At 38.6% G+C, this 143596-nt stretch overlaps 9 protein-coding genes across 11 annotated transcripts in view; 3 read left to right on the top strand and 6 right to left on the bottom strand.

Annotated features, from left to right (window-relative positions):
• The window catches only part of otogl (otogelin-like), a 35994-nt gene extending 22288 nt beyond the window's left edge, over window positions 1–13706 (bottom strand). The window contains exons 1-28 of the mRNA XM_056766165.1: window positions 13327–13706; window positions 12971–13013; window positions 12519–12564; window positions 12137–12215; window positions 11936–12028; window positions 10567–10721; window positions 10349–10470; window positions 10063–10268; window positions 9551–9675; window positions 9347–9453; window positions 8634–8740; window positions 8427–8552; window positions 8186–8294; window positions 7762–7808; window positions 7498–7643; window positions 7291–7417; window positions 5795–5972; window positions 5564–5688; window positions 5151–5360; window positions 3815–3980; window positions 3657–3731; window positions 3518–3567; window positions 2805–2979; window positions 2597–2704; window positions 2232–2370; window positions 404–538; window positions 128–274; window positions 1–21 (exon numbers count right to left, since the gene is read on the bottom strand). The exon at window positions 1–21 is cut by the window's left edge and continues 99 nt beyond it. Coding sequence (XP_056622143.1) covers window positions 1–21; window positions 128–274; window positions 404–538; window positions 2232–2370; window positions 2597–2704; window positions 2805–2979; window positions 3518–3567; window positions 3657–3731; window positions 3815–3980; window positions 5151–5360; window positions 5564–5688; window positions 5795–5972; window positions 7291–7417; window positions 7498–7643; window positions 7762–7808; window positions 8186–8294; window positions 8427–8552; window positions 8634–8740; window positions 9347–9453; window positions 9551–9675; window positions 10063–10268; window positions 10349–10470; window positions 10567–10721; window positions 11936–12028; window positions 12137–12215; window positions 12519–12564; window positions 12971–13013; window positions 13327–13384 — 3225 coding nt within the window. The 5' untranslated portion in view covers window positions 13385–13706. The remainder of the gene's footprint in view (window positions 22–127; window positions 275–403; window positions 539–2231; window positions 2371–2596; window positions 2705–2804; window positions 2980–3517; window positions 3568–3656; window positions 3732–3814; window positions 3981–5150; window positions 5361–5563; window positions 5689–5794; window positions 5973–7290; window positions 7418–7497; window positions 7644–7761; window positions 7809–8185; window positions 8295–8426; window positions 8553–8633; window positions 8741–9346; window positions 9454–9550; window positions 9676–10062; window positions 10269–10348; window positions 10471–10566; window positions 10722–11935; window positions 12029–12136; window positions 12216–12518; window positions 12565–12970; window positions 13014–13326) is intronic.
• A 253-nt stretch (window positions 13707–13959) lies between these two features.
• gcsha (glycine cleavage system protein H (aminomethyl carrier), a) lies at window positions 13960–16215 on the top strand. Its single transcript, XM_056766328.1, has 5 exons — window positions 13960–14139; window positions 14762–14841; window positions 14928–14991; window positions 15097–15228; window positions 15328–16215. The coding sequence occupies exons 1-5, from the start codon at window positions 13965–13967 to the stop codon at window positions 15423–15425; spliced, it is 549 nt and encodes a 182-aa protein (XP_056622306.1). The 5' UTR covers window positions 13960–13964; the 3' UTR covers window positions 15426–16215.
• A 17786-nt stretch (window positions 16216–34001) lies between these two features.
• On the bottom strand, window positions 34002–61114 carry zfhx3a (zinc finger homeobox 3a). The gene is made up of 9 exons (XM_056766931.1): window positions 61038–61114; window positions 51654–54401; window positions 50511–50736; window positions 45805–45876; window positions 45539–45660; window positions 44015–44215; window positions 42758–42866; window positions 37467–42620; window positions 34002–37334 (listed from the first exon to the last, which is right to left on the bottom strand). The coding sequence occupies exons 2-9, from the start codon at window positions 54384–54386 to the stop codon at window positions 36076–36078; spliced, it is 9876 nt and encodes a 3291-aa protein (XP_056622909.1). The 5' UTR covers window positions 54387–54401; window positions 61038–61114; the 3' UTR covers window positions 34002–36075.
• Window positions 61115–72033: 10919 nt separating this feature from the next.
• glg1b (golgi glycoprotein 1b) lies at window positions 72034–103943 on the bottom strand. Its single transcript, XM_056766436.1, is given in 27 exon segments — window positions 72034–75472; window positions 76972–77078; window positions 77708–77828; window positions 78205–78312; window positions 79234–79335; window positions 79484–79626; window positions 80356–80479; window positions 81703–81840; window positions 82171–82263; window positions 82986–83103; window positions 83838–83926; window positions 84641–84754; window positions 84842–84904; window positions 85102–85128; window positions 85130–85189; window positions 85281–85418; window positions 86559–86712; window positions 87646–87747; window positions 88157–88278; window positions 88494–88708; window positions 89760–89946; window positions 90289–90360; window positions 90995–91198; window positions 94272–94487; window positions 95132–95218; window positions 97114–97143; window positions 103586–103943. Coding segments are annotated over 27 exon segments (3408 nt in total). The 5' UTR covers window positions 103892–103943; the 3' UTR covers window positions 72034–75304.
• A 1800-nt stretch (window positions 103944–105743) lies between these two features.
• On the bottom strand, window positions 105744–117569 carry wdr59 (WD repeat domain 59). Of its 2 annotated transcripts, XM_056765884.1 has the most exons (27): window positions 117492–117569; window positions 116748–116797; window positions 116293–116428; window positions 116115–116200; window positions 115876–115956; window positions 115756–115793; window positions 115581–115669; window positions 115384–115500; window positions 115222–115299; window positions 114970–115126; window positions 114258–114337; window positions 114059–114188; window positions 113510–113634; window positions 113197–113361; window positions 113023–113118; window positions 112700–112844; window positions 112297–112366; window positions 111974–112127; window positions 111493–111549; window positions 110394–110527; window positions 110162–110243; window positions 108665–108777; window positions 108437–108587; window positions 108039–108117; window positions 107672–107801; window positions 107455–107597; window positions 105744–107367 (listed from the first exon to the last, which is right to left on the bottom strand). In XM_056765884.1, exons 1-27 carry the CDS (start codon window positions 117543–117545, stop codon window positions 107132–107134), a joined length of 2976 nt encoding a protein of 991 aa, XP_056621862.1. In that variant the 5' UTR covers window positions 117546–117569; the 3' UTR covers window positions 105744–107131. The 2 variants fall into 2 exon arrangements, with proteins under 2 accessions (XP_056621862.1, XP_056621863.1); XM_056765885.1 differs by lacking the exon at window positions 111493–111549.
• A 35-nt stretch (window positions 117570–117604) lies between these two features.
• nob1 (NIN1 (RPN12) binding protein 1 homolog) lies at window positions 117605–121102 on the top strand. The gene is made up of 9 exons (XM_056765887.1): window positions 117605–117708; window positions 118657–118789; window positions 118881–119014; window positions 119098–119169; window positions 119291–119431; window positions 119505–119795; window positions 119933–120030; window positions 120171–120315; window positions 120483–121102. The coding sequence occupies exons 1-9, from the start codon at window positions 117640–117642 to the stop codon at window positions 120741–120743; spliced, it is 1344 nt and encodes a 447-aa protein (XP_056621865.1). The 5' UTR covers window positions 117605–117639; the 3' UTR covers window positions 120744–121102.
• Window positions 121103–121124: 22 nt separating this feature from the next.
• cog8 (component of oligomeric golgi complex 8) lies at window positions 121125–125714 on the bottom strand. The gene is made up of 5 exons (XM_056765886.1): window positions 125386–125714; window positions 124114–124321; window positions 123150–123968; window positions 122824–122992; window positions 121125–122574 (listed from the first exon to the last, which is right to left on the bottom strand). The coding sequence occupies exons 1-5, from the start codon at window positions 125712–125714 to the stop codon at window positions 122186–122188; spliced, it is 1914 nt and encodes a 637-aa protein (XP_056621864.1). The 3' UTR covers window positions 121125–122185.
• A 64-nt stretch (window positions 125715–125778) lies between these two features.
• On the top strand, window positions 125779–127537 carry nip7 (NIP7 nucleolar pre-rRNA processing protein). Its single transcript, XM_056766636.1, has 5 exons — window positions 125779–125915; window positions 126334–126420; window positions 126547–126685; window positions 126827–126967; window positions 127194–127537. Exons 1-5 carry the CDS (start codon window positions 125860–125862, stop codon window positions 127311–127313), a joined length of 543 nt encoding a protein of 180 aa, XP_056622614.1. The 5' UTR covers window positions 125779–125859; the 3' UTR covers window positions 127314–127537.
• A 149-nt stretch (window positions 127538–127686) lies between these two features.
• On the bottom strand, window positions 127687–136467 carry zdhhc7 (zinc finger DHHC-type palmitoyltransferase 7). 2 transcript variants are annotated; one of them, XM_056766634.1, is made up of 8 exons: window positions 136307–136467; window positions 135091–135167; window positions 132922–133215; window positions 132633–132757; window positions 132261–132357; window positions 131382–131463; window positions 131065–131195; window positions 127687–130811 (listed from the first exon to the last, which is right to left on the bottom strand). In XM_056766634.1, exons 2-8 carry the CDS (start codon window positions 135091–135093, stop codon window positions 130632–130634), a joined length of 912 nt encoding a protein of 303 aa, XP_056622612.1. In that variant the 5' UTR covers window positions 135094–135167; window positions 136307–136467; the 3' UTR covers window positions 127687–130631. The 2 variants fall into 2 exon arrangements, with proteins under 2 accessions (XP_056622612.1, XP_056622613.1); XM_056766635.1 differs by having other exon boundaries at window positions 132922–133210.
• Window positions 136468–143596: the final 7129 nt, after the last annotated feature.

The raw sequence follows: 143596 nt of genomic DNA, 5'->3' as shown, positions 1-143596 counted from the left end.
ACACAGACCGCTCAACTGACCCTACAATCAAAAAACACATTCACCGATAAAATATCTCTGCATGTTGTGAATCTATCCTGTTGCATTTCTAAGGGCGACTGTACATTCAGACACAATGACTTCTGACCTTCCATTGCGGTCCAGCGCGGATATGAATGGTTGTCTTGCGGTCCCATAAAACAGTTAAATCCTGGGCGGGGAAGTGGACCACTGTGTAGTATCCCGCACCCCAGAGCTGAAACTCGAACCCTCTCCCGACCACCGTAGATGAGCTCTAGAGTCAGAAGCACACAGATAACATACAGACTACAAGATCCTGAAGACAACCTACCCGAAGGTTAGACGGTTTCTTCAATCAGACAGAAAATCCCTTTTTATTTCATTTGTTGTTCAGTATACTCACAGGTTTACCAGAGCTGTCACTGAAGTAGATTTTGGTGAGTCCGACATAAATAAGCAAGTACTTCATACAGACAATCCCACTTTCATAGCAGTCTTTATTTTGAGCCATGATGGAGACCTCCGTCTCGCCGACACTCTAGATTCAGATTTAACACGATGAAATTCATTTCTCACACATAAAAAATCATTTGAACAAACACATTTAAATAATCAATGCATAGGTTAACGCTAAGCATATGCATATCATGTTATATGTAAGTAAACCCGGTGTGTTGTTGTCTCCGTGTGTGTGTGTGTGGATGCTTAAGGTAATGAGAATAGACTTTGGTGTCTCCTAAAGGGCAGTGATTCTCTAAGGAGCCTAGTGATCCACCCAGGGGACAGACCTTTCCTATCACCACAAAAAAAGAAATGCCTTCAGACAACACACACACACACAGACAGGCACACACACTTTCTCGTTCATTTAGGGCAGAAGCAGGTAACATTGCGTAGGCTGATGGGGAACAGATTGCTCTTTGTTACGTGCGGCACTTTGCTCAGTTCCTGTGCTGGGACTGACATTAACTCTGGCTCCATTACCACAGTCGTGGTCTAATTAAAACTCCCCTCCGATTTTCCCAAGATTACAGGCGGTTGAAGCAGATCTCTTTCCTTGCCACTCTATCCGTCCTCGCTGAAGTCCACAAAGTGTAAAAGCGCACACACGCACACATGCTCGGTAAAAATGTCTGTGTTTTGTAGGCGTGACGCTTGTGAAACAATCTCTTTGTTATGTGAAGTCGGTAAGCGGCTTCGCACGGTCGTAAGATCTGCACACAGGGCTCGTGGTCATCGCCGCTACCCGTAAGTTGCAACAACAAAACTTAAACTCTTACACGTCACTCTCTTTGATGAGAAAGAAATGATATAAGAATCAATATCAGATGTTTTAAAAAATGATGCCCAGCTGAAAAATGTGTTGCAAGAACGGTGTGCCGACATTCTCATGAGGTTATAAAAACTTTTTTAATGACTGTTTTTAAACATTCCACTACATCGTACGAATAACGTTTAAAACCAACATTTTACCTTGTTTTCAGAACATTTAGCAATGACCTATTATGATGATGAATGGTATTTTATCGTAACAGCAACAATGTTTTTGATAACTTTGAGAGAACTTTTATATAATGTTTTGAGATCATTTTCTGTAAGCAAGAACCAGTGGTTAGCATATTAATAAAACATGGCAATAATATAAAAATGGCCAAAATATTAAAGGGGTCATGTGGCGTGATACGTGTTTTTCTGTGTGTTTTGGTGAGTTATATGTTGCCCATGTATGTATTAGTCACGTAAAATTGCAAAAATTAAAGTGTCGGAACAAAAGATGAATTCTATTTAAAAGCGAATGCTCACCCAGACCTGCCTGAAACCTTGTGCAACAACCCCACTACAAATCTAAGTCAGTTCATGGTATGATTTGACTGAGGCCGCCCAAATGTATACGCAAGTCAGGTGGGTGTACCTGTCAGTATAATTGCTTTGGAACCTGATGGTCCAAATATGGTAAGAGGCGTAACATTTCCGTCACACGCTTGCATTATTTGACCAATCACTACGCACTAGTTAACTGGCCAATCATAGCACACCTCGCTTTCAGAGCCATGAGCTTTGTAATGAATCTGCGCATTTCAGATACAGTGTTTTTAACCTTAAATCGTGTATACACATTACATTACATCTAAAACAAATGATAATATTTGTTTTAGCCGTGTCATATGACCCCTTTAAAGATTATTTTCCGCACCTTTCTGTTGGTTTTTCATTGACACATGTGAAAGTACCTTAACAAGAGAGACTTGGCAGTCGCTGACGTAGTCATATTCCAGACCGTCAAATGTATGGTAATGACGGTCACTGTATATGGTACACACCGCTGGACATGGAGAATATGTGCAGTTAAAAAATCCACGATGACACACGCTGGAGAGAGAGACCACATATCAGCCATTCCTCTTATATATGCTGTACATACAACCTCCCCCAAAAAACAGACTTGAGTTTATCTTAATACCAAGCATACAAGGCAAAGCTTTCAATAGTTTAAAATGTTTCCCAGAATGAACCTCAGGAACCCATTCAGCCATGTCTTTTATAGTAAAACTGGTAGTATATGCATATGAAGCTGCACATGATAGTACACACTGACCAGCGATAGCACGGGGTGTCCACTGACTCTCCGGGCAGATACTCTAGACCGAGCCATGCACAGGGGCAGTTCTCTGGGTAATAGCACTCGCCATTATGAGCCACTAGCCTGTACCAATCAAAAACATTGTATAAGATTACATCCCCTAGTGTCAATTGACACGCACGCCTTGCAAGACATTTGTTCGTGTGAATACGAATGCAAGTACCCTGCAGGACATCCACATCCTGGTACACACGGGGTCATGGGAGGACAGGTCAGGTTCAGCATCAGGTTGCGACAGGTGAGCTCACAGGCCACGCCCACACCTGAAGGTCCGAGCCTGCCGTGACCCCTGCAGCTGAAGAAGACTTTACCAGTGGGACAGTCTCCTCTCTCGGGCTCTGAATAAAGATGGAGGAGCAGAGAGAAAAAAAGACAAAGAAAAGCAGAGGAATCAATTTGACGTTTCCCCAAAAAATTAAGTGAGTGATGCTGGCTAGGGATGTTTTGTAGGTGGTTTTGCAGAAGACATTTTAAAGAAGGGTGATATTAAATCAACATTTGTCCCTGTTGGCTTTCTATTGTATAGACATAAACCATGAGAAATTTCTTAGAATAACTTCTTTTGTCTTTTATCTCTATCCGTAAGTATGGGAAATTAGTGATGCTTGGGTTCTCAAGCAATAACTGAAAAGCTATTTAACATTCTGAAGCGCAGCCATTTCATAAGATGGAAAAAATTAAAAAAGCAGAATTTACAGTGTACAGCCACCAGACTCTCTCTCTCTCTCTGTGTGTGTATCTGGTGTAAAGATCTTTCTAGCATTCACTCGCCTCAAAGCTCTGCCTCTGAGGAATGAACGCTTGACCCTACAAGACATTCTTCCAAAGGACGGCAGGGGTGAAAGAGAATGAAGTGTAAGATAAAGTAAAGTTTACCTCCCAGTCCCTCCTCTGGCACACACTCCATACGGCCGTTTCTACAGAGACTGCGCACACAGCACTATATTACTCAACACAGACAATATTGTCATTTAATAAACAGTATATTCATTTGATTCTGTAAAGACGCATTTACCATGGTCCAGAAGAACTGAAGGAAACATCTCCTGGCTGAAACACTGAACCCATGAAATAACAGTGACAGTGGGAACTAAAGAAACCAAAAAACATGTCATTTTACATGACTGGAATGTGAACAAATGATGTAAACAGCACTGGTGTATTCAGACGTACAGTAACACACAGCGTTGTCGAGCGTGATCGTAGAACGTTCCCTCGGAACAGCTGCATCCTTCAGCACAATCTCCATCACAAACTTCAGTACTGCTGATTGACTGGCACGTCCTGCCACATGCTGATGTGCATGGATGATACATCATCCCCCCTAGACACACCAAACCTACACACACACAAACGCACAAATAACTTACCATATATATATATATATATATATATATATATATATATATATTTATAGATAGACAAACAGACAGACAGACAGACAAACAGAGATAGATGGATGGATGGATTGTTTTGGACAGATTTATAGATAGAAATATAGCGTACTGTAGATAGACAGACAGATATATAGATAGACAGAGAGAGAGATATATAGAAAGACAGACAAACTGGCAGGGAGACAGATATATAGATAGACATATAGACAGAAATATACTGTAGACAGACAGACAGATATATAGACAGACAGACAGGTATATAGAAAGACAGACAGGCATGCATGTAGACAGACATATACTGTAGAAAGATGGACGGACAGACAGACAGGCAGATATAAATATAGATAGACAGACAGATATATAGATAGACAGAGAGAAAGATATATAGAAAGACAGACAAACTGGCAGGGAGACAGATATATAGATATACAGACAGGTATATAGAAAGACAGACAGGCATGCAGGGAGTCAGACATATAATGTAGAAAGACGGATGAACGGACAGACAGACAGGCAGGGAGAAATGTATATAGACAGACAGACAGGCAGATATAAATATAGATAGACAGACAGATATATAGATAGATAGATATACAGTATAATGTTGATAGACAGATATATAGAAAGACAGACATGCATGCAGGGAGACAGACATATACCGTAGAAAGACGGACGGACGGACAAAGGGGACATACAGGCAGACAGACAGACAGGGAGACAGATATTTAGATAGACAGACAGATAGATATATAGACAGACAGATAGGGAAGGAGATGGAGATATAGATAGACAGACGTACTGTACAGACAGACAGGTATATATATAATTTAGATAGACAGACAGACAGACAGGTATATAGAAAGACAGACAGGCATGCAGGGAGACAGACATATACTGTAGAAAGACTGACGGATGGAGAGACAGACATACAGGGAGACAGATATTTAGATATACAGACAGACAGATATATAGATTGATAGACAGACAAAACAGATAGATGGGAGGCTAGATAGATGAGTAGCAAAAGCAAGGTAGATGAATAATCATTTGAAATGATATAGGCAGATATAAAAAAACAGAAGACTGGACAAATGTATGAATAAGTAACGCACCGCACTCAGACACGTGTGCTCTGAAGTTGATCATGACGTGGTGTTTGGCACAGATGTAGGCGTAGTGCGACAGCGCTGTACAGAGGCATCGGCTGCCACATCTGCAGGCCTGATAGCGACACTGCTGGTGATACACGCTCGGACTCACATAGGAGTGACACGGAGCAAACACTTCCTCCAACAGCACGTCACACTGCGCCGCATGAAACACTGAAACATACAACACGACCAAATCATACAGTGATCCGGAAATCAATCAGATTGACTGCAAATGTAAAAAGATATTGTCATTGACTTCAACTGGATTGTTTTGGAGAAAACAGCCCCATGTAATCAAAACAGTTTTTTATGAAACACTTCAGATATTTCTAGGACAGCTATATTAGTTATAAATATTAGGATCGCACATGTACCGTTCATCTGGTTCATTTCGCAGGGGTCGATTATGGGTATGTTGACGGGGCTCACACATGCTGAAGACACTTTCCAAGCATTGACGTGAAGCTGTGGAGTTCCTTCAATCATTCCAGCAGGTGAGCTATAGTGTAAACAATATATGTTAAAACTCACACTGGAATACTGAGAAATTCAGTACTCCTACCGCTTTCTAGAAATTCAGAAATCGTAAGTTTGGAGGTTCTCACAGGAAGTCATCGCGCATGTTGCCGTTCAGAGTTCCACAGAGGCCGAGCGTCGAGCCCGTCCAGGTGCTGTCCAGCTGCAGGTAGATCCGCCCACCCTGCCAGTCATACTGAAACCTCAGACCAAACGCAGACCTCAGTCCCACAAACATAGACGTCAGTCTGCGTACATTCACCGTGTCTGACAAACAGAGGGAAAAAAAACATACAGAATAAACCTTACAAAAAAATATATAATTTAAAATATATTGCGTTAAACTTTTGAGGATATAAGGTACACTTTGAAGTGCACTCTCTTCAAACTTCTTTGAAGGGACAGTTCACCAAAAATTTTAATACTGTCATCATGTATACGCTCCAAAACTGTTTATTCAGATGATCACTGTCAGGATTGAGGGAGGTAGAACCCAATTGCAGGCAGGACTCAGGGATTGCGGGGTTAACAGATAATTTATTATATATATCACAAGACTAAAAAGGCAAAACAAAACCCACAATGGGGAAAACAGGGTAAATAATAAACTTAACCAAGAACACTGACTCACTAAAGCTGGTTACAAAAACAAACACTTGATATAAACTGAACTGACACTTACTTAGAACAACTCAGACGAGGACCAGGTATACACACAGCATACAAATACAGGTACAGCTTACAATGCACGAGCAACGAGACAAAGAAACATGAGGACTCTTTATAGGGGAAACAAACAGAGGATGGTAACGAGCAACAGGTGCTGGGGATTAGCACTCAGGGAAAGCTGACGAGAAGAGAGAGGGGCGGGGCCAGAGACGAGACACGGAGAGAGAAGAAATCGTCTCTCTCCCACATGAAACAGAGGATTCTGTATGATTCCACCTCTAGACCAAGAAATACCTGACAAGGTGAGGTGGAATCATGACAATCACAGAGAAAGATATTTGGAAGAATGCTTGTTACCAAACAGTTCTCGGCCATCATTGACTACCATAGCAGAAAAAAAATCCTTTAAACTTCTTAGTTCCACAAAAGAAAATATTTTTAAGAATGTGGGAAAGCAAACAATAATGGGACACTTTTGACCATAGTCATTTTGTCTACTATGGTAGTCAATGGTGGCCGAGAACCGTTTGGTTACAAGCATTCTTCCAAATATCTTTCTCTGTGTCCATTTTTAAGATTTATTTTTGGCGTTTTTGCCTTTATTGGACACAAGGTGATATTTTAGAGAGGAAAGGAATCGAAGTGTATGAGAGAGAGGGGTTGGGGTCGGGGAAAGGACCACGAGCCGGGATTCGAACTCGGGTCGCCCAGGACGCACCGGCGCCATATGTCGGAGCAGGAACCACTCGACCACCGGCTCCGACGGAACAAAGACATTTATACAGATTTGAAACAACTACAAGGTGAGTAAATGATGAAAGAATTCTAATTTTAAGTGAACTAATTTTCATTCAAAGGGACAGTTCATAATGGCTTATAATGGATCACATTTTAATGTTGAAACTGATATTTTTACCATCCGAGTAGGGCAGATTGACGGTCATACTGGCCCCAATAATAACGTCACCCTCTCTGGTGAGAGTGACCTGTCTGCTGACGTCCTCATCCACCACCAGAGCCACTGAATGAATGCACGATTGCTGCTGAGGAAGACAGATGAGGCACTCCATCAAACACACATTAAACATCTCTGATCTAACACACTCATGCTCAGACCTCTTACCTCTCCACAGGCTGTATACTGTAACGTGACGGTAAACTTGGTGTTACTGCGGGATTTCACCAGGACGTACTGGCAGGAGCCTGTGTGCATGAAGATCCGGCCATCGAACGTGGTCACATGAGCGTCACCCATTACAGTACACTCCGCTAGGGGTTCAAAAAATCAGAGCCGAAACATGCCATAAAAAACAACCGTCACACAACTGTGAGTTCACATGGTTGTGTACTGTGTATAAACTAAAAATACAATGCTCAAAAAGTTTACCAGTGCAGTTGTTTTCGGTACAGTTCCACACGCCGCCCATACAAACACTGGAAATAAAGATGACATAAAATATATTTGCACCCAACAAGTTTAGCAACACTGCTTATAGTGACTAGTGATTACATAAATTAAAGGAATTATTCAAACACGGCGCTTACTGAATGTTTACTGATAAATTGACAGCTCACTCAAAATAAACATTTTAAATTTATGAAAATGTTGCTTAAAATCACTAATGTTTGTCATTAAAAACAAAATTAGATGTTAGTCAGAAACGGACAGCCTCAGTCACCATCCACTTGCATTCTATGGGAGCTACGTTGAATGTGAATGGAGACTGGGGTGTGTGAAGTGTGAGGGTAAGTAAATAATGACAAAACTTTACATTATGGGTGAATTATGGGTGAATTTTTTCATTTCTTACCAGACACTGCACCCTTGCTCCAATACGTGACCCAGAGGATATGCTGTACCGTGGTACACACAAGGACAATGAGATACTGCTATACAGGTGCCATTCTGCAGGATCAGACCTGAAAAAGAGTCTTGAGCGATCAACAGTAATCACGCTCGAAATTGAATAGTTGACATAAAAACAAAAGGCCATTTTATATTATTATATATTACAAATAACATTTGTTATAAATATCATTTCCAGATCTTACCATCGGGACAATAACATCCATCAAGACAGTGTAGATTGGTGCCCAAACACTCTTTCTCAAAAGTGCATGTTGGTGGGCAGCAGCTGATACAGTCCCTGTGGACAAAACTATCCTCACATCCGTCCGCTAAAATGAAACACATCACAAACGTTAACTCTTACAATGTGTGACCTCGAGAATCTTTGACAAGCGACCATGTCAACCGACCGCATGTGGGAAAACTGTCCCTCCACTCTCGGACAGGGTATCCCACATGAGAACAGGCTCTCGTGTACTCAACCAAAGTCCTGCAGAACGTCTCTTCATCATCAGACCTACCAAAAAAAATATATATAATGTGAATAAACCCAAAACAGCATAGCATCATAAAAAACAAGCTATACGATATAAACAATGATATAGTGTTTAGTCGTGATATAAAACTGGATAATATTATAAGGACAGCACAGCTGCATTCATGCAATCTGATCTCACTGCCTCTTCAATCACCAGTTCAGTCTGAACCTCTTCATAACTCATTTCATCGCTCTAATCAACGCACACAGAGCACACACATACGTATATTCTGTACATATATTCACAAACACAGCCATATGCAAGGTCTTTTTATTACTATAATTAACATAATCCGGTTAGAATTGAGAGGTGTGGAATAAGATAGAAAGGAGAGAGAGAGAGAGAGAGAGAGAGAGAGGGTGAGAGAGAGACGATGAGAGAGAGAGGGTGAGCGAGAGAGAGAAAGAGAGAGAGAGAGAGATGGTGAGAAAGAGAGAGAGAGAGGGTGAGAAAGAGAGAGAGAGAGAGAGGGTGAGAGATCTAAGAAGATCTCTGATCTTAAAAGTTTGATTTGTGAAGTTACAATCTCAGATAAGAGTGAATCAATGTCAACAGCTTCTTAGATCAAGACACACTTGACTTACACACACATGTCTGCAACACAGCTCACAACAAATGGATTGGGGTCAATGTTCTCATGGCAGGAGATGAAAGGAAAGAAGAGCAGAGCGCTGCACTTCTCGATGGCATCCTGCTCAAAAACACACAAACCAAAAGAAGTTCTTTAGGTCGACAAATGCAATTTTCATGTGATTTTGAACATGGATGTGAAGTGAGTGTGAGCGTACATCCATATCTGATTCAGATGAGCATGGACCGGGGAAATCATCATCGACCTCAGGACAGTGTCTCTCCTGGGGCAACTCGACCGCCCAGCTGTTCCCAAACTCGTGAAGGTCTTCAGAAACAAGACCTGACAACAATATATTCAATAATTTACAGGCTGTGCATCACAATGAGGATAGAATCACTGCAACATGCTGCATGAGATTGCAAGACATTTTGATAAACATTCACCCCACTGACTTCCACTGTATGGACACAAAACACATTTTTCAAAATATCTTCTTTGGTGTTCCACAGACGAAAGAGTCATATACACGGTATATGCAGCATGAACACTTCTCAAATATCCACAAAACAGTTTGGCCGATTCTGTCTCGATCTACGTATTCTTCAAATTCATTATTTGCCCTGCCGTGCACGTCTGAGTATGCGGTTCGACTCGGTTTTGATATAATTGACCTGAATTTGCTGCTGACTGAAATGATAAGTGTGTGTCCGGGCCTGTTTGTCTCACCGCGGCTGCTGCTGAGATCATCCGATCCGTCATCATTATAGTTTCCACACAGACCACAAGGCTTTCCTTTGTGTTCTTCGGTCATTTTGAGGTAGACTCCAGAGCTCCCGTCCCACGCCAGAGAGAAGCCAAACGTGCTCTTCACCAAGATGTAATCGGCCAAGCGCTCAATGAAAACATTACGCACGGTCTGCGGGAGACTCAGTCTGAACAAAAAAACACACGTTACCATCTTCTTTTTGATAAATGTATATACAATCTATATTGATAATATATACAAACTCACCTGTGGCCACCCTTGAGTACCTGATAGCCACTAATATAGATTTCCTCTTCGTTTGGAAAGAACAGACTCAAAGCACGAGAACATGAATACACTGAACCTCCACATGAACGACTGTTGTGAACCTGCCAGTCACACACAGAAATAACGGATCACAGCCAGCATTCACAATAATGTCTATAGTGAATAAAAACACAGGACCGAATGCAGATGCAACTTACCCATATTGTATACTGTGGCTCTGTAGAATGACAGTCTTTAGCCAGGATGTATGAACAGGTGCCAGGGAAAAAGTAGTACATTCCATCAAAGGTCTCAAAATGATACTGACCCCATGAGCGACAAATGCCATCCCTGTCCTGACCATGATTGGGAACTGATGGAAAAAATGCAAAAATCTGGTAATATCACTTATAATGTGCTCAGCGGACTACACCATGGTACTCATTATTACTACATGATTTAAATGGATTTTCATCTTAAACCTTGAGAGGCTGATTGATTTTCAACCACACATACATTTATATTGAATCAAGATCTTTTGATCACCCATATCCTATAATTTTCTTTTTATATAGTTCATATTTTTTTCTTTTTACAAAATCAGGAGAACTAGTCCTATTATGCGAATCTGATTTTTTTATAAAAAAAGAACGAAATCCTGGACATGATTTAAACTCGCAAGTAAGAATGTGTATTTAAATCATGTAGTCATCGGTTACATTCTTCTTATTTTTGGCAGTGTGATTGAAAAGAGGTCGATGACAAATATGCGGTTAGTATTTTATAAGTATTTTGATGTCTGTTTTGATAAAAAAAATTCAAACAAATAATGCTGTGGACCCACGAAGTAGCAAAAAATATATTTTGAAGAATTTTGTAACAACAACACTGGCCCCCATTCACTTCCACAAATCCTCTGAGACATTTCTCAAAATATCTTCTTTTGTGTAAAACAGTTATATGCAGGTTTAAAAAAAGTTGTTACAATTTAAACGTTTGTCCTGCCGTACTCGACTGAGCATGTATGCGGTTTGGCTCGTTTATTTTGCCTAAATCTTTTGAAAAATAAAATAAAATTGTAAAACCCACAAATATTCGATAAGTAACAAAAACATAATTTAAGGGTTAAACAAAAACGATAGTCGCATGGTGAGTGTGTGGTCATTTTGTAAGTAATTTTCAGCCATCTTTCTGCGCTGTTATCCACACCTTAATAAGCGTGTCATGAGAATGTCTTACATTTCAATAGAGTAAATCAATATTGAATATGTAACCTGTTATTTTCTCGTTCACAGCGACTGCCTGCATTTACAGTGCTTGCTTAATTAAACACAAATACTGAAGCTCTGTGTAATCTAATGCTACCAAATGCTGTAAGACACAGAACAAACCATCTATAGATTAACAGGAATCAGAGCAATGTTTGATTTCTAGTAAAACAATTCTGTGCTCCTCAATTCCCATTGAATGGTCGGGGAGCACCGGTGATAATATCAGACCAGACTGTAATTACATGGAGGCAAGCTTTATTAAAAATGTATATAACCTGTGTGTGTGTGCGAGCTCTGTGTGTGTGTGTGTGCTTACTGATTTGACAGCGATCCCCGAGACCCTGGAACTGAGCACAATCACAATGGCCTCCCTCCTGACACCAACCTCCATTAAGACACCCACAATATTCTACAACAAACAAAAACAGATTTGTATAGACACATGCAAAATTAAACCTTATATACTGTTTGTGTCTATTTAACGCTTCTGTGTATGCAAAAGCCTGTCCACAAATACCTGTGGATGCATCTCGCGCCGTAAAATTATGAAGAACTCTCCGCGGGACAGCCGAATCGGACAGCACTGCACTAAGGGTCTGCAAGAAAGATCCTAAAATTGATTCCTATCCACTGACTCCTACTGGATATCGTGGAGACAGCGCTACTGTATGTTAAGCCAGCAGGTCTGATATTGGTGAACATGTCTTGGCACTTCCTCACATGGTTTTGCCACTGCAGACATTTTGGACTCCAGCTCTCGGTGGCAGTAGCATTTGTGTAAACTTCACAAAGACAGCTTTGTCAGCATTGAGAGCGTATCTCAGTATTTGTGTGCGAGTGTGTGTGTCTGTATGTGTGTGTGGTTTACTCCCTTGTCGCTTTCTCTTAAGTATACTCACCTCTTCACGGAAGAGATCCCGTTTCTGGCGCAGCGCATTAACCCTCCTTTTAAAACAGGGTACAAAGAGAGCAGTATTAAAAGCACAGTGACTGTGAGACTAAAGGTTCAGAAACACTTAAGATGCCACTCAGATGCAGTCACGTTGATGGATCGCTTGGTTTTCAGGGAGCAATGCAAAACGTCAGACCAAACACTTAACATCTTGGTTGCGTGTATTACCTGACTCCTTATCTTCTCAAAAATGTAATTTCTGAAATCTAGAAGCAACTAATATCCTCTAAACAGCACAAGTGATAAGGTTCACCGCTTTTTAAAGGCAACTGAAATCAATCTTTTCCTGCCAACAGCACTTGACACTGTTTTACTGCTACTGTGATCCTTTACACATTTAAACATGTCAATGTATAGCCAGCTCTATAATAAGATGTAAGATGCTTATAAATCACTTACCTGGCCAATCTATTTTCTGACCTGGATTCCTGGCAAATGAATCCTGTCAAAATAAAAATGAATGTCAACCAAACTTAAGCGTAAAGTACTTGAAGCAAGCTTTTTAAAATAAAATATTTTCTTTCTAGAAAAGGTACAGAGCTGTTCTTTGAAAATCACTTCAAGTTATAGATTAAACCACATCAGTCAAATATTAAAATGAATGTTATTAAACTGAAAACAGTTTCAATTGTTGAAATGAAAACTTAAGAAACAACGTCAAGCGCTATTTTAATAGAATCTGGTTGCATTTATGCACATCAGAGGATCTTTAATTCATTTTGGTTAGGAAGGTTTAATTGTTAAATGATACCAACCTTGAAGCACGAAAAGCGTCCAGAGTGAGAAGAGTTTAACGTGCCGCTGTTCGTTCATTTCGTACTTTAACGATCATAAAATAACGAGTTTCATTTTAGACTGATCGATGAAAAATATCCGTATAAGTATAAAAATACGTATAAAAGCACTTAAAATCCTTTGAGTTTTGGTATTTAGACTAATTTCAATTGTCCAAGACTGAAGAATAAACGTCCATCTTCTGTCCCGTCAGAGGATGATTTACCTGCGCGCACCTGCAGCATCAGAAGGCGCAGCATCAGAAAGGCGCACGTGCGCGCGCCATCATTGTCATCTACGCTATTTTGAGGTAATCAATTGTAAAATACAATATTTCCGTTAAGATCCTTTCATTTATGCTTTTTATTTGTAAACACTATAAATTATACTCTTTATATATATAAAAAAAGCAACTTATAGTAGTAGAGAACTCGATTAAATTTGTATTGATACGATACATTTTTTTTCCTAAGCTTGTGTAAATAAAACATGCAAAAAATAAACCAGTCAGTTATAAAATATATAAATAAAATATACAAAATCGATCCAACGTTATCGCACACGTATGAATACGTTGGACTGACGTAATGACATCATCGAAGCGCGCGGGCGGGCGTCCATGGAGATACGCGTCAGAAGAATGATGGCGATGTGTAGTGTAGTGCGATGTGCCGCTGTTAGTTTGACCTCGTCTCTTTCTCGACTTTCACGCAGAAATCTTCTGATTCCCGTCAGACAGCTTGAGTCGAGCTGCTTTAACAGATCCCTCAGCACGAGCTCTCCATTCTGTGCAGGTAAAAACACTTATGCGCGTTTACAGGTGCCACGTGATCAAACTTGGATAAACGTGAGATGTAAATGTATTTTCATTGCATCTGTGGCAAGTAGTGGACAGATTTTAGGTTTAAAATGCATGCACGGGTATGTATAAGGTCATGTTTATGAGGGTCATTCTTTGTTTAAGGTGGCATGTGGTGTCCCTGTACTTAGCAGAAGTTTAAATTTGCATTAAACACCCAATAAATCATAAAATATTTGCATGTTTGCTTTAGACTGGACATTATTTTTTTGCAATGTAAAAAGAACATGAACGATTTTTAATGATGCGTGATCAAATCTGCATAGTACCCCAGAAAGGTATCATGTGATGTCATTATAACCATATCGATGAAATTTGCATGTATGCAATATTAACTAAATATAATTACATTTGATTTATTTACAATTTTCGCCTCTAGTTTGCCACTCCAGTTGAACAATGACCCATACTTTAAGCTTTACTTAGAATTGAATATAGTGCAAACACTCCATAACGTGAATTTGAAATGCTCATTTCTGTACATACATCGTTGTATAAATCTAGGTTCTCTACACTGTGTCCAAACAAACCACACCTCTTTGTGTCTCGCTCTACAGCGCTGAGATTCACAGACAAGCACGAGTGGGTTCGTGTGGAGAGTGGCGTGGCGACAGTGGGCATCAGTAACTTTGCTCAGGTGGGTCAGATGCGGCTTTGTCTTGGTAGACAGAAGTGTTTGTATAAAGAATCTGTACTCACTTAAATTGGCTCTGATGCTCTCAGGAGGCGCTGGGGGATGTAGTGTACTGCGGACTACCTGAAATAGGAACAAAGCTTTCACAATCAGGTAAAGATTTGCATAACCCAATTCTGTTGGCATACAAATAATTTGTTTTATCAATTTAAGGAAACATTATGATCTACCGTGCGCTTATACTGTATGTGTGTGTAGATGAATTTGGTGCTCTGGAAAGTGTTAAAGCAGCGAGTGAGTTGTACTCTCCTCTGACGGGTGAGGTGACAGAGGTTAATGACGCCCTAGCAGACAACCCAGGTCTGGTGAACAAGTCCTGCTACAAAGACGGTGAGGAAGTTGACTCAAACAAGCCTGAAGATGTTAAATGTTGATGTGTGTGTGTGTGTGTGTGTGTGTGTGTGAAATAAAACCGTGTATCTTCGACAGGCTGGCTTATGAAGATGAGCGTATCTGTACCGGAGGAACTGGACGCACTATTGGATGAAGCTGCTTATGAGAGATACATCAAATCTATAGAAGACTAGATAACGCCGTTGATGTGTGCGAAATCACACGTGCATTACTTTATCCGATACATTTCTGTTTGTAGTTGATTTAGTTGAGATTTTCTTATCCGAAATGCATAACCACGTCAAAACACAATCAGCGAATGAAGGGGGACCACACGGACACGACGCTATGCAACAAACAAACTTGACTGGATTGAACCAGTTATATTCATTGTGTGGCCACAGATATTTGATCATTACAGCCAGTGTAACGGTTTCGTCTCTTTTATAGATGTTACACTGTTCCTGTGATAGCTTGCCGTTGTTTAAATAAGCTTAAAGTAAAACGAGTGGAAATTCTATCCGGATGACTGAAAACTGTCAGGGTTATTTTGAGTCAGGGCTCAACAGTAAGGAAGTCTAACTGCCCGAGGCTGTGAGAGAGTTTGTCTACTTAATGATACTGTCACTCGCTCTGTTGAGTCGTGCTTCTTTTGACCATATCTAACATAGATGTAGATTTGTTGACGTTACAAGAATGTGATACTGTAGGTTTGGAAATATATGTTAGAAGCACAGGTGTTAATGTCTACATTATATTTTTGTGAAGTCTAACATTTGATTAAAAAAAATGACAAATGTTGCTAGAATATACATTTGGTCCAGTAGAGGCCAGTTCAAATCTGCATTTCTGTCCTGAAAAGTCCTTATTGTTGAGCCTGCGAGTGGATGACGGCTGCTACTTTACATGGTGAAATATGCTCTTTCTGTGTTGGACTCAGAGTGCTAAAGCTATTAATATCATTAAACAACTGTTTAAAACAGACGACTGCTGTAAAGAGTTTTCTTTCATTAGCAATGAGTCACTATTCAAAGATAAGTTAACAATTAGGATTTAACAAAGCCTAAGAAAACTAGGGAGAAAATAGTCAGAGGTGTGCATTGCATGTAAATTCAATGATTTAATCTACACATTTTGAGCTCTAATGGCTGGAATACACTACAAGATTTAAAATATGAACAGATTTTCAGATAGAAACACGCTAACTGGCACACTTTCTGCAACAAGTTCAGACTGAAAATCTGAGCGAAAGTCTTGTGCATTTTAGCCTTAATATATTTCAAATCTGTTTCGAGTTTCTAGGTTTTGCATATTTTGTCACCAGCCAAAAGTCTGAGCTTAAAAATAATGGCACACTTCTAAACAAAACACGATTTTATCTTTTATATCTGTAGCACTACTTTACAAATAAGAACAAACCCCTAACCCTAAGAAATTAGCAAAATAGCAAAGACGTGTTAAAAAAAAAAGTTTTTAAGTTTCAGGTAATATACCTCATCATGTGCTGAGATCTACTGAAGACACTCAATCTGTTATCTGTGGGGAATAGCGACACCTGCAGGGAATTTTCTGTAAGTATCTCTGAGATCAACAGTGATCCACTCTGGGTAAGAGGAACAGATGAGAAGGGAAAAAGGCAAAGTTTCATTCTAACCACACACAGATTAAAATTATATTACGTCAAGTGGCATTCGCAACTCATATTGACATTTCACAGTTTACCATGTAGCGCTGTCTGCCTTGACCAATCCGATAGCTGATTTGTCACGTGGTTACCCAAACACACACCCAATCAGATCCTTAATTCAAAAGCCATGATCAGATGACCGTATGAAGGAGCATTTATACTGATTACTTAATATTTTGAAGGAATTTTGCAGTTCCCAATTTTGGAAATAAATTACTATAGGAAAGAATAGACACGCTCTTTAACTTAAAGGGGTCATATGGCACTAAAACATGCTTTCCGTGTCTTGCATGTATTAGACATGTAAAATTAAAGTGTGCAAAGATGCATTCTATCTAAAAGCAAATGTTCACCCAGACCTGCCTGAAACGCCGTGTGTAACCACACCCCAAAAAATCTATGTCAGTTTGTGGTATGATTTGACTAAGGCCGCCCAAATGTATACACAAGTAAGGTGGGTGTACCTGTCAGTATAATTGTTTTGGAACCTAATGTTTCCAAATATGGTAAGAGGTGTTTCATTTCCGTCACACGCTTGCAGTATTCGACAAATCACTACGCACCAGTTAACTGGCCAATCATAGCACACCTCGCTTTTCAGAGCAATGAGCTTGGTCAAAAATCTGCACGTTTCAGGGATGCGGGGCAAAGAGGAGATACAAGCATGCACAGTATCTGGAAAATACAACGTTTTTAACCTTAAATAGTGTAAGCACGTTGATTTACATCTAAAACAAACGATAATATTTGTTTGAGCAGTGTCATATGACCCCTAAAAATATTGTAAAGTGTTATTTCGATTTTTGTCAATAAGTAAAGTAAAAGACAATTAAACCTCACAATTATCCCACCTCGTTTATTGTGGTAAACCCTACTCATCTATGATGTTCCTGAAATATCTAGAGCCACACAAATACAGATAACTGATTTTGATAAATTACTGTATAATTTCATTGTATTCGGATATAATACAAATACATATAAACCACAATAATGATCATATTTAAATGTATGACTGTTATTATCATCGTCATCATAATAATGCATGGAGTTAAATTCACCTTTAAAACTTGATTAGTTCTCTTTGAAGTTTAGACACAGAAGTACACACACACGCCGTGTGTGATGTGAAACAATGTGTTACTGTCTTTTCTTTCATGTGTATTGACTTACAAGTGGACTAAAGCCTTTCTAAAGAGGAACAAATAGCTTTAAAATGAAAATTGAACAGAGGGCTTGTGCTCGAGGACAGTGTAATCAATAATGTTTAGACGGCAGAACAAGTCTAACAGACAGCAGATCAATAGAAAGGCCCCCCCCCACCTTACCACTGACCTCATCGTATGATCTGATCAAGTCTTTATTTAATGCTCACGGGCCGCTGAGTGAAGGGCGGATTACAGAGAGAGAGAGTTAGAGCAATGATTCAATTCATGGGAAAAGACCTCTGAATTAAACAAAACTAAAGGGCTACCCAAGACACAAAAAACACAATTGAGATTTTTAAAGAAATGAGAGTGATGCTCTCCAAAATCTTAAATTGGTTTGATAGCTTTAGCAGTGTTTAATACTCTGAATGGTCTCTAGGGGAATACATGATTACTGACCCAAGTCAAAAGAATACAAATGTAAGTCTATTTTGGGGTATTTCCCATTTTTCGTTATAAAATAAACCCAAAAGTATGTTCTGAGACTTGTATAAACTTACAGGGATAGCTCAACCAAGATTTTAATTTCTTTCAAAATGTACTCACTCTCATGTCATTTAAATCTGTATGACTTTCTTACTTCTGCAGAACACAGAAGAAGATATTTTTTATATTATATATATATATATATATATATATATATATATTATTTTTGGCTGACTTATGCTTTTTAGCTTGTGTATATCTTACAATATCATTCATAAGGCTTTTCGTACATTGAAACATTTTTTTAAGAGGGATTTTCAGTGTTAACTCTGCTAAATGATAAATGTATTTAATTTATTTACAAAAAATGTCAATATGATGTCTATCCTTTCTGTGGTTCAAAGTTTGCCTCAGCAAGCATCACTAACACACACCATATTTCATTTGGAAAGTTCTTAGAAACTGTGAAAAATCTAAACAAGAAAGTTTGTGTTGGATAAGGGACTGAAAGAAAATAACAAAATGAGCGAAGGAAATAAAGCTATGAAGACATGTGGAAACCATATGGCACGTGTTGCCATGGAAATGCAGGGACTTATTTCAATTGGTTGCTTTGAGGCTGACCTCCAGTTCCACTGAATGCTCATACACAAACGCAAAAAGTGACACATCTGCCCGATGCTGCTGTCTCAACCAGACTTTACCTACAATCTTATGTTCAATTTATTCATTCTGTGAAATATTTTTCATTCACTCTTATTCTGCATGTTTTTCATGTGCCATAAGAAGCTCTCTCTCTCTCTCTCTCTCTCTCTCTCTCTCTCTCTCTCTCTCGCTCTCATTAATGCTCTGTTCAGATGCTGTATAGCAGGTGACAGGGAGAACTAATCTCTATGAAGATTAAAAATAAATGAAGAGAAACGTGTATTAGAAAAACGGTGGAACGAACATCATAAATCATCCAGCCTGGATCCAGTCTCTCCGCAATGTCCGCACACTGACACACACACAGACAAATTACATTACTGAAATCACATTACTGCTGCCTTTCAGGAAGGACACACGAAGGGGAAAAAGAAAAAGAGAGAAGGTGACAGAGAGAGAGAGACAGTGCAGAGAAAGATTAGATGAGGTTTTAAAGTGACAGAACTGGAAAAAAGCAGAGAAACAGCGTGTCAATTATGTATCCGTGCACTTATGTTAATTGCAAATTATGTTGCCAGAGCGATAAAATATAATTATAAATTATATACAAATTATTCGTATTATTTGCTGTTGTAACATACATTACATTTTTACATAATTCCCCGAAAGTATTGTGTATAAATAGGATTATTTTTCCAAATATAAAAATGTAGAAATATATGTTAAATATAAATATGAATACAAAATAATAATATTAATCTGATATACGGTTGATACATGTAATGCTTTTATTAACTTTAATTAGATCATTTTCATCTGTTGATAATTATGCATATTTATTTCTAAATTTATTTCATGCTAATAAATTATTGAACCTGTTTGTCACATAATTTTACATACATTTGAAGTGTGAAGGTCATTTCTTGGACTGCACTGGTGTTGATGATGTTGTATTGCATCTTCATGGCGTTACTCCTATAGTTTGTGTTTAAAAATATGTATTTTTACCTTAAAATCGATCACTTTTCCTACATCCTGTCCCTGAAGACCCCCAACACTTCACATGTTTATGTTTCTCCAAATCCTTTCCAGAACTGAACCCTAGACAAGGTGTAAAATACCTGCGGAGAGGCTGCAGGTTTATACATGTCCTCTGGAGGTCGCTGTCTGCCATCGGGTGCAGCATCAGAAGCAGATCTCACCAACTGCAGACATACAAAATGCCAGACATTATTTGTGACTATTTGTTATGGCAGTATGTATGTGTGTGTGTTTAAATTCTCATTTCTCTGGTTTTCAAGAATTGCTGTTCGAACCTCAAACAGCAAGCTTGAGAATCCGGAGAGGTCGAACGGATGAGGGGAAAAAGAAATATAAAAATGAATATAAGAACACCAGTGCAGAGAACAAGAGGAATCAGGGAATGCTGAACCCTTTGTTCTCCTCTCTTCACTTGGAGCTGGTTTCTGACTCCCTATAGGCAGAATTTCATTTTGCAGCAACTCACATTCAAACAGCATGTAATTTGCCCTCTAGGGACACCATCATTTCTGTATTTCTGCCTGGGTTTTTATGTGTGTGCAGTGTATGGCTTTATTTGGAGAGGGGGATTCCTTATGAAACAAGTCTTATTTTCAATTTCCTTTCCTCTGCATGAGCAATTCAAGATTTTTGATCAGAGGATGAGATGGTGCAGAAAGATCAAACATCTATTTAAACGATTAGATTTCTGTAGTATTGACTTCAGTTGTATTTTTATTTTGATTACTTCGCTCATGATATTATGAGCGTGCGCATCAGCGATGCTGCCAGACAGACAAATAAAACATCAAAGTAATATATAAAACGAAAAAGTCTAACCATAAACTGTTTTGACTCGTGAATAAAGAGATTGGGTAATGAAGAAGAACAAACCAAAATAAACTGTACAGTAATACTTCAAATGTCCAGTCTCCTCTTCAACTTTATTGGAAATGTGTTGATGTCTTACCTTAAAAAAAAGGGGTCAAAGACAGAAACAATCAACAGTTAACGAGACATGAATGAAATTTCCGGCAATATTTAGTTATCATGTTAAGTACTTAGCTTATGAGAAAATAGAAAAAACATTTAGGCCTCCACATGATGATTTTGAACACTTAAATTAATTTTGATTCACCCTCATGCCGTTTAAAACCTGTACATGACTGTTTCTTCAGTGTAACATAAAAGAAGATATTTTGAGAAATGTGTTCATAAAATGAAAGTCAATGGGATTGTTTGGTTACCAACAATCTTCAAAATATCTTGTTTTGTGGTATGCAGAAGAAATAAAGTCATGCAGGTTTGAAATGAATAAACCATAAAAGAATAATCATTTTTGTGTGAACTGTCCTGTTAACCATGAAAATTAAAACAATTTATCTGCAGATGTACAGTCTGCATTGATTACCCGTTTCCTATTATTTAAATCTCTTTTCCTATTTCCTTCTAAGAAGCTTACACATCTTAATGTACCTGTCTTTCATTTTTGCTCTTCTATTGTACAATTTTAATAACATGTAAATATGTGAGGCATTAATACAATCCAGATGGAATTTTGTAGTGCTCCTTTAGATTAGCTGGTAATATTGAAGTTCTTCTCTCCGTTCCGCTAGAGAACATGTCGTGATTTGGATAATGGCTGATGAATAAGCAATGCTATTTCATTTTTCTTTGAGAATGTTTTTTGTTATTGTTTCGGCCGATTTAATGATATTCGTTCGAGTCTAGGACGACTTCACAGACTGTATAGCTGGAAGCGGAATAAATTTTGAGGAGAGATGCTCCTAATCCTCAGCCATTAGCTCGAATAAACAAAAGTGCCCCGAAGTATTCCCACCGCAAATGGAATCAGATATCATACACATTCGTTCTAAAGGAGAATATGAAATGATGAATAAAATTAGAGGTGCCCTGTGTGGAAACAGTCCGAGTGTCACTAAGGGGAATGCGAGCTCACATGTATTTGTGCATGAACGTGCAAACACGCCAACACGAGGACCGGACAAACATGATAGCACCACATAATAAAGACACCCGCTGATGATCTCCATGGCAACGCTACCTGTCAGCCTCGTGACATGCATGGTAAGTTTTATTCCGCAGTGATGTGACAGCAATATCACACCTCTCTGTCTTTCAGAAGGTTGTGCGTGTGTGTGAGGAGATTTACTCTCTGCGGCCCTTCTAATGGACAGATGTGAGAATAATGTAGTGCAGAGGAGCAGGAATCCTGTGGCTATCGACCGAGCCACGCTCGCACACACTCTCGCGCGCACTCACACGTATACATTTTCTTCAACACCACATCGCACTGGAGGTCAGGGGTCGGAGCAGAGGCTGATGGGAAATGTGATTTATATTCCAACGTGGCCAACTGGCCTCCCATTACTGTTACTCACCTTAATGTGTGTGCAGGGAGTGTGTGAGTGTGTGTACGTATCATCTGACTGAGCAATGCAATTTTCTCATGCAGCCATATTTAAAAGACACAACTACGATATTTAAAGGGACAGTTCACCAGAAACTAAAATGATTTGATCATTTACTCATGCCCTCATGCCATTCCAAATCTGTATGACATTCTTTCTTGTGCGGAACACAAAAAAAGATCATTTGAAAAAATGTACACCCACTGAGACATTTCTCGAAATATCTTATTTTGTTTTCCGAAGAGGAAAAGAGTCACATACCGATTTTGAATGGCTTAAGGGTCAATTCATTTTGACATCATTTCTATTTGAGGGTGAACTATCCCTTTAAGGCAGGGAGCATTCATCTTCCAGGGAGCAATCAAAATGAATTTTGTGCATAATTGTATTGGTGCATAATGCGAAGACATACATTACACAGAATTCCTGGATGCAACTTGATCAGGGCCCTGCGACGTCATTTCATAACGTAGATATGCTTACTCTAAATGACCCTGCAAACAAAACAAAAAAACAAGTGTATATCAATTAACCCACTGGTCATTGCCCACCGTGTCAGTAGTAGTTTAAAACATGTTCGATAAATAAACATTTAGGCATTTTATCTCAGGAGCGATCCCTGCAGTTTTCCATAAATCTAAAGTGCAAAAGATATGTGAGCATTACAACAGCACCATCATATCATCTCATCTGACACATATTGTAAATGGACCTTATCACATTTATTTTCATATTAAACATTTCAACGCTCATTTATCACAGAGCGTAGGTGTTTCGAATATGACAAATGATCCCATTTATATTAATTTGAATATATAATAATACATATATTAAATAAATAGACCTGGATACGCTATACAGTGTTTTAAGGGTGTGTTTGACGACATTGCAGGGAATTTTAAATGAACTCATTTTCTCTTCTTGAAGTGAACATCTACAGACGAGCCCTGCTAAGTGTCTAGGGAGCTGTGAACACTGTTTAGGGACCTTGTAAATTGGACTTCTTTAACATTTCCTATGCCGATTATGGGGGAAATCTATGGAATGGTCTAATCTGTACTAAACAGAGCTGAGAGCCCCACACTTATACGGCGTAATCAGATTTACGCAAATATTTCAGAAATGAACATGCAACGTAATGACCTCATTAGGCATTTTAAAGACATTGTTGTCTTGAATCATGGAATATAAATCATCAAACTGATGATTATTAAATTACCCTAATAAATCATGCCTGGAATTTTAAATTGTGTTTCAATATCTAAGATTTTGCATGACCCTCATTTTTCTAATATTGTCACATTTTTCTCCGTTGAGTGTCTGTTTTGATATTTAAAGTATCGTTTAAGACACATTAATTCATGTCAAACGGATATATAACCTACGGCTGTTCGACTTCTATAACACAGCCACCCCAAATAATAATGACAAAATCTAAAGAGTTTAATACTTCTGAAATTGTGCCAATAAGATCTATTATTTAGAATCCTACAATATTTTGCTATTATTTAAACAACCACGATCCCAATAATCAAACAGATAGCGTTCATTTTTAACAATAAACATTAATTATTGCTTCGTCCATCACACCAACATTGTTGCATGATTGAAATGACCCTTGTGTTTGCCCCTTTCCGTTAACAACGCACATTTTGCATGTTCTCATTTGCATGTTCTTCTAGATACAAAAGCCATAATCTAAATCAAACAAGTTTTCCTCCATCACATCCGGGAGTTGATGCCCGATGAGACAGATGTGCCCACAGGGTGAGCCACTTTACCCTGAAATAATCACACCGCTCTTCTGTGAGCCGTGCCATTTCCCCTTTACAAACCCTTTGAGAGGAAGAGGTGAAGAGCAAACGAAAAGAGAGAATGAGCGAGCCCAGGAACAGGCGAGAGATTAGAGAATTTGAAAGAAAAGACAAACATACGCTGAAAACTCACAAAGTTCAAAGAGCATTTGCATACACATCGCACTATACCATATGCAAATCCGCTTGATTTGCATGCCAGCGATCTCCTGTTGCGAATCGCTCCACGCTCACATTCTCTGAATAAAAGAATAGAAAAGAGAACAGAAGGCAAAACAACTTGTAGGGGCCCTGATAGGGTCTCACAGGGGACATAAACGTGCACTTGTGAGGAATAAAAGACACCACACCATGAAAAGTTACAGTGGCACGCTCGTGAATACAGTTTTTATTTGCGTCAATATTAACTATGCTACGTCACGTATCGCTTTCAACTCCTCTACCTTGAAAGAGAGTCAAGATCTAAAGTACAGAGAACAAACGAGAGATGAAAAGAGAAATGGGGTAAAGTGTTAGAGGGGGAGGGGGGCATGTTGCCGCGTGGCGAATGAACACGGTGGTTTTGCGAGGTTGGCACTGTGCCATCCACTCAGCGCTGGTGCCAAAGAGGGCGTGGAGGCAGGGTGGCATTACAGCGGAGAGAGGAGGAGAGACGGATTCCAGAAGAAAAGAGAGCGATCAACCCGCTGCCAATTCTTCAAATGAAATGTTTCCTGCGCTTGACGAGCATCCTGTTCAAAAGTTAAGATTCCGTCCGTCAGCCCGTCCACGACAGTGTGAGTACGGATACTGCGACCTGCGCACAAACCGATGTCACGTCGCTTAACGAACGTCTTCTTCAAAATTCCTGCCTCTCCGCTTCGCCCTCCAGATTGTGCCAGGCTGCAAGTAGGCACCGCTCTCCGTTTCCCCCGGGGAGGAAATAACAAGCGGGTTGTTTGCCCCCGATGTCGATGCCACTTGACGCGAGCACCGGCGCATCTGCTTCGTCATAATGGAGATATGCGACTCGTCTGGTTATTCCCGTTGGCGCGCAGGAATGTTCGGCAGCGTGCCAGGATTTCCTTATGCCGCTGGGAAGTTGGCGCTGGTTCGGGAATGGCAGGGTGCCAGCATGTTCCTGCGGCAACTGGCCCCCGACGCGTGCCACTTGGCAAAGACAAAGAGCCCCAGGGACAAAACATAAAAACAAGATTGACAAACACAGCTTAATTAACACTCGCAGAGTTTGTTGGGTTAATTGGTGTGACAGATTTGGTGAGGAGGAATGTGGCAGGAACACTTGTGGGAACAAAAGTAACGGGCGAACCAGACTGATGGAATGTCTGTGGATGACAGCGCTACGGATGTAAGGCGACGCTCCTGTGCCAAGCCTGCCAAAGTTCGCTCGACGGGATATGTTAGAAAGAAGAAAAAGATGAACGTAAAAGCATTTGTTTTACCAAATGTGTCCCACTGCGGACCATGTGACCATGAGAAATTAAAGATGGTGGACAGAGGGACTGAGGGCACAAGCGAACAGGGCGGAGCTAAACCGGTTTTGCCGTATTATGCCGTGACTCATCAGATCAATCAAATTGAAACTGCAAAAAATGTCTGTACAAAAGTTCATCAAAGTTTGCAGGAGGGATTTTTTCGACAGTCTTACGGACCGACTGAAACTTTGCCTGTGCTTATTTTTTTGGATGAGCAGCAATGAATCGCTTTTTGCACGGACACCTGCTCTGGACTCTTGAGACGTCCTGTTGCATCTGACTTCAGATCAGGCAGAGAGATGATGCAGCTCCGAGGGTGAGTGAGAGAACTCAGTCCCTCACTGGATGCCTTTGACATTGTACAGGAGTATAAATAATGCAGATTTACTCTCCACCTCTTCTTCTCTCAGAAGGAACGGAGTTAGCTTTGTGTCTTGCATTGGCACGGTTCACACTGGCACCTGGAAGTGACGGAGGATTCGTTAAAAAAACTACATTGTTTTCGGCGTCACCTTCGGCAAACAAGTGCAAATTAGACGTTAACGACCTTGCGAAATGGGCTGTTAAATTTACAGTTCCTTCTTCGCATCTGTTTTCCGTACCGATTGTGGACAATTACGTACGGATATGCTAATATCGCTTATTAATGACATTTGTATGGCTGGGATTCTTCTGGTTACTCCTTTGGGGATCTTAATTTTACCTCATCTTTATTATGTAAATGGATTATGCCAAAAACACAAACACAAAGGGGGCGCAGTCAAAGGAGAGAGGGAATAAGGCAACGGGGAGGGGTGATGGAGAAAATGGAGGATAAGCTCCTTCTGCACACTTTCTTCAGTCTTTGGCACCGAAGAGCAGGAAAGTGCAGACAATCTGGATGGATCGTTTTCTAATTGCAGCGGGTACCAAAATGGAGCGTTTTTATTCTTTCCTCTGGATATTTCTGGTGCAGCGGTCCTGTAATGAAGTGACAGAGCAGAGGATGGGATTTACTTGATAAAAAGAGAGAGAAAGGGAGAGAGAATGGTTAATATCCTGTGCTTAATCATGGCACATGAGATTGGCTGTATGCATATCTCATTTGCATCTCATTAAGTTGCTCCTGCACCTGCAGAGGGACGCGGGGGGGAGAGGGCGGCTTCACCAGAAATGAGGGTGTTGTTTTAAAATGAAGATTGTCTTAAGCAGCTACTTCACTTTACATTAAATAAAAATAAACAATATCCAGTCTTTTTGAAAATGGTGTATGTTGGGGTTTCTTCCCTAACGATAACGGAGTATTTTGGTGAATCATCTTTACAATGAACTAAGATATATATAACACTACTAGCGCACCCACACCTTATATGTATGTGTGTGTTATATATACATATATATATATATATATATACGTATATATATACACACATATATATATACATATATATATATATATATATATATATATATATATATATATATTAATATATATAAAACATATATGTATATATATTCTGTACATATACATACATGTATGTGTATACATACACATATACATATAGATATATGTATATATCTACATATACATACATGTATATATGTATATGCGTGTATATAGGTATTCACATGTATGTATTTATGTATGTATGTATGTATGCACACACATATATACATACATACATATACATACATATACATATATGTATATATAAAAGTTCTTATCAATATAATTTGTACATATTTTCTCATACCACACGTGAACATGTTTTGTGGCAATGCTGTGCAATATAAAATAATAAAATGTATATTTTATGATGATGTTAATTGAGATGCATCCGATTTTCATGTGTTTGGTTTATGAGTGTGTAAAGTCCACTGACGGACACCAGTTTAATATATGCATGATTAGTATGCAGCTCTTTGCGTTCTTTTAATAGAACTCTGGGTGAGGACTATTGTCTCTGATTCCAGGATGTGCCATCTGCCCGGCCGCAGAGACTGGCCTTTCTCTTTGTGTTCAACACAATGAGCTATTCTACACTGGACATCCACACATAACTCAAATAAATCATGCCCCAGCCAACACAGCACCAGAAGACCACCGCAATATTATCCATAAAAGAAAAGGAGAGGACTGCATGCCGAGCTGAGAGGAGATTAGGAAAATTAAAAATTTTCCATTACAGACCTACATAATGACAAACACAGTTGGAGAGGAAGATTGGGAAGGGAGATGAGAAGGACAAGTAGGCAGAGGAAAGAAAATTGGATAGCAACGAGAAAAAAGGAAGGTGAAACATAGAGGGGAAAGAAAGGAAGACAAAGTGAAAACCGAAACAAAATAGAAATGGACGACAACCAACCTTAAACAAAACCAGGAACGGAAACCAAACTGAAACAAAACAGAAGCGAAACAAAGATTAAACAAAAGAGAAAATGAGGCAGAAACAAAAACAGAAAAATAAAACAGAACAGAACAAGGAAATAAAATCTAAACAGGGAAAGATAAATAAAGGAAGGGAAACAAAACTGAAAACCGGTCGATAAAACAGAAAGAAAAAAATGTCACACTATATGAATCGAAAAAAAATGGAAAAAAAAAGAAAAGAGAAAAATTATGCAAAGCAGGAAGGTAAACAAACAAAACAGGAAGAGAAACAAAAATAAAATAAAACAGGAAGGAAAACACTAATAAAACAAAAAAAATCCAGTAATACAAAACTGAAAAGAACAAGGTAAACAAAACTGAAAACAGGTCAGGAAAACAAAACAGTCAGTGACAAAATAAGCATGGACACAAGAATGAAACAAAAGTGGCCAAGCAAAGGAAAACAAAAGAGACAGAAAGAAAACAGGAAAAGAAACCAAATGAAACCAAATGAGTAAAAATGGCAGGGCACGTAAGTACATGCCATTAAAATATTGCAAAGTACTTCATGCCTTCAACAACCCTGCATGCTTATTTAATAAATAAATGAAATAAGAGTACATAAAAGTGTCCAACCTCCAAACCCAAGAATGGCCATTCTCCTATGTGACCGTAATGTAATTACAGTCTGACGGATATATTTAAATCTGTATGTAAACACTGGAGCGGCGAGGTCTACGTATGATAGAAACGTCTGCATCGATTACTCGCTATGAATGTGAAATGTTTAATCTCGTTAAAAATCTCATGCCTAAATTAGACTCCCTCAGCAGCTTTTTAAATTGGGCTATCCATCATATATAATGAAGAAGTGACAGAGTGGGTATGCAGGGGGTTCTAATATAAAATTGTTTTAAAATATTCGCATATTACCCCAGCCGTGGCAAACGGAACGGGTTTGGATGCAGGCAGGGATAAACAATAAAACAGAACCCAGAATAAACCCTAATCCAACCTTTTGTACGGACCAAGTCACCAAGCCTTGTTGAGTGACAAACGATACTTCGAGGACTTATCCTCTTTCAAGAAAGAGAAAAAAGGAGAAAAAAACTAGACTGAGCGAAAGACATGTGGCGTTGGCCACCACCTGGTGAGATGTCATGTACGATTAAGTGCGTGTTTGTCTGGCACACTTCTCGTTGTTATCAAATGCGGGCAGCTCAGCGCAACCACTACACTGCATACTTTTCTTATGCTAATGATTTATCGAGAGCCGTCCTTCAATAGACCCCTCCTCCCCATCGCTGTACCTCTCTAACCCTCGGTTCGACATCCTGTCCACTTTCTGCAACTACCCCTGTAACATCTCCACCTGTGCCACCTTCTACTTAAAGCCATGCATACTTGCTCCTGAATCCTTTGGTCACTTTCCTCAGACACAAATGTTGTGACACAAGCCACCGCACCACCTGTCCCGAACCGCATGCTACATGCAGGTTGAGGGTCCCGAAACCATATAACCAGCCTTCATGCGCCAGACTCCTCGGGGTCGGGGGGTCAAAGATTTAGCATAATTTATCATATCAGTGCGAGATTTCCGCGGCAGCCACGCGCAGCTCGGTTATGCCCCTGCTGCCTCTGATTAGCATCTCATTTCACAGGCTTGATTTTTAAAAAGCCCCCCTCCTCAGAGCCCCCCTCTCCACTAACATGATAGCTCAGTTCCTGCCCTTCAGAAACATATGCTCACCCAAAATATTACAGAGCGACCGTGTCCAACTGACACAACAAACCACAAAGGAAAAAAGTGTCTGACTCAGCAAATGTGGCGTTCTGCCATTCAACTGTATTATGAGTCGCACATTAATTACAATTACAATAAATTTATTGCAATTAAAATAAACTGTTTTTGGGAGCATACAAAAACATAACCAGATTAAACTGTGTGTAGTACATACAAACGTCCAAACATATGTTAGTGGCCAAAATACAATGTTCAACATATGAAAATATCGAAATGTTTTTTTAGAAAAATTATTTCAAATAAATATCTAAAAAGTGTATTTCTTCATTTCGTACCATACATCTCATCTATTGTTTATTTGAACCTGATTGACCTTTAAAAGCAAATAGTGTACAAATATGCAGTCTGGATCACTTGTAGCCACTCCTATTTTAGTAGTATTTGATCATCTTTGTTTATCTATGTTAGTTCTATGCAACCTAAGTGAATTATGACAATTTATATTACATGGAATTTATGTGCGTATTACGACTTTATAATAAGAGTACAAATTTGAAACATATCTCAACACTGTGTGTGTTGTGAATCATTGAAACACGTGATAATCTGATACGGTAATCCAGCAGAGTGAGGTGACACGTCCCCAGGTTCACCACCATTTCTTTCTTTTTAAACCCCATTTTGTTGAGCGAACAATTCTGCACGAGAAAAACCCACATGGATGAATTTCCCTGCCATCCCGCCTAAGTAACTGCATACGGAACACCGCAACGGCATCCGCGTGAACATTAGTAACCGAATTTATTTGAGTTTATCTGAGAATCGAGAGCGCTGCAGACCTGTGATAGATGAGCAAATCTGGTCGACCATTAAAAAGTCATTTCAGAGACAGATAGCTCGCAGGTTTCGCATCTAAACGTCTGCTGCGGGAAGGATACTTTAATGGCGCGCGAGAGAAAACAGAAACAATGCAGCCCATTTCCAGAAATAGAAAGATAACAGGTGACATCATGCGCTTTCGCATCTAATGAGGTTCTTAAATGAAATACAGATAGGAAATGGCACATTTTCCGCTGCAAGAATTTGCCGTCCCGATCTATCGGTGCTAAAGGAGCGTGCTGTCCTAAGTAGCATAGTGTTGCTTTTAATGAGTTGGAAGCGGGGAACTATAGTCGCTTCTATTTCAGATTCAGGGAGATCATTACAGTCACCTCGACCTGCTTCAGTGGAGAGAGCCAACATGACACACAGTCCGCGAATCTCTTAATGATTCAACTGAAAAATAATGATAATGCCGGCACGGCCTAATCTTCTGTGAAAAGCACTGATGAAGTCTGAATCAAACAATATTCATTTAACTTCGCTTTGGATGAAAACGCATTATTTTCTTTACACTAGAAAACACCGGTGATCTTTTAAAATCAAAACGACGCACGACTCATTCGTGTGGCGAACCCGCGACTGTCTCTTTAAGAGGAAATCGCGGCTCGAGCTCATGAATAAAGATGAGCTGGCCTTTCTCCGCACACATCATAGATCATGTATCAGCAGGGCCCATCTATCAGAACACGAGAGGAGCTGAAACGCTCACCGCTGCCCAGTATTAAATCCAATGAGCTAGGGGGGAGGGTCTCCACAAACCGTTGTTTATGATACACGGGTGGGCTTCCCTTTTAATGCAATTTTTACAGATGATCTCCATGTTAATGCGTTGACATGCAACACCAATGACGCTATTGCATTTGCATCTATTAGATCTGCATAAATTACATAAATGATTCTCCATTAGCGCTTCAGAAACGCGCATTACGCATTACGCACTGCTTCGAAATGCATCACGGCGTTCAGAAACACAAGAAAGTGCATTTGAGAAACAAACCTCTTAAACACCTTCCAAGGCTTTACAGACAAAACGCCTGACGCATCACATTTAGCTCGACACCGACTGCTATACGCACGAGGCAGAATCTCCATATCCCACCCTGCCTTTTCATTTCAAAAGCTGCTGCTCGAGGAAGATTCAATCTATCTGATGCAATAAAAAAACACGCTCGGTTACAGCTTCTATTCACACAGGGCCGTTAATATTAATAATATCATCCTCACTCCGAGGAAACTCATCTAGCTAAATGTCACAAGTTTAATTAATGACTGGTCCAGACTGACCTCGGCTGCGGGGGGAGTCTTGCAGCTCCTAATGCCATGCAGGCAAAACTGGAATAATTTAGCATGTTAAACGCAAAGTCAATTAACCTTCCTCGGCAGCCAATGACGTGCGGCCCCCACTCAACCACGCGCATATATCGTTCTATAGAATCATCTGGACCGCGGCGGCCTGATGAGGGTACGCGCAGATGCACGAGCCATTAGCGGGAAATGGTTTCTGTTTTCCGCAAAGCCGCGGACTAATTGTACAATAAAAAACAATTAGTGCGTATTGATTCGTTTACGCGGTGATTTACCTCAGCTCCAGCAGGATTATGATGCGCGCTGTGAGTAAGTGTTATGATCGTGAAGGTAAACTCTGTGGGTGAGAGGATTGGAAGACCAATAGTTGTCAAATCTCTCTAAACCTCAAACCAACGCATTTCATCTACTAATGAAGACATTTAAGAGACTGGTCATCAACAGATCTCACCATTTTACTTAGATACCCAGTTGAGTTGTCCTGCATTGAGGGGCGAGATGTAATTCAGACCTCATCTAAAAGCCCGACGCAATCGCGCGCTCTCTATCCGCGGCCCACGGCACGCCATAAAATAGACGCTTCGTTTTAATTCAACTAATAGACATTAAGTATAAACAGGTTAGCTGAATTTAACAAGAGCGTTTTAAAACACCATTTTAATATCCTGGACATGGTGCAATTTTCTTATAGCGAGTCCTACTTGGTATCTATAATATTGCTTAGTTTACGCGTTCTTTTAATAGTCTTAGGCTAGAATAATAGGTTAAAAAATGAACTTTAAAATAAACTTTTCTTAGCAAATTCAAATCTGAAAATATATTTATTATCTCTCTCTCTCACACACACACACACACACACTTATTAAATCAATCATTGTTACACCTTCGAATAAAGCATCCTTTGGTTTAATTTATAAACCGTTTTTCTCATGTGGACAAAAAAATGTCTCTTCAAGGTAAAAAATGACCAATAGGCTACTATCTTTGTTGGGGATTACGCACGCAGACACACATACACGTGTAATATGGATGACATTCATTCTGGTAACCAAATTTTCAAGAATCAGATGTACCTCGCTCTTAAAAATAAGTGTGCTACAAAAGGTTTCCCAGCGATGGCATAAGAAGCATTTCTGATTCCCAAAAGAAGGAAGATTTCTTTCTTAGCCAAGTCTTAAGAAGCCTTTTGCACCGCAAATGACCTTTGAGAGACAGAAAGGTTCTTTGGGTGTTTACGGTTCTAAAGAATCTGTATGGAACTACATAGCTAAAAGTGGTTCTTCCGTGCCACTGTTATTTTTAAGCGCGCAGGCCAATGGAACAGTTCAAGGGTCCGTCACTGAAAACCGATATTGATTGACCGAGAATTGGGGAAGACGCATCCCTCTCGACGTTTACGGCGCTCGCGGCCTCGCTCACTGATACACGTGAACTTGAATCTCCGTCGCATTGATTTTGTCTCGTTTAACCTCCATTGATTTCCAGTGCTTTGGCTGACTGCCCGTCTCCTTTACACCGGCTCAGCAGAGTACAGGGCGCGCGCAATCTGATTAAGGACGCAGCAGAAACACACATTATCAAATCTCACAACTTCGATCGATCGCGAAAAATTTGGTGTGCATTTTGGCGAAAATATGATGTTACCAGCAACCTTCAATTTATCAGACAAGCGAGTCGAGAAATATTACCTTCACAAAGAGGTTCCTGAATGAGTTTCCTGAGGACCACAAAGACACAGATTTATTAAAAGAAAACAGATTTTATTCACTTTGAATGCTTGTATATAAGAGAACGGGAGACATTAGCCCAGTGAGTCACATGAATAAACCCAAGTGCATCATGAACATACATTATTTGGCGATCGCTACAGTAATAACATTTCCAGGGACAAGTATAGTAACACAGTCTCGCACAACAGGAGTGAGAGCATGCGTTACGCAGTCCCTGTCGAAGCAGAATACAATTAAAACAAAAACAGACAATTGAAATGACAATGTGATATTTGGAATGCAAACTTTGTATAAATATAACATCATTGGTTTTCAACATTGGTTGGCTAGAAGGACATAACGTAGTTCATGGAAATCACAGTCTTCAGTCATGTGTGGACAGAGCTGCAGTGACACGAGGACGGGCTTGTGGCTACTGACGGTCGTCATTAAAGCTTCTGCGAAAAGCAAAATCAAGCATGCATCTTAGTACAAACCTACATTAGCAGCACACTCTATATCCTCGACAATATGACCCAGTACATTAAGTAGAACAAACGGTACGAAAAGAAATCCAACGGGACGAAAAGTAAAGACCAGACACAGAGAAGCAAACTGTGTGATCTCCACCTCTATAATACAAACTACAATGGCTGCACAGCAGTGCTGTCCCACATCTTCCGCGTTTTGTTTTTCTGCTTTTCTTTTTGGTTCTCTGGTTGGTTCATATATGAGGTCACAAACGTTCTAATAAGTTAGCTAAAACAGTATTCTTGTAGCTGGCTCCATCATCTAAAAAGTTTCCATTCCTTAAAAACAGTAATATTTTCTCAAGTATAAAGTTTTTTTCAATCCTTTGTATGCACCAATGGTAAGACTACGTTATCTTTGGATTTTCCTTTAAAGCAATACTGCAAGTTATTATTATTGTTTCATAATATTGACATTGTTATTGGTATTCATGGCAAGTGCAGAAATGATAAAGAAAAAATAAACCCCGTAGTGGCGAAAACGAAGTACTACTATCTTAAAAGCGAAAGAACAGAGTCGAAAGCAAAAAAAAGAAGAAAATAAATTAAGTGCACAATTGAAATGTTTCGTTTAAAAGACAACAAAACTAGAAAATATCTCATAGATGCGCATCCATCTATTTCATACACAGATAGGGTCTTTGAACTTGGCTCAGTGCAGGAGAGGAGGTCGGTCGTACAGTGAGAGTTTTCAACAGCATTAGAGGGTAAATGCTATGTTTTAACATGAGCACGGCTAAACAGCCTCAAGTGTCTTTGACTGGGACAATACAAAAGTTAAATATACAAGTCGTTTGTTTTAAACCTACCGTACAATTAAGTCATTTGAATTCAACAATCTACGCAACACCAAAATGTTCATACATGTATCTATCATTAACACAATGTTTTTTGTCATTTTTCAAAAAGAAAGAAAAACTAAATCATTCTTGTCCACAATTTACAACGGTCTGCTTTGTGTCTGGACAAATCAATGTCCGTTTAAGAAAAAACATCTATAAGCAATTTTAGGTAAACTTTCATTCATTACACGTTTTCTTTTGGGCTTCATATATTTTCTATTGGTATGTCTTGCAACAGAACAAAATTGAGAGCTGTTGACCTGAGAGAAGACAACATCAAAATACATTACATCACTTCATTAAGCCAATAATATAATATTTTAACACGTAACAGGGCAAAAAATAGTGTGGGTGTTTTGTGAGGGTCTGTTAAAACGCCTATGTTATAAACAGACTTTTGGTTAGTTAGGTCATTATGAAACCATCTTAGGTCCTTCACCAGTCTTTAGCTGTGCACCCTTTAGTTTCCAAACAGTTCTACACATACTCAAGTTTAAGGTAAAAACCAGCATATTGAAATGGAAAAACATTCTACTGACACTTGTTTTTGGTTACAAGCACTGGTAATGCAAGTTGGATCCGACAGGATTCAGTCCTTTAAAACAGTCTGTCAAACTAGCTGTGGTTCATGCCTTCCCTCCAATGTAATCTAAAGTGGAGTCGTTTATATTTAACTTTCCACATGCTTTCTTGTGAAGTTTCCTCTGAGGCGTGCCAAGCCATAAAAACCACATAAACCTATCGCTCCGATATGTTACGTTGAGTCTTGTCCCTCCTATGACTCGTTGCAACACCCATCTGCAGAGTCTGCAGGTTTCACCTGACAAGTCTTTGCGAGGCTTGTCAGGCTTGAGGTAACACTTGAAGGCGAAAGAATGTGATACGAGAGAGAAGCCGTTGAGCTTTCGGTTGTCTCGGGTAAAGCTGAAATCGAGGAAGAGCTTTGAGGACGTCGCCTATCAGACGTACACTGGTCAGAACTTCCAGAGGGAGTCTCTAAAACAGACGGGGCAGTTGAAGAGGATCTCTGATCACCGGGTGGAGTTGGCTGAGAGGTAGATGAGGGACTGTCGTGAGGTAATTCAGGAGAAGCATGCTCTTTGGAATTCAGTCTCTCTGCCACTCTTTGTCTATGCTGAGGGTTCTCCAGGTGCATGATGAGCCCTGCGTCCCCAGTGAAAGACACCTCACAAGCAAGGCAGTCATACAGTTGACCGTCTTTGCCCTCACCTCCACATGCTGCTTCGGAGACAATACAGTGGCTGTGAAGAACACTATCATCCAGCTGCTGCTTTTTAGTGTTTACAGACGGGGAATGTGTGCCATTGGGAGTGCCTTGTTTCTTGTCACGTTTGGTTGAATCCAGGACAGGTTCTCTGGTGTCCTCTTTATGAAGGCGAGCAGAGATCTGGCTAGATTTTGGTTTCTCAGTTTGCTGCAACTGATGCAGCTGCAGTCTTTGTTGCATCAATGCACCCTGCAGATTCTGTTGATATTGCTGGAGAAGGGAGCTTGGAGACAGCCCCATGAGAGCCTGTGGCAAGACTGGACCATATGAGAACATGTTCTCTATCCCAAACATGGGCTGCATGAGCCCACTATTCATTGGTGTAGGGATATGGGGAGAAAAAATTGGAGGAAAGCCAGGCATCATATAGGGCAAGAGGGGACTAGGGAGCAGAGCAGCTTGTTCAGATTTCATTGCTGCATGTAGAGCTTGTAGTTGACTTGGATCCATGGCATATTCCCTTGCGGTATTTGGAACAGATACTTCTGGTCTCGAAGAGTCTGGCTTCTCTTTACAGCAAGATGAGTTCGACTGATGAGTGGTGTCAAGCTTGTTTGTGGGAACCTTTTTACTCTCAGTATCATTTTCTTTGGGAAACTGGACTTGCAGGTCTTGTTGTGTGGTCTTTGGGGTCAAGACAGAGTTCGTTATGCCAACTACATCTTTGTCATCCATAGCTGATATGGCAGAAGAAGACTTTGAGGCTGGCTTGCGGGTCACTTCACTCACAGGAGGCTCACTGGCACCTTTCAAAAAACAAATCAAAGAATTAGTAATTTATTATGAAGAATTTATAAACTAAAACTAAAAATCAATTTTCTCTCCCCCCAGTGATACAAGATTTAAACATAGAAAACAAGTACAGGTTAGCTACATACCTGTTTTAATGGTGGCCATGGTGTTGCTGCCACCTTGTATGCTTGCAGGTATTGAGTACACAGACGACTGGCTTTGAAGTCCAGTTTGGTTGAGTCCAATAATATCACTTTCCTTTTTTATCTGATCAACCTCTTGCTGAGGCATTAACTGGCGGGAAGATACAGAGCACAAATACTCCTTGTCCCTCTCCATCTGGCCACCGAGGGCCTCCTTAACTTTAGCAAGGTGTTGGTGGGAGAACACATGGTCACGAACAGAAAAGCGCCCGCTGTATTTGACAGAGCACAGGGTGCATTCGGCTTTAGGTCGGTCAATAGAGGTACTCTCTGTACCAAACTGCTTGGCAAGGCTAAGCTTGGCCTTCTTCCCCTTGGCTCGAGCATTCTGAAACCACACCTGAACCACTCTCTTGGGAAGACCAATGTCATTGCCTAAGGCTTCACACTCGAGCATAGTAGGGGTTTTATAGTCACTAAAACAGGCTTTGAGTACTTTCACCTGCAGGTTGGTCATTTGAGTACGGTAGCGTTTTTGACAATTGTCAAAACTGTTGGAGCTTCCAGGGCATGGTGAAGCTGGATCAGCCAGACTGGAATTCTCACTATAATCGAAGACTAAATCATTATCAAAATCTTTAGCATTAAAACTTATTGCTGGACTAACTAGTCCAGAAGACATCTTTTCATCGTTTTCCGAAGAAACTTCCCTTTCGGTGTTGGGTGACATTTGGTCAACACTGCCATGTTTCCCATCTAGAGAGTAATTTCCTTCATCAATTGAATGGTCATGGGTCATGTTGGCATTAGGTTCACAGTTATTCAGCTTGCTTTGTTCAAAGGTCTTACAGACTGACATGGAAGGGTTCTCAAAATCTCCTATTCCCTCACTCTTTAAAGACTTTGGGCTCAGACGCTGCTGATGTGAAGACTTATCCATACTTTTACTCATCGGAGAATCTGGATGATCAAGTGTGTTTGAAAACTGGGAATAATTACCAAAATCAAACGAATCAGCTTTGATATAAGAACTTTCTTGATCTTGAGTCATTCTAGACATCGCCAAACCAAAGCCTGTATTTCGTGCTTCATGCCAATGACGTGAACGTATGTGGGCAGCGAGAGCCGTCTGTGCCTTAAACAGAGCTCTACAAAATGGACAGCGGCGATGGATTTGAGTTGGACCCAAAGCCCGAAACTGACCTTTCCTCTCACGTGCTCGGGTATTCTGGAACCAGACTTGAACTACTCTTTTCTTAAGACCCACCTCATTAGAGATATGGTCAAGCATCTTGCGTGTTGGATTTGAGTCTAAAAGATATTTCTGATATAAAACCTCCAGCTGCTCTGGTGTAATGGTGGTCCTCATGCGCTTGTCTCGCTGGGGTTCATCCCCGTTATTTTCCCAATCGTTTTCCATGGAACTGGATCCTGCTTTCTCTTCAAGCTTTCTTTTCAGCGAGTTTATGGTCGAATCAGTAATGGTGGTCATTGCAGGTGAGTTTACTGCCATCTGAGGAATTGTACCTGAAAGCAGATGCCTTGCAAGCAAGGGATTAGTAGGATCAAACAGCATAAGAGGCATATCTACGGGACGATCCATGAACTGTGGGTTAGGAAAATAGCTCTGAGTAAGGAAGTGCATTTGCTGGTGCTCTTGCCAATGTTCAAAAGATGGGAAGCTCAATTTACACTGGATGCAATGGTAAGGGCTAATTTCTTGGGAAGGCTTCTGTTGTTGTTGTTCGGATGAAGAAATCTCTAAAGGACAAAACATTTTTTGGGAGGTCTGTGATTGAACTGGGCTTGTTTGAGATGTAGAGGAAAGCTTTTCTTGTTTAGGAGGGGATGGAGTGTGAATCTCTGTGCTTGCATTTAGTTTTTCTTCACCGTTAGTCTCTAGCTTCTCCAGTCTGCACTTTAAATCCTCACTTGCAGCCAGTTTAAGGTCAGACGATGCTTTACTTGTTTGTTTGAGCTCTCCAGTGGAATTATTTGTTTGTGAATGCTCAGAATCAGTGGTCTTAACATTAGTATTTGACACAGATGAACTGGAGGGGCTTGATGAGGTGCTTGCTTGTGTTAAAGATGAAGGTCCAGATGTTGGACTATAACACTCAATCTTAGAATCCGACATGGTTTCATTTAGGTCATCCTGCATTTCCTCATCCTCATCTTTGTAACAATTCTTTTTTTGATGATTTATTAGATCAATAATGCGCTGAAATACCATGCTGCATTTTTTACACTCGTAACTGCTGTTGGAATTTCTAAAGTAGCGGTCGTTGGACAGATCTCGATGTTCACTATCCTTCGCTTCCTCTCCTTGGTTCTCATAGTTCTTTCTAGCTTTTTGGCGAGCATTTTGAAACCACACCACAATGACACGTGTGGAAAGATTGAGAAGGTAAGAGAGCTGCTCAAATTCATCATCTTTGGGGTATGCATTGGCATCAAAGAAATCCTGCAGTACTCTAAGCTGGTAATTGGTAAATCTGGTTCTAGAAGATCTCCTCCCTCCATAACACTCTTGCCTTGGTGGATCAGGAGAGGGGGGCTTTAAATCCAAATCTACATCTTCCAGTGTTGTGATGGGAGGGTTACTAAAATTGTAAGGAGAATCCTTGTTGCGCTGGCGTTCTTTAAATAGAGTGTTTCTAAACCAGTGCTTTATGACTTTATGTGGCAGGCCAGATTTGTCGGACATCTCATGGATCTGGTCTTCGTTTGGAGAGTTGTTTATATCAAAATACTGGCGCAGGACTCTCAGTTGGTCATCTGTGATTCTGGTTCGAGGTCTTTTATTTTGTTGCTGTAACATGGCTGGAGTTAACTGCTGTTGATAGAGCTGAGTCAAATCAGGTGTCTGGCCAGCTTCCACTGGGGGCAGATGAACGGGGACCTGAGGACTCAAAGCCTGCAAAGGTAATGGAGGCATCAGGAGTGGAGGGAAGAGTGGCAGTTCCATAGGTAGAGGAATTGGTGCTAATGGAGCTTTAATTTGAGGAATGGAGACAGTCGCAGGAGAAGCACTGAGTGTAGAGGCGGATATAATTGGCACCACTGGTGGTAGTTGTGTCTGCTGTACTGAAGTAGGAGGAGCAGGGGGTGATGGAGATGGGGAAGACATAGGAGAAGCGTCAGTAGTTGTAGGTCTCAAGGGGAAGAGTTTGTCATATTGCTTCCTGTAATCTTTAGCAAATTTCTCCAATGACTTGATAGGGAATATGGAACCATGAATCTGCTCTTTATGGCTCTTCAGAATCAGCACATTTGAAAAAAGCTTACCGCAAGACTCACACGCAAGCTTCTTCGGATTCTCAGAATTTTCCACCTCATTGGCATCGGATATTTCCCCAACACCGTTTGGCAATGTCTCGGAAAGATTTTTCTGATATCGCGGCTTATTTTCATTGAATTGCATAACTAACTCAAACCCGATGTTCTCAAGCATAGCTCTTGAAGCATTTCCAGGTGCATCATGGGCTATTCTGGGTTGAAGGAAATCATTTGAAGCCTTTGCATTTCCTGAGAACACTTTTCCACCCTCTTTCAATTCAGTTTTATCATTGCTATTCAGATCATCCGCCTCCTTTGATTTTTCTTTATTGTTCTGACCAACTGTGTCTTTCTCACATTGTGAATCATTGTACAGTTTCTGCTCATTCGATTCAGGATGAATGTCAGAATTCTCAGCAATGCCTTTAGAGGGAGTTTTGTCACTCTTTTTGGATGACTCAGTGTCCTCATTTACTGTAGGCCTTAATGTGCTTATGTTTAGCCCAGAGCTCTTTAGAGTCAGCTCTGGATTCATATGAAACTCTCCTCCTGGAATAAGGAAAGGAAGAAGAAACTGCTGCTGTTGTTGCACTGAAAGAAGAGCCTCTGCCGCCATAGGAAAAGAATGTAAAAGTGCTGGATTAAATAAATGGGATTGAAGGAGGGCAGCGTTTTTTTGGAGCTCTTGCTGGAGGTGGGCTTGAGCCTGGGCTAACTGCTGTTGTTGCTGTAATGAAATCTGTTGTTGTTTAGAAGCCGAATCAAGAATGTCTACCAACTTGTTCCTGACTTCAGAAGTTGAAGGTTTGCTTGTATCAGCAGGTGCACCGTTGTGTTCAATGTTTTGTTTGTGGTTGAGGCCAGCATTAGTTGTCACAGGCTTCAGAGTAGCAGGAGTGCTGGACACTGCTTTGCCAGGATGGGGGCTAACAGATTCTGAGCCAGAGTTAGATGAATCAATCTTGGATGAACGAGCTTTGGTCTGGTGCAGGACAGATCGCATATGAATCTCTAAAGTTGAGCTCTGGCTGTACGCTACATTGCAAATGGCACATTTGAATGGTTTGTGGTCTGTACTGTTAACGGGTTCTAGCACGCCAGTGTCCTGCAGAGACCGTTTAAGTTTATGCAGGTGTGACACTGAGTTATAGTGAACCAGGAGTATATTCTTCTGGGTGAAAGATTCCTTACAAACTGTACATTTGAAAGGCCTAGATGGATCCAGAAATTTCTCCATTGTGATATTTGGGCCTTTGCGAAGTGGAATAGCTTGCTGTTTGAGGTCACATTCAGCATTGTCTTTAACCAAACCGAAATCATGGTCAGTAGGACTTGGTTTCTCTTCCACTTCACATTCTTCATCATATTTCAGAGTTTCATCTGGCGATTCATCTTCGTCACCAAAAGCTTGGTCTCTAGAGAACAGGGACTCGCCATTCATCAATAAGCCACCATAAAGCTGCTGTATCTGGGTTTCACTTAGCTCTGTGTGGTTTGTCTCAAGGTGTTTCCGAAGGGCCTGCAGTGTACGAAAACTGCGTTGGCAGAGGCAGCACATGGTGGCGGCTCTGATAGCATGGTACTGAGAATGCTGTTGCAACTTTTCAGGGGTTTTGAAAGCTAGACTGCACTGATTGCACCGGTATTTGTAAATGTGTCGGTCAGATATTGCAGTTGGAGATTTCTGGCTATGGATCTGGTTGAAGTGTGTTTGGAGTGCGCTTGAGGATGTAAAGACTTTGTTACAGCCTTTCTGCCAGCAAGGAAAGGCGGCACTGTTCTCCTTTGTGGATTCTGCATCGTCTGTAGGTTGCTTATGGATTTTTGATGTTTCTTGTGGTGTGGAACCTCTTTCAGGTTCGGCATCTGTGGAAATCTCTAAAACATAAAGGAAAACACAAAGCATGATAAGAAGCAAATACGTCAGAAATTAAAGACCAAATACTAGTCATCAAATTATTTTTTTAATGATCAAAATAAACTAAAGGGAGGAATAATGTGACATGCACACTAACCGTCCAATCTCTTTGTTTCATTAGCGTTCAGACCACTCATTGTCTGCTGGGTGTCTGAATTTTGCACTGGTAGAAACATGTTCTCAGGCAGCACGTCTGAAGCAATCACCTGATCACAAGAGAAAAGAAATTATAATAGGTTTGATTAATCCATTTTGGGGATTAATTAATCCACAAAATCTCATTATGAAGTCATTTGATTGTTATCTATGAAGATGATTGGTCATTACTCTGTGCTCTCGCTACATATGTGCGCCTTGCTGGAGAAAAGACCCTTAACTTCAGATGGCGAACTGAAATCGCGGTCATGAATCAACACTTAAAGCAGTTCAAAGGTTAAGTATGAACGCAAGCCCTCTTTGGTTCGTGACAACACAATTAGCACAACACAACCAAGTTCGGATGAAAAAAGCCACTTTATTTATCTTCTTCTCCCTCTCTCCTTCTGTACCCACTCGACTTTAAAATGTGTAAATCAATGCAACTATAAAAGGGAACGTGGGGGAGAGCAACCAAACAAAATGGCTGCTATTTCCATCACAAAGCACACCATTTCAGAGAAGTGCCGCATTAAACGGGCCGGGAGACGAGCACGCGAGTTCTCTCAAGGTCACGTTTAATTTAGAACATAATTACCAGGCGCGGTTCGTAACGAAAATCACCTAGCACTGGCTCACGACTAATGAAGCACAATTATTTTCATTACTGTATTGCGGTTCGGTCGGGGAGGGGGAGGAGAAGTCGAACTGCCGAAGAGAAATCAAGAGGGACCGCCGAACAGGGAACACTGAGCGAGACAGGAGAATACGCAAATAAGGAGACGGACAGAAAAGCATTTTATGCGAGCGAAAAACTCAGACTGAATGAGCAAAAAATGTGCAGGAAAGCTCTTGGAGACGGCGAGACGTGTCTGCTTGGGGTTCAAAAAGGTGCTTGGGTGCATTAGTATCAATTTATATTCTATACATAAAAAAGCCAATTTTAATATTCATTGGATCGGAGGCAGCTACGTCTCCCTTCCCCCCATTTAGTGTTGTTACTTGTCTTGGAGAGCGAGACAAGCAATCTCGCTAGTGCTGGAATCACTGATCTAAACACCCCTCCAAACATACAGACGCACACAATTCCAGTAAACGCAATTTTTACAACTGGAGAAAAAATTGTGGTGCAAGATGAATTTGTTTTTTGTTTTATAGATAAAAAGCGTATACAAAAATTCAATGAACATTTGTTCCAAGAACTGCCTTGTTTTCTCACCGTGCTGATGAGTTTCTGAGTGCAGTCTGCAGTAACACTGTGCAGGTGTGCGAGGTGGGTACGCAAGAGGGCAACACTGTGCAGTGTGTCTTGGCACAGCGGGCAGCGGAGAGCGGGCTGAACCGCATGCTGGTTAATCACATGATTCCTCAAACGCTCGAGGTCTGTGTGACGGAACCGACAGAACGGACACTGCCGCATCTGAGAAAAACAGGAAGAGAGATCATTTATATACAGAGTTCAAGAGCATCCTGCACCTTTACATAAATAGATGTGTGATTTCAGGATTTGTTTTTGTTCTCGGTTTGCCGGAAACACGGTGACCATGATACATTCACTCTTAGCTGCTTGAAGGGTAAGTTTATCCCAAAATCAAACATGTGTGATTTTTTACTCGCCCACATGACGTTCAACATGTTTTGAGATCTCCCGGCGATGAATAAAGCTATTGAGGTGAGATTTCCAGGCCTCCTCATAGAGATCATGGTTATAGTTGTTGTCAAGGTCCCAAAAAGTACTAAAGACATTGTTAAATTGGTGCATCCGGTCATAGTGTCTCAATTTAATTTTTTTGAAGCAACCACTATACTTAATGTGAGAAAAACATACCAACAATAATTTACTCTAAAGGATATATTCTCCTGTCTTGTCGGTGAGCGTTCACGAGAGCACTTCGACGCATGCGCATTCGATGGGGCAGACGCCGGCGTTCTGACTGACAACCCGGAAGTGCAACTCTGTGTTTACAAGCGGACGCACGCTGTATATGAGTTGCTTTCGGAAAATGTCTGATGATTTCCATATTGAGGAAGACTTTTTGCCCAACCATACAAACCGAATGTGCTCTCGTACACCATACACTGACAAGACAGAGGAGAATATATCAATTAAAGTTGTTATTTTGTTTATTTTTTCGCACATAAAGTATTGTTATCGCTTCAAAAAAATTCACTTGAGCCAGATTGAGAAGATGGACCAATTAACGTTGTCTTTAGTACTTTTCTGGATCTTGAAAATAAATATAACCAAAATGTCTATAAGGAGACCTGGAAATGTCTCAGATGTCACCTAAATATCGTTATTTGTGCTCCGAAGATCTCAAAACATGTTGAACACCACGTGGCTGAGTAGAAAAATTACACAATTTTAATTTTGGGATGAACCTACCCTTTAAAAGGTTCTTCACCTCCATGCCATAGAAGAAACCACAAAGAACCATTCTGTCAAAAGTTCTTTCAAGAGTGTTGCTGACATCAGATGCAGACAAACCAATTTACACGTTTCTCTATATTTTTCACATTTGAGTATAATAATCAAATCTTCAAAATTAAACAAATGAAAGTATCAGATTCATGTGCTAACCCAAAAACTGTTAAACCAATATTTAAGATTTACTAAAATTTCTGCAGTCAACCAACCATATTGCCAAAGTTCTATGTATGTTGGCAACATGATGGATAGTTTCTCTTTATGTTCTAAACCCTTTTAGCATAATTTGTAGGTGTAGTGTTTGATTTAACAAACCTCTTCTTGTACGCGTGGCCGTTTGCAGGACGACGAATCATCTGACTCGCCAGATCCAGACGAGGGGCGTTTGGGGGTCAAAGACGACTCGCTTTTCTCCACCTCCGTCTGAATGAATCCTTCTGCAAGTGAGACAGGTAAACAGAAATAAAATATTTAAAAGTGGCACGTTATGCTTCTTTACTTGCTTGTTTTATGTAGAATAATTGTACTTATTATTTTCCCTTAATTATCAAGATGCATACTAATGACATTATGTTAAGTACCTGATTTTTTCCCTGGTCTGTCTTCCTTGTTAGGTGTTACCTCAGTGGGAGAGTCCATCCCTTTATGTTCTCCTAAAGAGAAAGGAACCAAATATCAGAAAGGCCTTTAGAAATAGAAACACTGAAGGTCTTTTTATCCACACGATTTGCTCTTTGAACAGAAGATATTCTGAAGCACGCTGGTAATTTAACCCGTTGACTTCAACTGTATGGACAATTCTCCAAATTTCTATCATCTTTTGTGTTCTACAGAAGAACGAGTCAGATATAGGTTTTGAATGAAATGAGGTTAAGTAAATAATGCCCATTTTTTGTTTTAAGTGAATTGTCCCTTTAACATGGTCAAGGTGTCACAATATCCTTAATGATCAGTGACAGACAGATCTTTAGCATTAGTGTGTTTTAGTGTAACAATTCACAATTTCAAATGTTTAAAAATACCCCGACTCACAATTTCAAATGTTTAAAAATACCCCGACTCTGTTTATTTTTTTCTATGTTTAAGTTATTCTAAACCCACACTGATGCAGGAGCGCATTATAACCTATAGAGGTCAGTGTACACTAGCTCGGAAAGCAGCAAACGATCCACCTCAAAAACATCAAGGCAAATTCACCACTGCACCTACTTATATGGACAATCTCCAGTAGATTTACACAAATGTAAAATGCATTGCCTTCTCGCATGAGAGATGAGAGAGAATAAAATGAAAAGGATGGATGAGCTACAGTCAGCAGCGTCAGCAGAGCTTCATTTGACCTGTAGGGATTTGAAAAGTCACAGGAGGGAGATAATGCAGCCGAGGTCGGGAGGGTCACACACAAAGAGTCCATTTCAAAGCACAAATTGGCGAACAATACAGCCATGACAGGCTTAAAAAATGATCTTCATACAAAAGGTCTCAATATTGTTCTTAGTTTGTGCCTCATGCTCTAATTGTGGTATCAGTGCGAAAAACATTTTAAGGAACAGTTCACCCCAAAATAAAAATTCTGTCATTTATTCGTCAACATGAGTTCAAAAGCTGTGAATGACTCTTTGTTTTGTTGAACACAAAAGAAGAGATTTCAGAAATATCTCGGTGGTTTTGTGTTCATACAATGTTGTTTGGAGGTGTTCTTCAAAATATCTCCTTCTGCAGAAGAACGAAAGTCACGCAGGTTTGGAACGACGTGAAAACAAATTAAGTTATTTAGTTTTTAGGCAAACTCTTTAAAAATAAATCAACCTCACATAACCAAAACATGCATAATGGTATTTATTTATTTAAAAAAATCTGCATTTGTATATATATATTATTTAGGCCAACTTCTATTTATTTACTTTCCTAAAAATCGAAGGGTTTGTATAAACTCAAAATGGTTAAAACAAAGACTACTGTTCGAAAAGGGCAATGATGCGCTGATGTTCTTTTGCAGCATCTCAAAGCCTCGGCTGAGCTCCGTAGGTAGAAAACACACAGCCTCGGGACACACTAAACCAGATACCCCTTTCAACCCCCTCCCTCGCCCATCCTCTGCTCTCTCGCTTTCTGCCTTTCTGCTTTCTTAGCAGAGTAATTGTTCCGCTACGTGGGGGAAGGGACAAGAGGAATGGAGTTGATTTGGGTGCGTTTTGGGCAGGAGGGGGTGGACGGGGTATTAGAGAAGGGGGAAGAAAGACAAAACAAAAAATTGCAAGAGGCTTGTCATAACAGACCAATCAAAGGGAGGCCGAGGTATCTTCTGCTGGTTCTTTGAGGAGGTGATTATGACAGAGGGTGAGAGAGAGAGGGAGAGAGGCCATCTGAACACCAATTATCCTGACAGACACGCTATTGATTTCCTATCAAACCAACACACCCATAAACACAGAACACATAACCTGAAACTGTCAAATCCGCTCTAGTTACGGCCGCCCCATTGAGATCTCTCGCTCAGTCATTTTCTCAAAGTCACACACACCGCAACGAACCTGACCAACAACAAAAACTAATCTGGAATCTATTGTCGCAAGGAAATTAACAGCAAAAAGGCTTAGAAAAACCTGAACAAAAACTAAGCAAATAACAATAAATAATAACAAAAAAAATCTGTATCATATGTGTCATATGAACTGCATATTTTTTATTCAGGATGAAATTAGAAAAACCTAAAAGTTTAAACACTAAATTTCCCACATATATGGTTTCCTTGCATTACTTTAAAAATGTGACTGCATGGACGATGCAAAATAAAGAAAACAAATGATTTTTTAGCTTGAAGCAATGAATCTATAATTGAAATCTGCATTTTTTACACAAAGGTTATTTTAACGAATACATTTATTCTTTATACATAAACTAAACATTGTCTTGTAGGTTGCATTGAAAATGCACGTCATGACGCTCGAGTGTGATTCAGCTCGGACCTCTTGGACAAAACAGATGGCCGTAGCTCAGCGCAGTGAGGTCACTAGGAGCCGTAATGAAGTGATCAGATGCACGCGCACATGCTAACACACTCCAGAGGCACACTCAACACACACTTCATCAGCACTTCCTATTCGTCGCCGAGATCAATATACAAATGCTCAGCGACATTGATCCACTATTGATTATAAATTAGGCAATGCCCTGGTGTTCTAAAAGAGATCAATAACCAGCCATTCAAACTGCGGCGCTCGAGCAGGTCGGAAGCAACGCTGATCTCGTGTTCCTACAGGTTCAAATTCACACCGAAATAACTGCTCGCTCACTGTTAGCATTGTATCTACAAGACTGAACATGCTGAATATTAAGCTCTATTCTTATAGCAGTCGACACAATACCAAAATTGCTGTTTAAAGTAAACTAAAATGTGCTCAAAATAAACATCAAGCTTTTCGCGTGTGTTTTTTTTATTGTAGGTCAATATACGAAGAGTTCACTTAAAAAATGAAAACTCTCATATCCTGACTCATCCTCATGTCAATCCATACATATGACTTCCTCTTTTTAGTTCAACAAAAACAAAATGTTATTGAAGGTTTCAGCGGCAACAACATACGCCATGTGGCCCGAACTTCTGATAGAACTCTGCAAACAATCAATTACTGATGAGCACTTCAAATTTTATTTAAAGGGACAGTTCACCCAAAAATAAAACAATCCAAGTTGTTCCAAGTCTGTATAAATGTCTTTGTTCTAATGAAAGATATTTGGAAGAATGCTTGTAACCAAATAATTCTTGGATTCCATTGACTACCATAGTAGGAAAAATGTCTTTTTTGTTTTTTTGGTTCTGTCGAGCACAAACTGTTCTGGGGCACTTTTGACTACCATGGTAGTCAATAGGGTCCAAGAACTGTTTGGTTACAAGCATTCGTCCAAATATTTTTCTCTGTCTTCAACTAAACAAAGAAATGAATACGGGTTTGTAACAACTAGAGAGCGAGTCATTTATGACAGAATTTTCATTTATGGGTGAACTATCCCTTTAACACAATTGAGATAAATTTATATTATAACCAAACACAGACCGGAATTTAACTGCGGCTATATTACAGTTGTAAGTCATAATACAATATATTACAAAATTGTATGTAAACAAGCAATGAAATTGAAACGTAAACAAACAAATGAGATTCAAAGTTCTTGATGTGCTGTTATATTTGAATACAGTGCTCTTATGTTGTTTGTTTCAATGTTGCAAAATAAACTTAAAATATTATAAATATATTTAAAATATTATCGATAAACAACCTATGGTTTACCTTTAAACATTTATCAACCCAAATGAGTCATTTAAAATACTTTAATAATGGATCCATGAGCTTTTTATAGCTGTAACATTTTGAGTCTGATTAAAGAATAAACAATACGTATAAAATTGAACATAACATGTGCTTGTGTTAAGCTAAAGAAACAGTCATATACATCTGACATGACATGAGGATGAGCGAATAATAATGAAAAAATTTCCTTTTAGTATTGCTAAATGATATAAAAAATAAATTAAAAATGATATAACCCAGTCAAATAAAAAGAATAAATGAACAAGACCGAATGTGAACTAAAAGCTGTCAGTCTTTAGGAATCTGTATCTGTATTGTGTCTCTAGTCTTTCCTTTAAAGTGTTAATTGGAGAATGTTAATTAACTCATGCCTCATTAGTGGGTGGTGACTTTATTGGCTGCATTGACTGGCTAACCCTCTCGCTTAGCCTCATTCTCTTTCTGGCCAGTGAAGATGTTACACACGTGATTATTGGCAAGTCAATTAACAAAATCAATTCCCACCATTCTGAACAAAAGCCACACACACACTTGCTCTTGTTCTATTTCTCTCTCGCGTGCACACACAGGCAGGGTAGCAAGGGTAGTTCATTAGTTGAGCTTATTCTGGGTTTGAACTAAATGCTAATTGTCTGTACCACCCGCTTCTCTCAATTACCCCAGTGTAAATATCTGCCCTCTTTCTTTCTGTGTGTCTGTTAGCCCCTCCTCCGTTTGTTGTTCTGCGTGTTTTAGGGCCTTGAGCGTCATGAGCACAACACACAAGGGACAGTAAGTCTTTTGATTCGGTTTATTTTTAGTAATGCTCGCTGACTTCATCTGGAAGATTAATCTAGTATCAAAAGCTGCTGCCTTTTTTAAGTGTAAAAAAGTTGACTGGTTTTAAATCTGCACATTATTTTTACTGCACTAGAACCCTTGTGTTTAATCTCAAGGCATTTATGATGTGCACATTGAAATATTTTGTGTCGTACCATTTTCTTGAGCAGGGCTTTTTCGTATTGTAAAGATGGCACCGAGCTCCTCCTCGTCCTGCAGACCGTTCTGGATTTGCTGGATTCGGAGCAGCCCCTCCCCTCTCTGGTGGCTTAAAGAATGCGAGTGCTGCACTAAAGAAATGCTGTTGCGAGTGGAGAAATCACACAGCGCGCAGTGCAGCCACACGCCTTCCGCCTCCACTCCGTCCAGCTTCTGCAAATACTGAGACAAACGTCACACTTAGCATACATTTCCGTTTGATCGCCCTTTAATATAAACAAACTGAAGCTTTAAAAATGAGCGCGAGGTAAAAGAAGAAAGAAGAAAGTAGAAAGAAAGTGCGATCAATATGTAAACACACTCCTATTCTCTTCATCAGCTCACATTTCAACACAAGTAAATAACATGCCTAAGTACATTAGCTGAAGCCAAAATATTGACCAGTCATAAGGGATCAATATTTGGCTTCCTCTAACATGGACGGCACAAGATGGATCAATCCAGGATCAGTACAAGCCTGTAAAAACATCTGTGTAGATGTGACTTAACATGCGCTGCTCGAATAAACTCTTTAAAATACACTAATATGTCTGTTATTCTGGGCAAACAGATCACATCAAAGATCACACATTCACCCGGACGGGAAGGCATACGCTCAATCCCCGGTGATAAACACCAGTCCACTTGTTTTACAGAACTCTAAACTGATTAGAGATGTGCCGAGTTAATGGACCACATTAGCAGGAGGAAAAAATAACATGCAATCTATCTCAATTACCAGAGAGGCCTTACAGGCCTTGGGGATATAGTGGTTTTACCCATGACGGCTTGGGCTTTTGTGCTTTTTACTAACAAGAATAACACACTTTAAACATGGAGGTTTGTTTCTATCCACTGTCATTTAAAATATGGATAAAGCCAACCGTTGCTTTAAATGAACTAGAAAATGTCCATATGTGACCCAATCGTGTTGAAACAACCAAGCATGGGTTCAATTAAAGCCAACGGTTCAGTTTGTCCATATTTTAAATGACGGTGGTTTGAAACAAATCCAGCATTCAGAATGAAAGAATTGGTTGCTGAATCCTTAATCCGTCAGTTTCCTACATTGATTTTCAAATTTTGACTTGTGAGTTTACCTTGTATAGTCTAATGCTGCCCTCATGTCTGGAGTTCATGGTGTGAAGCTTCAGTTTCTCCAAGCTACTGGCTTCATAGTCGCATGCATTGCACCTGAGCTGCGCTTGGTTCCCAGCAGCAACACATCTGAGACGCCATTCTTCTTCATCAAGGTTTCCATGGTGACTGCTGGCCTCCTGGAGGTGAGCGGCTAGCTGGTAGCGCTGTATGTGTTTGTCTGTCTGGCAGTGCAGCTGGAAGTTAGCTCGCAGTGGCGTGGCGTAGTGGCAAAGCCGACAATGATGGGTGTCGCCGGTTGTGCTCCTCCAATAGGTGTTGGGCAACGAGCGCTGCACGGTCAAGTGTTGACTTAGCTCCTCTAGAGTGTCACAAGAAAAGCATTCACACAGAATGCATTCAAACAGTTTCTGTGCAGAGTCGGTCAGGGTATCATTGCTGGAAAGAAGAGAGTCAGTGTCGGGCAGTTTGGTCTGAGGTTGGCAGTGGCGATAAAGCTCGGTCGCATTGTGCTTGCGCTGGCGCTGCATGTGTGCCAGGTTCTGCTGCAAGAGAAGCACGTTGTGTGTGTGCTTCTCGCTGGTCATGTGGATACGTAGGTTCCTCGCCACGTTGGTTTCATAGTCGCAGACTTCGCACCGCCAAGACGCGCGTCCCCGAAGTTTGGATGGAGAGGGGGAGCTGGCCTGGGTGGGGTTAGCGATGGTAGGGTGCGAATGGGTCAAAGGACTTGGCTGAGCTGCCGGGGTGTGTGTGTGTGACTGCGTCTGCAAGCTCTGCATGTTGTTCAGGTGCTTGTCTGACTGCATGTGAATGCTCAGGTTGCCTTTGGTGGTGGTGGAGTACTGGCACACCTCGCAGCGGAAGGGCTTGTATCCGCAGGAGTAAGTTTCGCCTCTTGCTAAGCGTGGGTGGCTTTGTCCACTGATGCAATACGTGCACTGCCCGGACTCTGTGTCTGGGTGTTTCTCCTTCATATGCGCCTCCAGAGTTTGCTGGTACTTGTAGTGCCAGTTGCATTTCGGACACTTCAATGTCTTGCAGGAGTTTCTGGTGTGCGCCATCGAGGCATGCGCCATAGAGGCCTGCACGCTGTAAGCATAGGATCCTTGGACGTCATCTCCGACAGCAACAAAGCCTCCGTCGCCGGCCACCACCAACCTTCCTCTAGAAGCCAGTTCCGAGTGGCCTTCTTCAAGAACAGACTGACTGTTTTGGATGAGGGTGGGACTGAGTGTAGGGGGTGTGGAATGACTGTGATCATTGAGCAGGTCGGTGATAGGAGGTCTGTCATCATCAGACAACCTAGTGGTTGGTTCCATTCCTATGGCGTTACTATTCTCTGACGGGTCATTTGGTTCTGTTGCTGTGGCACTCTCTTGGTTGGCAAGTTGTTCTGTGGTATTGACAGTGGGCGGGTTTACCACAACAAGGGAAGCAGGTGCAGGGTCGTGGCAGTTAAAGCTTGTTCCACACTCTGTCTCAGAGTCTGTAAGGGTTTTGGTGCTGTTCATAAAGCTGGTTGCTATTGTTGCAGAGTTTGGAGGTTCTGAAATGCTTTGGTTTGACAGAGCAGCTTCAGTATTGTGCTCTTGTCTGCTACTGCTGCTAATACTGTTTGCACTGTTCTCCACAGTGCTGCCTACCTCTAAACACATTCTCCTCTCTCCTCCCTCACTACTTTCTCCATTGTTCCATATTTCATCCTCCTTGCCTCTCTGTTCGGCCACTCTGCCCTGGTTTGAGGGGTCTTTGGCAGGGCTTGGTACTGAGGTAGCAGGGGAGGTTCTGGGTGGAGAGTACAGAAGAGGGAAACTTGCTTTAGAGGTCTCTGCGTCTTCGTTCTCTTTTCGTCTCGCTGTGTCCTCCACATTATTCCCAGAGGTTGGGGGTGCCAAGCAGAGTGGTACCACGGATTCACAATTCCTTTTTGGTTCTAGGAAACAGAGGAGTGGGGGGTTGCCTGGCCCACCGTGCTGTAATACGGCAGAGGTGTGTTTAAACGAGAGCAGATGCAGTTCTTCATCGCTGAAGGTGATGTTGTGTTGCTGTAAAGCATGAGCCCTAAACGAGTGTGAACGGCCAAAAGACAGCCGACACGGAAAGCACATCAGAACGGGTTTGGTTACATTGGACCGTGTCACCTCTGTTTCTGACAATTCTGCCACGTCAGGAGCATTTTCTTTGGATTGGCGGGTCATCAGAGCTAAACGTTCACTTTTGTTGAGGTGAGGCATGTGGAAGACACAAAAAACATGTGGAGCAGGTCTTTGAGAAGTGGAAATGTAACAGGTGCTAATGCTGGAGGTTGGGGCACCTAATGAGGAGGAGGGAATTTCACAGGGAAGTTGACTCTCTGTCTCCGTCACATAGGCCGAGCCATCATTCTGATACAAGATCTTTCCAAGAGGTTTCACGTCATCGTCTTCTTCCTCTATGTCACGCTTTTCCCTCAAACCTTTGTCTTCTATCATCTTACTGGTAGAACATTCATCAACCTGGTTTTCCCCCATTCTTTCCTCATACCTCTCCCCAAGTCCCTCCTCCTCAGTAAAGCCCACTAGTCCACCCTGTTTGGTCGCTGTGCTCCGATGAATGGCTTGATCACTGGCCAGCAAGAATGAACTGGGGGCCAGTGTTCTGCAGAGCCCGGGAGGCTGTTGTGTGTGGGGCCCAGGGGCTCCATCGATGGGGACAGAGTCACAACACTCCATCCTCTGAGCTACTGAGCACATTCATCCCACCCTGGCCTAGAGAGAGAGAGACAAAAGGGGAAAGAGTGTTAAATCAATACCGCTTGAACTTTACAAACTACACTTGCCCCGAAAATATTTGGACATTTTTCAACACCACAGATGTCTAAATGTCAATGCATTATATACCAAATGATCAAGCCAAGTGGATTCTGAAAGAAATAAGATGCTAATACTTTTCCTAAACCTCAGAAAGAAAGGTTTAATCATTTTTCATGTAAAACAAATACAAAATACAAAAAAGTGTTGGTCCATTAACAAAATCTTTAAAGCGTTACTGTACTAGAGATTCATGCAGAGTAAAACTAGAGGCACAGACAATAGTAAAGTCATCCTCAACATTACAACTAGCCAAACATGGCAGATTTCTAATTGTAGCTCCATAACAAACAGTTCTGTCACTATTGAAAGTGAAGTGATTTGGGGACAGTGAACGGAGGGGTCTAGACGGTGATCAATAGCTCTTTGCCAAGCTGTATTACCAAGAGCTGAATATTACATGAGAGACAATTCCTGGAATCACCAAGATCTGCTCAATTAAATGTCTCTGTCTGTCTCTGCCTCCCCTTCCCCCTTCCTTCTGCATTATATTTCCCTTTAGGGCAACTAAGCAGAACACAGGGCCTGTCTATGGGGGATTGCCCTGTAACTGCCTCTGGAATAGGTTCCCTATTGAGCCTAGTCCCAGGTTTCTCAAGAGACACTGCCCTCACAGGCCTTGATCAAGAAGCAGCTGAATTCAATTGAATTATATTAAATCTGCCTTTCTGCCATTCGACGTCAATTAGGTGCCTGAAATAATTGAAATAAGCATTAATGGCAAATATTAAAAAAACGGTGTACATTTTAACACAGTGCTATCCTGTAGACTAGCGCGTCCGTATGCAAATGTTCAATGTTGCTACTTAAACCAACCTTGTGGTTGCACTGTGGGCTGGAGATAAATAATTCAAATGTGCCTACAGTTACTACTGGGTTTATGAAAAGTTAAGTCACCCAAATAGTGTAAAAACAAGTATGTGCTTAAAGAGCGTCTTAAGGGACCGTAGGGTTTGCGGTGAGGAGTTGGGGGGCTAATTGCAGCGTTTCTAGGCTGGAGAGTGCGGATTCTTGAACTCTGATTCAAGCTGTTATATTGAGCTCTCTCTGATCCTCTCTACTGGAGGGGGCTAAAGTGCTAATGGGAAAATCAATAGTGTGAATGCTAAGCATCTTACTGGAAGCCAATGCGGGATGCTAGCATGCCCGGCTAAAGGATGTATCCACTGACTTAAGATCCAAACGGTCCTCAATGAACTTAAAGGGCCAGACTTATAATGCAAAACGTTGAGCGTCGATTTTAAATGCCCACACATGCTCATGTCTGGAATGTAGTTTTGGAAATACATATTCATAAACAACACACCGTGCTGCTGACACACAAACTCGACTTCCTGTGCAGATCGATGTGCACTCTCATTGGATGTGTTTAACCGAGTGCATGTGTGTGTGGTGTAATTAGTGATATATCTCATTAGCAGTTAGGTTAATTACCCATCTCTCTGGGATACCTGATACAGGGCACACAGCTGGAATCAAGACACATCTTAAACCAATTACTCTTGCCGAGTTTGTGTGTGGATTAGGACCACGACAAAGAATAAGACACAACAAAGGTAACCCTGATGTTAACTCCAGCTCTTACCCTGTCAACAGGACAACAACAAACACAAAGAAAAGTTGCACAGCACTCGAATGAGGTTGAAACACATTTGCTTAATTATAACAGTTAGAAGTGTGCTTTAATGCATATACAGGTCTGGGAAGACCTACCGGAGAGAGAGAGAGATTCGGCATTCACAACAGACTGCTGATTCAGGAGCTCAGCTTCCTGTTTTAAAAGCTAATGTGATGTGACCTCATATCATAGCAAACATACCATTCCACGAGTATGCATTGGTTTACTTTTTCGATCCGTAGGGATTGCACATACTCATAAAAATATAAATCATAAGCCCCTTTGGATAAAAGTAGCGCAAAATGTGTAAAGAAAAACTAAACTGCTGTATGTCTATAACACAATTGCACAATAGGTCTTGACCAAATCATGCTTTCATAACAATCCAATATGTTTTTTATAGCACAAATCTAATTTCATGAAGTTTGTGGTAAAACATACAAAAACGCCAATGGAGTACGTAGAATTAACTGTCTTTTAGTCTTAATACAATTACATCTTCATCTTTATCACATCCCATTAGAAAATAAGACTAGAAAATTATTTTGCACTGTATAAGGTATCCGAGATTTAAGGAATAGTTCACCTTTTCATGTTAAACCTGTTTGACTTTTTCGTCTGCAGAACATAAGATACGATAGAAGTCAATGGGGACAAATGCTTTTCAATTACAAACATTATTTTAAATATCTTATTTTGTGTTTTGCAGAAGAAAGAAAATCACATAGGTTTAAAATGAGTAAATGGTGACCGAATTTGCATTTTAAAGATGAACACAACTACGTACTACTATAGGTTAAGAAAAAACATTAAAGCAACACTTTGTTGTTTTTCAACCTTAAAATAATGTCTCTAAAATGATTTCTGTTGTAGAACAACTCGCAACTGGACGAATTGTACACACGCTGCTATCTGAGCAGCCTCATAGCGGCTACAACCACACTCTACGTTATGTGTTCGGGTCGGCACACACCGCCCCCCCAACCCTTGCATGTTGAAGAGTGCGAAATGGTTTCCAAACAACGTTTCTGCATTCGCATCAATTTAGACAACAAATTTGCGTGTATTGCGCCCACGGGGAAGCTTGTACTATGACATTATTTACAACACTGGCAACCGACATTTCGCTTCTCAACCACATGGGGCAGCAGTGAGCAAAAATTCAATAGTGTGGCTTTAAAAAAACCTGAAAGACTCGCGTCTCGGCATGAACACACTAAAACGTAATGTGTTACAGGGGTCATACTGTAGAATGGCAATATAACATAACACCAAAGTTAAACTGGCTAACCCCACACCCTCTCTTTCTCCCTCAGTCACGCAAGCACATACACATTTCTCTCACTGTATTTAGACAGCTGTCTATGCTGCTGTGTGCTTGTCTTTGATCTCTGATTTAATGCCCCATTTCCATTAGAGACACTAGCCCATTCAAGAGGCAAACTTCAAAAGAAAAGCGAGAGAAACAGAGAGAAAGAATAAAAGAGAGAGGGTGAGAGCGGGGGGTTATGACTTATATAATGTACAGTCGTTTCCTTGTGTTTTCAAAACATCATTTTCAAACAAAAACTGGTGAGTCAAAGCCAAATACAAAACATGATTTTAAGAAGATGCTGATGCAATAAAGAAATGACAAACAAAAATACAAGGTCAAAGGTCAAAAGTTAAGGCTGATGTTAAGACATGATTGTGACAGCTGTTTCCTATAAATACGTTACATTTGTTTCATTCCTTTCTCTATAAGTCCAGGTCTTTGACAAGCGACACAAGATAATACACAACAATCGGACATTGATAAAAAATCTGTCACAACCTGGGGTCAACATGCTAGAGATGTACAGTAGAGACGTACAGTAGTAACAGTACACACACACACACACAGTTTCTTAGCCTGAGCGTGGTGTAAACGTATTGATTTCAAGTGCAGCGGATCCGGCGGGATTATGAGATCAATGCTACACTGAAAGAGTTCTTACTCATTTTACTTCATCTAACGCCACTGTCAATGTGTGCGAAACACCACAGAACACACACACTGCCCCTCCGCACCGCTCGCACGCCGAATGGAAAGCGGCACCGTGCGCTAAAGCAATTATCTGTAAGGATTATTCGTGTAAATATTCTGTATTCATTACACGAGTTATATGCAGTGTGAAATGAGAAAGATTGGGAGGAAAAAACATTTTTTGCAAGATTAACTCCTTTCAGCAGCTAGATGATGATTGAAACGCAGAAGAGCAGAATTACATGCAAAACAACAGCAGAGCTGCCTGGCTTTATACAAATAAAATTACATTTTATTGCAATATTTTTTTACAGTGATAATAACATATGCTTTAAATAAACTTCCCATTGAAATGACCGATCTGAAAATGAACAGACATTTTTTTACATTTCAGATAACGTGCTGTTTCTGGACACTATTTCTGTGTTATTTCATTTTTTTTACTTAAAAACATTAAATTTAAAAAAACATTTATAGGAAGCGTACTGAGTCGCATAGTAGACTTGACATGTCATCATTACCCAAATAATAATAAACAATATAAAATAAGCATCCAAACATCCCTCTCAAAACCCAATCCATTCTTTAATAAATATTTTTAAAAATCAAGCAAAAAGCAGAACTTTACATTTCATCTGAAATCCTCTCATGCTGCCTATAGGCTGTGTGTGTCTCTCTCTCTCCATTCATAGTCCGTTTCCAAGAAAAGGTGTTCAACAATCACATTGACCTTTGCATGATTGCAGTTTATGCACCTTTTATAAACTATACCTTCAATCTATATATATTTAACAGCCACGGCAAACAGCACACGCCTCCTCTGCCTGGACGGAGGCAGACAGACAATGTAATATACTTCAATATTTGCAGTGAATTCTGCAGAGAGATGACAGCTGCACAGAGGTAAGACAGCCACGGATCGCCCTCTATTCTCTCTCTCCGCACACACAGACACACACATGTACGCACACACGCACACGGTCTGTTTAAGGCGTGGATAGAGAGCAGAATTTGAACTGACAGGCTGGGCCCCCATGCATTGTTCTCTGGATAAGTGTGTGTGTGTGTGTGAGGCCTCGGTGACTGATCAGCCCATGTGCCTCACTTCTACACAACCTCAGCTATTATTATGATAAGCAGAAAAAGTCAAACCCTGAAGGCAATGTGTGCACACATACACACAATTATTTTAGATATTACAACACCTGATTTACAAACACAGCAACGTGTTTCCAATCTTCACAGGCAACTGCAAGGTGGTATAGTACTAATCTATATGTTAAACAAATAAACACCTCAACTGATTTATATTTTTAATGAAAGATAATCGTACATTTTGTTGTTGGCATTAACATTACTAAATGTTCATTCAACGAAATCCTTAACAAGATAAAAAAACAAAATTTCAACAAGTCTGATTGGCCGACCAACTCTGTGTTTGACAACTGCACCCTGCCAAATCCAGTTTCATCTTCTCACCCTGTTTTCTTTCATCCCCTCTTCGTCCTTTCACCCTTTACCCTAACTCCACGACCCCTGACCTGTGAGGCAACCTCTTTCACCCCACACCAGTGTGTGCGTGCGTGTGTGTGAAAGCTTTCTCAAAGAGCCTGTGCTTGCCTTATTTATATCTGCTCCTCCTGCACAAACACGAGCGTTTATTTTCGTGCAGGGGTTCACACGTTCTATTTAGCCAACACTGGATTTGTAACTAATAGCTCTGGATATGACATTTTGTGTATGTTATTCATATGAACATTCTGAATGTTAATTAACATTTTAACATCATTAATCAATCTGATGGGTCTCTAAACAAAGAAAGAGGCAAAAAGAAAGAAGAAATAGTTTCTTAAATAATCCAGACCCGGGGTTACACGTTAGCCTAGATACGTGAAGCCAAAATCATACTAGTATATTGAACAGATATATTTGTAAGAAGATTTACAAAAAATATATATATATCCCAAAAAATACAAAGTTACACACAGCCACATTCATACATGAAAAAAGAACTAAATAAAGAGGAATGACGTCTGTTGTTTTAACTATCACTTTTATACATAAAAACATATCATAACACAAAATCTATGCAATAATAAACACCATTATTTCTTGTATAAAATTCAATTGCCATCACAAACGGAGGTTTTATCACATTTAGTTAACTTTCAAGTATCTTTCAAGTAAGCACACACACCTACACAAACACACTTTGAAGAATAAGGCTTGACCAAGCATGCCCATCACACCAGGGCCACCTTCTTGTCATATACACATTTTTAACAGTCCAGTCATCTGCTATCCAACAAAAACAAAGTTACGTCTTTCAGTCTACTTTAAAACGTATATAAGAAATGCGTGCCCGTGCACAGCGGAACAGCGAAGACGCGCAGAGCTTCATCAGTCGGATACTTTGTAACGTTGCACGGACGGATCTGCGCTGCACGGGGATTAACGGGCGCCTCCCGTAGAGCGTGTCAATGCTGATGCATTCGGTAAAACGAAGCTTGATGTGCTCAACACCGCGTAACGCATCGGTGTTGCTCAACACGCCTAACAACAGCACCGGTCGAACCAACGCGTATCAACTACAGGACACCTTTTTACTCTTTTGCTTTCCTTTTTACGCAACTAACAACTCTTTTGGAAAACAGGTAGGAGAACACGAGAGCAGCTTTTCGAACTTCAATCGGAACTCCAAAGATTAAAGAAAGTGTACAGGACGCGCTTCGCATTACAGAAAACATATGACATCGTAAGTGTTTAGTAGTAACACATGCAAAAAATATCAGCTCTAATAAACAAGCATTCATTATGTAGTAGACTAATGCATTACTCGGCACGCGTAAACACGATGTAAAATGCGTAACGGAGCGTAAATGTGAAGAGCGGTCATAAGATACAAACTTACATTCGGATGCGTTGCTTTGTATTCCAGTAAACACGCTTATAGATCCCATTCGCACAGATGCATGCGCTCACTTTGATCGAGACGTCATGGTGGTGAAGTTAAAAGAGGTATTTCACTGTTTCTTAAAGCATTTAAAAGGGTTTTGTTTTTGGTTGCGACGCAGACGACGGACGCGCTTCGGCTCGGTTCGAGGAAGGAGGAGAGAGTGAAAAAAACCAGTCCGGTCTTTATTCCTGCTAATTACTTTCCTGCAAAAAAATGGCTGGAATTAACAGACTGCGCATGTGCTGATTACACAGTCACGAGGGGAAGAGATAATTAGCTCCTCCTGGATCAATAAGATTCCAGGATGGGAGAGAGGGAGGAGGGATGCAGGGAGGAGGGGGGCTGGGGAGTGATGGAATTAGACTATAGGCCAATTTTATATTTGTACATAAACAGCATGAACAAAAAAAAATAAAGGATAAAGATTGAACGTTTCAGTGACATAAGATGCCAAAAGAATCGTGTTTATAAAATGTTCGATATTAATTTGATGAGGACAGAGTAATAACAAAATCATTATGCAACAAAAAAACGCATTTTTGTTGTTGCTATTATAATCATCATAAATTATTATATCAAATGTAAATGCCCGAATCTTAAAAACATATTGATAAAAACATCAGTTTCTGTCCTGGAAATCGGTTCGAGCCACTGCGAGAAGTGCATGTTTGATTTTATATGCAGTATCGATTTATTTTCTGAATGTTAGATATATATGGCAAGTGCATAAGATATTGTAGCCTATTACAGAAGTAAATGTGAAAATTGCTAACTGTAATCTTGTCAGAGATAAATTATTTTCTCAGAGAGGGTTCTTCAAGTGCACAGTGGTTGTTATGCAGAGAAAAACAACATTTTGAATAAACCATAAAAGTGATAGCCTATCTGCTTTGCATAAAGGTTTATATTGTTTAACCCGTTTGTCTGTCTCAACGTTGACTTAGATGAAGAGAATATTTATTCATATTTAACTACCACAATTATTGTTGTCATTTTGTGTTGTTAAAAAATTAGCAATTTAAAGGAACGTACAATTTCGCTGTAACATTTGAGACTATAGGTCTAGTTAAGTTTAAATATGAGTATAAAAACAATAGCGTATCCTAAAACGAGTTAAAGCATTTGCATATAATATAAAATCAACATTTCAATAAAATTTGCATCAACAGTTTTCCTCCTGCCTAACACATGACAAATGTTAAACCTGTTTCATGTGCACGAGCAAGAACAAAATTGTTTCCATTAAAACTTTTACATGAAAGGAGTGAGTGTTGAAGTGTTTTTCACTCTTCTTGTCTTTTGTCATGATAATTCTTTTGTGCTCTTTGTGAATATGTTTGTGTGTGAGTGTGTGTGTGTGTGTGTGTGTGTGTGTGTCCGTGCACGCGCGTACTTGAATGGCTGCTATGGTCATCGTTTCCGTTTTGTCATAAATCTGACACTGCATTGAATAAAACATGTGTTCGCTTGATAATATGCACATGCATTTTCGGATTCGTATGTTTAACTGTTGTTGTTACGAGTATAAAAAAAATGTTCTCAAAAAGACGTAAAACGTCAACTTATGTTATCACAACGCAATGAATCAATAATAATTAATATAAAATCGTACATTTAAAAGCATCTCAAAATATATTGTACATAATCTTGTTTCTTTAAAAACGTGTTTGTTTTTCATTTTATTCACTAATGAATATTCTTATTGTCACGACATACGGTTGTTATATATGAGCATATGTGTTCAGTTGGTTTAAAATGTGACCCAAGTTTGAGGAATACGTTTGAAAAAACAAAAAACTATGTTAAAAATATAATAAAATTCAAGTCAATTTAATTGTGGACTTTTAGTTTTCATGTCAGAATGTTGATACAGAAATCTTTAGATTTGCATATTATTTATTATTTATCCACGTGCATTAGTTTAACAGATCACCATTAGTTTTCACATGTCAAGCATGGTGTTTAATTGACCAGCCGTCGTGGGAAAATAGAGCAGAATTCTTCAAGTACAAATGGACCACTGAACTGATAAATACAAGAAATACAAGTTTTGATTCCTGCATCCAAGCAGCAAAACACGGACTCAGTTTGCACCCTCAGATGGACTTTGGGTTGGTGTTGCAATCCGAGGTTTTAAACTGGCTTCTTTTCTATTTACACAATGTGCATGTTTAGTTTCCAAATACTGTAAAAAGTGCATACTGCATCATATTTCAATAAACAAACAAACAAACAAATTGGCGATTCAAATACGTCAAAGATGCATGTATGAACTACGATTCTCAAATTGTTAATAATAATATGCTAATCTTGAATCATTTGAAAACACATTTCTGGGACTCTGGCAATCTTTGTAAATGTGTTTGATGATGATCTCTAACGGGGCATGTAATCAGTGTGGAGGTTTGATGGAGGGGCAGGTGCTTCTGCAGCGCCCCCTTGAGGATGCTTTTATATTTGAGTATTTTTACCTGATAATAAAATACAACCTTTTCTATTTACTTTGTGTTTCATGCTAATACAAGTCTCAGCTTGCTGTAGTCTAAACTCTTTTTAAAATACAGCCAATAGTATTTGTCAACCAAATGTTGCTTTGGCTTTTATTAAAAGTATTTATCCAAAGATCAATCTTTTCTTTTTGCTTCAGACATTTATTATAGTCACCAATATTGATAATTCAAATGTAATAGAATCATTTATCAAACATATACCAAATAAAATGTTCAACTATGATGAATTTTTTTATGTGTATTCTTAAATCATGCTTTTTCTGTAAACTGTTTTCCAAGACATCATATCCATGCGTCTCTCTAAACATCTCTACCACACATGTTTTTCAGTTTGCTCTGTAATTGAACTAAGCAAAACACTCTACACATTCATCATATCCAGACTAACCTGCATTATCAAAAATATTTTATTATTTGATACATGGCTCAGAAATCTACATGTTCAAATCTGTGATATGACCAGATTTTTTGAACCACTGATTATCTTAAATCTTTAATACGAAACAGGTAAATCAGAAATTCACTTGAATTATTAATAACAAAACCTGTACAGTGTAGATTTATATTGTTAAGCCAAATGTAGTTTACATCAATGTGAATAACTGCAGCATTGTTTGTTCTTGTTGAAGTAATATATAATACCGGTTTGTCAAATGATATTTTTTGCTCTGCGAACACACCAGAAACAGATATCATTGCATTCGGGGTCCTATGAGATATTTTTCACCAGGAAAATGGGCCGCGGTGTATGCCACTTTGCATAAACACTATTTCTTAGCTGAATGATATTCTGGAAAGAAGTGGAATAACAAATGTCTGCTGGGAAATCCTATTTATATTTCCAGTGTGGAAAACCTGTGTTCGGGATCTTCAGAGGTTGTGAGGATAACAGGAAACAACAGCCTTAAACACGCTCGCTATCATCCAGGGAAAGTTTCAATGGCTGGTTAATCTACTGGATTTCAATCTTTTGGAAGGAATTTATTAATCCATGTGGGAATATTTACCCCACATCTCATATATTTTTAAACGCTGCCCTGGGAATCAGTGTAACACTTGAAATGCCAAAATATACATTTTTGCCATGTGAACAAAATTAAAATGTCACAATAAAACCTGTCACAATGTAAATGTGATTGTTTTATTTCTATTCTTTTTGCAATAGGTGAATTTTAGGTGTTTTTAGAACATTGGATCTCGTTTGTTGGCATATATGCGTATGTGTTTTTCTATATGTGTGTGTGTGTGTGTGTGCACGTGTTTGTGTGTCTGGCCGGCTGCCAGTTCTCTATATGTCTGTTTGCCCTGCGGCAATGCTGGGGGTCACTGTTTTCATTGTGATACAAATGCCACCCTCATAGATTAATCTAATGTGGGTTAATTACCACAACATGCTAAACACACATGCATAAACACTAGATATGTTAATTCTTCATCTGGCTTTTTAGCAGCAATTGAGTGTCATCTGCATTATATGGTATGTAAATTATTCTACTTGTTTTGCCTGTATTTGTTTGTCTATAATTGTATATATTTTTTCAGTATTTTTATTTTCTTTATATTTTTAAGGTTGTTAACATGCGTAAATGCATTATATCAAACATATAGTTTTAGGTAATGCCATTGTTTGTGTTAGTTTGTGTGCATTTAATAATGTTAACAGATACAACTTATGATTTTAAAAAGTAAATGGTTAAATTTACATTAAGTAAGAGATTAAGTAAGAGTTATAAATGCTTTAGAAGTATTGCTCGTTGCTAGTTTGGGTTAGCATGTATTAACTAAAATTCACAAATACAGCTTTATTGTGAAGCACAAAGCTCATATCAATAACCAATTGCAGTGACATTTAATAATGAGTGACATTGAAAATTATTTAAATATAAAATATTGAAATTTTGATGACATCACTCCTGAATACATCCAACAATGAGCTCATAGAAATACTAAACAATACTGTTATCACATTAATTATATTAACTTTCAGCAATCTTATAATATACACGATAATACACATGCACTGTTAATTCTTACAAGCACATGTGTGTGCGTCTTACTGTGGGTGCTTTGTCAGAAAGACACTTATGCCTCTGTTATTATGTTACCCCACCGACCCTTGAGTACACTTCATCACTGCCTTTTTCTTGAGACACAAATGTCACACCTCTCCTCACTGCTGTACTTGAGACAGTCAACCAAAGGTTAGTACTAGTTTTATTAGGTCCTCTTGTTAGAAAAAAATATAACATTTCAAACCAGCTTTTTACGTCTTCTGTGCTCTTCAGTACGGTTTCTTGTTTTATTCCTATTTAATATACGTGCCCCCTACACACCCCCTCCACCTTTACCCCATGTCCACCCCCTCCTTCGTACCCTTAGATGGGACATCTAATAAGCGGTTTCTGTCTAATACTGCTGTTGCCACAGTAACACGTCAGGTGGCCGGTTGATATGGCAACCACGGTCCTCTATTTTGGGTTTTGGAGAGAAAGCCTGGGGTTTAAAACAGAGCCTTCAAATCTGTAAAAACGATTTACAAACTCGTTTAAAACACACAAATACACAGGCAGACACTTTTGTTTGAAAGATAATCCTCTGATTGATAATCAACCATCTTTTATGCTCTAGTCCAGTCAAGATTACTTTTACCAAAAGTGTTTTCTGTACAGTCATTGTTAGATTAATCCAGATTTTATTATTTTGGGAATACAAGGCTTCATTTTTAACAATAGATGTTATTAACACTATAGACTAACCTATTTATAAAAGCAGTGAATTAATTTAATAATGCGCATAAACTGATAGTATTTGTTGTGGATTATATGATAATTATGAATTTAAAAACATGTTTTATTCCTGAATATGTTGTTAAGTATATAGCAAGTGTGCAGCATGGAAAGAAATGTCATGATGATCACAGTATTTGATCATTGGTCTCAGCATAATAAAGTTCTATAAATAAGATTATATAAATTCGAAAGAAAGAAACCAAAAAATGTTCCTTTTTATACTATTCATGTGAAATTATAAATCTTTATTCATGCCACCCTATTACTGCCCTCCATATGACATCCAATGTGTTGTGCGGTGCGAAGCCCTGACTGCAGTCTGTCTGCTGACCCCATGACCTTAACCTCAAACAGCAGACCAGCACCCTCTCACAGCGTCTGCTCCTCAAATCTCTAAAAAAATCATCAGACAGGACCTGCACAAGCCCTACTCTCCTCTCTTCTATTTTATAAGGTAAACCTACTAAATATCAAATGTAAATATATTTTTACAGGACATTTTCTGCTTAAGGTAGGTTTATCACCATTACAATTTATTTTAATGTTGCTTTGTATATTCATGTATACAGTTTTAAATCATTTATGAAGTATATCTGCTCATGTTCTCAACACGAGTGTTTTATTAATGTATAAAAGCAGAAAGATTTTTTTTCTGTAATTTTAACCTTATCATAGGGCCGCATGAGATGCACGTGCTGTGGACGTGAACTTGAGACGCTGACCGGAAATCACGCACCTTTAATTCTGCAGTTTAATTCTTAAAGGTAATTGACGCACTCTCAGTTTCAAACCGCTAATGTTATACAGATAAATCGCATTATATATATTTCTTTATAATATTGCCAGATGTTCTTTAAGCTATTTATGTTCTGAAAGAGCCGAAAGAGAGAGAAAACGGTATAAAATAAAGAGACACATTTGAATAATTTTAGTGTTTTGTTTGATCTTTCTGTTTGAAAGGTAATCGTATATAACCAAACACTGAGAGCAGATCAGTTTGTTAAAAATTAGAAATTTCATGGCTAAGAAAAACTGTAGCCATGTGAGAAACAATATTAGTTTTTACTTGCGAAATGTACTAATCTTATTTTTTCCGTTTAACCTTTAAGCAATGAATATAATATAATCTCTTCTATATTAAAAATACAAGATATTTGATTTTATTATATTTAATAGATAGCCACGGGCCCTTGATTCACTATAGGCAAATTTCAACATGCAAATAGGTACTTATTTTTCATCTTCTTCTTATTATTATTATTATTAGTATTATTGCTAACGGATGTTTGAGAAATTAGAATTATATTCATCATAACCATGATAAGGTTGTTTAGTCTACACTGAGATAATCATCAATAAAAGAGAATAATCATAAAAACAAAAAATAATTTAGAATTCGTTTCATCAATAATTAAATTAATCAGAATCTTTAGTAAAATGTATAGCCTTAATTACACTGCGAATCTTTTACGTAATAAATCTACCAAAACAAGTTTAAACAGGTCATGGCTCTTTTTACAAAATGATGTTTAACCTTCTTTTTTAGCCTACTGACGAGACCATCATTTACTGTAAAATGAACATGATTTTCAATGTCGTTTATATTAAAATTGCAAGTCTGTATATAGACAAATAAAAATGGCAAAACATTAAGATTTTAAATATAACCGTTTTAGAGATTTAATCATTTAACATAATAAAAACATTTGCCGGATTACAGGTTGTGCGTCCTTTGAAATCTCAAACCAATAATTCGTTACACAGAAAATAAATATTAGCCTAAAGTTTGACAGGATTTAAAAACTGGACCTCTAAAAAACGAAAACAAAAGAACAATGTTCAGTTGAATGGCCAATTTAAAAATAAAATAATCATTTAAATCGTGACTAATTTAATATAAACCATTTACACGTTTCTTTTGATTTATCTCTAATACGTTTTAAAATAAATCACAAAAGCTTTGACCATTTCAAAACCCCGATGGTCAATGTTAGGAATATAGCTCATATCGGGAGCAGACAGTATCAGAGCAGCTGCTCAAGAGTTCAGACAAAAGGGTCAAGTGCATGACCCCAGGACAAAAGCACGAGCAGCCCGATGTGTTTATCTGCCCCCTCACACACACGCACGCGCATGATAACTCATTACATTTCAGTATCCTTGTAGCACATCTTACGTTATTTCAACATCATCAGTCTGAACAAAATGTACAGTAGCATACAAGACAAATGGTTAAGTGATGAATTCATATTAAACATTTGTTCCTTAATATGATTCAGTAAAACGCACGATAACACTGTGATGTAAATTGTGGTCTAATTTTGGGCAATGCAAAAACGTGCCAATGTTATAATATCCCAGGAGTTTAATAAAGAATAGGGCCTATATGTGTTTCGTGAAATTGTCGTGCAAACGCATCTTTGGCTAAGAGGACAGATTTCGATTTGTTTGGAAATATCGGGGGGGGAAACGCGTACTGTAAATGGTGTACGTCTAAGGTCAATGCGATTGTATGTGTCCAGAAAGAAAACAATTTATAGGAAGAACATTGAGCTAAACTATACGTCCACTGACAGGGTGAAGAACTGCACGAGCGTTCATTTCAAAATAAAATATATACATACACTGCCACCTCCTGGACGAAAGAGGAATAACAAGACCAGCACTGCATTTCTTTGTTTTCTTCTCACAAACTACACATTTCTCAACCTTCACAATTCTCAACTACATAAACACAATGTTGTTATCTTTTACTCACAAATTCCAATTCCATATGTCTTCATGGCTGTCATATGTTGAATTTGACAGCAAAGCTCCAAAAGCACAATAAAAAGTAGCCGATAAGTTTGTATAGTACGTAGTCAATACAGGTGTGCTATATACCATGTATCGTAACCGGTCTATATTTAAATAGGCCATACGTATTCATAAAAGAATCATGAAACGCTTGTCTTATGACCATTTAAAGTCCGTAAATGATAAGCTTGTGTATGTTTGTTTGTTTACGTATAGAGAAGCCGGAAGCGCCGCTTTAGACCATATAAGGACAAAGCAGGTAAACGCATTAAATGTGCATGATGGCAATTATCTTTATTTTTTTAACACCTCACACAAATGAACACCTAACAAACTAACTAGCACCTGGATTGATGCGAGAAGTTTTATTCAATAAACATAAATAAATAGTTTGTTGTTGAAATCGTTTCAATTTTAATCAGCATCAGACACATGTACGTCAAGTAGCCTATATACTATACTGTCTATATACTGCATAGTGAGTTGCCCTCTAATATTAAATACATTTTCATTATATGGACTAAATGGACCCATGAAGTTTGGTTATAGAGTGTTGATTGACAGAGAGGTTAATTGTCTTGGAAAAAATGAAAGCGAAGCCCATCATAGCACAACTCAAGGAGCTAAAACTGTACGTCTATGTGGTAATGACAAATTAGGTGACGTTTATGTGTGTGCACTAGTTATTTATATCGAAGTCATTTTAGATAGATGTGATTTATCTTTGCCAGTCGGTCCGTCACAAGTCCTGCCCGCGTTCTTTCCCATCTGAACTAAAGCACTTCTGTTTTCTCACCACTAGGCGGCAGTAAATACATTATATATTTTTTTAAGCAACGATTTTTATTATTTTACAGAGGTTTCAATGACAAAATGATCAGATGTTTTTTCTTTAAAGTGTTTATTGGATTTTATGTAAAAATACTCCCATACTCTCACTATTTGACGTACTGGATTGTTGTCAGATGTGGATATTATTTATTTAGAGATTAAAATAGATCATCTTTAATAACATGAACTTTAATGCACAGTTAAGCTGTGTTCTATTGTGTTTTTGTCAACGGTTTTAAAATGACCTGATTGTGGTAAAAAACCTTGCAGAATATTGTCTATACAGCATAAGCAAATATATATACAGTTGTGTTCAAAATTATTCAACACCCACTGAAATTGATTGTTTTGGTCGGTTTGACATTGATTATGATCATTCAGTCATCCTGCTTACAATTAAATCAAAGAGGCACGTGTAGGTCAGACAAATATAACATGTATAATGAAATAACCACAAATGTCTTTTCTGAGCTCACATCGTTATCAGTTTTATTCAACCCCCAAGTGACATTCAATCTTAGTACTTAGTACAACATCCTTTTAAACGTGAAGCGTAGCTTGACACAAGTGTCTTGCAGCGATCTACGGGTATCTTCGCCCATTCATCATGGGCAAAAGCCTCCAGTTCAGTCACATTCTTAGGCTTGCGCACTGCAACTGCTTTCTTTAAGTCCCACCAGAGGTTCTCAATCGGATTTAAGTCTGGTGACTGCGATGGCCACTTCAAATTGTTCCAGCCTTTAATCTGCAACCATGCTCTAGTGGACTTGGAGGTATGCTTGGGATCATTGTCCTGTTGAAAGGTCCAACGTCTTCCAAGCCTCAGGTTTGTGACGGACTGCATCACATTGCCATCCAATATCTCCTGGTACTGAAGAGAATTCATGGTACCTTGCACACGCTGAAGCTTCCCAGTACCTGCAGAAGCAAAACACCCCCAAAGCATGATTGACCCCCCTGCCATGCTTCACAGTAGGCAAGGTGTTCTTTTCTTGTTCTTCCTCCAAACATAGCGTTGATCCATGGGCCCAAACAGTTCTAATTTTGTTTCATCAGTCCACAGAACACTATCCCAAAACTTCTGTGGTTTGTCCACATGACTTTTGGCATACTGCAGTCGACTCTTCTTATTCTTTAGGGACAGCAAGGGGGTGCGCCTGGGAGTTCTGGCACGGAGGCCTTCATTACGCAGGGTGCGCCGTATTGTCTGATCAGAAACTTCAGTACCCACATCTGACAAATCTTTTCTCAGTTCCTCAGCAGTCACACGGGGACTTTTCTCCACTCTACGCTTCATGTAGCGCACAGCAGTCGAAGTCAGCATCTTCTTTCTGCCACGACCAGGTAGCGTTTCAACAGTGCCCTTTGCCTTGAATTTGCGAATGATGCTTCCTATGATGTCTCTTGGTATGTTTAACATCTTTGCAATCTTCTTATAGCCATTGCCCTTCCTGTGAAGAGTAATCACCTGTTCTCTTGTCTTCCTGGACCATTCTCTTGACCTCACCATGTTTGTAACCACACCAGTAAATGTCTAGAAGGAGCTGAGTATCACAGTCATTTTAAAGCTGCCTAATTGGTGCTAATTAGGCTTTATTGCTGCTCCCTGATATCCACAGGTGTGTTCAATACCTGATTGAAAACACTTCATTGAACCTCTGTTCTTCAGAGTGGTAGTCTTTAAGGGGTTGAATAATTATGTCAATGAAGAATTCACAAAAGAAACATTAATACTGTATTACAAAACTAATTGATGTCATTTTAGTTGTAAATGGTTCTTTAAGAAGTCCTTGTAGGATTTCATTCTGAATACAATTACACATGTACACTAAATTCCCTAAAACCATTTACAGCATTGGGGGTTGAATAATTTTGAACACAACTGTATATATTGACTCTTTAAAGTGTAAAAGATGCATTTAAATCCTTTGTTAAAAATGCTAATTTTGTCCTTGAAACACGTGAAGAACAAAATTGTCTTTTTTCAGGGTTATGAAGAAACAACATTGCAAATTAAACAAAGTGTTAAGAAAACCTACAAGTTTTATTAAACTTCCCATTCATAATTCGTACAGAATCAAATAAAACAAAAAATCAGATTCGTCACAACATGGCAGAATGAGAAGAATATCACAGCCAGAACATTTTACAATGCTTAATAATTTCGCATTTAAAATGAAATCAATTGTTCAGATGAAACGTGGAAAACTGCCTCGCAGAGTTTGGAGCCACATAAAGTTTGAGTCTTCAGGAGACAGAAGTTAAAGAATATTAAAACAAAGCAGGATGATCTTTGGCTCTGCACACTGGTATGAAATTGTGACCAGTCTCAACTTTGTGTGTGACGTAAGTGGTTTTCAAACCGGATTCAGGAGTACACACATTATTCACTTAAATGCAATCCTACATTGTTACATTAACCTAAAATCTCTAGTGACATGAATAGTCCAAAATGCACAAAAGGTATATAAAAAAACATCCAATCATTTAAACTAAATCTTTCATTCCCATGGGACATTTTGTTTTAAAAAAAATCAAAGAGAAAGTCTTTATAACCCACTTAGAGGAAAATATCCTGCACTCTTTCCACTCCTCATGTGATTGTAGACCGTAATACTGATGGTCTAGACCGCCGGCACAAACAGACTTACTCTGATGTGCAAAAAAAAAGGTGACCAATGACCAGACTTTCTGTACTGCTAGAATCCTGTTAAATGAAAAACAGTCAGGTACACCAGAAAAAAATAAACATAAAAAAAATCAAAGCTCTCTTTCAAAATTAATTAGAAGGAACCTATTTAAAATAAAATAACTTTAACGTTTCCTTATCTACAGTATCAACTGTGATCGTTTGAATTCATCCTATCGGAAAGCTTGGACGTGGTCTGTAGTTTGCACATCAGCTCTACTATTTACAGAATCACACTGATATGATAAATGCTCAGAGGTAAGCAGTACGTCTGCAAAATATTACAAAGTACAAATCTGTCCCCAAATACTGAAGTCTGGGATATTTATGAATCTGTTTAAACATGTATAGTGGACAAAATGGCATTACATGCTCCTCCAGAGATGATATAAAACTGTTTCTATAATGATTCAGCTCCTGTCAAAGAAATGAAAAACTGTTGAATCTCTGTAACCCTGTCAAGAACATCTCTAGGTCACATTTAACCTGAAATAAAATATATTTTGCTGAATGGAAGTCAATTTTTTGTCCTTGTGACATGGCGGGCACATTCCCTTTCAATTTCTGTAATCAATTAAAAGAAGTTTCTATACATCACAGTGTGAAGTATTACGATCAGAGGGAAATGTGTCAAATTTTTGACCAGAGTAAGGCCACGATGCAGGAAATCTTCAATCCAAAGGAAGACTATATGCAATATATAATTTCCCTTTTCCTCCTTTCTTTAGAAACGGAGTGAAATGTGACCTGGTCTTGTTCTTGTCAGATTTACCTTCGACAAAGATCTCTTGGCATCCACAGTATACACTGCTTAAAGGCAACAGAAAACAAATTCTTCCAGCATTGACATGCAAGCTATTTCATATGTTACTGAATGCAGACCTCCAACAGGCATTATGCATATAAACATCACAGTCATCGTCATATTAACTTTTTAACTAATCGAAAAAAAGGCAAATATGCCATCGCAGTACATCAGGGTTCCACAAACTTCAGACCCACCGTCCTTCGATGAAATTTCCTTTTATGCAGACAAATATAAAACCAAGCTAAGCACAGTTAGGTTGTAAACAATAAATAAGGCCTAAGTCAAAGACAGTAAAACACTGAAAAGTCCAATTGCACAACATTTGAATACCTCTGAAGGAAAATATCTAAAAGGACGTACTGTGACTTTTTTTAACTCATATAAAGTTGGTCCAAAGGAACAGAAACTTATGTGAATGTTTGCCCTTCTGAAGAGCTGCAGACATTTAAGCACTTCTTCTCTAGCGCATCATAATAATGTAAACATGCTTTGCCAAACATTTCAGAGATCACTTGGGAAAACACAAAAGAAAGAAATAGAAAAAATAACTTTACTGAAAAAAAGCAAACCTAAATTTTTTGCTTTTCAGCATTAAGACGTTATTTTCATGACAAAGCATGTTTTACCACGTAATTCTAAATATATCAAGAAGAAATTCACCCTATTTTCATTACTGAGGTGTTAGAAATCTCCATGTATTTGCTGTAATGTACATATAGTGATTAGGTTCTGTACATTAAATAAATAAAAACCACCATTTCAAATCGTGCGGGAAAAGCAAATGTTCTCAATTGTCACAATTAAAAAGAAAAGTTTGTGTGAGTTAATTTGTGATGTAAAAATATAGATATATACTTGGACAAGTTTTTCATGAGATTCGACCCATTCGGACGGGAAACATCTTTGCCCCGGCGTAAGATTACATTCCACATTTCATGTGTCAGAACCAGACATTCATACTCGGTTTCACAGACAAGGCTTAAGACAAGTCCCAGACTAAATTAACGTTTAAGCTATCTTGACTAAAAATAAATTGCCCTGCTTAAAAAATGTAATAACTTGTGTGCATCTTGAGTCAAAACAACGGCGATGTTTTTATCTAAGGCATTTTATTAAAAGTGACTTAAATATCCTTATTTAACATCCAGGTGGATGCTGCAGATTAGTGGTGGTTGAGGAGATTCCCCCTTCCACCTAAAGCGCTTTGAGTGTACAGAAAAGCGCTACATAAGTTTCATGAATTATTATTATGAATTATTATAACTGGCTCAAGCCAAGCCTCGTCTGTAAAACAGGGCCGTAAAGCGCTTTTATCATTTCAGTCATAAATACATCTTGAGCGAAACACCCCACAATCCCACTCAAAGTAATCTCAACCTTGTGATTTTCAGATTTCAAAAAAAATATTATAGTGATGAACCACAAAAATGATCAAGTTCTGAACTTTCACTTCAAAAAGCCCTATCTAAATTCTGAAAGAACGGAGAAAAAAACAAACGGTGCTAAAAATACTGCATTGACACGTGACCCTATGAGTAGAGTCATGTTGTAAGGCTTTCATTTTCAAAACAATAAACACAAATCGAGGCATAATGTCCCAAAACGATCATGATCTTGTCTGAGGCGCGTTTATATGTCCAACGTGTGGATTCGAGTGGATTTTGTTGTCTTGATGGGCTACAGTGGGTTCCACATATAACGCCAGTCCACAGAACATCCACCGACAGTCCCCAAAGTCCTACGGAGAGAAGCGAGGGCAGAAAATGAGGATGGGATGCGTATGGGCCGGGATCCTCGCTCTACCTGTCCTTCAGCTCTCTGGTGACATGTTTGGTGATGCGGCCACACAGCAGCCCCACGAGGAAGAGGATGGACACAGACAGTGTGATCATTAACAGGATGTAAGTCTTTGAAGGTGACGTCATCACTTGTAAAGCGAGGTCTGAGAAACCTTCAGGTGGTGCCACCTGGAAAACAGTACAGCAACCGATGTAAGCAGATGTCTATGGGCACCTTATAAAGTGCATTTAATAAAGCATTATTTTGGGTGACAGACTTGTGATGTTTGCTACACCTGACACCTGAAATCTCCATTTAAGGAAGTCTTTAAAGATCCTGTGCTTTAATTTTAGCGGCATCTAGCGGTGAGGTTGCGAATTGCAACCAACGGCTCACTGCACCCCTCCCTTTCGAAGCACTATGGCAGCTGACATGGAACAAAGATGTCGTCGCATTTTACTTCTTTGCTGAAGGAGACAATATATTTATGAAACACGCTCTGTAGAGCAGTTTGTCCGTTTAGGGCTACTGTAGAAACAACTTGGCGAATTCCATGTAATACGAATACCTTTATTGTCATTGCATGTAACATACAACAAAATTTCATATCTCTCGTAAAAAGTACAACTATATAAATTCTTACTCATGTATGAGTCCATTCATAAAAAATAAATAAATCTCTAGAAACTAAAATTTGAAGTGACTTATGTATTTTATTGAAATAATGTGGCACAGTCTTTCCTGTCAAGATTGTATGGGAAGCTGTGGAGAGAGGGATACAAGGAGGAATGAATTCAGTTCACATATGCTTGTTGGATAGAAGCGGGATGCTTTATTATATAAGGCCTTTATACACTTCTGAAGACATAGTTATGTATATTAAATTGCATTTATATCAATAGATCCTCCTTAAAGATGGGGTAACAAGCTATTTCATGTATTCTGACTTCTTAACACTGTTGAACGTGCTTGCTTCTCATCCTTAACATGGTCAAGTTGTTAAAAAACGAGTTGGAGGTATGATGTAGCACTCCAACTTGTTTCGGGAAGTTTCTTTTATAAATCTGGATCCCTGTTTCGTGACAGGGATCCTATTCCTTTTATTGGCCATTCTATTTTAAAAGCAGGCCCACTCGTCATCCACAGAGCGAAAGACCATGCCCATGCACGAGCATGATAGAAAGAGCATGCCCACGTGTCACGCCCATCAATGCCGCTTCACTCGGCTGATGGAAGTTTAGCTGTGTTTGATGTCATATAAACAGTGGATGAAACGCTGGATTTGGAGATCGTTTGTAACTGATAGATGGAGCGGTCTCTGCACTAAAAGAAGACGGACATGAACCCCACCTGGTAAGTCAAACTAAGTCATATGTCTGTGTTTCGTTGGCAATCGGCGCGTACGTGTATAATGTAAACAACATGAAGGGATTAATGCGATGATGTCTTGTGTGCTCGTGCTGTAGTTCCGTCCTCCCTGCACGCATCGAGCAGCTCGTCTTTTTCCGTAAATAATCTAACAGCTGTATCTCTCTTTTAAAAATTTGATCAAACTAAATACTCTTCGAAGATACGAAGTATGCAATACTAATGTAGAGGTACTCAAGATAAATATGAGATTGGCAGAAACTGCATATTCCAGGACTGGAATAATCTTTTCAATAACTTTGAGCATCTAGGGAAATACCTTAGCAGCGTAGCTCCACATGTCTATACGGTCCTGTAATCTTCTATTACAGTCAGGCTGTAAACGCACCTGCTTGTCTTGCAGAGCACCTATTAAACAGGACATTTCTGGAAAAGATTTTCAAACACATGCGGTCAGGGACACAAGAAAAAACACACAGATCTAAATGATGCATTTCGTCATTCGTGACCCTGGACCACAAAACCAGTCATAAGAAGCACTTATATATCTCCAGCAAAAGCCAACAAAACATTATATGGGTCAAAATGATCGATTTCTCATTTAAGCCAAAAATCATTAAGTTAAAGATCATGTTCCATGAAGATATTTTGTAAATTTCCTATCGTAAATATTTCAAATATATCTGCTGCCCACTGTGGGAATAACCCACAAAAGTTTGGCATCTGTGTTAAGATTGGAATTTCAGCTTTCGGGTTCATCTACTCTCCAGTGCCTCTTGATGGACAACTTTAAACTTTAAATTTTCTTAATATTTTTATTGTATTGCACGCTCAGTTACAGATTTATAAAAAGTTGCATCTCGGCCACTTACTGTCCAATTCTAACAAACCATACATCACTGGAAAGCTTATTTATACAGCTGATGATCAGATGATGTATAAATGTCAATTTAAAAAAGAAGATCCTTATGAAGTGGTTTCGTGGTCCAGAGTCACATTTGTGACCCATTTATAAGTGGAAGTAAATATCCATGAGAGAAATAAATCATACTCACGTCTGCCTCTTCCGGGTGTGATGGCTGCGCAGTGATGTTTCAGATCCAGCGCGCAGGCAGTATGCAGTACTGGATCCACAAATATGTCTGCTTTACTTTCTTTGAGCATGTTTAACACCTCCTGCACAACAAGAACATTATGAAAGGAACAATATGGACTAAACCCTGAAGATCTTTAGAGTAAACGTGAACATGGCTCTTTGTTCTGTGAAAGACAAAAAAATATACTTTGAGAAATGTTTGTGTTCACACAAAGGAAGTCATTTTCAAAATATCTACTTTTGTGTTCTGCAGAAGAAACAAAGTCGCACGGATTTAGAATAAATGAAAATAGAAGTTTTATGATATTTTCCTTGCGCACTTAGGTCCCATATATGCATCAAATAAATGCAGATGTGGGTTAAACGATACAAATGGTGTTTCCATAGCAACTGATAGAGAGGAAAGCAAGCGGTGTGTGGAGATGAAGCGTGTTTTATTGGAGGTGTGTTCTGTACCGTCTTGCATTCCTCCTTTTTAATCTTCAACAGGTTGTTCTTCAAACATTCCTCCACCTGACCCGTCTGTTCCTGCGCCGTAGCTTCCTCGGCACAAAGCCGCGTGATCTAACACACACAAACACATACAAGCTCTATTGTACTGGTAAGTGTTGAAGGGCCTTTTCACACCATTTCTTGCTTTGAGAAAGCTTGTGTCTCACGTAGCGATACAAACATCCATCTTCAACCTTAACAGCACTGTAAACCCAAATCTTTGAAGTAATAAAATAGTTAAAGTAGCGTAAACTTAATTTTCTATAAAAATTGCACTAACATAAATATTTTGAGTTAGTGGAACTTAATTTAAACAAGTTAATTCAAGACGATTCGTTGAGAATGAATTTCAGTTCCCAGCATGCTTTGCGTGAGACTGCATTAGCAGAGTATATTTAGTGTTATTGTATGAGTTTTTAGAAATGAAAAAGCCTTGTTCCTGATGAATGTTCATTTATCTTGGATATATAGAAGAGTTTGTTGTATTTTTTAACTTTTGAGGTTACCATCGGTTAGAAGAGTGTGGCTAACTCTTATATTGTGGGAGGTGTCATAGCCGTCGCCATTGCGTTACATCACTCTCTGTTAAGGCGGTTGTTAACTGGGGATGTAGCCGAGTAAGCTATTAAGCCCTTTCTTTTATTTAACTGTGAATAAAAAAGTGACTTTACCTAAATATTCAAAATAAAAGGAATTAACATGCATGAGTACAACAAACGTAATAGTTCTGCTTACTTAAAATTGGGAACATCATAATACTAATAATTCTAATAATGTAACTGATTACCTACATTTTTATAAGTAGTTTTCCCTACTTATTCAGGTTTACAGTGAGGTCATTTGTCAATGCACTTCAGGAGATAATTGATAATAAATTCAGATTTTGTCTTGCATAATGACAAGAATATATTTTAAAGAGCGAGTGTCTAAATATTTTGTGGCGTGTATCGTTTCAAATCATTCAAGAGGTATTTTTGAGGTCAGGATGCTCACCTCATTATTGCAGTGAGCCTGTAGCTGTGGATCCAGCCGATAATCCAGCGCCGATTCCTGAAGTATCACTCGGATCTGATCTTCACAGTCTGAAGACAAACGCTGAGAAAAACGGTCACCTGCATTACTTTTAAATCGGCTACATGATTCCAATAAAACATTAAAGTTTTTCTTCGGGAATTAGAAAAAACGGGCCGCAGCGAATTCATACGATTCTATTTGTGATGCTGATATTTATTGACACACACACCTGGTCGGCATACTTCAGTTTCAGGCAAGATATGACTTGACCTTCTAGTTCATGAGCATCGCTGGCTTTGTTGAGAATGCTCTGACAGAATTTAGGGATGTCTGCCTTGCAAGCTTTCCTTAACACAGGGTTCAACCTGTAGTCTGAAAACACAACAATGGCACAAGAAGTACAACTAAAAGCTTAAGAGCAAACAAATTAGAATTAAAAGTCTTGAGGCTGAGAAAACAATAACTGAATTTTCAATTGGCTTTTTTTTAAACATGACAAAGACTCTAGAAACCAAAAAAAGCTAATCTTGCACAGTAAAAAAGAAATAATCTAGCCTTAAAGGGACAGTTCACCCTAAAATGCAAATTCTGTCATCGTTCTGTCACCCTCAGGTTGTTTCAAACCTGTATGAATTATTTTGTTTCGATGAACACAGAGAAAGATATTTGGAAGAATGTTAGCCACTTTCAGTTCTGGGACATCATCCACTACCATAGTAGGAACAAAATATTGTATTTTTGTTGTTCTGCTGAACACAAAAGTAGATATTTTGAAGAATTTGGGAAAACAAACAGCCCAATATTATAGTCAATGATTTCCCGGAACTGAACATTACTAACGTTCTTCCAAATATCTCTGTCTGCGTTCATCAGAACACATTCATTTATCTAGGTATAACATTTCATGAGTGAACAGTCCCTTTAGGTTTTTAAGTACAATTACATTTCACAAATAATTTCAAGTTACTTGTTAAAATTTTGGTGGATGAGTTCATGTAACTATTAAAAATCAAGTTCTAAAATAGTGAGTTAAAAGCGCTTGTAAAGCCAATTGTATTGCACTTACAAACTTTACGGCATGGGTGTGCGTGTGATCTGTACCTGTGTTCTGAGTGATCTGTCTCTTGGTGATCATCTGCTTACACTTTGGATCCATCAGTTCACTGTTTTTATTTTGTTTCAGACACTGAAGAACGCTCTTAGCATCTGACTCTGTGCAAAAACGCTAACATGAAAACAAACGTATGTCATCAATAACACCATCAACTCTTATGTACCATCTAAACAGCATGTGAAGTATGTACACTCCTCAAAATTCCCTGCACGCCTTTCCAACCATATCTCAGTTTTCTGGTCTCGTATCACGTAGGAGCATATTAGAGAACGAGCGACCGGACCGTTGATGAGAGAGGACCGGGCCCGGACATGTTTTACGTTTGTATTTATGTTCTTGCATTTAACTTCCGTGTTTTTGTTTGTCTTATATTATTAAAAATGTATTTAAATTTCTGCCGGTTCCCTTCTCCTTCCTTCCTTTTAATGAACCTTGCTACACTAGTGATTTCTGTTAATTATAATATCTTATATATACAGTATATATATATATATACTTTTGTTGCATACCTGTTTTATTTATTTTATCAATATATCGTTGTATTAATGAGTTCAAGAAGCTTTAAAAACTTCTTCGTGAAGGTGCGACGTCTCAAAATTGCTGTGTCCAAACGACAGCTCATTAAAACGTTAGGCATGCATTGGTAAGCACGCCGGAAGCGGCCGTGCATAGTGAATTGTATGATCAAATGAAGTAGTATTTAACATCGCAATTTTTTTTTTCCAATGATGTCTCCGGTGCACTAAACATACAACATGGTGCTCATGTGAAAACATCATAGAATTTATTGACACTAGGAATGAGTCAAGAAATATATTTAGGTAATATTCTTCGACATTTGCATCTACACGTTCACAGCACGTTCATCCAAAGTGGCTCAGAATGCATTTTATCACTGCATGCATTCCCCGGGAATCAAACCCATGACCCTGGTGTTGCTAGTGTCATGTTGTGAAACTTGACATATTCAGTGACTGTTTTAATAGTGATTTAATTTGATACTAAACAGGGCTAATGGATTTAAAATCGAGCTATTATTTCCTAAATGCACGCACTATGGCTTCACTCATAAAATACAGGGTGATGACTTGTCACTGTGTTTATCAGTTTCCCAATATCAGGATTAATCTGGCCGTTCACTTCAGCCCCGTTGAACTCAAGTAATTAAAACTAGACTATTGATATGGATCATCTGGAGTAAAGAGTAACTCAAATGATCTGAAGAAGAACATCACGCAGAAAGAAGAAACATCACAAGGAGAAATATTCAACTTCACCAAAAAGTAAGCTAAGAGGGAATGGACACCATGTGGTTTTCCGTCTGAACATCTCACCTTGATCATCTGCTTGCACACTCGCATGAGCTGATAGTCCAGTTCGGGGTCCATCATTTCTGTTTCCTGAAGCTTAAAGATCTTCTGATGACACGTCTGAGAGAGCACCTTCTTGTTCTCTTTGAGGCACTCGATGATCTGAGATGAAGTGGAGAGGCGTTGAGGAGATATGAAACAAATGCATCTACACCGGCAGTGATTTTAAACTGCTTTCCCGAATCAAGTCGTCCGTACAGCGTCTGTGAGCGGATGCTGTCAGATTTCAAAGTTCTTGCCCCTTTGTAATCAAAACATTTGTCTAATGTTGCATTGAAATGTTGTAAATGTTGCACTGAAGTTAATGTTTCCTAGTCTGAGTGGATGGAGTTGGGCTTAGTTAAAGCAGATCTATACATCAGACACACAAGAGAAATGTATTTTTTTGTGACGTGGCGAAGTGAAAAAGAGATTTGTTCTGTTAACCTTTACCTGAGCATTTCCATAGGGGACAGAGGAGCAAAGTTTGTGAACATCTTTCCTACATGCTTCGTGTAATTCGGGCTCCAGTCGAATGTCCTCTGACTGCAGAGAGAGAGAGAGAGAGAGAGAGAGGGTTTCTGGGATGTCATTGAGCGCGTTTACATGGACAGTCTTACGCCGATTATGCGTAATAAGCTGATATATGTAAGGTCATGTAAACACTTAAAACGTTTTTCTTTTATCAGGGTTAGCTCATAAACGGTTTAAGCAAAACCCGCTCGCCAGAGGTCGTTTTTTGCCCAATACTCTGATTTCGTGGCGCATTTAAACGCCTTTACCGGAATTCTCTCAGTTTTGTTTATGTACGCATGTCTGACGGCGCAATAGTAAAAGTCCCAAACAGAAGTAATAGTAAAATAACGCATGAAAGACATTAGAAAAGATATAAAAAAACAGCTTCGGACTGTTTTCTCTCTGCATCATTAATTACTAAAAAGACTATCGACGATGTCGTCACTGCACGCGAGAAACCCGCCAAGTCTCTTGGTGCTGCAGAACTATCAGTTGCTAACATTCTTGCAAATATCTTTTTGTTCAACCCGAAAAAAAAACATACAGGTTTGGAACATCCTGAGGGTGAGTAAATGATGACAGAATTGTCATTATTGTGTGAACTATCCCTTTAACGTATTGCATATACTTCAGTAAAATGTTTAACTGATCCTTAAATGGCAAGTTTGAATTTGTGAAGTTTTGACGACTTTTCTGAAAGAAGCTCTGAAAATGCTTGTCTATGGTATACAACAGAAATCATCTGGACTCACCATCTCGAGCTCCTCCACCCTCAGCTGTTTGCGACATTTCAGAGAAACACGTTGATCTTTCACGTCCTGTAGCGTGTCGTTCCTCACTGTGGTGCTCAGACAGATGACCACGTCTGCCCTGAGGTGAACAAACACGCAAAACAAGACATGACGAGAGTAACACATACAGCACACACGAAGAGAACGTATGAGAAAATGAGAGGAAACATGCAAATGCTCTTTTCATCCATTTGATTGGTTTAGTCAAAATGTATATTTGTAGGCCCACACACACAGGTTGGTTCAAATGTAAATTTGGTGTGTTTAACATTCAAGTATGACACATACGGACTACTACCACAAACCTTTTCAGGTCGTAGTGCAAAAAAATAAATAGACTAAGACTTTATGAAAATCTATTAGGAACTCCTAAGGGAACACACCACTTGTTAAAGTCCCCGTGAACCGAGAGTTGTGATCGTTTTACTTCCATATTCCGAGTGAAAAGGAGAAAATTAGTGGGAGTGGCTTGCGTTTTTCCCTGCGAATTGATTGGATGTGTAAAAACAGCTGATTGATTTTCAAATGAAACTGGCAGCAGACTGACATTTGAAGGGGAGGAGTTAACAGATGCTCCGGCCAAGCCGTCTAAATTACGTCATTTCAGACGGATAGTTATTTCAGGGTTTAAGATTATGAGGGTACATGAATTTTAAAAAGAAAATGACACACCTAAGCTATTTACTACAAACGCTGCAATATTTCATGAAAAAATAAGAATGGTCATATTTAATTTCGCTGGGACTTTAATAGTTATTCTCTTCTGTGTTTCATGACGAGAAATGGAACAGCTCAGTGAATTTATAAACTCACTTCTTCTTAATGTTGGGACACAATTTAAGCACGTCCTCCTTACATGCCATTTTAAACTTGTAGGAGAAGCGGAAATCTTTCATCTGAATCTGTAAAGCAGGATCACAGAAAACCACGCGTTAAACATTGTGCATAGATCTCAAAGTTTCAACATAGCTTCGCCAGAAGTGTTTTTTCATCTGATACATACAAACACAAACTAACGGTTTTGTAATGTTGATATAGGTAAGAAACGTAATATGTCTTTCTGAGCATTCACACCAGACGCGACTTGCGTGAATAAATCGTACGATTTGCGCATGGTTGGACGCTTGAACATTTTGAGTTAACTCGCTTCATTCGTGCGTGAAATTCACGTCATGGGAGGGGCTTCTGCCAGGCGGCTCCAGTCTCGTATATATATAGCTCAAATTGAGTAAAGAACGTTTTTTACAACTTCCTCCTCACTCTTTCTTCCGAGCAAGATCCTTTTTATTCCTGTTTCGATAAAAGTGAGAAGATGTATGTTACAGCTCCGAGTATGCATATACAGACAATGATTTTGTCTTCCATTGTTGCTTCAGATTTCTGCCTCCGCTCGCTACGTCGTAATCACGTTACTACTAGAAGCAAACTCCGATGGTTACCATGGTGCGAATATTCGCCAAAGTTCAGATTTTTCAACTGTCCTATCACGTCTTTGCATTGACTTAACATGTAAATCACTCGTGCTAAACGCTTCATTCGCGTCTGGTGGGAATGCACCATCACAGTATCCAGACATTTGTTTCACACCAAACCTGTTTTGTCCATTATTGGCTTACCAGCTGAAAATGAGTGACGCCCACAGCACATTTTTCATTCATTTCTCTCTGATGTTTGTTCTGCACCAGACATTCCAGAAGATTCCCTGTATCTATCTGATTATCAGCTACATCCTACAGGAAAAGATCAAACCAAAATGAGGAATTCTGGGAATAAACAAAACAAATGTGACGGTTACAGTCTGCGTGGTCAGTACTCACACGGCAGTGGTTCTGAATGACAGGTTCACACGCTCGGATCAGAAGAGCTTCGATCTGAATGTCCTGTAAATAGTGTAAACACAAATCCACACTTAAAACTCACAATATAAACTACAAATCTGAACCTTTAGATACCCCTAAAATCCCTAGACTCGATTACAAAAAAGCTGAATTTTCTGATGTTTGTCTACTGTGTGAAGCATAAAATGACATAAAAATGATTGAATGAAATTTAAAGAAACAGAAAAGCTGTCGTGTACCTCTGATTCCAGTTCTGTCAGGTTGCCCCACTATTTCTCTGCAGTTTGACACCAGGTCATCCAGATGGTCCTGTAGGCACTCCAGCTCCTAAAAACAGGCCAGAACAAACAAAACCATCCAATTAATCCTGAAATTCACAGACTGCAGTCCTTAAGGGCTTTATTCTGAAATCTCTCACCTGTCCAGTGTCGGTCTTATCACTGCACCATTTGCCCAAATCGATCATGCAGCGTTTCTGAAGTTCGGGATCCAGCTTCACGTCTAAAGCTCTCTGATGAAGAATTCTCTGAACCTCCACCTTACAGTCTCTCGTCAGCTGCGCGCATCACATTTAAAGTCACAACATCACAAATCACGACAATATATATGCACTTTTTATTTTTCAAGCAAATTCTATATATCGCCGCTTTCCTTCTGGAAGCTCGTCTCTCCATATTTCGTGATTTTCATTTTTTGCTATAAAACATTATTATTAAGTTTGTCACTGGGTTTTGCAAATATCCAACCAATTAAATGTTTAAAAAGTGCTTGTCAAGGTTTTCTGAGAAACAGCTAATTTGGACATAAGAGGATTCAGAAGGACTGCGACAACATGCTACTGTTTATAAGTTTAGGCTCACTCATGTCTCTCTTTCTTTGTCTAATCTGTTGGATCTGAAGGTAGTTAGTTGACAAATAAACCGTATCACGTGTCCTACGGTGTGACGGAAGTTTGTTATTTTCAAGTGAGTGTCGCGATCTGACAAATATTATCAACCTTCTCGGAAAACGAGATTGACGCCAGTTCCCGTCTATACGCATCTTTGCATTAACTTTGTATGTAATTCACTGGGGCAAAACGCTTAATTCGCGTTTTGTGTGAATCCAGGGTGAGATTGTCATTGCATTTTTGCTTTTACTATAGAACACATGTGGGGTTTATTTTTCAACTACCCAGATCTGAAATGAGTTTTGTATAACGGTGTAAAAAACAATCTTTCAATACAATTATTAAAATGGTTTTGAAATCAATGACTTAAATACATGAATGACTGACAGTTCACCCAAAAGAAATCTTTGTTTTGTGTTAAAGCAATAAAAACACATCTATACAGGTTTGGAACAACTTGAAGGTGAGCAAATGATGCCAGAATTTTTATTTTTTGGGTGAACTGTTACTTTAACATTTTCTTAATGTGACTGAATAATGAAGGAAAAAGCAGCCAAAATAAGCTCAGAATAGATGGGAAGTTCTTCAAGCGTTAAAGACATGGCTAGAAAAAGCTCTCAGTCAAAACTGTGTTAACAAAATATCACCCGAGTACTTCCAAAGTATGAGTAGTAGTCAGTAAATTTGTCAAGGTTTGAGAGATTCAAGGAACGCTTGTTCGAGACACTATGTGAGACTCCATCACTGTGGATGATCAGAAAACCTCCATCAAACATGTATGACCTAACCATGTTGTATGTTTCTTACCCGTCTGCCCTGTTCTTCTGTGCGGTACGCGTGGCGATACAGACATGAGAAAACAGCTCCAGGAGGCATGAGCTCACTGCTCTCGTTCCAGCCCGGCGTGTAACAGAGTCTGGACGCGTCGTTCTGACATTTATGATATAAGATTGGATCGAGTCTAAGGGACAAACAAGCAAGACAAAGAGTCAGCCGTTTCCCAAAGATATGATATATATGAACTTAGTGTAATAGCACAATATCATTTACATATTGTCCAGTATTTGCAAGGATTCTTAAAGGGATAGTTCCCTCGTAATAAAATATTTGTCTCATTCTCATGATATTCCAAACCTTTATGACATTTGTCTTCTGCAGAACATAAAAATATATTTTAAAGAATGTTGGCAACCGCACAACATTGAACCCCGTTGACTTCCATTGTATGGACACAAAACCACCGAGACATTTCTTAAAATATCTTCTTTGGTGATCCACAGATAAACATGCACAGGTTTTGAATGAATTTTTATTTTAGGTGAACTATCCCTTTAATGATCAAAATATATATTTGCCATGGTATTAACATGCCGCTTTTAAGAGCATGCCCCAGAAAAACTATTTAGTATCATCCACAACCCGTTACAATATTTTTTTTTGTCCCAGAATTCTCTGTAGAGTACATGTGTCTAGTTAAATGAACTAGAGTCAATCCACTACATCAAAGCAAATACAAGCATTAAAGCAAAACTGTGCTTGGACACAATACAGAACAGAAGAACAACAACAAAATTGTCACACTGCCAATCTGTCACAATAGACCATCAAACCAAATTGCTGCTTTAAAATGCTGTAATTAAAAAGCACTTTAATGTAATGGGCTGTGAATGAAGTTATGACCAGCTAATGGTTTTATTATAATGGCACTGTGTGGGCATCTGTCTCAAAGCAAACCAATGAAAGAAACACAGAGCAACACCATTTAAAGTGTTTGCCACAAAATCCTTTCCCTGAGCTTACTATAGATTGAAAAGTTGCTACACACACACACACACACACACACACACTACTGTATAAACCAAGAGTAAAATATATCAGAAGTTTGATTGATTACTTCCAATCTCTTGATATGAAGTACTGAAGCTCCAGAAGACGATGCTCACAGTCCTGAACCATCTTCTCCGTGTAGAGGTGCTCCATGAGACAAGAGAGAATCCTAAAACACACAAAACCCATAGACATGCCATTCACAGAATGTACTGCAGACATAATATCCACTATAAATCTGTTTAGAAAGATATTGAGATTTTGTGTTTTGCCAGGCAACTAGTGAGATTTATGAAGTATTTCCTCACAACTGACGAATGCAATTTGCCAGTATCTTGGTGTTACCTAACAAAATGTCAAAGCAATTTGTTTTGATCATTAAAAACAATTCTGTTATGTTTTTAAATTAAATAACTGATTTTATTATGGAAAATACTTTCTGATTATAAAACATTAGTGGACTCACATAATCTCTCTTTCCTTATAACATGGGGTCAAACAATTAATCTTGAAATCATCAACAGTTGTACACATAAGAACGGAGGAGAATGCGTTTTGCAAACACTCGAGTGACTCACATGGGATCTCCGCTGCGGATGTGTTTACAGGCCGTCTGAATGACAGATTCACAGGCTTCATTCAAAGCTCGATCGATCCGATAATCAGCACCGGGGTCTGCCGACTGGATCAGAGTCTGGAGCTACAAGAGAGACCAAAAATTCAACTGTCCCCAGCACCTTAAACAGAGGATTACTTTATTTTGTCTTGTGTGCGGCTCATTATTCTACAATAACATTACCAACCCGCTATCACACCAACAACATCAGATGTCTATTTGCTTTTCAATACGACCGTTTCAAGTATTTTTAGAAAGAAAGATAAAAGCAGACACGGGCAGACCCAAGCCATTCTTACCGCCGTCTGGCAGAGATTGTCCACCGCGCCCTTGTCCCCGCGGGCCACTCTCATGAGGCAGTGAAGGGTCCGACCCTTACGGTGGAGTCCGGAGCAGTGGGCTTCAATCTCTCCCCTGCAGTGCAGCACAATCTCAGGACTCAGAGAGAAATCCTCCATCAGCATGCGTCTGTAGTCCAGCATCTCACCCTGACAGTCTCCGGTCACCGTACGACCTGAGCCAACGGAGCCGAGAGGGAATATAACAATGAACAAACAAACAATTTGCTAAACAGAGGAAAAGTGATTAAACAAAAAGTGTCTGTGGCAACACTTTACGATAAGGTGTTATTAGCTAACATTAGCTAAGAATGAACACTTGAATTTTTCAGCATTTATTAATCCTTGTTAATGTTTGTTCAAGTCAATACAGTTATTCATGTAAAATCATGGTGCATTAACTAATGTAGACAGTGACAACGTTTGATTTTAATAATGTATTAGTAAATGCTGAAATTAACATGAATTTATATTAATAAATGCTGTAAAAGTATTGATCATTGATAGTTCATGTTAGCTAATGCATTAACTTTTTAACAAAGAGCACCTTATTGTTAAGTGTTACAGAATCTGTTAACTAGCAAGTATGCATCAGGTAGCCTTCTAGCTAGCAATGTTGACTCAATAATGTTTCTGGACCTCGAATTCGTGGAGTAACACAACAGTTACACTGTTTCGTTACACTGTACTTGTATATGTGTAATGACAATAAAGTTGAATCTAATCTAATCTAATAAGTTGTTTGTTTGATTCTCAGGAAATACATTTACCGATAAAAAAAAATGTATGCATTTAATGCACCGTAATTTGCTTTGGATAAAAGTGTCAGCCAAATGCATAAATGTAAGTAATAAAATTCCAAAATAACTGCAAAAAAACGTATTTTAGGCTTTAATTCCTTACTTACAAAAAAATAATGATTCATTAAGGAAATGTAAGATTATTGCTTGTGAACTTTTTACTTTTGTAAACTACATAATTTCATAAAAAGGATGTGAAACAGACTGCATAATGCAGTGTTGTATGCTACATTATTGTCACATGACCATTGTACGATTATTATGACAGGACACCTTTTTTTTGCTTGAAAAACCCCGAAAATTGCTTTCTGAAATTTGTACTATTTTTTATTATGTATTTTTTAACCAGAATAAAATTCAAACTAAATATAAAGAGTCAAGAAAGTGCGGAGTTAAAACGGTAGTTAAGGTCAAATGCAGTGCAAACCTCTGTGAACTGCCGACTCCAGACACAGGAGGAGGTAAGAGAGTCTGGCCTCTCGTGCCCGGGGCATGCTGCTGTCCGGGTTACAGCGGTATTTGCGCAGGTCAGCTTTACAGGCCTTGGCGAGGGAGTAACTGACCTTATAATCCTGAGCAATGAGCTTTTGTCGAGTGGTCAGGGCGTTTCTACACTGTGGACAGAAATGCTCATTGAGGTCACAGACAATCCGCACGTTTCACAAACACAAACAGGTCTGACCGACACTTTAAACTACGGCCTTGAACATACAACCGATTCAATTTGACATCAAAGAGAAACAAACCTGTGATTTTGTGACATTACATATGTCTGCTTGTCCTATGAAAGGAACTTTTCAGAATAAAAAACAGGTCTAAGGAATAAACTAAGATGAGTTTAAGTTCTTGTGGCGACTGTTAGCCTACTACAAATGCACAATTGCACAATCCTCAACTTATTTTAAACCCACAACATTCTTTTAAAATACACACCGATAACGACACATGTGACCCACCTTTTCTGACATGCCCTCCTCAAATTTATGATTGAACAGACATTTGTACACTCGGCCCTCTCCCACTTGAGTCTGAAAAACAAAATCAAGCACGGAAATGTGTTGAAATGTCAAATCACTTCAACACTTCATATTCACACACCAACACCCAACTCCTCCCACATATAATAACCGTGTGGTTTAATCCTGTCCATCTGACTCACAGGACCTGAGTGACAGCTGTCAGTGAACTTATGCCAGCACACCCTATATCAGGTATCAGAGCAGCGAGAGAAGGGCTATGTGCTGTTTTACAAACTCTCTTCACTTCATAGTATTGTAAGATTAGGAAAGGAGCATCTTCAATTATCAGACGCATACAAAATGTGACTTTACTCACCCTCAAGTTTTTTCAAACCTGTATAAATTTTGCTGTTCTCCTAAACACAAAAAACAATAATTAGAAGAATGTTTGTAACTAAACAGCACCACAGTTTAGAAAAAATTACTTTTTTCAACGGTGCCCCAGAACGGTTTAGTTTCCCACATTCCTTAAAATATCTTATTTTGTGTTCAGCAGAATTTTGAACAGTTTAAGAACGTCTTGAGGATGAGTAAACGATGACCGAATTTACATTTTTGAGTGAACTGTCCCTTTAAATGTACATTTATTTGAGGGGATTTCTTTATGTGGTTCGGTGATTTAGTTTGTTTGTGTCTCACACACGTTTTCACAGAAGCGTTCTCGGTCATCTCGGCAGGAGAAGTACAGGTAACGGTCCAGATGGAAGTCATCGGCGGACAGTTCTGCCACTCGCATGATGGCTTTCTTACAGTCGCTCTTGATTGGATGAGTGTGTTCCTGTTGCTCCGCCTCTCTGACGAGAGCTCTCTCCAGACACGCGATTACCTCGCCCTGTGAGTGCAGGTCCTGAAACAAACACACACAGACAACAAGAACCAAAACACAAGAAAGTCAGGGGACACCAACAGCTAAAGGAAGAGAAGCACGTCTGTAATTATAGATAATATCATACTATTGTAATGTTTAAGACCTCTGTGGTTTTGTGGTTTGTAAAAGGAAGGTTACAGAAAGAAAACCAGTAGGCGTTTACCACTGAACATCTCCAGATGTATTTCTGTTCACAGTTATTTTTATGAAATTTAATGACACAACATTTTCTATATGCATGTGAGAAATATAGCTGGAATTTGTTTAGCACTCTTAAATAACTGAACAACACATTATCGGCAACACTACAAGACATGAAGTATGTCATCTATATTTATAAAACACTCCAGGCGTCCAGACAGATCCTCTTTTAACCTTCAGAAAATCACAGATGGAAAACTGCAACACGTTTAAAGCAATTCAAAATATATCTATCACATAACGTGTAAAAACTAAATATACTCAGAGCTCACACTCTGAAATGTATCATGGCAACCCTGTTGGCATGAACATGTTTACAATTTGAATTTCCCAGCATGCCTTTTTTACAAAATATGGTCAACGGCTGGTACCGTTGGAAACCATTCTGGATAAAATGCAAGTTTTTCTCCAGCAATATTTTTCTTAAAGGGTTCATATGACACAGCATAAACAAATATTATGGTTTGTTTTAGATGAAATGCAATGTGTATACATGATTTAAGGTTAAAAAACGAGGTATTTTCCACACACCGTGTATCTCCTCATTGCCCCGCCTCTGTAAACATCCAGAATTTTTATAAAGCTCATCGCTCTGAAAAACGAGGTGTGCTATGATTGGCAAGTTAACCAGTGTGTAGTTATTGGTCGAATACTGCAAAGTGTGATGGAAATGTCATGCCTCTTATCATATTTGGAACATCAGGTCGATGATCGACTTTGTGGTTGTTTCATCTGACCTTGACCTGATCTTGGCTGACACGCCTCTGCAGCACCACATGGTGGTCGGGGACAGTGCCTTTGGACTGGCAGACCGGGGTGATGGTCCCTCTTTTTAAGAAGGGGGACCGGAGGGTATGCTCCAACTGTCGGGGATCACACTTCTCAGCCTCCCCGGGAAAGTCTATGCCAGGGTACTGGAGAGGAGAATCGGCCGATTGAGGAGGAACAGTGTGGTTTTCGTCCTGGTCGTGGAACACTGGACTGGCTCTATACCCTCTCCAGGGTGCATGGAGGGTTCATGGGAGTTTGCCCAACCAATTCACATGTGTTTTGTGGATTTGGAGAAGGCATTCGACTGTGTCCCTCGCGGCATCTTGTGGAGGGTGCTCTGGGAGTATGGGATTCGGGACCCTTTCCAAATGCCTATCCGGTCCCTGTACGACCGGAGCAGGATCTTGGTTCGGATTGCCGGCAGCAAGTCAGACTTTTTCCTGGTGCATGTTGGACTCCGGCAGGGCTGCCCTTTGTCCCAGGTTCTGTTCATAATTTTTATGGACAGAATTTCTAGGCGCAGCCAGGGGCCGGAGGGTGTCGGGTTTGGGGACCACACGATTTCATCTCTGCTCTTCAGCATGCACTGGGACGGTTTGCAGCCAAGTGTGAAGCGGCTGGGATGAGAATCAGCACCTCCAAATCCGAGGCCATGGTTCTCAGTCGGAAAAGGGTGGCTTGCCCACTTCAGGTTGGTGGAGAGTTCCTGCCTCAAGTGGAGGAGTTCAAGTATCTGGGGGTCTTGTTCACGAGTGAGGGAAGGATGGAACGGGAGATTGACAGACGGATCGGTGCAGCTTCTGCAGTAATACGGTCGCTGTACCGGACTGTCGTGGTGAAGAAGGACCTGAGCCGCAAGGCGAAGCTCTCGATTTACCGGTCAATCTACGTTCCTACTCTCACCTATGGTCATGACCGAAAGGACAAGATCCCGGATACAGGCGGCCGAAATGAGCTTTCTCCGCAGGGTGGCCGGGCAATCCCTTAGAGATAGGGTGAGAAGCTCGGTCTTCTCGGGAGCTCAGAGTAGAGCCGCTGCTCCTCCACATCGAGAAGGGCCAGCTGAGGTGGCTCGGGCATCTTTTCCGGATGCCCCCTGGACGCCTTCCCGGGAAGGTGTTCCGGGCATGTCCCAACGGGAGGAGACCCAGGGGAAGACCTAGGACACGCTGGAGGGACTATGTCTCCCGGCTGGCCTGGGAACGCCTCGGTGCCTCGGTGAGCATTCGCTTATTTTGCATCTTTTGTTCTGAAACTTTATGTTTTCAATTTTTCGTGTCTTATACATGCATGGGCAACTTACATAACACACCAAAGACACAGAAAAACAAGTATCACGTCATATGACCCTTTTAAATTCCAACATATTCTGTGACAGAAAATTATCAAATACCTACAAATTTAAACTCAAGTGAATTTGAACTCTTTAATGTTAACGGCTGCATAAATGTCGTTCTTCAATCATAAAAACACTTTTCAAAATTATTAAAATTATTAAAAACTTCTGTAGCGTAATGTCTAAATTTCAAATTAAACCTAAAGTATCTAAAGAGTAATAATATATGTGCCTGTAACTCAGTGTCATGTGCCATACAGACTTCTTAGGCACACTTAAGGCATATGTCGACCCCAAACATTTTTTTATCATTTACTCTCATGTCATTCCAAACCTTGACTTCTGAACACAAAACCAGTCATTTCTCAAAATATTCCCTTTTGTTTTAACCACAGAAAAAAAAGAGTCATTAGCAGGTTTTGAATGACATGAGGATGAATAAATGATTACAGATTTTTATTTTTAGATGAACTGTCCCCATAAGTCATATTATTAGCAGAGCAAATTAAATTCTGCCCCTGGGAGAGCAAGGAAAGCGTGGCGACTGGGTGCCCGTGTTTCAACATGCTGAAGAACGTGAACGTTTTAGAAATGGCACTAAAGTCAATATAACTCTGAGCCATCTGGTACCAAGCCAGGATCATCTGGTTTCCCAAAGGGATATTCTTGAGCTGTCTGAATGCTTGTGGCTTTAACTGGGCTGGAAGTCAAACACTCTACACTATTTCTGGTATGCAAACATACTTTTTCTCCAACCGTGATGCTTCCACATTGCAGCGTGTTGATGTCTTCTCTGCATTTGTCCATAAACCCACAAATCAGTCGATAGTCGCTGAAGATGATGCTGGTCATCTTCGTGATGTATTGATGACACTGGCGTTCAGTGACGTTGCCACGGTGATCCACCAGGCAGGACATCAGATAGCCTTTCCCTCTTTCCTCATCCGCACACTCTTTCAGCTGAGAAACAAATTAAAATGTCTTTTTATCATCTGCGCGGCGGAATAGTCGAGGACCGAAGCTACATCAGTTATATTCGCATTCTGAAATCCATTTCTAATTAAATTGTCAGTTCGACCACAACTGTGCAAAAATGCTCTTAGTAACGGCAGTGAGAAATGGTGCATTGTGTGTTGGGATTTTAATTAAAGTATTGCAGCGCAGAGTGCCGTCAAAGATAAAACCACAGTGCATTACAAATGTAGACTTCATTTATTTACCCGGCATGGCGTTTCTGCTGTATTCAGACCGACATTCAGTTGCCAAAAGAAATGGGGGGTACCGATATGTAAAATATTTTTTATCAATATTTCTTTAACACTGGAAGTCGATCACCGATATATTGGCCGATACACAGTATCTAAATATTAATATAAAATTCCCTAAGACTTAAATAAAAAAGGCAAAAAGTTGACAACTGCTTTTATTTGACAACATTCGATAGATGTGGTAAACATAAGTTGTTCTCTTTCTTTTTTCTTTTTGATTATCATCCGATACCGATAACATTAAAAATTACCATTTATTGTCAGATACCGATATGGTCGATCATTTATCATGCATCCCTACAATAGAAGCTCAGCATATCGCTGGCGCAAACTGACCTCTAACATAGTGCTTGTACACACTTCAAGAGCCACCGACTCAAACTTTGGATCTGTAGTGAGATTCAGCTTGTAGTTCCACAACAGCTGTCAAAAAGAAAAACAACATTTAGGAAACAATGAATATTAATGTCAGTTCTCTGGTATCCCAGATTTAAGACGGCATAACTCAACATTGTAGGTACCTAAGGGACATTCCTAATAAACAGATACAGAGGGAGAGACTGTCAGACAGACCGATAAATAGATAAACAGACGGACAGACAGTAAGATAGATCGACAAAGAGACAAATAGATAACAGATAAATAGAAACAGATATAGATATAAACAAACAGTTAAATAGACAGGCAGACAGACAGATGGATAAATAGGCCGATACAGACAGAAGGATAGACAGACACAGACAGACATACAGACAGATGATAGATTAACAGAGAATTGGATGGAAACAGATGGATAGAGATAAACAAACAGTTGAATAGACAGACAGACTGACAAATCGACAGATGTATAGACAGACAGACACAGGCAAGGCAGACAGACAAATAGACAGACACGGGCAAGATGACAAACAGAAAGAAAGATGGATAGATAGACAGACAGATGATTGATAAACAGGCAGACAGGCAGAGGGATAGAGACAAAGAGACAAAGAGACAAAAAGATAACAGATGGATAGAAATAGATAGAGAGATTAACAAACGGTTGAATAGACAGAAAGATAGACGGATAGACAATCAATAAATAGTTAAAAAGGCAAATAGACAGACAGATGGAAAGAGACAGGCAGAAAACTCAAATAGATAAACATACTGTAGTAGAGTAGGCGGGGCGAGACCGTGGTTCGAGTCCGGTGAGTAATTGTGAATTAGCGCCAGCTGTGCGCACACCGGGCTCGAATCACGTAGGAGATGGGAGCATAAAAGGAACGAGCGACCGGACCGTCGAAGAGAGAGGACCGGGCCCGAACTTGTGTTTGTATTTATGTTTATGTTTATGTTAATGTTATTGCGCCGGCGGTCGTCCGTGAGGGGCCGCCGGCTATTATTACTTTATTAAATGTTTGTTTAAATGTCTTCCGGTTCCCGACTCCTTCCTTCCATACTTGAATCGTGTTACACATACATAGACAAGACAGATAGACAGACTGATGGATAGATAGAAAGAGACAGACAGACAGACAGACAGATAGATAGATAGATAGATAGATAGATAGATAGATAGATAGATGGAAAATAGACAGATAAGATAAGACACACACACATACAGACTGTGTCTGATAAATACAGACAGTCAGATAGATATATTAACAGACAGACACAAAAACACATGGATAGATGGATAGACAGACATACAAGCCAAATGAAAGGATTGGCAGACAGACAGATACAGGTTAGATATGTATATACTATATATAAGAGAATATCTGAGATGAAATAAATGCTCTTATCACTGGTACACAAGCAAAGCTCAACCTCTTATATGTCAGTAAAAAAACGGCCTTAAAAGTCCTGATAAACTCTCTCTGCTTCGACTTTCAAAAATGTCAGAATCAGGCCTTTATCGTAATTCTTATTTCTCAACTACACACCGCACGCACATAATGAGACGGGTGAGGCAGGTCTGAATCGTGTTCTTCTTTTGAGAATAGTGGAGCAGACCTCTGTCCTGCAGTCTAATGAGAACATCACAGCTGTGGAGACGAGGAGTTGAGAATCACATCCTCCTCTCGGGACCTCAGCAAATGAATTGTGGGCTGCAGTCATCATTAGACAGTGATTAGAGCATAATTCTTATGAAATGACTCGCTGATGTTCCTGCTCTCTGAACCCTATTGACGCATGCACACAGAAAGCTACAGAGAATGTATGAACATCTCAAAAAGGGTCGTGTTAAAAGGTGCGTCAGACTGAACGATGTCTGGTGAAGCAGATGACTCATGACAATTCATGATTGAAAATAGGTTTTTTATAACACTTACATGGTTGCAATCCACAGCAAACTCAGTCTCCTGTAAAACAATGAGAGAGAGAAAAAATATAGACTTTTAGTCTTTGGCTTTTATTTTGCCTTTTTCTATGTTACAATGTTACAAACTAACTGTATGAAACAACAAGCTTCAATAAGTAATTATTGAAAATGTTTTGCCATTCGAACAGAAGCTCCTGTCAAACATTTCGAGTTTTCGACCATATTTTCTCAATATTGACCGTCTCAGCCGCCGGGTCTGTTTCTTCTCATTCTGGCAGGGTTGTGTAAACAGTCAATAACTACAGTCCCTAAGCAAACACAAGCCAGAAGAAGTGTGACTCATGGATCATGAGAATACAAATAGCAATTGTCAAGGGGCGACAACATCAGTGTCAACACACACACAAAGTTAAAATATGTTAATTTTGCTTGACTCCTTACAACAATATTTTTTAAAAGGAGCACAATTTTAGAGGACATCTACATGCAGTAACACAGCACAGCCCTAAATAGGAACATACTGACATCTGAGCGCAGAGACCGCACCCGGATCAATTGACCACGGCCAGAACCGAATGTTTTTATTTGTACGTCAGGGCTCGGTGACTGTAGGGCGGTGGGAGCAGATGTGGATTGTCTTTTGATTTTGTAAATTGATGAACTTTGATTTCTTGGCTCAGTGTTTTTTGGAGTCATACATTTTATCAAGGTTCATGGGTTGTAGTAAGACTCACAAATAAAACAAGCCAACAAGGCTCACAAGGTCTAGAAATAGTTTGGGCTATGGTAAATGATAATTCTAAGTCTTTCATATTACATTTATATCAATTCCCTCCTTTTAAAGATCTAAATTACTGTCTTAGATCAATAGGGTACAACCTGACTCACCACATCTACAAATGATCAGAGTAAACAAAGGACAGCATGAACAAGAGATGAAGACAAGTATTGATAGAATAATAGTTTATTGGATTATCATAGTTATTTTATAATGCTCCGTCTGACTGCACCTGACTAGAGACAGATTCAACAGATTTTGTTGTATTGAGCAAAGAAAACTAAATGTACTGCTTCACAACACTACCCTATGAAAACCTTAAAATTGAGACCCACCCTCGGTGTACTTGTGAAGGTTATTTTAGTTTACTACAATTAAAACTTTGAAAACGTCTCTGTTCATTGAAATCAAATCAAATATTGACCTACAAATTATTGGAAAAACTAAACTAAAGGAAAATTTGAAATGTTCCATCAACAATAAACTGAAATTAATTTAAAGAACTAAAATTATAATAATAAACAAAACTCAAATAAAATTTAAATAAAAATTAATTAATATTATATTATATTATATAGCAACAAAAAAATAAACACATAAATTATAAAGTGACAAATGCATATACCAAAATTTATAAAACTTTAACTAAAATGAACATAAAAAAATTAAGTTCTAAAAATGAAAGCTAAAATATGAATAAAACTAAATAAAGCTAAAATTATAATAACTCTGGTGAAGACAATAAACAAGATTGAACGTTTTAATGTAGAATGGTAATAGTAATGACAATAAAATAAACAATAAATCAAATAAATGAATGATATAATGAATGTATATAAATTGATAAAGCATGGTTAATAGTAGTTAATACACATATGAGAAAAAATTATTGAAGGTCAATATTTAATAATTGAAACACAACTATGCATGTTTGTGCCCCAGAATTTCAGCATTTTCTCTGATAAACCTTAGGTCCTTCACTTTGAACAATATACTTTCATTTTTTTAATTTACATTGTATGAAAGAAAATCATACATTAAAACCTGAATGTATATTGTGCGCAAGTTAATTTGGAATTGTCTTCAGAGTTATTTTCAGCGAGTGACAATCAAACAAGCATTGCGTCAGACCTAAAGTAATGACAAGAATACTGAATTCACTTCCTTCTTGTTATGCAAGAGAAGTGCAGCGATGGTAATGAACACAAATCTATTTGTCTATGAACAGAAGTTCCTGCTGTGTGTTTAAAGGAACAGTTCGCCCAAAAATGAAAATTCTGTCAACATTTACTCACCCTCAAGTTGTTCCAAACCTGTATGAACTTCTTTGTTCTGATGAACACAAAGAAAGCTATTTGAAAGAATGTTAGCAACTGACTGTTCTGGGACATCGTTGTTATTTTTGGGAGAACTATTTTTTTAACAACACCTGTTCAGCACCACGGACAGCGACAGGGCAAGATTTGTTTAAACAAATCAACAGATGAAACATCATGAACAAGAAAAGACTTCAGTCAGGCCGAGACATGATACAAAGTTGACGTTTTATTAAGTCAAAGATTTCATTAAGACAGAACCCATGTCTGCTCGCTTACTTCTTCAAGTATTGACTTCCACACATAAATGACTCCAAGTCCCATGATGACATCAAAGCTCTTAAAGCATGGATGTGCTTTTAAGTTTAGGGATTGAATTGTCACTGTTATCGATGTAAATTCAAAAGCTAGATTTTTTGTAAAGAGAATGTGAATGTAGTTTCTTTGTGCAAAACTATCAGACTCAATGCCAGGGTTGTTATGAGTGGTTGCTAAGGCTTTTATATTGCGGTTGCTAAGGCGTTCCGGAAGATTGCAATGTGACCCAAGTCCAAAATCATTTTTCAAACATTTCATTATCCATTATGTGAAAATCATAAATCACTTTGCTCAGTCGTGCAAGAACGTGTCTCATCTTAAAACGGTGCATGATTTGTGCTGTAGCAGGTCAAACACAGGATGCAAGAGAAGATCATATACTCTCTAGTAGTTCATTACTATGAACCCTGGCTTATTTTTTGCTAATATAAGAAGATTGTGGGCAGTGTCAAAGCAGAACCTGTAGGAATGCGTTTAATCTGTTTACAGGCGTTTTTTGCTTAACAACTAAACAACCTGTCAGAAGCAATAATCACAGTACGAACTTGAAGAAGACAAACCAACCCCGCTCTCATTGTTACAGACCTGCTTAAAAGAGTGCAACTCCAGAAAACACAACATCCATTCAAACGTGATAAAATAACTGCTGTGATTGGAAAATAACACGAGGGAGAGAAAGGTACTCGACAGGATGAGAGAAATAGTGAACAAAATTGTCCCCGCTGTTCAGTATAAACAGAATTGATATTAAACTACAAATTGAATGTCAATCTGATAAACAGTTGTTGGCCATGGCAAACACACAACAAACCACAAGGACTAAACAAAATAAACAAGCAATGATTTACATGATAGTAACCCACAAAGCCATTATTTTTTTTATCACTATAATAAATTGTATGTCTGCTCTATGTACTTGAAAAGAAACATTTACTTGTATTTGAGTTAAAACAATACCAAAATATGACCATGGTGTTTTTCAACTCTCTCTGTCATAATTTTATTATAACATTATCAGACATGAAAGAATTCTGTAAATCATTTACTACTCAACAAACTTTACACCTGTTTCTAAAGTTAAAGGAGGTAAACATGAACAGACGTTCCTCACTGTCGTACTGAATCTTTCATGTGACTGAACACAACAGCCAGTATGTTTATTTATAGTTTACTTTGAAACATCAATGAAAAACTACGATAATTAATCATTACAGCAACAGACTAACCAATGAAAGGAAAAATCCTGTGCATCCTAACGTGAAGAATTTCGCTTTTGCTTAATGAGACTCATATATAATATTCTGTGTCTTTGTCTAAGAAAATGACCTCATAACTGTTGTCTATCAGTCGGAGACACATTTGATACTGACAGTCAAATCACAACACTGACATCTGATTCTTTTCTTTAAGAAAATTTACAATAACTGTCAGCAGCACGTCTTTCTTCAACCCATTACTGGATTTCTGCACCATTAGTCAACCACAATTCAAAAGAAATTACATTTTGCTAAAAAGAAAATTAAATCATGACCATTATATACATATTCCTGCCCAGGTGTCATTATTGGAACTACCTAATGGTCTGACATGCTTACAGACATATAAAGAGTAGACAAATCCTTAAAGGGACAGCTCCTCCAAAAAGGAACATTTTTGCATCATTTACTCACCCTTATGTCATTTTAAGCCCCGTTGACTTTCATTTTACGGACACGAAACCACTAACACATATCTCAAAATATCTTCTTTTCTGTTTTACAGAGAAAAGATTCACACACGGATTTTGAACAACACAAGGGTGAATGAATGATGATTGAACTATCCCTTTAAGAAAAACAGATTATTTTGCAAACGCACAGACTAGACAATTATAGATTTGTCTATTTAGTCTACTCCAATTCCTTTTAGATGTATAAGTGTGTCATATCGTTATTTCTACGCTTAACTCTTTACGGTCACAGCTGATAACACCACAGTCACACATAAACACAACAACAAATTGTGTAAATAATCCATCACTAAGCTGTCAGATGCTCGCCTGAATCAAATTCCAGTAGCATTACAACAAACAACAGCTTTTTGAATTAACCAAAACAAACAGATGTTTGATTAAGAGCTACTCTCTTTATCCATGCTTCTCCTCAAACCCCTGGATCTCAAGAGAGTGTCTCACATCAGTCACGCCAGGCGCTTTGTTTACAACAAACCGCCACACTGTCACACCGGTAGAGCAAGCTGCTAAAAATGCAAATGACAGTGAAATAGACGGGGCCCGTCTGAGCCGAGACCCCCTCACCTCACGCCTCCAGCGTTTGCTCGGGTTTACTGAAAAAGACAACCCAGAGGGGTGTGACCTCGGTGAGACACGCGAGAGAGATTTATGGACGTCATTTACCTCTTCAGAAGGCCACAGCTGTTACGGACCCTCCGCAAACCAATTATCCCAATAATTAGAGACTGGCTGAGGACTGCCGAGCCAGCCATTTGCCGGCGAATAAACTTGGCATGAGGTACAAGAGGAAGCGGCTATGAGATGAGCTCACAGCTTGTCTTGATGCTTGATTCATGCTAGCGTAATTAGTATCTTCTCTCAGGCGCCTTTGCCAAAACCGGCGGGCTATTGCTGGCGTGGGTGGTATGCCGTTTAACAAGAGATCTGACAATGGGTACCACGCAGATCATTTGAAGAACGATGGTAACCAAACAACATTCATATTTCTCAAAATGTCTTCTTTTGTGTTCAATAGAAAAACAAGCCTTTAGCTTGGGTGACTATAACTTTGAACATAACGGAGAGCAATTAAAACAAAAGCATATTATCACAGAATACACGCTGAGGCCGGGATGGATGAGTTAAAGTGCAGACGTACAATATTGCATTTCAAAGCAACGAAACGCCCGAACGGGTCACACTTCATAGCCAGTCAGAGGGCGATGTTAAAGGTCCCTCAGGTGTTGAAATGAACTATCACGAACTGAAGTGCAAGACCTCGCTTCAATAATAATGAGAAGTGAGAGTATGCGGATTACTAAAGAGAAAGAGAGAGAGAGAGACTCAGATTATGTCTCTGTCATCTTCAGAAGATCATGTGAAAGTACATACAAACTGCTGTTGTGAGATGTAGCTTAACCCTTAACCAATCCAGCTGACAGAAGCAAGTGTATACAGAGTAAAACTAATATTTAAGAACAATCCAAAGTCAAACAGTACAGAAAATATCTTTCATACACCGGAGCCATACAGGAGATGAGTTTGAATTTACTGTACAGCACAACCAATCAAATCTAATATTTTAAAGTGATTTAATAAACCACCACATGACTCTGATGTGACAAAGGTTTGTTGTAAACATGTTCTCATCCCCACAACTAGGTCACAGTAAACAACAACAACAAATCTAGTTAAGAAAGATCCTAAGCCCCTTTTTTAAATCAAAGGGATAGTTCACGCAAAAATGAAAATTCTGTCATCATCTGCTCACACTCTATTCTCACTCTCCATAACACTTTATTAGGTGAAACACAAAATATGAAAGAAAGATAATAATTTTCCAAAGAAAAGGCTGATGAAAAGGCACAATTTTCTGTAAATAAATAATCTATGAGGTTTGTGAACTTCTTCGATGGCTCTTGACAGCTCTTTATCCTTTAAATAGGTGAAGTCAAACAGGTTGAAACAACAAGAGGCATATATATATATATATATATGATGACAAAATAAATATAAATTTCTGTGATTAAGATGAAGTCTAAGATAATGTCTATTCTATTATTTTCTATTATTGCATTACAACTGTTATGGCTATATAAGGTCCGATATTATATATATCATAAATAGTCTCATAAACACATACATAGGAACTACACAACATGAAGTTCCAGATGTAATGCATCAAATGAAATGTAACAATACATCAAAGGAACTGTAACATTGCTTTAATGTCTTATCTACTTCACAGTGCTTCATTCTGGATGCCATAATGAGATAAAACTATTGATGCCCATCATGCCCCTCACTTTGAATTAGAGCCCATAAATAAAGAATAAACGCATCAGGGGTGCAGCCTCACCTCCTTCCGGTCCTGCAGGCATTCCAGCACAGACAGGTTATTGGTCCAGGTGTTTTTGGGACAGAGTCGGGTCACGTCGTCCCGGCAGGCCTGCTCTTCTGCCAGCTTCCAGCCAGTGGATCTTCTGGACTGAGACCCGGAGGACGCGGCTGCGGGATTCGGTACCGCCGCTCTAAGCTGCTGTTGCACGGCGACAGCCTGAGGATGCGCGTTCCCAAAGCCTGGAAGAGGTTTAAGAGAGTCTACAGAGAGAAGAAAGAGCGACATAAGGAGCAGAAACACCTGAACACGTCCACACGACGCCATCTTCGGCCACAACAGCTGAATCTGGCTGCGCTCGCTGCCGTTGCACTGACCGGCTGGAGAATGTATCGACGCTACTACGACAAAGGCGTAGTTCATGAATATTAATGTTGTACGTGACGTATATCTTATTGATTGGCTGAGCACCGCACGGTAGAGCATAAGCGCCAGAGGACTGTCCAATTAGCGAGCAACATTATGCGCAAGGCGTTGATTATGAATAATTCAGAAGTTAAGCAATCAGGCGCTACTGTGAGGTTACTAAGCAACGTCTGCGAGACAATATTAATATTCATGAGACAAGCCTTCGCCATGGTGGGATGAGTAATTTCTCGAACGTCGAGAGAAGCGCACTTCACACGGATAACTGCGGAGAATTTAATCATTAATATTGAAGACTTTCCGTGTTTATAACCTTATTTATCAGCACGGTCATTATAGAAATACTGAATAAAATATTGAATTAGAGACCATTTGTTTTAAATCAGAATAATTAAATGAACAATGTTGTCATTTTCCCTTCAAACAAATCTCTTAAAGAAACAGTACATCAATTTTACGTTTTCACACGGGATTCACATGAAAATCTTACAAAACTACATATCAGAAGCTATTCTGTTACAGATTCTCTACAGATTAAATTTGTTGGCATCTTGCATGGCAAAAATGTAATGTACACACTTCAACAGAGACAAATGTTAAAAAAACACAACTTTTATCAATTTCATTCATTAAGTAAGCTGGTTTGACATAGTGTTGGGCAAGTTAAAAGTAATTAAAACGCATTACAGATTCAATAGTGTTATTAGATTACTGTACAAATTACCCTTTCTGAAAAGTACTTAATTACTTATTTTTTTTAATTACTAATTACTTTCTATCCTATCAACATTGATTAGTTAAGTGATTCAAGGATAGACATGAAACGGCTCTTTTAATTAATTCAAATAAATAATATAAACTATATAAAGTCATATAATTAACTAAATATATTATATCACACAAAGTAGATAGTTCAATTACATCAGAAGTAACCTTTGTTAAATTACATGAAAAATAGAGTAATCCCTTACTTTACTTATTCAGTGGAACACTTTGTAAGTTCTTAGTAACTAATTACAACCAACACTGGGCATATTTGTCCAAAGATTGAAGTTGTAAGGTTAATGTCTGACTGAGGCTTAAAACATCACTCATCAGTTTTTTGTTAGTCTTTTTTTAATATAAATGTAAAAAAATAGATTTTGGTTTTAAAAAACCCTACAATGAATTCACTGAATGTTACTGAAAAATTCTTGAAACTATGCCCTCATACTGCAAAGGCAGACGTCCATAATATTACTTGGGCTGTTTAACATGTGAGTGATATCTGAATCCCGACAGCAGTATAATCGTAAAGATTTGTACATCCCAGATGTTTGGTACTGCTGTTGAATTCTTGTTCTGCAGTGGGACATACATTAAACAGGGTCACATCAAGGTCAGCGGTCTCACCAACACAAAATAAATGAAATCCATATTAATACAAATCATGACAAACAGACATCATAAAAGATCTCTCAAGAATACCAAACATTAGACAGTATAATAACAAGCCTTATACCTTAAACAAAATGGGTAATAATAGGTAATTTAATGATAATGTGTTTGCTTAAATATTTTCTTACAAGTAAGATATACTTCATATGCTAACTTCTTCATAAACTTCTTTATATAATAAGTATAAAGCAAAAAATGTAAAGCATGGCAACAAGATGGCAAAAACATTGTCATTGATATTATTCAAGTTAATATGTGGATTTGTATTTCTCATGCCTGTGATGGTGTAAAAGTGGAACAACTCAAAGAGGAAATGTTTGTTTTTGATCAAAACTATTTAATGAAGACATTTTGCTATCGATTTCCCTACTGAGAATCAAGTTAATCCAGTATGTGACATTCCTAATAGCTTTATTTGCTATTATCAAGCTAAAAAAACATAATATGAATCTTGCCATTTGATTTACGAGGTAGTAATGAGAATCAACATGTTTCATTTACATTGTTATAAGGACATTCAACAAACAAATAGCAGGAAGATATCCTGCAGCATTACACCAACAAATTAATTGGCATACTGGTCACGGTCCTATCAGATGTGTTTCTTGTGGCACACTGTACATGCTGGTTCATCCATAAGACTTGTCTCCTCTGCGGGACAAAAAACGTTATAAATAGTCGTTTTAACTGAAAATAATCATTCAGAACATCTGAAAATAAACATGTTGTAGACCCCCCAAAACAATCTGCAACTAGCAATAATTTCTCTTCCCTTTTAACAAATAATTAACAGATTAACTTTATTGGCACCTTGTAGAGCAAATATATCCTCTACTCATTTAAACAGGTAGAAATCTGCAAAAAAAACAGCACTACTTAACATCTGAATTCACTAACTTGGCTGGTTTGACCTATGGTAAGATTAATGTTTGAGGCTCCTGTATAGAACATAATTGAACACTTGAACAGTCAGTTGTTAGTCTATCCCCACCGAGAAGGGAATTATGGGTTTCTCTTAACGTCTTCATGTAGAATAGTTTTGAGGCATATCTTGAAAATATCAAAACCTGCTCTCTTAAAGAAACTGCTCACCAAAAAGTAAAATTCTGTCATAATAAAAAAAATCAAAACTTATTTTGTAATACTTTGAATATATATTTTTTGATTTTATATCTATCTTTAAAGGGATAGTTAAGCACAAATGAAAACTATTTTTCAAAACTAACATTTGTTTTCTCATTTTCTTTCAATTGCATCATTTACATATTACTACCTCATGTCATTTCAAAACCTGTATGAGTTCCTTTCTTCTGCAGAACACAAAATAAGATATTTTGAAGAATGCTTGCAGTCAAACAACATGGCCCCCATTTACTTACAATTGTATGGACACAACAGAAGACGTTTCTCGAAGCATCTTCTTTGTGTTCCACAGCAGAATCATAAACAGCTTTTGAACAACATCAGTGTAAATAAACGATGGCAGCAACTTCACTTTTGGTGGATCTTTCGCTTTAAGCTTTAAAAGCTTCAGTCCCCATAGGGATTAATTACAACCATTACAATCTCTCAATCGTTCTGTGTTGTGTTCCACAGAAGAGAAAAAGTAATACAAAAAGTTGGAGCGAGTATATGACGACAGAATTTTCCTTTTTGTGTGTGTGCCAACTATTCCTCTAAGTCTTCAGGGTTTTTGGGAAAGTTTTAGAAAGTGCTTTGCAGAAGGCAGTGACAGCCGCAGCCAGTGGGGCAGACGTCTTGAGAGCGGAACCAGTCCATCATGTGACTGGTGTGTCCTCCGTGGCCACAGCTCAGGCAGAAGTTAGAGGAGCCTCGTACAGCCACGTGACAGATGGCGCACTGGAAGGTGAAACGCTTGCAGACGGCACACTGGGTGCCTCGGGCCTGACTGCGACAGTGGCAGCAGTAAACGCCAAACTCTACATGTGAAAGCAAAGAAAAACAAGTCTATAAATATATCACTATAACAGCGATCATACAGAAGTCGAGACATTCCTGTAACGTACCTATGCCTTTGTGGGGCTCTGGAGGGCAAGAAACAAATTTGAGAACCTCTGCCCTCTTTTCCTTCAAACCCCAGCGGTGAAGGATCTCACCGTAACATTTCTTAAAGTCGTCAAACTGGAAGGCATTTGAAGGATCCAGTAGCCTATGGATGAGAAGAACTTGGTCGATAATCATTTGGAAACAAGCAGGGGGTCACAGGTGGGACTAGATGTTTACCTTTTGTTCATATCGTGCTGCTCTTTCTCTCGCTCTCGTGGGTCAGTGTAAATCTGGTTTGCATAGCGATAGTCATCCGGAGAGGATTCTCCCCAGGGCGGCGCATGTTCAGACTCACGAGCACATGAAACTGAACAGATCAAAAGTTCGCAAGCATCGGTAGTTATGAAGACATTTGCTTTTTATCGAAATATATTTTTTATTATGTTAAAACATGATTCAAAAGGCCTTAAATTTGTTTACAATAAGGTACACTTCTTTCATTAATTAAAAAGAATAATAAAACAAATAAATATAAATCATAAAATGAATAATAACGAGTATGAATAAAAAAGGTATATAAGTAAAAACACTGGTAATGTCTCACCCATATTCCAAGGAGTGGCTGCAGAATCGGAGGTACTTGAACATGATCCAGATGTTAGAGAACAGGAGGTGACGCTGGGCTAAACGTCACAAGAAAACAAATAAATCAAATGTTTATAAATATAAATAGAAAAAAGTCCCATATTCTTTATTAAACTCAACCTGAGGTCAAAATCAAATAATGAGAATTTGAAAGTATAAAGTGTATCATTTCTGCATCACTAGCCAAACTGAATAAAACTAAAACAATTTAACTACACAAATTATTTCCCCAAACTCTCTTATCTGTTGTACAGCCAAACAGATATCTTACTTAAATTCTGCATTTTAAGCTCAGATAAGAGAAAGTATAAGAAAATGACACACTCTGACATAAGTGAGATATGAATAAAAACATACATATCGAGAGTGATGAGATGTGAAGATGACCGGTCGTGCCTGCTGATGTCCGTACAGAGTGAAGTATTCCTGAGGACTGGTGTGACCTCTGAACACGCTACACAACATGGCCAGACTCTGAACGTCACTCATTTGACTATAGTGCTCGAGCCTGTAGAGAACCATGTCAAAGGTTACGCAAGGTCGTTACTTTCTGTGTTATGTTTATATGCACAAACCACAATTTACAATGTCTCCAACAGGTGTCTGCCGAAAGGATGTTTGGCCCAGGGTGTCCCAGCATCAGGGTCAGGGTCGGGATTGAGGTCAAGATTCGTGGCAGCCGAGGCAAGAGCCCATACCTTACACAACACATTTCATAAAATAAGTTTGATCATCATTGCAAGCTTCTAAAACAAGTCTCTCATTTTCAGCGATATGAATTGATTTTATGGGATTAGTTTGTACTTCAGCTTCTCATCAAATTCTAGACAAAATGCTTTTGGGTTTTTCAACATGGGCGGATCCACTCGATATGCACTAACTTCCTGTTTCTGTGGAACCAAGCTGCTAATTTCAAGTTATTCCAAAAAAACCTTTTAAAAAATAAACAAGGTTGAAAATAGTCACTAAATTATGACTACTGCAAGATCAACAAAACATTTTAAGAATATTTTAATTAAACAAATAGTTACTCTATTACTCTAAGTTTCTCTTAAATTACAAATAAAAGTTCCTGCTGATATTAGATTAGCTCAGCGCTCTGTAATATCCACTAACATTGCCTTATTAAAATGGTCTTTCCATAATACCATGTACTGTATTATTTTCAACCTTATTGCTTTTTTTTTTCTTCTTGTAAAGCAGCTTTGAAACAATAGAGCATTTTAAAAAGCGTTATATAAATAAAGTCGAATCGAAAATACTTTCAATAGGTACTAGCATTTAAATTATATTTTTATATTGTTTTATTGTAGTTTTTATTGTAGTATTATAAGTTTTATTGTAGTTTTATTTATATTTTGTACTACCATTAATATTTATATATTATTATTATTATTAGTTTTTTTATAATTCTACATAGGTTTCCATTATTTTATTGCAGTTTTCATTTTTTTTATTTAAGTGTATTGAATTTCGTTTATATTTCCCTAATATTATTTAGGCCTATATTTTATTTTATGGAAATTAATATCTTTTTGAACTGATTACTAGATTATGATTATAATTTTTTTTATATTCAATTAAATAAAATTTGATTTCCCACTGGCTGAAGAATTAATTTAATTCCCTGATATTTACAGGTTTTGACAGACTATAAACAACTGCCAGCTGCAGTCTATACCAGTCAGACAGCGAGATACATTACACTGAGCACTGCCGATGCATTATTGCGGTCAGTTAAAATGGACTCCAAAGATTGTAAATTATCATAAAACTGCTTACAACAGCCTATTCCTGCCAGACGACAAAGAACGAATTCTGCATGGACAACAAACTTATCAAAACCCTTACATTATAAACATAACCTTACAATACTCAAAATACTTAAGATTACTTAAAATATAAACATTACTACTGCATCATTCAATGAATTGTATTACTAATACTATTTAACTGGATAATAAATGGCATATGTACATTCATAAAAGCCAGAGGTAGATGGGCTCTCAACATTCCTCTTACTGTTTTTCTTTAATTTTTTCCCCTGCACAAACCCCAAAATATAAAAGCATGTAGAATCACCTTTGCTAAATCCCTGCGGCCTACAGCTAAGGCCGCTGCTCCATTCTTCTTACAAGTGTCCTGTATGTCATTAACATTTAGCCTGAGAAAAAAATGAAAGAGACACATGTGTGAACAAATTGATAAAATCTGAGACACTTGACGCTGTGTGTGACTGCATTGGTACAGATATAATCAGAAAGAGTAATGTAGTCGTGACTAGAGATACAGTATGTTAGAGAACAGAACATACACGTATGTCTCCCCGAGGGCTTTGTGCACAGGAAGCAGACAGGAGATTTCCTGAATGATGACTTTACCAGCCAGTTTGATGGGTCTGTTGCTATAGTCTGATCCCTCTCGCTTGCCTTTCCACCGGCGTGACTTCTGAACCCCACCAGAACCCCAAAAAACGAGATTAATTACATTCTTATCAATAAGCAAATTTATGATATACTTGAGATCTGACATGCAGGGTGAATGTCATGATTAAACCCCATTTAAAAACATGACTTAAATTATATGTTGTATACAGTGTGTTTTATTATTTGTTATGTTAGAATTATAACCAACATAGAAGGGGTGTCACAATATAACAGTATTGTCAATAATTGTAATATTAATAATCATCATGATCATGACAAATAAAGAATCCAGTGCCAATATCTTCAATTTTGAAAATAAATTAAAGGTTAATTTGAGTGATTCTTATAAATATATAAAGACTATAAATATCGCCATAATATTGGTACAGTGAACTATTTTAACCATGATAATTGTGTGGTAAAATCTGATATTGAGACACCCCATAAAATAACTACAAGTTATTATAAGTCGTTAATTATTTGATAATTCTTAATTAATCTTTAACTTAGTTTTTTCTAATTGTTACACTTTGTTAAATGCACTGAAGAGAAAGAGCTTGAATTATGACAATGAATTTTCACGGTGAACAAATTGCACATTTAATTAAAATTATAACTTTATTTATCTAGTTGAATGTCGCAGTGTTAGTTTTGATTCCTTGGTATTATTATCATTTCACTGGGCAATATGAGACATGATTCTATTTATACAAACCCCATAATAAGAGCGAGAGAGAAGGAGAGAGAGTGAGATCGAGATACAGAGAGAGAGAGAGAGAGAGAGAGAGAGAGAGAGAGAGGGAGAGATCTTTGATTTTAAACTCGTCCTAAATAAAAAAAAATCAAAGCATAAGATGATCCACAAAATGATGAGCCGATGTGTTAAACATGAACCACAGATGTAAGTAAGCAGGAAACAAGTGATCGGTCACAAGAGGAAGCAGATGAGAGAGAGAACTAGAGGCAGGGAGGGGCGGAGGTCAATACCGGACAGTCATGAATAGTCTGCACAGACCAGCGGCGGGAGGAAGACAGAGGGGGCTTCTGATTGGATAAAACAGATCACAGCAACATGAGTGAGAAGGACATGAAACCGGAAACTATCAGAATACAGCACAGAACAACAGTGACAATGAAATGAGAAAATGATGCATTTAAACACAGGTGAATCAAGCAGATGATGGGGATGACAAGCAAAAATAACCCAAAGGAATATACAGAAAACAAGAGAGCTTAACAGCGGAAGTTCTGGAAGTGTGATGTCTGTAAACATATATCTACGCAGTTATCTTCAGAAATGATCAACAATGCTTTAAAAAACCAGAGGTACTGTAGTGTGGTTTATCTTCATCTAATAAAAAATGTTTCATTGCAGCTTTCATGTTTTTTAGTCTAGCAAAGCTTTCTGTTCCACTCAAGCTAATGTCTGCAGTTTTTTTCTCTGCTCAGGAAGGGCAGTGAGTCTTACTCGCTCTTTGTAGTAAAAGGATGAGATGGAGACTTGATCTTTGTCCGTGCGTGTTGGACTCCCGCTGTACAGCCTCAGCGTGGACTGAGACTCTGTTCGCATTTTCATGGGCGTCAACACCCCGCTGTGATACGCGGAGAGTGCCGACAGCGACCTGCGGACACACATACATGTCTTTCAACACAAATCCAATCATTCTTAAATGAGCAAAAAGGGTTAATATCAGGAAATATCTAATTGTCCTTCATCTTTTGAAATAAAAAAGCTTTATTTAAACAAAAAACACCAAAAAAACTTTCACTAAACAGCATTTGTAAGTTCACCTGGGAGTGGGTTCAGTCGTAGGGACTGTACGATGCATAGTCATGGGCCGAGTGAAATAAACCAAGGAACCTAATGGGCAGAAATGTCAACAAACTATCAAAGAACTTGTGCCATTTCAAATTTGTAAGACTTAATTTTTTCTGAAGAAGTCCACAGACGATTCTTAAAAGGCCCCTATTGACTTCCATTATACGAACACAAAACTACTGGGCCATTTCTCAAAATATCTTCTTTTGTGTGTCACAGAAGAAAGAGTCAGATACAGGTTTTCTGCATGAGGGTAAATAAATGATGACTGTATTTTTTGGGGGGGAATCTATCGCTTTAATGACCCCATATCCATTCAACTGTAAGGTTAAAAAACATAAAATGACAAGGACGCAAGGTATCATCTCAGTCAACCTGTCCCGCAGAAGCGAGCCCCTGAGGTGCGAGGAAACGGGATGTTGGCATCCTGGTACGAGCCGTATGTGTTGGTTACTCGGGGAAAAGTGGGAAGGGCAGGTGTCACCGGATTGGTAAGTCCATAGGGGTTTGTACCGTCCTCCTGGCCATACAAATGGAGACAGAGAACAAAAAGTGGCAATCCAAATTTATATTGTCATTCAGGTCTCATTCATGTTTTCAGCACAAATACTGTGGACTGGATTTCTTTACAACACAGAGTTGTTTCAAGTCTTCTTCCTAAAGGAGGAATAATCATAGTGATGCTTAAGTTCACTCACCATATCTGACTCCAAACAAGACACCAGCTGTCTAACACACGGCTCCAAACAGTTCTGGTTTCTCTTCACCTTCTGAAGCGATGTATCAGTCAAGATCTGCAAAACACAAAATTCTGCCTGTAAATTATATTTTTCACGGATGTTTCACCTATGAAGGACTGTTTTTGTTTTAACCTTCTGTATTTTGGTCTTCATGGACGATGAGATGTTTGTTGGTGGGACGAACTGGAAAGACGGAGCTGCGTTGTTGGGATACTGGGCGGGAAACTTCACGACGAGACGGACCCGGTTGGCTCCACAGTCGGCTGACACGAAGCAACTGCCGTTAACAGCATCCATCTATAAGAACAATGACAATGCATTCTGGGTATGTGTGGCGGTTAAGGTATGACGCTGTGATCTAAATGTTGCTAGATCAAACGTTTTATTTATTGCAATTCTGCAAAAAGGATGACGATTTGGCTTTCAACAAACACAAGTGACTGACCTCCACGTTGACGTTGCGAATCTGCAGGTTGACCAGAGAAAACTCCTGCTGGAGCGTCTGAGGCAAACCTGAAACATCATTCCTCCCACCTGACGTCAGGCCGGACCCCGGGTCTTCAAACTGATCTGTGAATGAACAACATTAACAACCCATTTATTAACACAAATCAGATCACATGTACAACATTTAAAGGATTAGTTCGTGCAAAAATGAAAACTCATTCAATTGATGTCCCAGATACAAACTTTCATTAAATAATGGATCATATTTGAGTTGATTTAAAAAAAAAAGTTGATTCAAATGCCTTCAGGACACTTGTAATACACAGCACGAGTAGTGTGGAGTTACTTTATAATGCTTTTGCATCCTTTGGAAGCATAAGGGGGCGATTACCCAAAACAACAGTTTGGCGAAATCTGCGTTTAGGTTCAAAATCACCCGTGGAGGTGTAAATGACAGTATTTCATGAAGAATGTATTTTAAGTTGTTGCTGTCAGAGTAAATACTGTATTCAAACCCATAGCAGTTAGTTATCAGAGTTGTTTTCACCTCGTGAATTCTCTGTCAGTCCAGGACTGAGTGGAGCTTCAGAGTCTTGCGCTCGCAGCGTCTTCTCTGTGTCTGCAGTGAGGATCAAGCCCTCCATCAACTCATCCACGATGTCATTCGCACAACACAGCTGTGAAACACACACATACAGTCATCACACTGTTGCGAAGTCCATTTCATTTAAATTCATGAGTTTTACCTTTTGGAGTTGAGGGTCTACTCTCCATATCCTCAGGCTCTGATCTCTGGACCATGTGACCAGCTGGCAGTCTTTGGACCCTAAAATGCAAGCAGAGATTCTAAAATAACTGTACTCTAATTTACTAATAAAGTAAATGATATACATAAGGAAGTAAAATAATGACTTTTTTGGAAACATGCAGTGTTACTACCATTGTATCTTTGACGTTCCTTTCGGTACGAGGTGAATTTCAGTACACATAAATAAGAACATTTAGTATCATGATATATATCAAAGTATTCCAAAACACTGTTACTGTTTAACAGTATGCACTTTTGTAGTCAAAAACAGCATTTGCAAGCCATTTTGTCTTTGAAATGAGCTTGTCCTGAACCCGGAACAGGATATTCAACAGAAAAGTAAACAACTGGACAAGCATTGTCATCTAATGTAACACAATAAGATGACAAACATTCATTAGAAAAGTAAATGAAAAGTTTGGGTCCAAATTGAGATAAAAAATCATGTTTTTATTGTGTTTTGTTTGTGTTAGTTGGCTGTATTTTTCAGTTATGATGGCTTAAATCAAAACAAACCAACTGCAGTTTGATTGATATTAATTGAAATGCACAATTTTTTATCTCATTATCTTACTCTTCAAATATAGGTTTGGACAAACCAAAACAATTCCCAGAATTCTCCCTGTTGTGTCTCTCACACTCACTCTCACCTTCCTTCTGCGGTCTCCACTGAAACTCCAGCACGACGTCATCGTGTCCCACAAAAGCATGAACGGGGCTGTTGAGCTCCAGCGTGCTCCACAGGAGAAGACTGTTCTCTCGGCGGAGCTGAGGAACCATCACTGTAACCAGCCCATTAGAGAAGGGCTGATCAAGGAAGAGAAGGCAATACGTACTTTACAAGAGTCACATTTATATTTCAAATATGGAAAACGATTCAGATTATTTTGAAAGAAACGTACCGTGTATCTGGCCTTCCAAACAGGCACCTGACACGACAAGATATCAAGGTACTTCCGAGGTTGTCTGTAATCCCAAAACTTTTGGGGTAAATCAGCACAGAGTGGGCATTAGTTAAATAATCAAATGTGAGCAATATGATGAATAATCTGAGTTATAATCACCCGAACAGAGTTGTCTTGGCTAGAAGTGGCCAGGATGTATTCATTATCAGGGTGCCAATCCAGACCATGTATCTTTGATAGGTGGGCTGCTACATACTCCACTGCAGTGTTGGGTTTCTAAAACAACAACAATATTCTCCAACAAAAAATTTTTTTGTTTGTTGTGGCTTTATAATGACGCAGAATGAAATAATCACCCTCTTATCCCAGATTCTGACATCTCCATCATGACTGGAGGCCAGACAGTAGTGATTCCGTTTGTTCCATTTAACCTGAGAGGCTCCGGCTAATAAATGAACACAAAATAAAACAAATGGAGAGGCTGTTTATTGTAAATACAGTAAAGTCAAATTGCAGCGTGTTTACACTCACCCACAGCAGACAACGCCGCAGTCGGTTTCCGTGTGTCCCTGGAAATAAATGTGTAGAATAGGAGATGTTCTACAAACTGCTTCTTTAACTGTTAAACACATGCTGTTTTTGTGGCCGTACCTTGTGTCCCATATGTAAATGTATGTGTCAACAGAACTAGTGACAAGCAATTCTGGATCAAACCAGGACCAGTCCAAATCACTGAAACAACAGTAAAACACCAGAAACACTTCTGTAACAAAACCTGTAGCAATGCAACTAAATCGATCTAACATTTCAACAACAATAAAATGCTTCGTTATATTAACATTGAGGTCAAAGTTCATAGTAGGGTAGCTCTAAAAGTTTCTTAAGGTCACCTTATAACACGCGTGTGGCCTTGCAAAGACGCATGTGGCTCGCCAAATCCATTTCGCCATGAATACAGATCGACACGCTGGTTACTCTGTGTAAAGAGAAAAACTTAACGTTAATAACCTACATGATTTATGAATTTATGCTTTCCTAAATCATTTGATATTTATAATGCTTTCATACCGACGCAGCAAATAAATGCGCCTCGGCTCTGTGTGGATTCCACTGGACCGTCCCAACATCCCATTTGCTCTGGCGGCTGATTTTGCGTGGAGCTTCAGACGGCGTCTCCAGATTGACAACATATAAAAATCGTCGCCTATAAAAAAATTGACATTGAAAATAAAAACGCATGGAAAGAGAGCTTGAGAGGCAGTACAAACAAACACAGTTTTTCATATTTAAGTCACTTCATAATTTCCAGCTACATTTGTATTATGTTGTGGTATATTATTATTTTGAAATATGGATATAAAAAAAAATTAATGACCAAGTGACCATTAACTTGTGAACAATTGAGTAAGATCAAACTGAAAGCAACAATAAATTCAGAACAGATGCAGCTACAGAATAACTGGGGAATGGGATACAGATGTTAGGGAATGTTGACATGCTGATGTGACTTGAGCTGTACACACCCAGAGAGAACAGCGTGCAGGCCGAGACAGTCCACTGACATAGCAGTAGCCTGAAAAAACAAAATGTGCCGTGAATCTACACTTCATTTAAAACATGAATGACTGAAAACAGATTTGCATTTTTTAAAATATAATTTTCCACGTTCATTGTATTACACGTTACACTCTCAAATGGTGTCGCAAATGTTTCAATGAGTTTAAAATGCGACAAAGTTTTCCAAAATCCTCAGCAGAGCCCCCCACATTGTTCTTGTTAAAAAAATTAAATGATACCATTAAAAAATGTAAAATTGCAATTTAGCATTCAAAGTCACAGCCAAAACACAAAACGTACTATATACGATAATACATTTTACCACAAATTTATATTTATTAATATCCCAAATAAAAACTGTAGCATGATTTAATACTTCGAATATTTGGGTGTTTTTAAGTTTCACTACATATAGTGTTCCTTAACTTCCCTTCTATAAAGTTTATCAATTTACTACAACATAATATTGAAGTATATAAATTCATAAAAAGTGATGTTAATTAATACAAGGTACCACAGTTGTGCAGTCACATGATTAACTAAAGTAACTGTGACTACCACAGTAAAGCCACCACACAAAAGTCACTACATCAAAGCTTCAATGCAATTTCTCACAGGATAATCTTGCACGTGCACTGCTCCAACGCTAACCGGAAATCTACATTTTTAAATGCATGTGATGCACCTTAACAGGTGCAGTGAGCACGTACCTGTGCATCTCTAAACTCCACCACCACATTCTCACTGCTCCAGCGCGCCGCCATCTTTCCCCACAACCAGAACGTCAACAAACGACGTCATACTCACGTGACGAGTGCGGCTTCTCGCGAGACCGACGCGATTGGCAGCTCGATCAAGATGGCGGCTGCTATGGTGGAGCATGTTGTGGCAGATGCTGGTGCTTTCCTCGTTATAGCTCCTCTGCACGTGAGTTATTGTTGGTGGCATGATGCTTTATTTGACGAGTTCATGACCGCTGCACGAGGATACATTTTCTGGCACATGGGAAGTGACTGCAGGTAGAGAATGTAAAGTACGTCACGCCGTGTTGAAAGTTGCGCCATCTTGGGAGGATCGGTGCAAGTGCGCACAATGCAGTGTTTTGTGTTTCTTGTTTGATAATGAAAGATAACTATGGTTGGTCACTCATGCTGTTTTAAAAACTGTCATAGCTCTAGAGTCCAGGGGCCGGATTCAAGAAACCGTTCTTAAGACAAAATATAAGATTGTTCTTGAGATAAATTATAGGAATAAGTAAGAATGTTCATGCTTGAGAAGTAAATATTTTCTTAATAACATCATTATTTTCTTAGGAATAAAATGACATGCTTTGAACATCAATCTTGAGAATTTCTTTTCGTGAAAAAAAATATTCCTAACTTTTCGCTTAAATTCGTATTTAATAAAAAATGTGGCAGCTAATCAGAATTTTTTCATAAGAATGTTTTGTGAATCCAGCCCTTGGTTCTACCACTTTCGATATCTCATATATCAAACAAAACACTTAACGGTACATATCACAACTACAATAGCAGTGAAGTATGATCCTCCCAAGATGGCGGCGGAACATGCAACACAGTCAATGACGTCAGCTTCACATCCTCTATAGAAACTATATAGTAGTTTGATGTACTTTAATAAAATTATATTGTTGTGTATGTTATATAAATATGACGTAAGACTTGGGTATATATTGGTAACACAAGTTAGCAAAGCTTTATCGTGCTAGCATGGTTTTAAAAATGCTATCATAGTGATGGCATCATTTTTTATATATATTATTTGTAGTTATAAAATAAGTGTGGCGTAATGGCACTTATTTTGCATATCTGATCAAATGTGGAAAATTATCTCTTGTTACATGTCTTGTTTTAGGAAATTGGAAAGAACATCTACACATTGAAAGATGTTGTTGAAGAAATTCGGGACAAACAAACTAAAAGAAACTTGGCCTTTCTTCCATACAAACTGAATTTTAAAGAACCTTTACCAGAGTACATTCGACTTGGTAAAACCAACTTCCAAAACTACTTTTCATTATAAATGCCTTTGTTCGAATGCTGAAAGACACTCTTAACTTTGATCTTATTAAATTACAGTCACAGAATTTGCTAAAAAGACAGGAGATTACCCCAGTCTGTCAGCCACAGACATCAAAGTCTTAGCCCTGACTTATCAACTGGAAACTGAAAATGTGGGTACTGACCATCTGAAAAAAGAGCCTGAGAAAAAGGTACAGATGTTTGAATCATTCAGATTGATCATAATTAAAAATATATTTGTTCTTTATTCAGAAATTTTCTGTCCGAATTTCAGGTTCAAATATGCAGCACAAAAAGGCTTCCAGAGACTCCTGCTGATATTGCCGGTTTCCACTATCCATCAAAAGTAAAGCGAGAACCTTCTGATTACATTTGAATGATGTTAAAGGAACATTCAGGGCTTAAATGTCCAGTTGAGATTAAGCAATAACTAAATATTTAATGCTTTATTTTTATTATGAAAAAAGTCAACAGGTAAGCTGGGCGCTGTTGTCAAAAAATCACCTACATCGAATGAACCACGAGACACAGACAGTTCAGAGTTCAACACCTTTCAGTTCTGGAGGAACCCTCTGCCCAGCATTGAGACTGACCTGCTCGAGTTACTGGTGAGAAAACAGATACATTCACACGGCTGTCAGAATAAAGGGGATTGTCTTGCTGACTGCTCTTTCTCTGTAGGCGGCAGACAAGGTCACGGTGAAACATGGATTTGGAGATGTCACAAAGAAGCTCCACTCTGTTGATCTGTCAGTTGACAGGCATGTGACTGAATCTAAAGACCATGATGGCATTGATGGAGGTGAACATGAGGAAGAACAAAGTGATGAAGAGGGCGAGGGGGACGAAGATGACGATTGTGGGGATTGGATTACTCCTGGCAACATTAAACAAGTACAGATGCAGGCCGGTGACTGTGGACCCTCAGCAGATGTCAAAGTTGGTTGTGTGACCACAGATTTCGCCATGCAGGTACTTCTTGTAAGAAAGCTGTCATGCTTTATTGAAGATTTTGAAAACGGCGTCATTATAAGAATGTACACAGATCTTGCATAAGTAAGACTTTGAATAAGAAAAAATGACGAAACTTCTTCCTGCTTTCCTGGCAGAACGTCTTGATTCAGATTGGACTGCATGTGCTTTCGGTGAACGGGATGCTCATCAAACACACCAGGAGCTATATTCTGCGCTGTTTCGCCTGCTTAAAGTGAGTACTGAATATACTCAGCAAAATAAGTTTAGTTTAGTCTCCTGGTATGGGCATTTTCGAGTAGTTAAAAAACGGTATTGCTATTAGTGTTTATATTCATTTTCTTCTTATTTACCTTGTGGTGTCCATAACTTCAGGACAACAACAAACATGAACAAGTCTTTCTGTCCACATTGTGGGAACAAGACTCTGAAGAAGATTGCCGTCACCATTAATGAAGATGGTTCCACGCAGATGCATTTTTCCAGGAACCCTAAAGTGATGAATCCAAAAGGAAAGAGGGTGAGTACATTCGTCCTCACATCAGTTCTGTCCAAACCATACTGAGGTGCCTTCTAAAGGCCACTAAGAGAAGAACAAAGTATCTTAGTTAGCTGCACATCAAAGTTGTCTAGATTTTGGAACATCCTTTGCATCAAGAAAGCACCTTTGCATCTTCTCTTCTGCAGTACTCTCTACCTCTGCCACAAGGAGGAAAACACGCATCTAACCCTCATCTGGTGGAAGACCAGCGGTTCCCGCAGCAGAGGGTTTCTAAGAAAGCTCGCCAGAAGACTGATGTGCTGGATCAGGATTATATTGCTGGCAACTCTCCGTTCTCCGAGCATGATGTCTACAGCAGGTCGGCCAACTTACACCTGCGGGAGGGCCAGACCGGAGGAGGCAAACGACGGATAAATCCTAATGCGGCACGCAAAAAAAAATGTTAAAAAGTGAATGTGCTCGCACTACTCTGTCATTGTGGAAAAACGGACTTTAGCAGCTTCCGACGATATTCTTCATTAAAATGGTGTATTTACATTTAAACCTTGCCAGTGTGCTTAACTTAACAGTTATTTTACTTTATGTAAAATAATCTTGACTAATATATACGTATAAGTTCAGTATTCCGCCCACATACTAGATGAATTTGAGAAATGCAAAGTTTATTATATTTTTGTGGTAAATAATGCATCTGACATGTAATATGCCTTTAACGTGGTAATCTGGTTAAAAGTTATAATTTATGCAAACCATGCAACTTGTCTGTTTCTGTCGGTTGTTTTTTTATTAAAATCAGAAATGCATATCGTGCGATTGGAAAACGGATATTAAGAGCCATTTAAACAAACCTTTATTATATTTCTTCTCCCAAAACAGCCGGGCAAATGTCAGATGATGAAAAAAAAAAGCATAGAACGGACACGAACGTCAATGCAGACGAGTCAAATTACAGACAGAGTAGACCTAGACAATTGCCACAATCAGAAATGTACAGATGACATTGTGTTAGATGACAAATTAGCAACCTTTTCTTAAAACAAAATTTACTTTTTGTGCAATGTTTGCATGTAACTCTAACCATCTGATTTTTAATGCTGAAGTCAGAGCAGGTAAAACAGGTATAGTTCATCATATTATCTAAAGTTTAAAGGGCAAGTCCACCCATAAATGTCATGAGCTTCTCAACGTCAAGTTGTTCCAAACCTGTATAAATGTATTTGGAAGAATGTTATCAAATGAGATTTCTGGGTCAACATTGACTACCATTAAAACAGTAGTCAAAGGTGCCCCAGAACGGTTTGTTATCCAACCAAAATGAAAAAAAATTATACAATAATTTTTCTACTATGGTTATCCAGATATCTCCGTTGCTAACATTATATCAAATATCTTCCCCTGTGTTCAACCAAACAAAGAAATTGATACAGGTTTGGAACAATTTGGGGGTGAGTAAATGATGACAGAATTGTCATTTTTGGGTGAACTATCCCTTTAAGAATTAACATTTGGTCATTATTTTTAAAACAATCTATTATTGTTTCATGTTAAAATTGTTTTGCTTATAAGTATGCTGTGCCATGGATTTGTTAAATATATACCTTTATCTGTTCTTACTTTATCTAATTCATTGACATCTGTACATTAAAGGTGACTTCAGTGCCCACACACTTATTGGGGTTATTTCACTGACCCACAGAAAACATACATGCACCCCATGATTCAATTCATATTTTTCCACAATTTAAATATTAACATTCAATTACGTAGATTTCATCTTCACCAAATAAATTTGCGGATAAAGATAAAAGAAAGCTCTGGGTTAAGCTTCTCTACATGGTTATTATTATCAAAACTGAACAAAGAACCAGGGAAAAACAAATAAATATTTTTACTCTGACAATATGTCCTCAACATTTATGTCTTTTGTGGATAAATCCTCTGTAAAGTCTTGAGCATGTAAAGTAGTGTCAGATTCTGGAGTCATAACTTCTTCTGAAATGTCCTCTTTTTGAGAAAGATGAGCATCTGGTGGTGATGCAGGCTCTTCTGTATGCTTCTGTTGTTCAGAAGGAACAGGCTCTTCCGTAAAGCTTTCTTCAGGTTTGACTGATGGAAGATCAGACTCGGATGTAGTCAGGCTGTTTAAGTCAGTGCAGAGATCCAAAACAGATGTCACGGGCTCCTTCTTGGGCAGAACAAACTCCAGTGGTTCCAGAATCGCGTTCACATTGATGCAGCCGATACTGCCATACTTATAAACTTGCGCTGGAGGGATACCTGGAATACAGAAAAATAAATAAAGGTATCAGTGTCCACAAAGGCAACATGAAACTAACTCAGTTTTCTTTGGTAATGCGACAATGTGGAACGGGATGCAAGATTGACTCATAAAGTGATAGTTCACTCAAATATAAAAACTGTCATTTATTCACACTCATGTCATTCAAAATATATATATGACTTTCATCAAAACAGCGATTTTTGCATTTTGGAAACTTAATACAACAATGTCAATGTCATGTATACCTAGTGTAAGCGCAAGCTGAGCGGGAGGAAAGAGAACCTGTAGACATCGGTTCAAGAAAGGCACCAAATCATCAGCAAAGGTACAACAGAACTGTACAAATAACTCTCGCTCTCGACTGCTGAAGGCCGATTCCTCGGCTCTGTGGAAAACCAGGATCTGTTTTGTCACCTGTAGATGGGAAGAAAATCATTCAGGTCAAAACCATAGAAACTGTTATACCTCGTCAAAGAAAGGACGTTCACTATTGTTTGTGATTCTATCTTAAATTTCAAGCTTCAGTTATTTTAATATATACATGAGCTAGACCGCATTGAAACCCGAGTACCTTGATGAGGGCTTCCTCAACACTTCTGCTAACTTCCTGTGCGAGTCCAATAGGACAGCACAGTCTTAAGTCATTAAAGCCCGTGAGGACGTTATTGAGGAAGCAGGCCAGCGGTGGGAAGTCCAGAAGAGCCATGGGGGGCTGAAGTGTGCCAGGCTGGGTGCTCGGAGCCACCGGTGGAATAGCGCTTCCAAGTATTGATGGGAAGGAAATCAGAGTGTACAAGTTCATGTCCTCTTGGAACTTGTCCAGAGCCTCCTGAATAGCTTTGCAGAACGTATCCATGGCAACCTGCTGAAATATGGGAGCGAGCTGGCCGCGGAAATCCGCCCCCACCCGGCTAAAGGAGAGGCCAAAATACATGCACTGACCGAGAAGAGAGTCCAAGCGACTGCCCACCCCACGCTGGAGATCTCGGTCTAGAGTCTCCAAGAACTGCGCCGCCATTTGGACCACCCAGCCGTGAAAGATGGCGCTCTCGTTCAACATCTGACCTCCGGGCGTCGTCAACGGATCCTCGTCGGAGAAGATGGCGCGATACTGAGTGATGATGTCAAAGAGATGCACGCGGCAGGTTTCGATGGTCTTGGTGATGTGGAAATAAGGGTCGTCTTCTGGGATGGCGGCGAGGATGGAACGCAGCCAGCTCCCGCGGGCTTGAAGGAACTTGACACGCATCTCGGCTTCTGTGAAAACATCCATTCTGCGCAGATAGCCAATCACACGCAGACACACCGGGAGCTGCGAATTGCTGCGCAGTTGTTGGAGGAGTTGGTTCAGCATAAGCTGAGCAGAGAGTCGAACCTCTTGCACGATTCCCTAAAAGTGACCAAACATAAACATTTGAAAAATCTTTGACAAAAATGAACCATAGTTTCATAATAGTGAAGCGTAGTAACCATGTTTGATTACTTTTTATTTTACCATAATTTTACTACAAATACCCCACAGTTATCTGACGTACCTGAATGACAGGCAGTGATGAATGTTTCTTCTCCAGTCTCTTGACGTAAGCTGCCAGCTCCAGAGCCTCTTCATAATATCCGTTCCGAACGCACGTGTCCATCAGCTGAGGGATCTCCAGGATCTCCAGAATCTCAGTGTGTCGATTCAGTGTCAGACTGTTCATGCGTCTGCTAACGCTGATCTCCTCCGCCCCTTTAATGAAACCCCTGAAAGTGCACAAAACAATATCTCACAGCAGATCCAGTACTACGTAGAAGGGCAGCTTTCCTGTAGCTCAGTGGTAAGAGCATTGCATTAACAACGCAAAGTTCTAGGATCGATCCCGAGGGATTGCACATACCCAAGTATAAATGTATAGGAAAATTCAATGCAAGTCGCTTTGGATAAAAGCGTCTGCCAAATGCATAAATGTAAATGTATGTTGACATGTGTAATCTGAATTCATTTCTTTTCGTGGGACTCTTGTTTATAAGTCTTACTAAAGGAAACAATAGAAACCATGAGGAATTCTGATGGTGATAATGGGATTGTATTGGTTTAATGGAAACTAACAGTCTCTGTGGGTCTTTACTGTTGATGAGAACCAACAGAACACCATCAAATCTACTTGAATACGGTCAAAAACACACTACATTTTGGTTTTCATATTAAACAGCATCAACATGGTATTTATAATGAACCTCCACTACAGTATCACATATTCATGTATATCTTTCTTCTCTCTGCTCATCCTATTGCTTTGTACATTCTTATGCTCATTTAATTCTAATTATTAAGTTTTAATTTTTCAGTCTGTATAAATCTTTAAGAAATGTCTGAAAACACATCTCTTCCGTCAACATCTGAATGACCAGTTCTGACTATTATTTCTTCTCTACTCTTTATATAAAATAAATAAAACTCAGCTTTGTATACTGTGTTAGGTTATATGAGACCAGTCTTTTTTGATTGCACTTATGCTTTTGTTGTACTTATGCTTTCCCAATTGCTTCCATTGCTTACCCCACCTGTGGATAAAAGCGTCTGCTAAATGACTAAATGTAAATGTAAAGGGTTTTAAAGTACAATACCCTATGCACTTTTATTTCCTTTTTGTACATTATATTACTTCATAAATGGCACATATTGTATATATCCCGTCTAAACTGTATACGGAGTATTTTATGTTGATAAATTGTCACACTGCAGGACTTCTTGTACACCTGTCAACATTGTGACCATAGAAGTGAATTAAACATGGAAGACAGATCTGCTCATATCAGACACACACCTGCATTTCTCTCCAAAGCTGGGCAGTTTGTTCAACAGTTTCGAGACGCTGTTCTCCACTTTGCTGAAGTCAGCGTAGATCTGCTGCGTGCAGTCCGCGGTCCTGATGAAGGTCTTGTAGTTTCTGAAGGCCAGCTCACGGGTCTGCTGGAGAATCTGAGCTCTCTCCTCAGAAAGACGCTCGGGTTCGCGGTTTAATGTCTCCACGCCGTACGAGCTCAACTCCGACAAGTACGCCGCGAAGTCCGGATTCTCCCTCCAGTTCTCTGGAAAGCTGTCTTTGAAGATTGACGCCAGGATACTCTCGTCTTCCACGTCTACGGCGGCCATGATCGAAAGTGAAGCGTTGTTGATTCGAAACGCGTCAACAAACTTTATTTAAAAGGAGTGACGTCAGAGCTGCGCGACGGGCTGTTCACACGTGTGCGGAGCGCGAGTGCTACGATAATCGTAGCTATACAGAACACGACTAATCATGCGTCCTTTAACCGATGAAGAAACCAAAACGATGTTTGAAAAACTCTCTAAATAGTAAGTAAAGTCTTGCGAGTAGTACCTTATAAATCGAGTAGAAGTTTGTCATCAAGTGTGAATGAGCGGAGTATTCTGATCTGAAACAACGTTATGTTGTATTGCAGTTGTTTAAGACACATAATGGATATGTATTAATTGTTTAGATTGTGAATAATGGGAACTTAATCCATTTGAATTACTATTGTTTTGTAATGTATTTTATGTGTCCTTTGCTGTATTAGTTGTTTATAATACAGTTTATTTTCCTTATTTATTATGTAATTCATTTGTTATGTGATTTCCTGGTTTTATTATTTATAACATTGTTTTATTTAGTGATAAAGTGTTTGGAAATTTTCAAGCCACAAAGTCAAATTCATTCCTCTCTTTTGGGCACAATGAACATGTACATTTTAAATGTTTGTTGTGTTTGTAGCATTGGAGAGAATATCAAAATTCTTGTTGATCGGCCTGATGGGACTTATTGTTTCAGACTTCATAATGATCGAGTATATTATATGAGGTAAAAACATTCTGCGTATTTTATTGCACTAGCTGTCAACTTCTAAATGTACATTCTTTAAATGGTTTAATATAATGTTGATTTCAATAAATAAATGCTTAATGATTTTTGTATATTCACATCTAGTGAGAAAATGCTGAAGTTGGCAACAAACATCGCCAGAAATAAACTTGTGTCAGTTGGTTCATGTTTTGGAAAGTTCACAAAGACACTGAAGTTCCGTCTGCACATCACAGCTCTCGATTTTCTTGCACCGTACGCCAAGGTAAACAATCAGTCTGATGTCTCTCCGTCTTTGTTGACATAAATGTCTTCAAATATTAACATTTAATAATATGCATTGCAAATGTCACTGATCCATTGATTATTACTTAATATACCATGCACCATGTGTATGATATTGCAGTTTAAGGTTTGGGTGAAGCCTGGGGCGGAGCAGTCGTTCCTGTATGGCAATCACGTTTTAAAGTCCGGCCTGGGGAGAATCACAGAAAACACAGCGCAGTATCAGGGAGTGGTGGTGTATTCCATGGCAGACGTACCACTGGTAAGAGATCAGTGTTTAAAATGCTCAGGAAATAATACTGTTGTCATCTAAAGCGTAGTCAACGTTTAAGTACATTTTACTGTCTTCATTCTTCAGTTGGTACAAAGAAGCATGTAGAACTATAATGATTGACTATAAGGGAGAAAAAATACATAAATTTCTTTTAAAACTGTTTTTTGTTTGAAATGTTTGACATTTATTGGTGCCCTTAACATCTCAATTTCAGGGTTTTGGAGTTGCAGCGAAGACCACACAGGAGTGTCGTAAAGTTGATCCCATGTCTATCGTAGTGTTTCATCAGGCTGATGTTGGAGAATTCATCAGGAATGAAGACACTCTCACATAAAAGCATACCAACTCCAAAACTCATAATGGACAATTTTCTACATTCAAGCAAAGTTTTATCACATTTGTAAGGAGTTACAAGTGCGACATTCAAAAGAGAAGTGTAGCCATTCCATATGTGTCAGTGACATCTGACAATTATCATTTTATAACTCGACATCCTGTTGACTTTCCATTCATGTTTTCTGTTTAGAAACAATTAAACGACGGTTAAAGGTTGTGAAATACACGCATTTTTATTTATGTATCAAATTATATATAAGACTTAAATTAGATAGATAAATAGTAACATTTGTACAAACCATTTTAAAGAGAAAATTATTTTAAGGAGAGTTCATTCAAATACACTGATATTTAAATTTGGCAAAATCATAGAAAACGTCGACATTTCTAGGTAATTGTAAAAATACTTATTAAAAAGTGAGTAGGTGTTTAGATGTCCAGCTCTTAGTTAGTATTTAGTAGTTTTATGTTAGTATTTGAATAGAAGTGCTTTCATCATATCCGTACATGACTGAAAAAAGGCCTGAAAACAACTGGGTTGCAGTAACTTTTAAAACTAATGACTTTATTACGTAAAAGAACTTTACATAAGAAAGAACATGACACTTGATGAAAGTATCAGAACAATATTTGCTTACACATTTATTACAGACATCATTTTATAACCGTAGCTTCCTGCCTGCAAACTCTGTCTTCAACAAGCCAAGTTCAGGCCAGTAAGAAGAATGATCGAATATTGGGAAAAACTAGAGATTCATTTTCCACATTTTGTTGACATTATGGCCACAGGTATCACACTGATCATGTGATCACACTTGTTTATAAATCCAAGGCTTTCAACAATCGATCAAAGACCAAAACCCTCTTATACAGTTAGTTTTAAAGTCAAGTAATATCTAGAGTCACAAGTCTACTTTTTTTTTTAGAAATAGAACTGATGTCAGGCAAATACTGTCAGAGTACATAATGCAAAACACGTCTACTTCAAAAACATTACAAATAATTGTTCCTCTACGCAAAAGAAAAAAAATGTATAAAAATATGAGATACATTCTTAGGGATGTGCTGATAAAAGGCATGTCGTCTCATCACATAATCTTCAGGGATTGCATATAGTACACATTCCCTTTACAGAAAAAGAATGACTTGGATGTTGTTTAATAAAACAGAAATTATAGCCAGTCTAATCTGAGGAACATCTTATAAAATCTTTGCACTGCTCTTATAGTTTACAATTCATACTTCCTCTAGTGGCATATTAATAAAATCTCTTAAGGGATTGTGTAAAACAAGGTCCTTCAATGTTGTTTTTGAAAATAAATCATAACATGGGACGCTCAAAACATGATTAAAATGCTGGCATTGCAATGGTGGAGAAACAAACCGTTCTGATTGATTTGATCTATATTAATGTATCTGGCATCATAAATATGCAAGAATCATTTGTCAGTTTGTTCAGAATTACTAGTCATTTTTGTTCAAATGCATCTCATCTCAAATAGAAAATAATGGACATTCCTGACCGGACTTGACACAAAGACGCATTTTCTGATTTTCAAATTTACACATGAAAACACATGACAGTATTGTAAACATAATATCCACGAGTTTTATAAAGATTTACCTATAGATTGTTGAAATGGAGTGTGATAGAAAGCCCCACGTGACCTCCTGCACCGGTCTAGAGCTGAGATATAGATCTCATGCACAAACATTATTTTTGTTCTCTCATTTGTCATTTATTTCTGAGAAGAAACTACGATTTTAATCATACAGTTTGAATCTCACAAAACTTGTTCGGGTCACATTTCCTACCAAAAAGAAGATAAAAAAATATTTTTTACTAAGGGAAATTAAGCTAGTGATGAAACTAATGGTGTTTTGCAAATCAAAACGACTTGTTCTCAGCCCTCAAACTGAGCTTCCAAAGTCAACCAAAAACACCTGAACAAAACATTCTTGATGTTTTCAGCCAGAATATGACAATATGGTTTGTGCTCCACTTTCTTTATGCAAATTACAATTTAGTGTTTATTCTTTTATTATATCAGCAGGTTTTGTTAGATTCCTGCAGTTAGACGCACCCTTCCAAACGGCTTCCAGCTTTATTACATAAAAACATTTTCCAAAAGGAAAACTCAGTGGTCAACATAAAATCCATTATCTAAACTAAAATACACGCAGTCCACAGATTAAAAGTGATGAAAACAAAACACGATGTGACATGAAATAAATGGGATAGTCAGCCTCTGTGATAGTCAGTTCAGTTGCTGGCTTAGTATCATGGACCTGATGTGGACATACTTTAATCACGTATGTCATAATGTGATTTATCTTTATCTACCAGAACAGCATGTGTAAGATTTATATAGCTATAAGCTATATAAACTATATGGCTATAAGCTATATAAACTCATCTAGCTATAAGCATTTTGTGGGACTGGCGTTCATTGTACAGAACGAGGCTCTAGTTATCTCTACAATACATGAAAACAAGATGATTTAAAATGACATCATCACTTACATTATGTGCTAAACGTGTGATAGATACTGGCTGCAAGCTCTTAATACCTATGAGGGTGAATCTCAAGAAATGTTTCGGATGAATATTTCACCAGAAAACCAAGAAGTCTGTGGTGCGTGAATGTAGCAAAGCACCAACAAATACTAAACTAATCATTACTGTAAATCAAAAATGCATACTATGATTGAATTAAATATAGAATGTCCACATTCACATTGCATCTATCAGAATGAGACTTCTGTATGTCAACTATGCTAAAAACATTTCAATGGTCCTAAACAAGACTCTTTGTTCTTTTGTTTTAGAGGAGAAATATGACCTCGACATTTTCTAACAGAGATTCACCCGATAAACCATTCTTGGCAAAACACATTCCCTCACAAAATTCTGTTTGGTTTATGATGTTTGATTAACCAGCATTTGGTAACCGGAGATGAGAATGAGTTTAGTCACACAGTAGCTCTATTTAAACAGCAAGTGATTTCTTTAGGCTGAATAAGAGACATTGACATCCTTTAAATGTTTCGAGATTTCCAAAACCTAGTCCACTTGAAAAGAAACTAAATCCATGAGTGTGCACGTTCATGAAGACGATGCAAGCAAAACAAGTACGATCCGCCTTAGGAGGTAATAACGTGTGGACACAGACGGGCCGTGTCGAGTCGTTGTTCCAGGGGCAACGTCAATAATTGTGCAGGATTTTATTGTAGTACCATCAAACCTGCCACAGCATTAAGGAAGAACTCCAATCTGAGCGGGGTTAAAGGCATACAAGTGTACGACATTCTTCGCTCAAACAGAGAACTCTGCCCCGCCCTTCCGACCGCGGACCATGAGCAGACGCTGGAGGCGGAGTCCAGCGAAAGGGTTGAACCACAGAAGAGACGGCGGGCCGCCAAAAACAGCCTTCATTCCCTCCCATCGCACCCGCCTCTCCCATGTGGGCTTCTCATTCTTCAGCCTCTCGATTTCCTACGGGGAGAAAACGTTAAATTTACGCTACCGTAAACATAGTCTACAGGTTCCTTTATCTATAATGTTTCGTTTGGTTGTATATAGACCTACGCTTATTTTTTTCTGTGCTGATTGCCGGGAGGAAAATGTGCATACATTTAAATTCAAATAATATATTCTTCGTAGGTACCTCTCATTTCAATTTGCACTGTTATTTTAATATATGAATTACAAAATGTAATTTTATTTTGTAGTAACAAGCAGCTCCCACCGTCTCGTCGTTACAGATGGAGTGAATCTGAGTGCCAAACATCACAGCGGTGAAAGTGAGAAACAGCAGAGCCTCTAAACACAGGAAAATCAGGAGCATGACGGCCACAGGAGGAGAAAAATCACTGCATTCTACACAACACAACACAGAGATAAACACACACATCAGATACTCTTAACACAGAGAACGCTGGAATTTCCTTGAACTCAAATGCATCCTTGTGGACGACAACATTGACATGTTTTATTAAACGTTATTTGTTATCACGTTAACTTGTGCGAGATGGCATTATGAAGAATAAATGTGAGATTACCCACCGTTCCACTGGACTTTAACACAGGTGACGAAGTGGAAACCGCTGAGACAGAGCGCATGCAAAGAAATAGAGGCTATGTACATCTAAAAAAAAAAGAAAACCCAAATATTACATGTCATAAAATTCAGAACTCAACACATCAAAATGCACAGTGCTTGGTTTCCATCTAAACCTGAAAGATAATTATTCCTATAGACGATTCCAGCAGCAACAATATAAACAAATGTTATTTGTCCCAGACTTGACTTCCAGTAAACTACCACAAAGAATTGTTGAGTAGTTTCAATTCAAGTCAATACGCTTTGTATACAATACAATACAAATTAAATCTAAAATAAATTGATATATTACTAGCCAACGACAGACTGATAAACAAACACAGACCAGAAGTTAACTTCAGGCCAGCTGCGTGCGTCTGATGAAACCGTCTATAACATTTGCCAGGATGGCTGAGCATAGTAAAGCATAAACACTGTAACCTTTCAATAATAAACAACAATATGTTATTAAGAATGATAATGATCGCAATAAACATAAACATCAATAGGATTGATATAAGCCTTTATGTAAGCTGTTTATGGTTGCCATGATAATAATGAATCATAACCATCATATTTCAAAAACATCTGCACAAATGATGACCTAATCATATGAATTTTGTGTCAAAGCCTGAAGAAGAACACCAGAAAACTGAAAAGCAGGTCAGTATGACATCTCTATGGATCATGGACACTACATTACAATGGTCTGCAGTAACGGAATGAAATTAATAGTGATATTAAAAGTATTTTTCAATATGTCGTGTTATGTAGCTAATCTTCTTCAATATCGTGCAGCCTTTTAATAGATCCAGCAGGAGTTTGGTTTCTGGAACACTTACAGTAAAGAGGACGAAGAATCGCTGGTTGTTCTCGCCCACACAGTTGTTGACCCACGGGCAGTGATGATCCATCTTCCTGATGCATCTCTTACAGATACTACAACAAAAACACGCTCAGAAAATCTGATGTAACACAAAAAATAAATGCAAATAATTGTATTCTTATGAAAAAGCTGAATTCCTTCTTATTTCCAAATGAAACAATTCCTTCACATATGTACTAACATTTACAATGCAAAGCTCCTTCCCACTCGGTCAAAACTGTAAAAGCGTTGAATGTAAGGGCAAGAAATCATATTTAACTTCAAAATCCTTTTATGAACCTGACAATATTAAAATGATTAGCCTGTTATTATCAGTGATGATTAATACCTGCAGTGGTGCGCTCGCTCTGGTTTAATACTGCTGCATTTGGGACATTTGTAGATCACCTCTCCCGGCTTCAGCTGCAAGCTCTCCATGTATTCTTTAGTGGCGTTCCCTTTAGGAACCGCTCCCTGAAAACAAAATACACTCCATCAACTTGAGAAATGATCACATGGCCTATAAAAATCTTTAAGATGAATATAGAACACCACGTGTTAAATCTAAACCTATTGTACTTTCTAACAAAAAAAGCTAAAAATGTCATGAAGAAGCATCTTGCCCCCTGGTCTCTTACCGGATCAGACAGCATGGTCCGCAGGTGAGACGTCAGTGCCAGCACGGCCATGAAGTTGAAGGCCACGCCGTTAATGAGAGAGTACCAGAAGCTTTTTGAAGGGAGCAGCATGACGAAATTGACAACAAACTGGGCGTACATCACCAGGGACCAGGTCATGAAGGCGCACACCATCCCGCAGCTGTCCTGGATGAACCAGACGCGACCGGAGGCCACCTCCTCCTCTCCTCCATTGAGCAGAGGCTGATGTTGCTCCACATCCCTCAACCGGTGTCCCGAAGACTGCATTCTGTCCTGAGACAAAGAAAAAGACACAATTCTATAATTTATTGTCACTTGCACCAATGCTTGTACTGTACAGCTCTTCTGCAAATGCTTTGGCAATACAAATGTACGTTTTTTGTCATGCAAATGATTCACACTTAAATAAATACATTCATTTTTATATTATAATAATAGAAAATTTATAGAAAATAAGAGACAAATAGAGAGGACTATAGAGACAGACATACACATTTGTAAAAAAATTACTGTTAAACTTTTTGTAAAATAAACAAACAAACATTTTCAATAACTGGACATCTTAAAGATGAGGTAACACACGCAGTTTCTCCCAATCTCATATTTATCTTGAGTACCTATTCAGTGGCATTGCATACTTTGTATCTTCGAAGAGAGTTTGATCAAATTTACCAAAGAGAGATACAGCCGTACGATTATTTCTGGAAAACGTCAAGCTGCTCGAGGCGTGCAGGGAGGACATAACTACAGCACGAGCACACAACACATCATCGCATTAATCCCCTCATGTTGTTTACATTATTCACATACCTGCCGAGTGACAACAAAACATAGACATCTGACTTAGTTTCACTTACCGCGTGCAGTTCATGTCCTGCATCTTTTAGCGCTGGGACCGCGCCATCTATCGTTTATATAGCATTCATCACTTAAAAGCAGTGAACAAACAAACACACCTCAACTTCCGTCAGCTGGGTGAAGCGACATTGATGGGCGTGCTCTTTCTCACTGGGCGGATGACGCATGGGCGTTGAAACTCGTTTTTTGACCTTTGTTAAGCTCGAGAAGCCAGCACGTTTAACAGTGTAAAGAGGTCAGAATGCACGAAATGGCTTGTTACCCCACCTTTAAAAATGTAACCCCAAGTATGAGCAACAGTAATATTGATTCATTAAAGATTCAATGTCCAAACTTGTCATTCATTGCTTTAACACACAGGGGTGTCCACTATTATCTCCACTGACTTACTGGCTCAGTTTCTGCATTGGGTTTGTGCTGAAACTCAGCGACTCATTTACATAGAGATGCATTGAGATGCAAATCATGCAGAAAACAAAGCGCAAACAGGCTTAAAGACAGACTTATGTGAGTGCCAAAAACTGACAAGCTGGGCCTTCAATGAGAACGTCTTTAAAGGGATATTTCACTACCAAATCAAAATTTCCCCATGTTTTACTCACCCTCAAGGTATCCTAACTAAATATGGTTTTCTTCTGGAAGAATAATCCGGTCAGAGTTTTGATACCACGTATCATTTTGCTTCCATACAGTAGAATGGTAGTGAGCGGGTGTTGATTTTTTTGAAGCTCCAAAAAGTCCATCCATCAATCAGAGAACTGTTCGACGCGGCTCCTTGGTCTTAACAAAAGTCTAAGGAAGTGATTCAATGCGTTTGTTTAAGATAAATATCCATATTGAAAATGCTATTAACGTTGATGTCTAGCTTCTGTCATCTCTCTCTGCAAAAAATCAACATCAGTTCACTCCCATTCTACCGCTTGGAAGAATAATGATACTTGGTATCATGACTTTGGATACCATAAGGATACCTTAAGGGTGAGTAAAACATTTTTGAGTAGTATTTAAATCGTCATATTTAAATCGAACAGTGCAGTGATTTCTCATGCAAAAGAAATCCTATTGTTTTGTTGTGTGCGTTGCAGTTGCTAAAATCTTCTGGGTGGATGCCAGCACATCGCTTAGTGGATACAATCAAGAAAGAACACATCACATACATCATATTCTAGTCTGTGGTTTAGGAACCTCTTCAAAAGGATTTCCCATCTGTTTTATTCAGTCGACTACTTAAAGTAACAGCATAAACATTCATGAGGGATTGTTCAGATGTAAACAACAGAAATGACTCACCATACAGAGTGACCCTCACTGTAACATCCTCTCAAACCCTGTTGGGTCTGAACTTAAAGGCATCCACAGTCTGGGACCTGAAGGAGACACACACGTTAAAAGATAATAAATGCAAGAAAGAAAAGCTTGTCAGCACACAGAGCAATGCCGATTAAAATGATTTCTTCCATATAAAACTTGTAAAAACATTTCTTTAAAATCGGATGTCTAATCGGATCAATAGTGTGACGATCAGAATCAAGATTTGAAAAGTGAGGTGTGAGCACCCTGTCAGACCAGATTATTATAAATCTTCTTTAAATATTATTAACAAAAGGAAAAACATTTGACTATGTCCAAGTTAAATATTAAACTGCAGTTTGCATAGAAGATAAAACACAGATAGGCATTTTACAATGTGTGTAACCTTGAGTTATCCTCTTCCATAACCTTGTCCTGCTGTGCCAAAACTGTACAGTAAGCAATTCTAGCACAGGATAAAGTATAACCCAGCATTACAAAAATGCATAATTTCAAACTAAATATATTTATTTATTGTATATGTGAAGACTGTGAAAAACTAATTATAACATAGACATATAATAAGGCTTCTTAAAGGGACAGTTCACTCATAAATGGAACCACTTTCATCGTTGATTTACCCTCTTGTCATTCCAAACATCTATAACTTATAAGTTATTGTGAAGAATGTTGACAACCAAACAACATTGGCACCCATTGACTATCATTGTACGAACAAAACCACAGAGACATTTATCAAAATATCTACTTTTGTGTTCCACAGAATAATAAATCACATACAGACTTTCGAGAACCCAAAAGATCCCAACGATTTGTAAGGACTGATAAACATCTCATTCCAAACAAAACATCTAAAACGTGTCAGTGATTTTTTTTAATGTTTTGCACAGCTGAAAATAAAAATCATGTATTATTTATATAAATAATAAAAGAAGACGGAAATGTGTTTTGTATTGATTTCGTGCTTCCACAAAACACATTGATCTGTGTGTTTATCTACTCTTCCGTCCCACCCTTTATCTAAAACACCATCTGTTTATTAAACACATGACAAGTCTTTTTTATAACTCTTTTTTTAATAATACAGCCTCTTGTTATTTCTATTAACAATGTGTCCCAAAAAAAGACACTGAAAACCGTCAAATAAATCGCAGCCATTCAAACACGCTAAAGAGGATTTGTTTCCTGTACTCACCGGCTTCAGATTAAATGTTTATCCACTGACTGTGATCCTCAGATGAGTGATAAACACAAATAAAGAAATGATTTCATTTCAAGGACTGTTAAAGAGATTCTCTAGATTTGAAATAATAACGAGGAACACACACACTTCCGGGGTTCAGCGCGATCGTTCTGCTGCTTCTGCTGTGTGATGAGTGACAGATCCGAACACGCGTCGCTGCAACTCTGCCCTCCACCGGCGGATATAGAGAACTGCACTCAGGGGTGGCAACCTAAACATATAAATCTTCATTTTCGCGGTTTGAATTGTCAGGATTAGAAATATTATAGATTCCTAAATGTTGATCCCTCTTATAATGTTTTTCTGATTAGGATTTCTGCTAAATAGTTTCATTAAGCTCTTTACCAGATTTTGCCTACATTCAACATGTAGGGTTAAGGTGATTATGAGGATGACTTATTTCTAACAATGGTAAAATTGTGTTCACATAAATTGTTCAGGGAAAATGTGAATTCTTCCCTTAGACGATTTGTACATGTTGTTTCAAAGCAGTTTTACAAAGGACACAAATGGTGCCTTTAAAACAGTAACATCTGGAGTCTGTTTCCCAGCACAATTCAATCCAAAGTTTGGGAAAAAGTCAAGTGCAGAAACTTGACAGATGCCTAACTAGGTTATTGCTGATCATGGCTGTTTAAACAGTTTTGAATTTGATCTAAAATCTTGAAAGAAATGTTTTATTCATTTTCCAGTATACATCATATGTATAAAGAATAAATATATACACAAACAGTCGAAAGTTTCTTTCAGATTGAAAGATGTAGTCTTCACTTCCTAGCATGCACTGCTGCAGATCTTTCTTGTCCAGACTCTAAAACTTTACTGTATTTTTTGCAGCAGGTTTGCCAGTAATTTACTGTAGATTTAATTATTCTTTAATATAGTTTCCAATTAGTACTGTTTTCAAACCCTTTAATTTTTGAGATTCAAAATGAGCAAGAAGAGTTTGGCTTTAGCAAAGCAACACTGCAAAAATGGCATTCTTCCTGAGCATTTTTCTCTCGTTTTCTGTAAAAATATTTAAAACTTCTTAAAACACGATGCATTTGCATAACAAGAAAATTGACCGAATATTCTTATTCTTGTTTTATGAAAGAAAAATATGTAAACTAGGTTAAGTTTATGCTAAAAAACAAAACTGTACATTACATCTACAGTAAGTAACTGGCAAACCTGCTGCAAAATTACAGCAAAGTTTTACAGTGCAGAAGCGCAAACTTTATTTACTTTAAAACGGATGTGATGGTTTAATCTTGTACAGGTACAGACACTTGTGACGTCATTTGGATGACGGCCGGGCAGACACGCGTGACGCGTCTCTATAAACTATTAGAAATTTGCAGTTTTGAGCAAAAATAACGCTCTCCATAAACCTAATCCAAAAACTGTTTGTACATAACATTATATATATATAAGTCGTGACTGTATGCGTTGGGGTGGCAACAGAGGAGGCAAAGCACATTTTCAGCGGCGCCATCCCTATGGACACGCCACTTGTCCTATACTTGAGTAAGGGGAACAGATGAATTTGTTCAGATAAAAACATGTTTATAACTAAAATATTAACCCGATACATATTGGGGTTTCAAACTTTGTAAACTAAAATAACACTTGAAAACTTTACTTTTCCCTATTCATAGAACTGCAGAGTCTTGGTATTGTCTAAAATCTTTGACACTTAAATCAAATCGTTATTATTAGCTCTCTCTGAATTTACACATCTTCTTTTCTTTCTTAAATTCGTACCATGGGACGTTTTCAGACTTCAACTCTATAACAAGTAGACTAAATGTTAATTTCATCTAGTTCTAGTTTACATTACCAATGTTAAAGCAATGACAAACTGTTTGGAAGCAACTGTAAAATCTAATTTACCACTGGGTGGCGCTATAGACCAGACTTTTCTTCCACACAACAAATAAACTCATGTTTGCATGACCTAATAATGTTTCGTTCTGATGTGTATTATAATGCGTCCGTGGCTTCATGACATTTTTCACCATCTGTTGTTTTGTGTCTCATCTGGCTTTAGTTTCACTAAAGATTTGCCTTCAAAGCGTTTCCCGGTAAAGGATTTCCTGTTCCACTCTTAAATCTCTGCCACAACAGTTTATCCACTATTGCACCGATTCCAGCAGTCTGCTTGATAAATAAATAAAAAACTGCCACAGGCCAGTCAGCAATACCCTAAAGCAGATTAAGGGCTGAATCGTGCGCGCAGGAGTTTCCCAGACTGCTCAGAAACATTTGGCCTAGAGTATGAGCAACAGCTTGGCTTTACACAACATGATCCACAAAGTGAATTTCCAATAAAGAAAATCTCATCCACCTCACAGATATGCATTTAAACAGACTATAATACGGCCATGCAGTTTTATCTACGTTACCATTGTGCTGCATTTATATAGATGCTTTTTCAAATCACGTGTCACACTTTGAAAACATCATCAAAATCAGGACATTATTTTCATGAGAATGCATTTTTAAAACCATAATGTATTTACAAAAACTGCCTTTAATATGCTGACTTAAAAACTTTATAAAAACATTCAATTACAGTAATTGTTCACTTATAGTATTCAGAGTGTCTTGAAGTGCTAATGATTTTGTAACCTGGTTCAACGCTTGGCAGTCAAATGTGATGATGAGCGACTAATGATTCAGACACAAGGCCTGGCAGGTGGCTGTGGTGTAACAGTCAGCACAAAACACCTTTGACTAAACCTGAATTATTTAACATCTCACTAATGCAACAAACTCCCCCGCATGAAAAACTGGGGCTTTGAAAAAAGCCTGAACTAACTATTTTTTAAAGCTATTATAAACCATTCTTTTTTAAACATGCTCTATGCAGACAAAATGAATTCCTCTTTTGTAAATTCAAGCAAAGATTTTGTTTTCGGTGCAGCATTTTAATTCAGTATCTCGAAATGTTTTCATTTTTGCTATGAATAATTTGAGTGCTCTAGTCTAGAGTAATGTGACACTTACATCATGTTTTCATCTAAATTAATATTTCGGATTATCATTAAAGGCTTTTGAACTGCCTGGATGAAGCATACCGGTGTAAAATAGAGCTACTGTTTTCTTAGTTTACAAGTAAAAGAGATGGATGGGTTCCGGTGCTGATTTTTATCATCTGGTTAAAAGATATCGAAACGTTATTACACACAGGATTTTGTGGATATTGTATTGAATCTATGTGCCTTTACACAAACCTAAACACAACTCTGCATTTTATTGTATTTGTAATATTATTATTCAGTTTAAGGATCTCCCATTTTATAGGAAAGGACTTGGTAAACGTAAGAAACGTTTCGGAAATCTTGTAAAAAATAAAGCAATTCAGTTTTGAAAATCACTGATAATAATTTACAGTGGTGTTTAATTCTCATTTCTCTAAAAACCAAGCGGGAATGTCACATCTCAAGAACAACATTTTATCATTTATGTAGTGAAACAGAATATCGTATCAATAAAGGTTGCTGTGTTTACCATTTTAAATAAACCAAGAAATCTGTTTAAAAAAGTAATAGGGGTACTGTAAATTTTAGGGCTGTCACACGATTAAACGCGATTAATCGCATCCAGAATAAACGTTTGTGTTTACATAATATACTGTATATCTGTGCATATAAATGTTATATTCATAAACACAAAAATATAGACTTACATGCATGCAGTATGTATTTAGGAAAAATCTAAATTTATTTATTTATAGAAACCAATTATTACAATGATACTGTATAGAAACATTTATAAACTGTATCTTTTTCGTACGTGTATGTGTTTATAAATACAAAATGACTATGCACAGATAATAGAGATATTTTTTGTAAACACAAACTTTGATTCTGGATCCGATTAATCACGATTAATCGTTGACTTAAATAAACATTGAGATGATTTCTTTATTTTCAAAACTACACAGACCTTACATATTTTGGGAGCATCTGTTACAAAGAGCTTCTTCGTCTGTCATGTGATTAGAATGAGATGACATGAGGGCTTCAGAACTGGAGCTTTTCACTTTCACCTCAAGTTCTCGGCCATCTGCAGGTGAAGATGTGATTGGATTAGTGCTAAAACTGACACTGACAGATGCCCTGTCTCCCGTTCGGATGATCCTTTTTACTAGATAGAAGTCATGGTTCATCAGAGGTGCAGAAGGCATCAGGGCCAGAAAATATCAGCAGATGTTAAAAACCTTCAGTGCGTATAATAAGAAACCTTCTTCTTTTAAAAGGGTGCACACGTGCAGATAGGCCAGCAAATAGATGGATTAAAAACGGCAAACAGGATTTACGTTAGGATTAAGTAGCCCGGAGGCCATTATAAAAGTAAGTGAGGAGAGAGGTCTATATGTAAATGTGAATTTCAGGTTACATCAGGACAGGAATTGCGTGTGACCGCAGTGGGAACTACACAGTCTCTGAATTTCTAGAGTGGGGCATCAATAATTCAATAAAGAAGACAAGCTTCCTTTTACTCTTTTTTTGTGCAGTTTTTTTCCTCATACACTATTAAATACATACACTACTAAAGTCACCATAAAATCAAACAGGGAAATTCTAAGTGTGTTACACGGTGTTGCAGGGAATATTATAAATGATTTAACCGTGCACATCATTCATTTTTCAAAATTAATTTCCACTTGTTATCTTTAATCCAAAACATGATGCTCCTCTCTTCACCACATGACGTCAGCAACAAAAAAAGAGCAAGTACTATACTCACTGTCCAATGGCTAGGCATTTCTGGCCCTCCCCTCCAGTCTCAATTTACAACAAATCAATCAAAAAGAGGGAAATAAAGCCCCGCCGTACACTTTTTTCAAATTTCAGAAGCGGTTAAACTTGCATATATGTCATACGGAAAAGAAGTCAATCGCGAAACAAAAAATTCATCAGAACAAAGTAATTTATTTGGGTTTGAAAAAAGTATGAATAGTACATGATGACAGAATTTTCAGTTTTGGGTGAACTTTTCCTTTAATGGTATCTGTTGAAAAACCCAGAGCTGAAGGAGGAGCATCTATGTAAGTCCAGAAGAAGACGGAGGAAAGGGCTACTTCCATTAAAAGGAGCATTAGGAGGCATTAGTGTTAATCCCGAGGCCTTTAGTACCCTGGTAATCTGGATTACAGCGTGTGCAGATCATCCTGTGGTTTGGGCCAGTGACCCATGCGCCAAAGACCAACCTCCCGCACTCGAACCCTTCCTACATTTACATACCATTTATATATGTATCTACTTTGAAGCTGCTGTATAAAACAAGCACACCGCTGTATGTCTTCCTGCACTGTCCTTTTTATTAATATGTACGTTTTGTAAATGTCTGAGTGCTTCAAGGGGCCATAAAAGCACTTCTCTGCTTATTGTGAGACCCAGAAATGTCTGTTGCATGTTTGTTCAAAAAGAATAAGATCCTTGTTTGTCATGAAATTTCTTAAGAGAAATAAAATATATAATCAAATGAAATATAGCATGAAAATTGGGGACAGCATAATAAAATTATATTGGAGAAAAGTGATGAGAATATGAGAAATATACAAACCTGAGCACATTCTTGAGATTTGTCGTTGTTAAAACTCTTACGGAGACATACGTGAGTCGGTACTCTCAAGAAAAATCTGGGAAGTTGAAGATTTAAATGTGCAGAAGTTTCAGCAGTGTTGGGTGTAACTAGTTACTTAGTAATTAGCTACTGTAATTTAAATACTAATTAAGTAAAAAAGTAATTAAGGAGGTTTTCAGACTTGACTTCTTTTTCGAAGCTGCTAGCGTCTGTTTTACGTTATAATCCTATGCAGTCGGGTTTTCAAAAACTTTTTTAAACGCCAGCTCGGCCGTCTTTTTCTGCAGCTCAGGGCGTCTTCTTTTTAAGTTGAAAAAAGTTGAAAAAAGTATTTAATTACAGTTACATCAGATGTAATGTAACTTAATACTGTGTAATATATAATGGAAATGACATCAAAAATATAAGTCTAACTTTAAAATGAATGCTTTAATGTATCATTCTCACATTTGTATACTTTGGTCAGTTAATAAGAATAATTCATTGAATATATTAAATAAGCCGTTTCATGTCTATCCTTGAATCAATTCTAATCAAGGTTGATGTTGAGTATTTAGTAATAAGTAATTCAATACTTTTTGGAGAGAGTCATTAGTACGGTAATCTAATTACACTATTGAATATGAAATTATTATTTTAAGTTAAGAAAGTAACTTAGCCAACACTCTTAAGGAGAAACAATTGACATAAAATTTCTTCTTTTTGGGTAACAAGCTATTGAAGTTTACTCCAGCAAGAAACCTCACTGCTTGTGTCTGAAAATCTGCTGGATGCTGGTGGACTCATTTGCCCTTGACCACTAAGAGCTTGAGCATGCCCCGAAAGTGTTTCAGGTTACCGTTCCATACTGGAAAACAGCCATTAACCATCAACCACCATTCTTCCTGAACAAGATCTGGACGTTTCAAGTATGAAAAATGATTTCCTCAATCGATTTGGCTGTTTAAATTAGGTCACAGCAGAAATGAGTAAGAAACTGAGTTACAAACATAAAAAACTGTCAACGTGTGTGTGACTGTCAAGATTAGGTTAAAAAATGGAATGCTTGTATTTGTTTTTCCTAAGAATACCCTTATTGCATCCATGTAAATTTGCACAGCATGCATTTCACCCAATGCAATATTGAGTGTAACAAACAGATATGAATAGTTGACAAAAAAGGCTACTGTACATATTTCTTGATGTGACAGAAAAACTTTGGAAAAAAAGGTTAATATTATTAATGTGTTATTATATATTGTTACTATTTACAGCAAAAACAGAAACACTATTTTCTGATGCAACCCTGTGGAGGAAAACTGATACTTCAATGAGACAAAAACATCTCCATAAAGTCTCCACAAAGCAATGATTTCCAGATTTTTTTATCATGATATTAACACAGTAAACCTATATTTGAAAAAAACTCAACATGGTACTTCTCTGTTTGTGCCTTTGAAAAACGTAATGAATTAATTACAAGAATACTGTATTCTATCCTCTCGAATAAAGTCCCTCAGCGCAGGCATGCTTTTGGGATGGCACAGCTGGCAGATGTGATCTGGGAGTCGGCGGACTGCAGGGACGTGCTGTGTTTTTACTCTATAGGGTAATGATTAGAATGGCATATTCTACACAGCAGGTTATTGTGGAGCTCTTTTCCCCAGTGTGAGGCAAACCCTTCAG

Source organism: Triplophysa dalaica, chromosome 14 (assembly GCF_015846415.1).
Source record: "Triplophysa dalaica isolate WHDGS20190420 chromosome 14, ASM1584641v1, whole genome shotgun sequence".
NCBI lineage: Eukaryota > Metazoa > Chordata > Actinopteri > Cypriniformes > Nemacheilidae > Triplophysa > Triplophysa dalaica.
The sequence above is the reverse complement of the archived record's forward strand: the minus strand, read 5'-3'. Positions and strand labels throughout refer to the sequence as shown.

What these genes read in the sequence shown, in the direction of transcription:
- gcsha (XM_056766328.1), top strand. Translation starts at nt 13,965, where the DNA reads ATGGAGATACGCGTCAGAAGAATGATGGCGATGTGTAGTGTAGTGCGA. An exon ending in GCATCAGTAACTTTGCTCAG is followed by an intron (nt 14,842 to 14,927) that starts GTGGGTCAGATG and finishes TGATGCTCTCAG; the next exon opens with GAGGCGCTGGGGGATGTAGT. An exon ending in CAAGTCCTGCTACAAAGACG is followed by an intron (nt 15,229 to 15,327) that starts GTGAGGAAGTTG and finishes TATCTTCGACAG; the next exon opens with GCTGGCTTATGAAGATGAGC.
- zfhx3a (XM_056766931.1), bottom strand. Translation starts at nt 54,386, where the DNA reads ATGTGCTCAGTAGCTCAGAGGATGGAGTGTTGTGACTCTGTCCCCATC. An exon ending in AAGCCCTGCTCAAGAAAATG is followed by an intron (nt 45,877 to 50,510) that starts GTACGACACAAA and finishes CTTTCTCTTTAG; the next exon opens with GAGAACATAAAGGGATGGAC. An exon ending in TGAAACAAAGAGATTGGACG is followed by an intron (nt 42,621 to 42,757) that starts GTTAGTGTGCAT and finishes TTTATGTTTTAG; the next exon opens with AGATTTCCACAGATGCCGAA.
- wdr59 (XM_056765884.1), bottom strand. Translation starts at nt 117,545, where the DNA reads ATGGCGGCGCGCTGGAGCAGTGAGAATGTGGTGGTGGAGTTTAGAGAT. An exon ending in CGCATTTATTTGCTGCGTCG is followed by an intron (nt 116,201 to 116,292) that starts GTATGAAAGCAT and finishes CTCTTTACACAG; the next exon opens with AGTAACCAGCGTGTCGATCT. An exon ending in TGAAGACCAAAATACAGAAG is followed by an intron (nt 113,119 to 113,196) that starts GTTAAAACAAAA and finishes TGTGTTTTGCAG; the next exon opens with ATCTTGACTGATACATCGCT.
- nob1 (XM_056765887.1), top strand. Translation starts at nt 117,640, where the DNA reads ATGGCGGCTGCTATGGTGGAGCATGTTGTGGCAGATGCTGGTGCTTTC. An exon ending in GTTTCCACTATCCATCAAAA is followed by an intron (nt 119,170 to 119,290) that starts GTAAAGCGAGAA and finishes TTATGAAAAAAG; the next exon opens with TCAACAGGTAAGCTGGGCGC. An exon ending in CGCTGTTTCGCCTGCTTAAA is followed by an intron (nt 120,031 to 120,170) that starts GTGAGTACTGAA and finishes CCATAACTTCAG; the next exon opens with GACAACAACAAACATGAACA.
- cog8 (XM_056765886.1), bottom strand. Translation starts at nt 125,714, where the DNA reads ATGGCCGCCGTAGACGTGGAAGACGAGAGTATCCTGGCGTCAATCTTC. An exon ending in AGCTTTGGAGAGAAATGCAG is followed by an intron (nt 124,322 to 125,385) that starts GTGTGTGTCTGA and finishes GTGCACTTTCAG; the next exon opens with GGGTTTCATTAAAGGGGCGG. An exon ending in TCAGCTTGCGCTTACACTAG is followed by an intron (nt 122,575 to 122,823) that starts GTATACATGACA and finishes TCTGTATTCCAG; the next exon opens with GTATCCCTCCAGCGCAAGTT.
- nip7 (XM_056766636.1), top strand. Translation starts at nt 125,860, where the DNA reads ATGCGTCCTTTAACCGATGAAGAAACCAAAACGATGTTTGAAAAACTC. An exon ending in GATCGAGTATATTATATGAG is followed by an intron (nt 126,421 to 126,546) that starts GTAAAAACATTC and finishes ATTCACATCTAG; the next exon opens with TGAGAAAATGCTGAAGTTGG. An exon ending in CCATGGCAGACGTACCACTG is followed by an intron (nt 126,968 to 127,193) that starts GTAAGAGATCAG and finishes TCTCAATTTCAG; the next exon opens with GGTTTTGGAGTTGCAGCGAA.
- zdhhc7 (XM_056766634.1), bottom strand. An exon ending in GATTCTTCGTCCTCTTTACT is followed by an intron (nt 131,464 to 132,260) that starts GTAAGTGTTCCA and finishes TTTTTTTTTTAG; the next exon opens with ATGTACATAGCCTCTATTTC. An exon ending in TGTTAAAGTCCAGTGGAACG is followed by an intron (nt 131,196 to 131,381) that starts GTGGGTAATCTC and finishes TGTGTTGTGTAG; the next exon opens with AATGCAGTGATTTTTCTCCT.